Source organism: Diplotaxodon limnothrissa, linkage group LG16, assembly GCF_057381915.1.
Source record: "Diplotaxodon limnothrissa isolate DT_005_m linkage group LG16, D_limnothrissa_male_GT1.1, whole genome shotgun sequence".
Classification (NCBI taxonomy): Eukaryota; Metazoa; Chordata; class Actinopteri; order Cichliformes; family Cichlidae; genus Diplotaxodon; species Diplotaxodon limnothrissa.
This window is the reverse complement of record NC_140611.1, coordinates 35,089,211-35,233,389: the sequence shown is the minus strand read 5'-3', so window position 1 is coordinate 35,233,389 and position 144,179 is coordinate 35,089,211. Positions and strand designations below refer to the sequence as shown.

Here is a 144,179-nt window from a genome sequence, read left to right as displayed (position 1 = left end):
GGTGCTCGGCCACCCAGTCCTGTACCTCTCCAGGCACTGGGTCCTGAACGCGGCCTAGAAGGAAATCAATAGGCAGCCTAGGATCCCTGCCAAACATCAAGAGAAACGGTGACTCTCCGGTGCCCTGATGTGGCGTGCTATTATAGCAAAAGAGCACATGCGGTAAGCATGCAGCCCAGTCGCGTTTCTGAGATGATGGCAGAGTCCGGAGGAGGTTATGGAGGGTTCGGTTAAACCGTTCGCACTGCCCATTACCCGCTGGGTGGTAAGGGGTTGTACGGGACTTGGCTACCCGATACAATTCGCATAACTGTTGCATCACCAAACTCTCAAAATTTCTACCCTGGTCAGAGTGGAGGCGGCTTGGAACGCCAAACTTAAAAAACCACTCTGTTAACAGGGCCTGGGCCACAGTAGAGGCCCGCTGGTCCCGGGTAGGGACTGCAACAGTGTATTTGCTAAAAACGTCAGTCATAACCAAGACGTTTTCAACTCCACTACGGGAAGGTTCCAACACCGTGAAGTCTATGGCCAGGATTTCATTTGGCCTAGACGCCAACAGGTGACCCATATAACTATGAGGCCCCAACCCTGAGTCCTTTGCGACCTGACAGCGTTCACAACGCTGAACCCATTGCTTGATGTCAGAGGACATCCCGGGCCAATAGCAACGCTGCCTGACCAGTTCAGTGGTGCGCTCAATACCTTGGTGCCCATGGTCCTGGTGCAGCTGCCTCAAGGTCTCAGGCTTCAGAGCCTCTGGGAGAACAAGTTGGAGGGCTTCCTCACCTCCACCTGGACGCAAAATACGGCGATAAAGGATGCCATCCTTCTCCACCAGACGATCCCACTGACGCAGCAGAACCATGACTGGTTTGGGGAGCTGATTCCTTTCCTCCGAAGAGGGCAGGGTGTGCCTCCTCCAGTGTACCAAGAAATCCTTGAGGAGGGGGTCAGCCTCCTGCAAAGCACGAATATCCTCCAGGGAGTGAGATGGAAAGGCCCCAATCTCCAACTGAGTAACGGAGGGCAAAACGGCTGGACACTGAGCCTGCCGAAGTGAAGTCGGGACACAAGTCCCAGGCAACACACCCTCGGCCAAGCTGGAGCTCGTCTCATACTGTCGAGAGAGAGCATCAGCATTCCTATTACTGCGGCCTGAGCGATACTTGATCTCAAAATCGAATGCCGCCAGCTGGGAGGCCCACCTCTGCTCGGTGGCACCCAGCTTAGCTGAAGAGAGGTAACTGAGTGGATTGTTATCGGTGTAAACCACACACTTCTGCCCCAGCAGGTACTCCCGGAACTTCTCGGCCATGGCCCACTTGAGTGCAAGAAACTCCAGCTTCATGGAGCTGTAATTGTCCATATTGCGCTCATGTGGCCGAAGACCTCGACTAGCATAAGCCACTGGCCTAACGACACCTTCTACATCTTGGGAGAGAACTGCACCTAAACCACTGTGGCTGGCGTCAATCTCCAAGATAAATGGGCGCGTAAAGTCAGCATATGCTAGCACAGGTGCAGACACAAGCTTTGCTTTCAGGGCCTCAAAGCTCTCCTCACACTGAGGGGTCCAAATAGCACTCAAACTCTGTCCCGAGCCCTTCTTTGTCTTTGTGCCAGCCGATTTAGCCACCACTTGATGCAGGGGAGCCGCCAATGCGGCAAACCCCTCCACAAAGCGCCGGTAATAGCTGGCGAAACCCAAAAAGGATCGCAACTCTGACACGGAACGAGGACACTGCCATTTGGCTACTGCGTCAACCTTGGCTGGATCGGTCGAGACACCCTCACAGGAGATTACATGGCCCAAGTAGTTAACCTTCTGCTGGAAAAAGGCACACTTTTCTAACTTAGCCTTGAGCCCCTGTTGCTGCAGCCTTGCCATCACCATCTCTAGCCGTTGCAGGTGCTGAGAGACAGACGAGGAGAACACAATGATGTCGTCTAGGTACAGCAGTAATGACTGGCACTGCTGATCCCCGAACATCCTCTGCATTAGGCGCTGAAAGGTACCAGGAGCATTGCACAGCCCGAATGGCATACGATTCCACTCGAACAGGCCAAACGGCGTGCAAAAAGCGGTCTTGGGCTTATCCTGCTCAGAAACTGGCACCTGGTTGTACCCGCTGGCCAGGTCGATGGTAGAAAACCAGCGTGCGCCAGCTAGGGCATCCAGACTTTCCTCGATGCGAGGTAAGGGGAAGGCGTCCTTCCTTGTTTTGCTATTCAGCAAACGATAGTCAACGCACAGCCGGAGGCTTCCATCCTTCTTGCGGACCAACACGATGGGAGAGGCATAAGGGCTGCTACTTTCCCTAATTACCTGGGCCTCCAGTAGCTGGTTGATATGAGCCCTGACAGCCTCATAATCAGAAGGAGGAATTCGCCTGTACCTCTGCCGGACAGGTGCGTCATCGAGTAGCAGTATGTCGTGCGAAATGAGGTTTGTGCAGCCCAAGTCTCCCTCATAAGTGGAGAAAACAGAGCGGTACTTCCGCAAAAGTAACCGTACCTCGTGTTGCGCTGACTCAGCGAGAGCAGACAGGTCAATCGTATCCACCATCTCTTGAGCAGGGCTGCTGGTTGTATGGGAGGAAACGGTAACGGGAAAAGAGTGTTCCTCGCTAACACCGGCAGGGAGGCTAACAACAGTAGCTTTGCTTATCACTCCCAAACGGGTCCGCGGGTGGAGAACAGCTTCCGCTGTCCCTACATTGGTGACTGGGATGTAGGCAACGCCCTTATCCACCTGAACCAAACATGGAGAGGCCAGCAACCCAACTGGCAACCCGGACTCAGAAGGTTCAAAAAGCACAGCCTGACCTGACAACTGCTGAGAACAAGTAGTGGCCACCAGCTGCATAACACCACCAGGTATCCGCACGGCCCGCGGGCCCTGTACCTTAACGGTACCGACAGGGTCCTCTGGGGCTTGGGCTGCAGACTGGTGACACTGATGTAAGGCCTCCAAAACTGGTCTCGGTGCCTGTGACACAGAAGGAGAATTAAACAAGGAGCCACCGAAAGCCCCAAACAGTTCTTGATAACAGCGGCGGATTACGTTCATTCCTAAGATGCCAGGGACAGAGGGCGTAGCCCCAGGAGGGTCCTTCACTATAAGGATTCCACAAGAGGGCATTTCCTTGCCACACAGGAGTACACTGAGCTCCAAATAGCCAATGTAAGGGATGGCAAGCCCATTGGCAGCCCGAAGCTGTAGCCAATGACATGACTGAAGGCGTTCTTGTCCCCAAGGGGCAAAATGTGCCAAAAAGAAACTTTCTGTGATGGTGGAAACCATGGACCCAGTATCCACCAAACAAGGGACAGTTACCCCACTAATAAGCACATCCATCTTTGGACACGATGAAATTAGCCTGCCAATCCTATCTTTCTGTGAGCCAGTGAACTCCCCACCTGAACTGTGACTCTGCAGCACAGATGGCGTTAGTTTTCCGACTGGGTAGCGGGAAGATGATTGCCAACTGCGGCATAAGGAGGGCCTGAATCAGAACCTGCTCTAGGGCGGCGTGAAGCCCGCTCCCCAGTGCACTCCCTAGCAAAGTGTCCTGGCTGCTGACACCGGCGACAAATCACCGAGCCAGCCCGTGAAGGCCGAACACTTCTTCGGGGGTTCTGTAAAGAAGCCACTGTCTCAGTGAGCCGATTTAACTGCTCTTGTTGGCGCTTTAGGAGTTCCTTTAGCTCACGCCACTCGGACTCGGGTGTACCAACAGGAGCGAACCTAGGGCTAGTGTGCACTCCACACTGAAAACCATATGCCGATGGTTGAGAATAGCCACGGTCGCGAACACCGCCTGAAAACCCTTCTCTTTCCCATCTAATTGCTTCCCCGCGCACCTCTAACAAGGTGGCAGTGGGCACACGGCGAACGTATTGTTTAAGCTCTCTGCGGAGACCACTATCAACAACATGTTCTACAAATTGGTCTCGGAGCAGCACCTCTGCGTTACGCATACCATCAGGTGCACTTTGTTTTACTTGCTCCATCAGAGCCATTAGAGCTAAGGAAAACTCCTGCAAAGTCTCTTCCTCCCGTTGTCTCCTCGAAAAGAAAGCCTGCTGCAGAGTGACATAGGACTGCGCATTGCCATACAGTTCCTTTAAAATGGTCAACACCCGAGCAGGATCCCCTCGCTCTAAATTAGGGCGAAATTTGATCTCCTCCCTTGCTTCTCCCTCTAAATGGTCAAAAATAAAGAAAGCTTGATCAGCAACAGACAGGTGCCGGGCACGCATGCATGCTTGAACCTCTTCGACCCATTCAGCTATATTGATGCCTGTTCTACCATTGAACATGGGACATTTACGGTCCCTAGGCACCACCACCAGACGCTCTGTAACGGCGGCCTGGCTACCAACATTTGGTATGCAACCAGCTGGTACGAAAGAGGACGACGCGGCCCCGCCACCAGACTCGAGCACAGCGCCCCCATCCCGGCGCAATTGCTCATTATCTGCCCTTAACTGCGCTACCAAGTCTCTAAGTTGCTGCAATTCTTCCTCCATAATAAATTTTGACCCAAAAAAAAGAGAAAATTAAATCAGCAAGGTGCTAAAATCCTATTACTCTTCCTTCTACCTGGATACTGCTGTCTTGTCTATAATCACACTCTAAAACAAATAGAGCCTTCAAACAGGTGAACTAGACTCGTTGCAAAAAAATAAAACAATTTACAAAACCAAACATCTACCTCAAACGTGCATCCTGTCGACAACGCCAAGTATGTGACCAAGTGGTCGGCGGGGTTATGAACAAAATAAATAAACTTGACAACGCCACCTAGGGGAATTACACCCCCAGGAAATATATTTAAGAAAAATAAATAAAAGGAATAAAAGAAGACCGCACAGATTCAAGGATGCACACTGAGGCAGGTTGGCTTCCAATATTAAAACAGTTTTATTTATAGAAATAAATAAAATATTATAAATAATATTTTATAAATAAAATATTAAAAGTCAAGATGTAGCGTCATTATTGACAGTGTCCTACAGTAAAAATAAACAATCGTGGAACTTGGACTTACCAGCAGCCGTGGAACCAAAAGAAAATCACACCAAAAGAATCACTGCAGACCACCCAGTGCTGTACAAAAGAAAGTGTGAAAACGACCCACCACCTGAGGTCCCAGGGCCACTGGCTCGTCCTCCTTCACTGAAATAAAACACAGAAAAGTATGTTAAAAGAATAAAAGGACACTGAGCGTCAGGCTCGCTACAAATCATAAAAAGACTAAAACACGACGTGACCCGTCGGCAGGAATGCCAGCGTAGTTTTTAGCTCTGCACACATTGTCACTGTTTATCACTATCCTGTCATATAAATTAGTTATCTCGACGCCGATCCCACTATGGACACCTCTTCAACCAGAGACTCACGGAAAAGGGAGATTGCTCAGTCTCCCTTAAAGAAAAAGTTTAAAGATTCCTCCGTCACTAAGGAAGACCTCGACGAGGCTGTTGCTAACGGTGTGAAGCTAGCACTTCAGGAACAACAAAAGTCCCTCGATTCAGTGGTTGCCTCGGCAGTCAGGGAAGCTATGGACTCTATCTTGATTCCTGCTCTGCGCGACTTACGCACAGACCTTCAAAAGACCAATGAAGTGGTATATAATGTTAGCGGGGAAATCGAGAGGGTAGCTGCGATGGCTAAACGCACTCAAGACCGAGTGGACTCAGTGCAAGCCGCCGCGCGTGAGGACAGACGATCGGTTATCGATCTGAAGAAACAACTCGACCTTCTCACGACAAAGCTTACAGATCTGGAGGACAGGGGTCGCAGGAATAACATCAGGCTTGTTGGCTTACCTGAAATGCTGGAGGGCTCGGATACAGTTGGCTACATTAAGGCTAATCTCCCCAAGTGGATTCCGTCGTTGGAGGGGCGCGACATCGACATCGAACGAGCGCATCGGGTGTACGACGGCCGCGATACTAATACCAAGAAGCCTCGCACCCTAATCTTCAGATTATTACGGTGGCAGGACAGATCGGCAATTCTCAAAGGGGCACGCAAAGCATATCCAGTGAAGCATGCCACCAACACCACTCTTCTTTTCTTCCCTGACTTCAGTCCGACTACAACAGCAAAGAGGAAGAGTTTCTCTCCTGTCATGAAGAAGGCTACGGCTATGGGCCTGTAAGAAGATGGCATTCGAATCCCCTCAACTGGCAGAAGATTTCATTAACTCCCTGCCGCGAAAGCTGAATCCTGCAACGCCGCAGTGTGTTGATGGGGCCCCCGCTTTTCCTCCCGATCTAAACAGCGCGGCCAACGACGCTGGCAATCAGCATGCAGGAGAAGGCAACTTAGTGGACATGAATGACTGAACGCCGGTTAGTTGACCTGTTTTAGTTGCAGCAGGCCTCAACTAGGTTGACGGCAGGATCACTTTCATGGGTTAAGGTTGGTTACATTTAATTTAGCGACTTGCTTCGCCCCTACCGGGGGTACTTTTTTTTTATTTATTTATTTTTGTATTTTATCTTATCTTATTTTGTGTATGTATGCATGTGTATGTATGTATATGTGTATGTGTGTATATATGTATATGCATGTGTATGTGTATGTGCATGTATGTATATATTTATATATATGTATTTTTTTTTTTTTTTAATTATTTATTTTACTTTTCTTTGAGCTTATCATGGTCACATATTTGCTGGCTGTTGTTACTGTACGTATATAAGATACATTTGTATTATTTTATTTTGTTTTTGTTGCAAATATTCATATTTTATATTCTTTTTTTTTCTTTTTCTTCTCGCTAAATAAGATAATTTCACTCAGTCGGGAGGGTGTGGGATATACTTACCCACTTAATTTCCGTTGACTATGTGTGCACGTCTGACCCTCAAGTTTTTTGTGTTGGAGTGGAAGGACCGGTTACGAATCAATCAGAAGTTTGTGTTTTAGCAGACCTATGGAGGGAGCTCTGTGCGGTCTGCACCAGTTTTTGTATATAGTTTTTTCCTCCCGTCCCCTCCCTTGCAGACATATCTCTATGCAAAGTTATAATTCCAGTAGCATTAGTGAAACATTGCAGTACCTGGCAGGGGTATGGTGGCCTTGTATTTTACTACACACTGACGTTCCTCTCTTGCTATCTTCACATTGGGACCATTCTTGGACACTTGCCGTACCGATGCTACCATTGATTATTCTGTCACTTAACGTTAATGGTCTTAACTCCGCTATTAAGCGGACACGTGTCCTTGAGTACCTATACCGTAAAAACGCTGACATTGCTTTAATCCAAGAAACACATCTGAAACAAGGTGATGTGGCACGTTTTCAAAACAAACACTACAAACTACTAGCTTCGTCCTCTGCCCCAAATAAAACCAAGGGTGTCTGTATCTTGCTGAAGAGAAAATTCGACCTTACTACCAGGTATAGCACGAGTGATGAAAACGGCCGGCTGGCACTTGTAACTGGCAGTATCTTAAACCATAAACTGGTATTCGTATCTGTATACTGTCCAAATGAGCCAGACAGGGACTTTTTTACTTATATTGCCAATACACTATTAGAATACAATGATTATTCCATAGTGTTGGGTGGAGACTTCAATGCTGTCGTCAACCCCGTTTTAGATAAATCTCATCCAGATGCAGTAGCTAATCTCTCATCTTCTCTGTTGAATACACTTATAAAAGATCTTAATCTCATCGACCTTTGGCGGATGCAGAATTTCGACATTAGGGATTATACATTCTTTTCTAATAGACATAAGACATTCTCTAGGATAGACTACGTTTTTGTTAGTCCTGCCTTAGTTTCAGGTGATACATCTATTTCTATTCAGCCAATCTTGATATCGGATCATTCAGCTTTGTTATGCTCTGTCGATCTGCCCAATTTAAAGAATAGGGCCCCCAGGTGGCGCTTTAATACGTCCCTATTAACAAACTCTACCTTTCTCAGCCTGCTTAAGCTCCAGCTGAAGGATTTTTTGGATATCAACGCTAATGAGGATATCGACCCACAAGTCTTATGGGAGACTACAAAATGTTTCATTCGTGGCTTTTCCATCTCATTCTCCTCCATGTTGGCAAAAACAAAACGTGCTCAGGTGTCCAATCTAGAAAATCAGGTGGAATCTTTACAGAATCTGCAAAAACTAAGCCGGTCAGACGATCAGTCTACACTCCTAGCTTCACTAAAAGAAGAATATGATGCAATAACCTTGTCCAAAGCAGAGTTCATCTTGCATAGAACTAGACAGAAGTACTATTTTGAATCAGAGCGTCCTAGTCATTTGTTGGCACTTATGCTTAAAGAATGTGAAACAAGGGCACATATTCCAGCTATAACAGCTGCAAACGGTAAAATTACGACAAATCCCCAGTCCATTAACACCACTTTCTCGTCATTTTTTGTAAATCTGTATAAATCAGATATCAATTTTAAGGATACTATCTGTAATAGCTTTCTCGAGAATCTGGATCTACCTCATATTCCACAAGCAGATCAGGATGAGCTAGAGGCCCCATTAACTCTAGATGAGCTGCATAGAGCGCTGAAAGACCTTAACAAAGGTAAATCACCTGGACTGGATGGCCTTCCGCCAGAACTATTTCTAGAACTTTGGGATACAATAGGCTCGCTCATGCTCGGCTCATTTAATTTTGCAATCCGGAACGGGTCTTTCCATAGAGACCAGAAAACAGCACTTATTACCCTTCTCTTAAAAAAGGGAAAGGACCCTCTTGAGTGCTCTAGTTTCAGACCGATATCTCTGCTCACAACTGATCTTAAAGTATTTGCAAAAGCTCTCGCATTGCGCCTGGAAAGAGTTATCCATGTTTTGGTCAATGCAGACCAGACAGGATTTATCCGAGGGCGGCTTGCATCTGATAACATAAGACGGCTGTTGCACATCATAGATGCCGCTAACAGCTATCAAAATCCATGTGCAGTATTTTCACTTGATGCAGAAAAAGCCTTTGATAGGCTAGAGTGGGACTATATGTGGATGGTATTAAAACACTTTGGGTTTAAGCAGAAATTTGTTGCTATGATTCAAACACTATATCACTCACCTCTTGCTAGTGTCTTAACAGGGGACCTGGTCTCTCCCCCTTTCACGCTGCAGCGTGGAACGAGGCAGGGTTGCCCTCTCTCTCCTCTCCTGTTCTGCCTCTCTCTAGAGCCCTTAGCACAAGCCATTAGACAGTCCACGATTTCTCCCATAAGAATTGGTGGTCATAATCATATCATATCTCTATATGCGGATGATATTATTCTGTTTTTGGACAACTATGAGACGTCCATCCATCCATTGATTAAAAACTTTGACCATTTCAGCTCTCTATCTGGCTACAAAATAAACTGGTCGAAATCTGCTTTGATGCCTTTGAACGATAAAGCTACGAAAGTTTCCTTACCCGGTTGTGTTCAGATCAAAAGCACTTTTACTTATCTGGGCATTTCAATTCATAATAGTATTCCAAAGATAATCAAGGAGAATTTTACTACTATGCTAAATAAGATCAAATCCGACTTTCAAAGGTGGGACAATTTAAAAACTTCGCTTCAGGGTAGAATCAACACAGTAAAGATGAACATACTGCCACGGCTTAATTTCCTTTTTTTTATGTTGCCACTCTCTCCTCCTCTAACTTATTTTAAAGACATACACTCTGCGGTGTCTAAATTTATTTGGAATGGCAAAAGGCCTAGGATACGTTTGTCAACATTGCAGCGGCCCAAATTGTTTGGTGGCCTGGCAGTACCAAACTTTGAGTTTTATTACTGGTCATTCCAAATCAGGGCGCTTAGTACGTGGGTCAACCCAGAGACTACTACTGTGTGGAAAATGATCGAATCTGCCAAGACTACAAGATCTTCTGTTTGCTAATGTTCCCGCCAATACGCTCTACAACAACAACGAATTTGGACCTATTATTGCCAACTCTATACAGGTATGGAGGAAGATGGAACGGCGGCTGGGTGCTCCAGTTAAATTTTGTAAAAGCTCACCACTCTGGCATAATTTAAAGTTACTATGTGGCAGCCGACCATTTGTTCAACCCTCTTGGTTCTCACTCGGGATAAACCTTTTTGATGATCTATTCAACGCCCAAGGCCTTTGCTCATTTCAGGACTTAAGGACACGTTTTTCTCTTCCTGCATCTTCTTACTTTGTATATCTGCAGCTCAGATCCGCTTTAAAAGCATACGGTGTCCCCTGGGACTCTCCTCTTCCCTCTCATCCCATGTTGGACTGGATCCTGCCTAAATCTGGCAGACCCTCTGTTTCCAAAATCTACAACAAATTAGCTGAACATGGTATGAAGTCCCTGCCCATTGAATCTATTTGGGTCAGGGAACTGGGAGAACTACAGGTTAATATAGACTGGGATACAGTGTGGTCTAATCTGAGTTTGACTTCTAAGAACCTGGCGCATCAATTAATTCATTTCAAAACCATACACAGAACATACATTACGCCCTATAGGAGGTTCCAGATGAAACTACAGGCTACGTATTACTGTCACATCTGCAATGATTCATCACCTGGCACGTTTTTGCACATGTTTTGGGACTGTCCTGTGGTATCCGATTTTTGGGTCTTTGTGAACTCTGTGTTATCTGAGGTACTGGAAGTTTTTTATGTTCCCAATCCTGGTCTTTGTCTCCTTAATGATACCTCTGAAATCTCCTTAAAACAAATGCAATGCAAAATGTTGTTCGCTGGATTTACATCCGCAAAGAAGACTATTACAAAGCAATGGTTCTGTCCTGACATTTGTATGGAATCATTCTGGAGACGATGTCTTATCCGTGTTATTGGTTTTGAACATACCACAGCAAAATTAAATAAAGCTCGACCCACGACTGTTGACGCTTGGAAAATCTTCTCATCCAGAGTTATCTCCTGGAAGAGGCAATAATTGGTTTTAACTTTGTGTTTTTGTGTCTTTTCTTTGCTGTCCCTATGCCTTGTTTGCTAATGTTTGCTTTGCTACTGCAGTTTACAGTTGTGCTGTATATGTCTGTACCCCCCCCCAACCCCGTTTTAAATCAATAAAATGTTGATCACAAAAAAAAAAAAAAAAGACTAAAACACACTTTAATAACTTTAATAAAAGAAATCACACACACACACACACACACACACACACACACACACACACAGGAAAAGGCTTATTCCCCACGGGTCAAACTACCACTCATGCTGGTAATAATTATTCTCAGGCGTAGGCCGGTCTGGCTCCCCACCGGCTGAGACCGGCCACCCAGGCGATTTAGAGTCCCAGCACGACACTCGGGCAGAGAATCACTTCAGCCCGATCACAGAAGTGTGGGTACGAGCAACAGTCCAGGGTAAAATAGAACACCAGGCGAACCCAAAAAAAGGTAAGCCTACTTAATAAAAACAAGACAAGACAGCAGACTCCACCAAGGAGGAGTTCACAACAGCAGCTGAGAAGGCAGTCCACTCTTCCAATTTAGGTTGGACAATTTACCATGGAGAGGTGAGTACAGCAGTGAACCCTGAAACAGATAAGTGTAACCTTAAACTCTTATAGCTATGAATGCTAATAAAAGTAGTTCTAACAGCTTACCCCAGGACCGGAGGCACTATACTCTCATTGGTGGAGATACCACGAACACCTCTCTCCGCAATGGCAGAATTAAACAGACTGCTGCGCTACAACAGGCCGGAAAAGGATATTAACACCAATTCCAGTATTCGGAGGGAATCCAAGGTTAAGCGAGAGCATACCTGTAGCTGTCGTATAATCGGCTCTTGCTGATCAGTCCATCGCAGTACGCCAGCATTTACTGCTGTATCGTACCAGAAGCTCGGGAGGAATTAATCCAACAAGACATCGGCTTAGCTTTATACAGGCTAGCGCCACCCTGCAATCAATGTGCAGGTGGGTTCCCAATTAACCCGATCACCTGATACAAGGAGCGAGTGCAGTGGAAAGAGAGCGAGGGTGGTAGAGCGAGCGAGAGAGAGAGAGAATGAGAGAAGAAAAACAACGGAAGGCGAGTAGCCCATCTGGCTACAAAAGTGTGAATAGTTATTTGGCTAAGGCAAATTTCAGTAATTTTTTTTGCAAATGGTCAGCTGCATTTATACATTATATTAAGTTAATAATTGTGTGTAAGCGGTCACTCCCAACAATGCAGACTTTCTCTAAATTAAACTACTTAGCGCATCATTCAAATTAGTTGACTAGTGATAGTTTTACCTGGCACAGTGATATAAAATCTTTTTTAAGCCGACTCAAGTTGGGAAGCACATTTTATCACATTCCCGATGATGTTTAAACACCACCAATCTGCGTGCTGAAGTGAGCGTGCAAGTCACAGGAGAACTTTCTGCTCAAATTGATGCCTGGTGAACAGAGAGCACCTTTGAAGTAGCGGTCTTCTAACTTACAGCAGCGAAAAAAGATGTAAGCATTGATGTCTGGGCAGGCTTGATGTATTCCTGATTGTGCCTGAAGCCAAAGGCTATTATGTTTATTGATCTTACTCCGTTTGATCCTACAGGACTGATTTTGCAGCTGCACCTACCAAGTAGCTTGTTTTCCTGCTTGTCCTAATGACAGCAATGATCCGTAGATCTGAAGATGTGAATGTTTACACAGGGAAGTCCCAGTGCTCAAAGTAAAGAACATTTGCCCTGCAAGTTCTCTTTCTTGTAACTGCAGCAGACATGCTCTGAAAGCATGGCACTGCATGTATCATTTTGTTTTGCTGTTTTAAAATAATTTTAAAGAATTAGAATCATCAGTACTGTCAAAATGCATTTAAAAACAAAAACAAAAAAAACCCCAGACCAAACCAAAAAGATAGGTATAATTTGCTGATTTGCTTCAATGATGGTTTGATGGCACTCCGAGTGTCTATTTTATTTCTGATACTCTGCAGGCCAAACAGAGGTTGCAGTGTGTAACACATTTCCTTCCTAGCCTAAATCTCAAAGGAAGAACCATAACCAGGGTTCAGCAAACACATGCAAGCAGGTCATCAGTTGTCCTGGTAACTTTGCTCTGAGGCACAACACATGTGCTTTTGGGCTATCAGGGCTACAGGTGCTAGCTTTAATTCTCATATCATTTGCTTTCCTTTTTAGATGAGTGTAATTGCATGTGTAAAATCTGTCATCTTTAAATACTAAACACCCCTGTTTGGACCAGTCGGCTTATCATTGTTCTAAAGAAATGTGGCATGAGAGCCAGTAAATGAGCAAATGAAAGGCTGATATATCTCTCTTTTGAGAAAAAGCTTCACTACACACTAGAGGGTTTCATAATGATATTTGTTATTTATGGTAGGCCTGTGGTATGTAGGGTATGGTTATGTTTTCACTTGTCGGATGCACGCACATACATCTTTTCTCATTCTGTGAGAATTTTCTGGTTTAACATCTGGATTTCATTTAATGCAGGAAGACAGTGCCTGCTGCACTTTTTTTTTTTTTTTTTAAATATGAGTGATTCCTATAGTGAGAGACAGGAATTCTTTTTCTGGCTTGTGACCAAGTATTGGTTTTGTATTAACGTACATGCAGAGTGTGGTCATTTGTATTACCACCAACCTCTTGAATATCACACATGGAATATCCTCAAACATTTCAAATGCACTGATCGCAATATTGCAAGTCTTTTTTAGTGCTTAAAGCAGACTTACATAAGATAAATAGCACTCTTAAATATGGCGCTACAACCAGCTTAATTTGGCTTAGATGAGACTGGAAGGTTACACACAGGGAAACAAATGCCTTGGACATCTCCTTCAGACATTTATTTGTGATGTGTGGTGTTTAAGTGTAATAACTACTGGTGGAAAAGATTAAAGGATTGTCATATTTTGCAGTTTCCTCAAAGTTGCTGATCCTAGCCAAGAATTATTCTGTGGTGACCACTTCTTCTCCACCCTTTCTGACTCTTACTTTGCAAGCCAGTCAGCAGACAGTCGGCACCATTGGGACTTCCTTCCGCGATCAGTTCCTTCCCTTTCTTTAGTCTCTTTACTGATGTTATCTGCCACATGCATTAACAGTGGAATTTTGTTTAGACATCTTCAAAGTAAAAACATGCTAAAGCTGACTCTGGTGAGCTGACACAGTCTTGCTAGCATTCCCACAAAAATGTGTCACCATTTCCTCCTTTTCTGGCTCGGTTTCCTGCAATGTGCAGATTGAGGCTTCAACATCCCCCAATCCCATTTCCTACTTTATGACACACCCTAAGTGTCTCTTTCACACACTCTAACTCAAGGAGAGGGACAACAAGAACAGGAACTTGAACTTTCACACTTTCTATTTCTATTGTTCTGTCTTGGTTACTTTCGGGCAAGCCTACTTATTTATAATGCGAGTCTCACCATGAGCACTCGCAGACGTTTCCGCCTGAAACAGCAGAATGTTAAATTTTAAAGTTTGCTTAGTAAAGAATTAATGCAGTGAATGCCTGAAGCATTTTTTTTTAAATTCCAGCAGTAGCATCACCTTAAAGTTGACCTATTATGCTTTATCTTGTGATATATATATATATATATATATATATATATATATATATATATATATATATATATATATATATATATATATATATATATATATATATTTTTTTTTTTTTTTTTTTTTTTACAATAACGGGTGTCAGTTTTAAATAGTGACCAGAGATTATAAGGTAATAGCAATCCCAGTGAGACAAAAGCTTAGGCTTCAAAGAACTCTAAATATACAGTGATCTCTCTGTGACAATCTTAAGATAAATTTGAGATTGTCATTTCAGGTGCACAGTTCTGCCTTTAAACACAGAAGCTCCGCCCACTACAATTCAAACAAATTTAGCTCAGGCAAGCGCAGGGGAATAACACATGGTGGCGCTTAACAGAAGACTAACAAACGCTGAGGGGAGTGCAGGGTTATTTATAAAGATGGGGATTATAAGGAAAGTGGAGACAGCTGGGGAAAACTAGACACAGGTGTGGGCAATCAAGGCAATGATCAAAGTGGGGGAGGAAGCAAAACTAAGCACAAACCACAGGAATTAACTATACTATTAGTAACTATACCATTAAAGGAAACCACAAATAATGAACTTTATATGTAGAACTATATGGCTTAATAAGAGTACAAAAAGTGAACTACCAACAACAAACCAGATCATATCAAAAACACCTGAAAATGATTAAGAAATAAAAACAACTCCAACTTTCATCAGGAACAAGGACACGATTCAAAAGTAACGAGACAACTATGAATCCCATCAGAATCAAAAATACATCCAGAAAATAACCCACATCTAGACCGAAAAATAATGAAATCAGGTCTCAAATAAACACATATTTCCTTATTTGGTAAACTTTATAATGCAGCCTGCAACTAAAAATGCAGTAATTAAATTGGAATTCAATGTATTTTATCTGAAATTAATTCTGTTTACCTGCAAATACTAAAAGGTAGATATGCTAGAATAAGGGTAAAGATCAATCCACTTCATAATATAACAAGTGCCCTTAAAAGTACAACACATTTATTTAAAAATCCATTAATGAAGTTTTTTTTGTTTGTTTGTTTTATTCTGAGCAAAATCAACCACAGGTTTTCAGTCTGCACACATACAGTACTATGCTGGGATAAGCTTGCAGTAACCATACATGTCATTCTAATATGGTTAACTTTAAAAAATGACTTTGTTATCTGATTTTCATGCAAAACCATTATATAGAAGGATTGACTGTACTAGCTAGTGAGTGTTTTGCTGTCATTACTCTCACCAAAGACTTGCTCATAGAGGGATATGTGATTGCTGGGGTTTCTTTCTATTACTGTAGTGCCTTTACCTTACAGTATTAAGCAGCTTCAAGTGAATTATGTGATGAATTAGTGCTAAATGAACTGAGAAAAACTCTCAGAAAATTATGTATATTCCATATTCTGGTGATTGGTGTAGTCAGTTTTCACCAGCGACTCTTATAAAAAGCAAAAATAGTGGCTTCAGGCAGCCATCATAAATTGCACTCTGATATCACAATAATGACTTTGATGATGTTTATTTTTTAAAGACATGCCACGCTACTAAGGAAAGTGACAAATATATGGCCAACAAGGAATGGATTTATGATATCTTGGCATTAGATTTGTTTGTTCGGATTTAGAGCATGCCATAGAGGCTTGATCTGAGGGCCTCACGGAAAATGTTTGAAAGTTGGAAATCCTGTTTCAATATTGATAATAAAACATAAGTAATGTTTTAGCAGTCTCAGCAGCAGTTCTGGTAGACTGCCAGATGGTTCTTTAGCAACAGGCTTTTAAAACCACCTATTCAGTAAAGTCATGAACACTTTCTGGTGTGTCTTAGCAATTCAAAGATTCACTATCAAAAATATTTCAAAATTGTAATGTGGTGGAACGACAAATTTTCACATTTTTGTGCCCAATCAGCATTTTCTTTGATGCAGAATAAGTATTCATCATAAAATTATTAAGAAAACTTAGTTTTAAGGTTTAAGCACATGTAGCAGAAAGAAAACACGTTTCCTAAATTAGGACAAACCCGGCCAAGCATCCATCTGCCTAATTTTTCCCGCCGGGACTGAAAAGTTATATTTTAGAACTTCCTTTTGTTGTTCCAAAATATTTCCATTTATATGTGTGTTTTGAGACCGAGTGGATGCACCTGTTGGTCTCCAGCTTGTTTCTACACATACTGGCTTGCAGTTCTTTACAGCAGAACACTGATATAATTACAGTGCACGAGAAAGACATTTCCCGTAAGATATTTCCTAAAACTCTGAACTCTGCTCTTCTCGGAAAACTGTCCTCTATTTTTGACGACTCATGCCATCTAAATATAATAATATCATAGCTTACAAGATAAATAGCATTGCAATCTCCTAATATTCCCTAATTTTCTGCACAGTTTACACAGTGTTACGACTGTGTAAACTGTGCAGCAAGGAGATCTCTTGACTAAAATAATCCATCACTGTTTCAGCAGCTCGGTAACAGCTGGAAGAATAGCTGGAACTCTTCATAATACGATATTGACAAGCATCATAAATTACACTTTCAGGGCAGCGAGGGGTCACTGCAAGAGCGGAGATTAGCCAAGTACAAACAGCTGGGGGATTCTCGGCTCTGAGGTCAGAGGTGGCAGTCAGTTCGGCACAGCTCAGCACAGTGGAAGTGTGGCTTTCTGCACAGAGTGTACGAAGGACATAAAACCATTGAAATACAATAAAATACAAAAGTACAAAGCAGTCCACAAAGCTTGCATCTTTAAATCAGTTGAACACAGGATTCTGTGAATTATGCTGTAAATGATCCTCAATTCCACAAAACTGGCAATTGTTACTTTAGCATTGTAAAAAAAAAATGTTTCAACAAGATTTGACTTTTTTAATGTCTTTGTTCAGACTTCACTTCAATTACAGTGAAATGGGACATTCAATGCTCACTGAATGTTTTCAAAAATAAGTCAGGCAACTGGTTTTTAACAATTTCTTTTGGACGACAGAAAACAGTTGCAAAATGTCTGAAGATGCAAACAGAAACTGATGAAATCAGAAAATGGAAACAAAACAAAACAAAGAACAAGATGATCAGCGATAAATACACAGCAGAAGCAACAACAATGACAAAACACTTCATTGAATAAACAAAGGCTATTCCACAACTAGCAAAAGTAAATAGCTGCAAAGAAAGAACAACTGTCATGTCAAATTAGTCACAATAAAAAGCAGTGCATGAAGTTAGCAAACAACATTAAGACATCTTTCTAAAAGGACCCTGATACATGGAACTAGAGCTGTTTGGATATCACATGATCTGATTTGCTTATTCTGATTGGTGGTGCTGATCGTGCCATGTTATCATTAGCTCATTTTTCCTAGTGCTTGTCTCTTTTCACTGGAGACCTGTTTTTATATATAAATATGTTTTGTGGTGTGAACCTGAAAATGCATTAATAATTAAAATTTACTTGATCTCCACCAAAAATGATTATATTAAGGGCAACTGCTCTCAAACAGAAAAGAAAAGAAAAGAAAAAGAAGAGAAAAGAAAAAGATAATGTATCTAAACATTTATACCAGTCAGAAGCCTTTAAGCAATCTTTCTGTTGCCATGTTCTTCTGTTTGTTTATTTGCAGATGATGATTATTATTATTATTTTGGAAAGTTCTGCAAATGTTTTCTCTTTTTGCTTCATGTGGAGATAAAATTGTCATTAAACAGTGCCATCAAATTGTTATGTAACTTTTGAATGCCATAATAAAAGGCAGCAATTTCTATACTGCTGTATAATCATCATGCACTTTCTAGTTATGTACAGACCTAAAGTGTACAAGCTGCAAAGTTGAGATGCACAAGGGAATACATCTTAATGGCAGAAAATACCATATGTTGCATAACTATTGCCAGACAGTCTTTATTACTCAGGAGACAAACACTTATGCTGCAGGCATCAGCTTTTAATTCAGCCACTATTACCACTAAACAAGCACTGATGGCTCCAACAGAAAGGTTGCATTAACAGCTGAGGGGAATCCAAATTCTAATTATCAAAACAATCAAAACAAAGTCCCCTGACAGACAGCTAAAGAAGCAAAGGGGTAGGATGGGTATGAGTCATACTGTATTTTAACCATTTTCATGTTTTTGATCAGGGTTGATCCCAAAACCATTTGATTTTTCCCCCTGTGAACCACAAGAGCATAAGCCACATTAAATTGATGTACATGTCCCTGTGTTTGTGTGACTGTCTGCTTTTATCCAAAGACTAAGAAAATGCTTTTAAAAACATCTGTGCTTCAACCTGAATCCTTTGCTATGATAAAAAATGTGCCACTCTAAATCATAAAATATAATAAACAGTCTGTGGTGTTTAACTGCTCACCAATAAGCTTATGCCATTCGGAGCAATAGAAAGGTGTATAAAGTGGCTCCATATGCCCAGAAAAAGCACTCATCTTAAAGTCTGTCTGGAAATACTGCTAACTAGTTATGCAATGCTATTCTCAAGGGACGTTCCTTCCTGTCCTGTGAAGTGGTAATTCCTAAACAAGAAAAATCACCACTGCACAAGATATGCAATTCCTTTTCCTGTCAGAATGGTTTTCTGCATCTTCTCTTGTTTTTTCCACATGAACACATAAGTTGCCTGAACATTTAAGAGCTGTGGCAAAATTAATTTCCCACATCTGTGCAGTGTAACTTGCACCGACCTCTTTAACTGGATGAAAAACAAGCCGCTTTCCCCGAAATGAAACAATAAAGAAAAATTCTGTCTTGAGTGGATAAAATCTTTCTTTGATTTTCAGTCAACAAAGCATTTGTTGCTTTGAATGAGAACGGTCTCTTGTTATATTATGTAACACACCCCAAGCAAGAGGGCGGCTGACAGATTATGTCTGGTTCTGAAAAAAACAGATAAATTATGAGATGGACGACAGGTAGTGTGTTTCCTCTCTCGCTTCTGCCAGATCTTTATTTAAACACATTCATGTGTTCACAACAGGTTGCAAAAACTTCTTAACATCTCTGTCTCACATTCCCAAAGCCCAAAATCAGAATAAACTAAAATAGTATAATAATAGTATAAACAAAAATCTAAACAGTCATCTCTGTTGTTTGTTACTAAGAGCTATAAATCACACTTTTTTTCACACATCGTTTGATAAAGCAAACATTCCAGTATTGTACCATATACTAATGGCGTATCTGTGTAGTGGAAATCTCCACATCAACATTGCAGAGCGATCAGAATTATTATAGGTTATTACACTAACTTTAGACAATAACAGTGACAACATATCAAACTGTCTCTGCGAACACATTAACTCAAATATACAGGAGCCGTGGTGTACTTTTGTTACAAGAGGGTGCCTTAAGTTTAGAAAACAACAAAGCTAACAGCTACTCTAGGATGTGGCGAGCTAAGCTAGCTCCTACTCTCGATCGTAACACATTTCAATGAGCAAAACAGACGAATACAGATCCCAGCAAAACAAACTGCTGGTCAGGTTTTACCCTTATTTGGCATGTAAATTATGTGGACCACATGTGTGGCCTTATTACTTACTAACCTGAAAAAAACAGATAAATTATGAGATGGACGACAGGTAGTGTGTTTCCTCTCTCGCTTCTGCCAGATCTGAAGACGAGCAGTAGCGTCACACTAAACCATCTCACTGGGGCGGAAGTGCCCCCTTGTGGCGTAACTAGGGATCACACCACATGTTGGATCTCCAACAAAAATCACAAGATTAAGGCCCTTCCTTAACAAAACTACACCTAAAAGCTTATACAATGTACAAAAATTAAATCACATAGCAAACCTTGTAAAATGATCTACTACGACCAGGATATATTCATATCCACCTCGGCTGGGCTCTAGGTGCAGGTAATCTATGCATACAAGATCCAAAGGTGAGTTTGAAGTGATTGTGCCCATTGGGGCACGGACATGTCCAACCGGTTTTTTTTTGTTTTATGCAGGGACACTTCCTTGTGACATAGTTTTCAACTTCCTGTTTCATAAATGGCCAGTAGAACCTCTCTCTAGCTAGGGCCAGTACTCGGTCAGTACCAATGTGTCCCATGTCGTCATGGAGGTATTTTAGTACCTTGGCCTTGTAAACTGCTGGGAGAACAAGTTGCTGTCTTTCAGTAGTACGTCGATACAAAAGTCCATTGTCAAGGCACAGTTTGCTCCATTCATGAAGCAATCTCCTTGCAGCTTTACCTACTGTTTGTCGTATCTCGTTTGTCATTACAGCATTTGTCTCTTTTAGCCGAATGATTTCTCCCACTGCTGGGTCTTCCCTTTGAGCCTTCACCAACTCCTCACTGCTTATGGTTGGAAGTGAAGTTGGGGGGTCTTGGTTCGTGTTAGCAGTAAGAGCCAGGATGGCGACCCAAGCTACATCCTGTTCCTGGGCTGCTTTGGCCCCACCCCATGTGGTTTGCACAACTTCATGAGAGAGCCCCTCAGTACATGCTGTCACGTACTTCTCAATGTCAAGGGGCATGCGGGACAACGTGTCAGCATCTATATTTACCTTTCCTGGTCTGTATTTTATCTCAAACCGGAAATCTGACAACTCCCCAACCCAGCGATGCCCAACAGCATTAAGCTTAGCAGTGCTCATTATGTAAGTCAGAGGGTTGTTGTCAGTATAGATGGTGAAGTGTGGGGCATAATAGAGGTAGTCTCTAAACTTTTCACACACCGCCCATTTAAGTGCCAGAAATTCTAATTTCCCACTGTGCAGGCAATAGTTTTTCTCGGCTGGAGACAGCGTTCTGGAGCCATACCCAATAACCCTTAGCTTACCATCTTGCTGCTGATAGAGTACAGCGCCAAGGCCTTGCTCTGAGGCATCTGTGTGTAGCAAGAAAGGTAAGTGGAAGTCTGGGTAGGCCAGGACTGGAGGGTGGGTGAGCATGTCAATGAGTTGCTCCAGTGCCCCCTGGTGTTCACCAGTCCACACCACAGGAGTATTGGAAGACAGCTGACTGCCTTTGGTTTTCCTCTGGTGAGGTGGTGCTCGTGACATGTCAGACTTGGCTTGGAGAAGCTCATACACAGGCTTTGCGATACGTGAGAAGTCCTGAATATAGCTACGGTAGTAGCTGAGGAAGCCCAGGAGCCGCCTCACATCGCCAACAGTCTGCGGTGTTTTGGCCCTGAGTGACTGCACAGCCTCTAGATCCTTTGGGTCAATTTGCACACCCTCTGCTGATACAAGGCGACCCAAATATCTTACTTGTCTGCAAAAGAGTTCACACTTTTCAGGCCTTAGCTTCACACCGTGATGCTGAAGTGCTTTCAAAACTTTGCGGACGCCCTCAACATGCTCCTCAAAGGTTTTGGCATAGCAGAGGATGTCATCTAGGTAGGGAATGCAACATTCATCCCTAAATGCATCCAGCATCTCCTCCATACTCCTCTGAAAGGCTGCAGGCGCATTGGAGAGGCCGAAGGGTATTCTGACCCACTCATACAACCCCCAGGGAGTTACAAAGGCTGTGAGATGCCTTGAGCCCTCTGCCATAAATCCCTGGTGGTACGCCTTTCCTTGGTCAAGAATACTGAACCAGCAGTGGCCCCCCAGCGTATCGATCAGATCTTGGATACGGGGCAGTGGGTGCCTATCAGGTATGGTTTTCTGGTTTAGTAACCGGTAGTCGATGCACAGGCGTAATGTGCCATCCTTTTTGCGGACACATACAACAGGGGCAGCATAAGGAGATTTTGATTTGATTATCCAGCCCTTTGCTAGAAGGTCCTCGATATACTCCTTTACTTCGTTGAATAATGGCTTTGGAACTGAGCTGTAGGCTTTTTGCACAGGGATGTCATCTTTAAGATTTAGTGACAGCTCTAGGCTTGTAATACAGCCTATATCATTAGCATCCTTTGCAAAAGCAGCTGACTCCTCAAACAGCATTTTCTTTACAACTCCCTGCTGCTCCTCTGTGAGGTGATGTACATCAACGGGTGGATGCCACAATAGAGTGGAACAACTTGCAGTAGGTGGTGCAGTGGTAGGACTCTGAATCTCCAGGTCTCTGTTTGGGAGTGAGTCAGTCTCAACAATTTTCTTGATAGGCTGGACACTGCCAATCAAAGCTTTTCGAGGTAGAATAATGTCGTGTTTTGTCTGGTTTCCTAAAGGCAAATTTACATGTGGAGTTCTGCCCATCTGAACTTCTAAGAGGCCCTCACCCACATCTAGCTGTTGTAACTGTGGGCAATTTTCCTCAGGTTCGAACAGCACTAGTGGGTCGCCAGAGTCAAACTGTGGTGGTACTTTACATTTTACCCAGGTTACGCTACCAGCTGGGATGACTTTGTCTTTCGGACCTGTTCTCAGGCGCCCCTGAGCAGAAACAGGTTTTTTTGTCTGCACAAAATGGACAATAGTCTTTGCTGTGTCATCTGGGATGGACATTGCCCCACCTAGGAGGCGACTTAAAGTGGAAGCTAGCCTTTCTGGTTTTCCCTGAATCACTACTTCAACCACATTGAATCCCAAAAGTGGCATTTCTAAGGGCAACGAGCTCACCAGGAAGGGTACACTGACTGATAAATCTGGGTCCTCATTTCCTGGTAAGTTCAGGGTTATGATCACCCAGCCATCAAAGGGGATTAGCCCTCCATTGACCGCATACACTTCCAGTGTCTTTTTATCCTCCATGAGCTCAATTAGCTCAGTCAGGGGGCGAACGTCAAGATCAGGTAAGTACTTGTCTCTCCAATGGCGGTCTATTATGCTGACTTGGGCCCCAGTGTCCAAGAGAGCATTGACTGCGAGGCCATTGAGAATACACTTAGTCAAAGCTTTCCTACCTATTAATTTGGCAACAGGTTCATTGGTAGGCATCGTGTCTTTTAGGGGGTCAGCAGCAGTTCTCTCACGGCTATGCTTTTTGTTAACAGCAGCTGTTTCAATAGTTGTTTTGAAACTACTGTTCCCCGTCACCTTGTGGGTGGTGTCTGTTTCAGCTCCCCTGTCTGTGAATTGGGACTTGGGAAGGACTCCGGTTACTGTTTGTCCCCCCACAGCAACCGGTTCACGTTTCCCTGCTGCTTAGGGTTTTTTAGGCAACCCACAGCTCTGTGTCCCTGTTCGCCACAAGAGAAGCAGTGTTTACAATCTTGTAACCCCTCCTGCACACATTTTGGACAACCATAACGGCTTCCTCTTCTGGTTGCTTGTGGCTTGGGGGGTAGACAGCTGTATGACTGGCTCCTCTCCACTTTCTCTGCTAGGGTGTCTACTAATTTGGTGAGCACATCTATTTTCTCTGCAAGCTTCTGTACTTCATCTGATTTAGCTCTATGCTCTGTCATGTCTTTCTTTATATTTGCCTGCTTAACCTGTTCTCCCTCAACCTGTAGACTATGTGCAGCAGCTTGTCTTGAGCGTTGTGTTGACCCCAAACGCCTTTGTCGTTCACTTTCATCACTTGTTACCCTCATGACATGCTTTAGGATTGTCTCATCTGTAACTGTGTTGTCTGAAAGTAAAGGTTTAAGCTCCCTGCGAATATCGTTGTACTTGTGTCCTATTCCCTGATACACTGTGTGTAGGAAGACATCTTGTACTGTATCTGGGCTATACCTGATATCAGTCCCTGGCTGTTTTGACCCAAACAATATTCTTTGCTTCAGTCCAATAACACGGTAGAGGAACTGCTGAGGGGTTTCATGCTCATTTTGTTTGGCACACATTAGTTCTTGGAATAGTTCTGTGCTATTCCTCTCACCTAAGTGCGACTGGAGGAACCCCTTGAGCTCAGCCACAGTCATGTCTTCTTTATTGACCAGCATGTCCTTGAAATCTCCTGGCTTTATTATCCTTAGCACACCTCTCACGATCTCAGACTCAGTGAGATTGTCCTTTATCCCCTCCTCTATCTGTCTGCAAACACTGTTAAAGCTTATATCGGATGAGTGATCTCCAATTTGGCCTCCTTGAACTTTGAATTCACGGCGATGGATGTAGGACAGATCCTTCAATGATACTACTTGTTCGGGTCCTCTGTGTCTGGAAACGTCCATCTGTGTCTCAGAGTGATGTGGGACTGAGAGTGTAGGTTGTGCTGTAGCTTGAGGTGTGGGAATGTGCATCAGCCTACCAAGCTTTCGGCTCAAATCCTCATAGTCTAACAGCATCTTTTGGACATTCTCTGGTGAAACGTCACAACTGAGTTCATTAGTTGTCTCAGTGATTAGCTTGGCGTTTGCTGTTACAGGAGTGGTTACATTTGTTACATCAGAAAATAGTACATCAGTGTTAGCTGGTTGGGCTGATGCAGTAGGTGGGACAGTGATAAGTGGGGACATTGGCTTTGTATTTACACTTGACCCAGCAGGTAAAATTACACTACTTTGAGACTGAACAACCTCATCGACAACATCTTTTAGGGCTAGTAGTTCTCCCATGCCCCTATCCTCAGCATCTAATAAGTTCTTACTGTACATAAAGGCGTGGATGTACTCGAAACATCCCTCTGCGTCTCCGCTGGAAAGCTCTGCAGCATCTTTGCCTGGAGCAGGGCTGACTGTAGAAGCAATCTGGAAAAGTTCGTTTGATGACAGCGACAGTAGGCTTTTCCTGATGTCCCATACCAGGCTTTTCCTCTCCTGGTCTGCCATGACGACGTCTTCCCCAGTCTCTCGCAGTAGGTTGCTTTTGGGTCCAGCCCTCTTCCTCACTTGGTCTCAGCTTGTCTCACACAGACAGCTCACTTTGGGGCAGCCGGCATCACGCTGTCAGCTTTACCAGCACGAGGTGTTGTAGGTTGTGGGATTAGCTCATGGCAATGTGGAGAGCCAATCCCGGACGAGCCCCCAAGAATCTGTAACACACCCCAAGCAAGAGGGCGGCTGACAGATTATGTCTGGTTCTGAAAAAAACAGATAAATTATGAGATGGACGACAGGTAGTGTGTTTCCTCTCTCGCTTCTGCCAGATCTTTATTTAAACACATTCATGTGTTCACAACAGGTTGCAAAAACTTCTTAACATCTCTGTCTCACATTCCCAAAGCCCAAAATCAGAATAAACTAAAATAGTATAATAATAGTATAAACAAAAATCTAAACAGTCATCTCTGTTGTTTGTTACTAAGAGCTATAAATCACACTTTTTTTCACACATCGTTTGATAAAGCAAACATTCCAGTATTGTACCATATACTAATGGCGTATCTGTGTAGTGGAAATCTCCACATCAACATTGCAGAGCGATCAGAATTATTATAGGTTATTACACTAACTTTAGACAATAACAGTGACAACATATCAAACTGTCTCTGCGAACACATTAACTCAAATATACAGGAGCCGTGGTGTACTTTTGTTACAAGAGGGTGCCTTAAGTTTAGAAAACAACAAAGCTAACAGCTACTCTAGGATGTGGCGAGCTAAGCTAGCTCCTACTCTCGATCGTAACACATTTCAATGAGCAAAACAGACGAATACAGATCCCAGCAAAACAAACTGCTGGTCAGGTTTTACCCTTATTTGGCATGTAAATTATGTGGACCACATGTGTGGCCTTATTACTTACTAACCTGAAAAAAACAGATAAATTATGAGATGGACGACAGGTAGTGTGTTTCCTCTCTCGCTTCTGCCAGATCTGAAGACGAGCAGTAGCGTCACACTAAACCATCTCACTGGGGCGGAAGTGCCCCCTTGTGGCGTAACTAGGGATCACACCACATGTTGGATCAACAAAAATCACAAGATTAAGGCCCTTCCTTAACAAAACTACACCTAAAAGCTTATACAATGTACAAAAATTAAATCACATAATGTGACCACACATTACAGTGTGTCACAATTACATGAACAGAGTGCAGAACCTTGAGCTGCGTTGAATGAAGTTCCAGATTAAATGTTTAAAAAACATGACTTATTGATAACTATGTGCAGAATGGTGTTTTTGTTTGTTTTGTTTTTCTTAAGAAGAAGCAAAAAAGCAAAAGTGGCCCATAGAGAATGCAGATGGTTTTTTTTGTTTTTTTTTTGGGGGGGGGGGGGGGGGGTTGAACTCTTTTCTGTGCATTTCTGTACAGGCATGGGAGGCTACTATAAAACTAATATAGTAAAATAAATATAAGTAACACATATAGTAGAATATATAGTAAATAAACAAGCAAATGTATATGTTTAAGCCCCCTATATCAAGTACTGTTTCATTCAGTTCTTTAGCTCAGTCCTCTGCTACATCATTGCTTTCTTAAAATTGCAGAGTAAATTTTAAAAGTGTAGCTATTCTTTTCAATTCTCACAAAGTTGTAACAACATAAACGGAAAGCTGTTATTGCAGATGTATTTACACAAATAGAGATTCAACACATGCACAAATACTAAACAGTTCAATAAAGTGCTGTCAAATCTACTGGGTTTTTTCTTCATCTTTTTCCTACAATACAATGACATTTCCAGACTGGTGCATTGTATGATTAACAAGATAATTATAAGAACCCTCCTTTCAGATTTCCATCTGAATAACAATGAATAAACAAAATCAACTACAGGCATTTGTAAAGAAGATAATCAAGTCAGCCTTTATCTTGGTTCAGACAGACTCGTGACTGATTTTCATTTGCTTTCACAGCCAGTGACAACCGACTTGCAATTAATTCTGTGAAAGTCGACGGGGTAAAGTGCCTGAGTGATGGGCTAAAGGGAGTATTAAGACTGTTTAGAATGCTAGGCAATAATAGAAATACCTGACTGTAGAGTGCTACAATATAAGTGAAAATCATACAATGAGCATTTTGCAGTTTTATGCAAATGAAAGGTCTTGGGTCACTGTTTATTTCTTTAGATTTGGTTAGGGAAATGAAAATATCTGCAAGCATACATAAAAATACAGCACATAAGTCAAAGACAGAGTTTGTATAATTCTACAAAGGTTCAGTAATTGGCATTTGCTACATGGTAAATGGACTGGTTCTTATATAGCGCTTTTCTACTCTTCTGAGCACTCAAAGCACTTTATACAACTTGTGCATTTGCACAAGCACATTTTTCCTAGGTGCTTTCTAACTGACATTCACACACATTCATACTCCGATGGATGCATCGGAGAGCAATTTGGGGTTAGTATCTTGCCCAAGAATATTTGGCATGCAGACTAGGGGAAGCCAGGAATCAAACCACAAACCTTCAGATCAGTAGATGACCTGATCTACCACCTGAGCTACAGTGAGTTTCATTTCATACAGCTACAGTTACTACAGTGAGTTCAGCACAGCCTGAACTCTCTGAGCAGCTTTATTCTAATTTCTTTGTGTTCTGGAATAGTTCTCCGTGTTTCTTGAAGGACAATCAAAGCTCTTCTGTCTTTTGTTCCTATTCTACCAAGAAGTAATGCTGGGGAGGCCAGTCCATGAATGATATCATTCCCCTGTGCGTTTTTCTATTCAGATGGAGTGTGTTTGGGATCATTGTTGTGCTGAAAAATGAAGCCACCAATAATCCAATGATTTTGGATGGTCAATCCATACATTCCTCCATTCATAACTCACTGTTATACCTCTCTCCTGATATCCTGCATACTGACGATGATTTGAACCAAGACAAGAATTTTCAAATTTGGATGACCTTCATAAGATCTGTGACCACCACGTTTTAGTGCAGTTCTTGTGTAATGTGCCTCTTCTCCTTGTTCCCCTTCCTTGGCTTATTGACAGCAATCCTTCCACTGAGTGTGAATTCTGAAGAGGCATCATTAAACAGTTGATAAACTGATGAACTTTAGGCTTCTTTAATCCACTTTTTTTTTGTCCTCAACTTGAAATTTCAGTTACTGGGTGTAGAGTCGAGTTTACTTGTTTTGATTAATCTAGCTTATTTCTTGTTGAAGAATTGCATTCAGCATATATGAGTACAGGCTAAGTGACGACTAACTCCCTAATGTTCATTACTTTGTGCTACCAGAGTGAGTAATGCACACTCACACTGGCTTACAGTACCTGTTACTAAAATTTACCAAACACAAATTTTTTTTGCTTCTGGTAAGATTTTAGTATAAATAAATAATTTTCTTTTGAAATCCTGAGTTTAACTTTAAAAAAATAAGTTTTGACTAGAGGTTTCTTCCGATCTACCAGTTAACTTACTCTTTGGCTACCCTTCAACAGCAGCTCAATTTTGTGGGAAAACCGCAGACCTCTCAACCCTGAGTTGCACTACCAAATCCCATTTGCTTTACCCACAGTAATTATAGACATCAACCATCACATAAACATGGTAAATGACCTGTATTTATATAGCGCTTTACTAGTACCTAAGGACCCCAAAGCGCTTTACACATCCAGTCATCCACCCATTCACACACACATTCACACACATAAACATGACTGATTTTGCAGGAAAAAGGCATTAACATTATGGCAATGCTAGGAACCCCCCCAAATAAGTTCATGAAAGCTATGCTTCTACCAAAGGGTGAAGCAGACGTTCCACATCGCTCCAGGTCTAAAACAAGAGCACAAGAACTTGCTTTTCAACACATGCCGGAAGCTTCCACATAGTGCATCCCCATTACAATACTGGGTTGGCTTAGTTCAATGTATCTTGTTTCACATGACACTCCACTGCCACTCAAAGAGCACTTTGGGATGCAGTTAATCTCTGGAGTAGATGATGTGCAAAGCCCCTGAGAGGGGTTGAATGGAAGGTATGACATTTTGTTGAATGTGAGTGCTGATCTGCATGGACATCTCGTCTGTTCTGGCATATATTTTTAGAAAATGCAAAAGTGCTCCTAAACAGCCAAAGAACACTTCAATGATACTTTGTATAGCGTCCTGTGGTGGATGGCTAATACAAAAACAGAGAGCACCATTCAAACAGACAGAAGTCCAATGGTCATGTTTACCACATAAGGCTTACAGAGTCCTGGAGAATCAAGCACTTCAAGGAACAATCAGAGCAATTTACAAATTTATTGACAGCTTGATGGTTTATTATATTTATATATTGTAAGAGATATATTTTTTTGTCATAAAAATTCTACCTTTTATCCCAGATGCTGTATTATTATTTAAAACATTGTTTCAAAGCTTATTTGATTTGGACATTTAAGTATAAAGAATTTAAAGCTCCAGCAACATTTTGCCTTATTATTTTCAAAAGCTTTAACATAAAATATACTACAGGCAACATTTCCAAACAAGACACATACAGTTTTATTTTTCCTTTTAACGGAAAAATAAAACTTAAAACTGCAAACATTCAGACTTCACTTTTTTTTTTTTTTTTGCCACTCAAGTACAAAAAAAAGATAAACCACCCTGATGTCAATATGACCAAGTGGCATGTAATAAACAAATGCTATTTAAAAATGAGAGTTTTAAGTCTGTACATATTGTAAGAGCTAGAAACAATAATATCACACAGTTGGCACAGTGCTCATGAGCATATCTGTATCCGCTGCACCTGTCTTCTACGAAATGACAGACATAGAACCGTCACTCCGTCAGCTGCGTGTGATACTATAGTACGCACAGAAAACATCTATTGAAATTGCATGGATGGAATTCAGGGCCTGTATTTACAATGACCCCACCATAATGGTATTTATTTTTTAAACACAGACTTTACACTTGTAAGAATTACACGTCTTTGTGTGTGTATTTGTTTATCTTAGCTCCACCTTGACCTTTCAAACACCTTGAGAACACACAAATGTTCTTATTTTCACTTACCATACCCTTGTTTCACAGCCACAGTGTATTGGTATTTAATTTAATTGCCTCTTTATTTTCTATTTCGGACTCACCCATATCATTATTCAGATGTGATGACGTTCATAGCACTTTGACTTCCTCCACTTGTTGACCTTGGAGGCTTAAAATCACTCAGTGCTGTGAGAGAGCAAAAGCAATTCTAAAGGAAATCTGAGAATGCAATCTGCTATTATATCTGTGGTCCTAATGGAACACTATTCCAGCAATTGTTGCCCTTGATGCCTTTTATTCACTTGCTTTTACATCTGCTGCTGATTGAATCTCAGAATATAAAAGATTTATGGTGCAACTAAAAGTTGAAACATTCCAGCTGTGACTTTGAAGACAGAGAAACATTCAATACATAGCATAGAAAAGAGTTCTTAAAATGATTTGCTGAACAGAACACAGACTAAATCCAAAACACACGCTAGAAAGGGGAGTCACTGGATTATAAGTAATATATGACTCATGTAAAAATATAATAAAATGGTAGAAAACTTCAGCGGTCAAACAATTATTACACCATACTCTGAAAATCCCACAGCATTCCTCACATGAAACGTGGCTTACACATCAAGTTGTCACAATATCAGCAAATCACACAAGCAGGAAACAAACTCCGACAAATAAAATGAAACTCACTGTAAATCTTAGTGTAACAGTTTAGATGAATGCCCCATCTGTGCTGCCAAGGGCAGCTGATGTCCTTAGGACGAGATGAGAAGATAAGGCAAACTGAAAACTTGAGCCATTCAAGGAAAATCGGCAAAGCCATTATGTTCTTACACACATGCACAAAGTTAGTACCCCCTAAACCAACCCATTTAACCACAAATCTTAACATTAGGACAAATATACATGACGAACAGATGTATTCAACTAAGAAACTGTACAGAAGTATGAGTTCATTTTCATTCCCTACCATAATTTATCTGTCATGAAAAAAATTAAGATGCTGCAAATTTTTAGAGTTCAATGCCCTTAAACTTCTGGCCCTAAAAGAACCCATAAAACAAACAAAAAGTATAAAAATATAAATATAGAGCCTGTGTTTATTTTGTTTATCTGATTTATGTTCCCGTCACCTCATTATTATTTCCTTCCTACAGTTTCAGCCATTCCTTGGACTGCCCATAGGTCTGGAGAAAAAGCAGATGGTCCTTAGCAGCTTCTCCAGTTTACACGTCAAAAAATAGATTTACAATTTGACCAATTTATCTGTCACTTTTTTGTTTGTTTGCTGGATATCAGCCTGAAACATAAAAAAGGTTGCTGGTGTTTTTGAACCCTCATACAATTATCAGCCATTCTTCCATTATCTCTCACTTTAAGGAGCACTTTAGCATCTGTCCAGACTTTCACTTCACTAAAAGTCAATCTAATCAGTGTTGCTTACAGACGCAGTATTAAAACATGGACTGTCATGGAATGGAAACATTTTAAGTTATACTTAATGATTTTGTGATATAGTGAAGCCAAATGGATTAAAGATTAAAATTTCCCGTTCTATTGAAACAAATTAAATTACAAGCAGCATTTTTTCTTGTTTAGCAGATGTTAAAGTTGTAAGAACAGGAGCCGGTGGCACTGAGCACTATGACAATGTGTGAAGCCTGTTCAAGGGTTCCCTGGTGGCTATGTGGTGCAGAGCAGCCGTTCAGCTCCCTGAAGTCCTCGGCCTGATATGAATAGCAGCGCTCCCTTTTCACGTTTCAAATAAATCAGCAGTGTAATCCAAAGAGGCAGCTGTTTAATCTCTAGATGAGCCTGACTGTAGCCTCAGGTTGACCAGCAGTTGTTTTTCGGTTAGCATTTTTTTGGCTGGAGATTAAAGACGAATTCTTTGGCCTTTGCCTTTAAACCTAGTCAGTTTCAAACAGCATGCATGAGGACCTCGGGCTGAATGATCTGATATCTTTTACTTCCTAAGTTTCAGATTGATACTTTGTTTTTTCTTGACATACTTCTACAATTTTGATTTGCCTTTATCCTGTTGTCCTGATTAATTTTATTACATCGTATTATACTTTGCAAAACAAAGAGAATATTGGTAAGGTAATGATTATAATTAAACAAGGGGATACATAAAAATTCTAGTAATTTATTTCAGAAGGAGGCCTTGAAAGGAGGCCAGTTATTTGGATTTACTGGAATAATTAGCCAGGTGGCGCGCATATCTCTGTTTAAATTAAGCTCTTTTAGCCTAATTTAACTTTGCTTTAATATGGCGTGATTACATAAATGAATCAAAAAATAAGTTATGTTCTTGAGTTTTAGAGTTTGAATTTAAGAGCATTCTTAAGTCTAAAATGCTGCTGTGACTTTCCTTTAGCTGCTAACCTTTACTTATCTAAGCAACTCTGCAGTGATAAAGGAGATCCAGAGAGATTACAGCTTGAACCAGACCTTTATCTCGTTTCTTTTAGGGTAGTGAACATGATGCACAATATTTGGACAGCTGTTATTCTGAAACGTATGCACATCTAGACAATTTATGGTTCAATGCAGTACGTTAATCACAGCTATGGGATGTATGTCATTGTGGCTGCAACATCTGGTAACAAGTTGCAGCCACAATGAGTGATTCACAAACTTCCCAGGACTCTACCTTTTAAAAGAAAATACTCGGCCTGGGAAAGGAGTATTAGTCCACCTCAGATTTTAGTCTTTCTCATCAGTTAACTACAAGCACATCACATGTGTTTTCTGCTGATAAACTAAGGCTCAGTTTGAAGAGCCATAATCAAATCAGTGTTTCAGAGCTTTAACCCTTAGTGGCTAACCCTATGTTTTGGTGATTTGATTGATTATATTTTACTTTGTTGAATTTTCTTTCAGCTGGTGGATTCAGGGGTTGCCACAATTCACCTCCATCTTCCCCTATCGCTTCCATCTACTTCTGTCACACCTACATGCCTGACAGCTCGGTCTTCAGCATGATTCTTGTGTAGTGCTTCTCTAATCTAACTGAGCTTTTTGTACTTGCCTCGTTCACCTCATTCACATTCATAAATCACTTTTTTCTATGCTTTTCCTCTGCAAGTGCTTTCTATCTAACATCTGATGGACTCATCAGAGAGTAACTTGAGTTGGTATTTTGTGAAAGGATATGTGGCATGCACGCTGGAACAAACACGGATCAAACCACCAATGTTCTGATTAGTAGGTGACTGGCCCTACTTCTGCCAGACATTGTCCAATATATCCACTATCCCTCCTTTAAACATGTTCAAACCATCTCAGCCTTGCCTCTCTAGCGCTGTCTTCAAACTGCTCGACCCAAGCTTCAGCTCTGCCACCTCCAGCTTTTCCTCCTGTCTTTTTGTCAGAGCCACTGTCTCCAGTGATGATACAGTACATCACTACCATTTTGTAAACCTTCCTTTTCCATGTTGCTGCAATCCTATCAAAAATCCCCCCGACACTCATCTAATCTCTCCACCTCACCCTGCCTGCACTCGTACCACTCCTCACCTGTCTTGCATCTTCTCTATTCCATCTGCCTCCTTGACACACACACACGTATTCAATCTTCCTTCTGCTGACTTTCAGTCCACTCATCTCCAGAGCATACCTCCATGTTACCAGACTCTCTTCTACCAGCTCCCTTCTCTCAGTACAGACCACAATGTCATCTGCAAAGATCACACTGCACGGAGAGTCCAGCATGTCCATCACCACTGCAAACAAGAAGGGGCTCAGAGCTGATGCATGATGTAACCAGACCCCCACTTTGAATGTATCACTGTCCTCATACATGTCCTGCACCATATCACATACATGCACTCCATGCTCTGATTCTGATTATGTTGCTTGTAGTGGCTAAACGCTCCCTCTTTTGCTTCAACAACATGTTGTAGGAGCAACACAGCATCCTGTTGTTCACCTACTTAGTACTGCTTTGTGACAATAAACCACACCCTCCCACATGCATCTTATCAAACCACTTGCCATCTGCCTCTTTTGACTTTGCCTCTGTCTGTTTACCGGAAGTTATTTGCATACATGCATAAATGCGTATATGTGTGCTATATCTTCTTCATTAGTCTTTTTCTTAGTATGCCAGTAGTTATGCTTAGATCAAAGCTGCTTCATTCTGACTGGGTGTAATTACAGATCAGTAACAAACATCATCTAAGATCCAGAGCTTGAGATTGTGTTGATAACATTTTGAGGAGTAGCAAATTATCCTCTTTTCATACGCTCAGGGGTCGTTGTCCCAGTCAGAGGAGGAGCCAGACATTTGAAACACCCGGGGCTTAGCCCTAAAGGGTAGTATGCATGTGGGATTTTTTTTTTTTTTTTTTGAGAGGGGGGGGGGGTGTAGAAATGACTGAAAGATTAATAGGCTCTGTTTTGAGTTTTGTTCAAAAAAGAATGACTTCATATAGGGAAATATATATATCACACATGCAGGACACCTTAAACTAGTTTTTTAATTGAGCAGCAAGACAGAACGAAGTCGGGGCTGTATCAAGACACAGGGACTAAACCCCAATTCAACCAGACCCAGAACTGATCCAGAATTAAAACAGGACTACAACAGTTCAAAAGCAGGATTACTGAGGACTTAACCAAGACATAACCACAATCAGAACTAGATGATAGTAGCACTAAAAATCATCATAGACCTGCACTACACTTATTTATTTAATTCTACCAAAGTACAATATTTAGATTGAGAAAAGTTTATATAATTATTTAGCCTTGTTGTGCAAACAAGCCTGCAGAACTTAATAAATATAGAATTTGAAAAATAGCAAACCTAAAAAGAAACACTAGGTACGAGATACATGAGTACCTATGATACAGTGATACTTTTAGTAAGCAACCATTTGACTAACATGTGTGTCTCACCTGCTCTTGTTCATCTCTGTTCTGTCCTCATTCTCCATCTCAATCTCTGCTCCTCTCTCTCCCTCTTTGTGCTGACAATCATCAAATATACAGTTGAAACCAGATATTTACAAACTCTTCAGATCAAAACACAAACACTTTAATTGTAACATCAAATCAGACTAAATGTTTATTTTTTTAGATTGATAAATATAAAAACATATTTGTTAACTTTAAGAGTAAAGAGAGAAACTGTCTGTGTTTTTTAATTGCAAATGGCACCAAATTGTATTCAAACTGAGCCACACTTATGGAGCTCCACGATTCTTTTCCTGGTGTTTTGGTTGATATCTCTTGATTTTCCCATGTCAAAGAAACAGGCTCTGTGTTTTGCCTTATATGCATCCACAGCTGTGCCACCAATTTACTCACATGGACTCTACTAACCTATCAGAAGCTTCTTCAGCTCAGAATGGAATCGTCTGGAGTTTTCTTATTAATTAACAATAAACTTAGTGTACATGTACTCCTAAATTTAATGAAAGTGATAAAAAATAGACAGCTCTGTCTCTCTTTATTCTGACATTTAACTAATTCAAAATATATTTCAATATTTATCTAAAACAAAAGTTTACTCTAAATTGATGTTGTACAGTAAAAATGTTTTATGTTTTCTCCCTAAAGTGTATGTAAATATCTGGTTACAAATGTGAATATCCTGCTGTGTACTGAAATCCCTCTTGTTTTGCATAGAAATATACTGAACAACATACAAAGCATAATATATAAAATAACATTTACCTGAGTTTTTTCTTTGAAAGAACCCTCTAATGTCCATTCTTATATTTCAGTACATAACTGAAACCGATTTAGTCGGGGAGGGTAAGAACTGAAAATATGAAATAAACACACGTAAGCTAAGACTCTCTAAAAAATAGCATTTGTTCGGCTTTTCATTTCGCCATTTGTTGATTCACTTGAAGAGCAAGTAAAATAATATTGGTCAAGTGATCAGTTTCATATCAATCTTTCGTGATGCACCGTTATTTGTACGGTACGAATGATTTGCTTTGGTACCTGCTCAAACTTAAGCTCTCCTTAGTATGGCTGGCTCCGTCTCTCCAACAGCGCACTCACGGGCAGCAGCTCCCCCCGCCCCCTCGCTCAGTCGCTTAGTGCCTGAGCTTGGATCATACCAATATCAGGGGGGGATTCACGCACAGTCGTAAATTCCCACAGTGTGCACTATGTGCTTCGAATATTGTGTGTACTTTTTGTTTTATACAGTTGTCAGCCAGGCATCTAACTATGAAAAAATTACACTCCAAAATACCCCGGGCTTCTGACAAAACAACCCGGGCTTAAGCCCCGTAAGCCACCCCCACGCTCCGCCCCTGGTCCCAGTCCCCTGTGGCAGTCGTGCATGAAAAATGCACGTCCTCCTGTTCAAAAATTCAAAAATCAATCCGGACTTGATTTTTTATTTAGCAGCTACAGCTCTTGGATTACTCAATCAAAAAGCAAAATGAAGTGGTCAGACTCTCTTTCTGCACATAGGTATTTGGTGTGTATGAGCAGTGAGTAGGGGTGGCTGGACTATTCTAGAAACCCATTAAAACCTGTGTGTAAGTACTTGAAATCGTGGGTGGGCAGAATTGTATCTCTCTCGCTCTCTCTCTCTCTCTTTTTTAAAAAATGCATCATTTCGAGAGCAAATTATATTTTATCCCTGAGTTGACTGTCACTTGAAGTGTGCTCGCAGGTCATGTTAGTCATTGTTATGATGAGTCATTCATGCAGCAGTGCTGGAACTATCTGGACGAGACGAGAACACTGCGTCAGATACTCAGATACAGAGTTTTTGTCTATGAACGCTACAGTTTTTTTTTCTTTTTTAATGCCATCATTACATCCTTACCTAACATTCAGCAGCCCTGAAACAACAAAGTGGACTTTACTTTGGGTTGATTCTATTATAATATACCTTTTAGATGCAGAATTTTCTTTTAGAATGCATCTTTTCTTATCTAGGCAAACATAAAAAGGAAGCAATAACTCGATTTTTAAAACAGAACAGTCTTCTACTAAATAATCAGCTGTAGATGTATTTATTTCTTTCAGTCACAGATCTTGATAAATGTGTTATATAATGAAGCTTCGTCCTGATATAAACTGATGTCCCAGAGAAGAAAGATCACTCGGGGATAAAAGCTATTCTGGCAGTGACTTGTAAGAAAGTAATCTCGAAATAAATAACTCTCCATACAAGCTTATAATGTGTTAGATTTATTTGTGCTATACTTTAAGTTTGTTAAAATATCCCTCGATGACATGTTTTAGGACCTAGAAGGACACTTTTTTAAATAACAGTTTGAGTCTAATATTTTTCCATAAACTCGAGCTTTAAGAAAACTTTCCTTTGTAAATATACATTATTTCTTCAGAGTGCAGCCAATTCTCTGTTAAATCTTACAGACAAAGTGTACTAGCACAAATTCAAATATTTAGCTGAATCCAAGGGCGAGCACACACTGTATTCTTTTTAAAATATAATTTTATATAGCAGGTCAGAAAGTGAAAGATTTCCAGCAATGACCCATCCTCCCTAATCTGAAGCAGCCGCAGAGACACCTCGTTACCTTTGACATTGGTTATGATTGATTTGTTTTAATTTACCACTTGGTATGGCTCCACTGTTTGTGGTTCGTTTTCAGCAATGCGAGACCTGCATATTGTTGCTTCTTCCTGCTTTTCTTGTCTGTAGTTTAGAGAGCATTACAACACTGTAAATGCATCACAAGGATTATGAGGAACAGTTGAGTGATGTAGAAACAGACCTTTCTTTTCAAGCACAAATATCATTGTGCACAGTGAAGATCAAACATCCACGTAACATCCAAGTCATGGACTCTGAAACAAAAGAGACAAGATTTAATCTGCTTGTTTAAATCAGACTGCAGCAATAAGAGCTCAACATTGCTGAGTGTTCATTTTATTTGACCAGCTGCACACGCGCGCTTCAACCTCGATAATCTGATCAATCAACTGGATTCAGCGCGTACAATTCATTCTTATTCTGTGCTTGTGACTAGTGCAAATGTCCACAAATACGCCTCGTTAACCTCTGTTATTTATGAGGTTTTTGTTCATTTATTTCATTATTGGCAGGCATCTGATGCAAAATCCCGGCAGCAGTTATATAATGGCGTCAACATTAAATAGAATTTCTTTAATTACATCCTGTTATGGGCAAAGGGTACGGGAATGACAAGACATTTGGTAAACAATCCATCCCGTGTTTATAGGAAAGTCTTATCTGTGGATGTGCAGGAGATTAATCAGAAGGAAATCTGGAGCATTTTTTTTAAGCACAAGCAAACAGACAAATCACCAGAACTCGATGCCTTTCCGAGATTATAAGTGTAAATATGACATTCTAATTCTAAAACAATCAAACCATGTTATCAAAATGCTTTTGTCACTATTTCACTTCCATTTTCAGGGAGCAACAATAATTTAACCATAAAACTAATTATTATCCACAAGGCACCAGCTACATTTGGGATTTGTGGATTTTGTATTTCCACCAGTAGTTCTCAGGCACGGCACTAGCGGATTCCCATGAAAGGTTAAAGGGGCTGGAAAGAACATTAAGTAGGAAGGGGGGGTTTACATTTCCTTTTCTTCTCCAGGGTCTTTTACCCGAAAACAAGGACTTGAGTCTAACTTTAAATTCTGAGATAAGAAACTTCCATTTTAATCTAGTGAACCACGGCATATAAATGTATGTCAGTTTGGACTCTTAAAAACAGGAAGGGAGAAGTGATTAATTTTATTCAGTGTGGTCCTCTTAGTCATCGTTACCCATCTTGAATTTTCATCAACAGAGAAATCTGGAATCCAATCTTTAAATCAATCTATCTATCTATCACAGCTATAGCATCTCAAGCTATAAATGCTGCGTGGAACAAACAGACAAGACGCTGTTTACTTACTGACCTATGATACATTAAATTCGGTCAGAATATGAAATAATTTCTGCAGTTTGCTTTTTAAAACCTCAAACTACGCTTAGTTTTAGTAACATAAAATCACCTCAGCCTCATGTTTACTTAAATAAAAACCTCTCACAACTGTAACGGGCTTTTATCCTGCCTGATAAAATGCCAGCAACAGCTGCCAAGAGAGCTCGATGAAGTCTAATAAGATGTGGTCGCCCTCCCAATGAACCTAGACATGCCTTTATCTGCACCTTGTCAAGTGTGGACAATTGCACCACTGGAGACTCTTGCGCTGCCACTAGAAGTCTAGTAGGAGCTGCAGAGAGGTCTGACACACTTCATTCAAACGAGGGCTTTTTATCTAATTTGGTGATTTTTTTTAAAAAAGACAGTCTGTGTTCAGAAGAGTATTTACGCACTATTCCAGAAATAATTCCCGTCTTTATTAATAAGCATTTATATACACCTCACATGCATGACAATTCAGACGTACCTGCAGCAGAGTGCTGGATTCTTGTAGAAAATACAGAAGAAGAAAAGCAATAACAAGAGGGAAACCAGAGATTTGCCTGCTTGGAGTGGTTACGGCAATGTTAGGAGGAAATGGTGTTAGAAAACAGACTGGGAGTAGACAGAAAGCAAATACATATTACTGGGGAAATTATCCAGCGCCAGGGGAAGCCAGCAATAAGAAGAGAGCACCCGACAGGATAGATAAAATCTCAGTAGGGATATGAGCCTAGCCTTAATGTTTTGGTGTCGTTTGGGGACTGACGAGACCTAATGACACGAAGAACATCATGACTGCATGACAAATTTTAAAGTCTCTGTTTCCTCTCCATCCAGATTACAACACAATCCTCGAATACTCGCAGCAAAATTGGGAGACCGACAGGAGTATTAAAATGTAGTAGTGTAGATGTATGGGATAAAGAAGTAAACAAATAAATCTAAATTTAAAAAGAAATGCATGTGTGGATGAACCCTGAACAGCTCGCAAAAAGAAAGAATGCATTTTTTTTTAATGATTTTTATTTTATCACTAAGGCAATAATACCTCTGCAAAAGAGCGACACTATGAATGTCTCCATGTGAAATACAGCTTGCCATTCCAACAGCAGTTCATCACCCTAACCTAGTGTATTTAGATGACCTGTCCTTAAACTGGGTCATGCATAACCAACTGCACAGTCTGCTGCTGGGTAAGGTGATCTCTAATGCCATGCCAGTGCTGTTTGGAATTCTTCTTTGCAGTATGCCACCAGTGCTGGTTGTTTTCTTGTGCTCTTGCCGGGAGCCAGATAAAGAACCTCTGCAGGCAGTGAAATCCCCTCTCTAGTTAAATCCACTGTCGGCTCCTGTGAAATTGAAAATCCCCTTGAATTCTCTGTAATCTTTGATTATTTCTGGCACATGTGCAAATTATTATCGGACACTTTGTAGACAGGATATAAAAATCCTGAAGCCTCCGTGCTTTAATTTAACAAAAGAAAATTACACACTAATAAAATGTAGCTTATCACTGAATTTCCTTTCATTTGGATTTTTGTATTACAGAAGAAATTTGAGTAAAATAATCCTGTTACCCCCATATTTATGGTTACAGTAAATTACATTTAGAATAAGGCAATAAGAGAATGTGAGATGCATAAAACAATTTCTCCAGGTCCCATTAGCCAGCCCTTAGAGATCAAGTAAATGCTCAATGCATTCTGCTGCCTCCATGAAGACTGGAGCACAACAACAATCTGATCTTGCATTTATTGATTGTTCATAATTGAACACAACCCGTGTCCCTTACTAAAGTGCACACACAGCAGTTTAGTACCAACGTGTCAAATCACCACAACAACAACAATTTAATTGCTGAATGAGGTCTTGCTAACTCTGACACTGCGCAGTGCTGTTGATGGACACACATTTAGAAGCATTTTGTTCCTGTATTGTTTAAAAATATCTTGATGTATATAAAGTCTAATTAATATTGAATTTTTTAATGATTTATTGTAATTTACTGAAGATTTTTTGTATAGATTTCTACAATTTCATATAAAATAGATCTGAAGTTTTGGGTATGTTTGACTTGATGTAATTTATCCCGTCAACATTTATCATATGTTTCAGTTTTAAATCTGTTATGATTGCCAAAGTCTTACGTCTTATATTTGTTTGGTAATTATTAATGAACTCAAAAGTATGTATCATCTACAAAAGCAGTAAGCCATGGTTACAGTAATTAATTACAAAAAGGAAATTATATTAAAACATTTTAAACATATATTAAAATGGTTATAATTATAAAAAGGCCATTTTACAACCCATACAGTGCAGAAGACCTGCTTACCATAAGCAAGAAAATGAATTTAGCAGGAAATGAACTTGAGGTTAAGATAAGTGTGATTATGGTTTGGTTTCCTTGGTGTGTTTTCTCCCCACCAAACATCACTCAACATAAGTTTGTTGGAGAAACGTAATTATCTTCATGTCTACAAGATAAGAAAATATATGTCCTAAAAGGCAATGTTTTTTTTCTCCTGCACAATTGTCGGAAGACTTGTGGGCTCTCTGTAGTGACCAGCCTGTACAGACATTTCCTCGTGTGATAGAAGAGCTACCATTCTGCAGTCTGTCTTGTTAGCAGATTTCCCGAACAATCGGCTCCACAAACAAGCCACCTCTTCCCCTTTTCTCAGCTTAATTGAGAGGAACTGTGTAAATTGTTGAACATTCCAGCATGGCTTGGTAAATGACTTTGCCTTGACAAAACTTTGTTTTGTCTTCACACAAGAGCAACAAACTACCTGATTGTTAAATAAATACCATTATCACAGATATTTAATTTTTGTGCATTACCACATTAACGTCTGCTAATTTCTACATTTCAGGTATTTGGCTGGTATTTTTGATGAAAAGACATTTGACACAATATAAAACGGGGGGTGCAGATTTGGCATGATGTGGGGAAGCTGACAACAGGGAAAAAACAAGGTCTGCTGAGCATAGAAGGAGAGCAAAGTTAAAACTAGAAATCATTAATCAGTAAGAGAAGATGGCCTTGACATCGCTAACAGAAAGTTCAACAGAGCAATGCAGAGTGGAGTGAGTTGCAGGACTGGGTAATATATACTGCAGCTTGTCGAGTGTTTTATTGAGATCAAGTGTGCCAGCCAAGGAACTGAAACAGGGAGGTGGAAACAATGGAGAAAGAGGGAGAAAAAAGTCTTTGTGCTTACACATTCCTATAATTTAGAATTGTGCGCTTGCTAAATTGCAGCTTTGTGCAGCACGAGACCATGGTTCACATGTCACTGGTGCTTTTTGCATTTTGGATTTCGCTCTCACTTGCTGGATACCTTTTACTGACTTCATTAGGTTTAGGAAAAGATCTTGGGTTAGGTTAAACCCCTATACTTTAGCTCTCTTCCAAAGCAAATGAAGACTTAGGAGTTCCAACTCATCGGGGCAGAGAGACACCTTCAGTACACCTTGAGCAGCTTTAACAGAATGACACTCTGGAAATGAGAATGAGCTGGTGGGACTATGATAAGTCGGAAGATTTAAAGAAAATCCATCTTATTGATACATCACATTTGAATGCAATAGGCCACCTAACCAACAAGTGTGGCTGTGTTTAACAGTATTTATTCGTATTTAACACAACTTCTAACCTTTAACAATAATTTGCATATCACCAGTTTAAGATCTTGAATTATTTCAGTTTGTAAATGTGATCTTGTTTTTGCATCAAACAAACAAAAGAGATCTGCAGAAGATCTTCCACCGGAGGACCAACTGGAACAAGTCCCAATGGTGTTAGTGTCAGCTGGACTGCTGATCTGTTCTGGGTTCCATGCGACAGATTTAGCAAGGAGTTAAATCCATAAACCTCGGGTGTCAAATCCAAGGGCAGAGGAAGTGTGATCATTACAGTACACTCTGAGTGTATTTTTGTTGCTATGGGCACAAATGCAAAACTGGCATGAACTGCAAATCTGCAAAGCGTGCATTTTTTCAGGACTGAATTGAAGACAGAATTACAGTACTTTTGAGTATGGATGTTTGGTAATATATGCATACAGAACTGCATTCGTTCATGACGAAAATATTCTGTAACACACGCCAACAATGCTCACATAGAAAGACACACGGCTCTAATTTCCCACATGCAAAAACTGTCACAGCTTATCCTTCCATTCTCACTTTCTGCAGTGTCCATGCCACTGTTATGATACACCTGTCATTACGCTTCCCATCGTCAGCTGCCAAGCGTCTTTCTGGCTGATGTGCATTAGGACTTCCTGGAAGCTCTACACGCTGGATTTAGACTCACAGACAGAGCATCAGCTAATATGGCTGAAAGCTGCTGACAGAAACTTCTCTTAAACAAAAAGTGTGTACGCTGAGTTGAACACGCTTATCCACAAATAATCGAGATACTTTCTGTTTTTGGGTCAAATTAGCCTCTGACATTTCTATGTAGTTGCAACACAATATTTTGTCTGCAACGGTACAAGTTTGAATAAAACCGCATGCATACAATACAATAATACAGTATGCTCTGCTGGTACTTTATATTAATTTTTTTAGTATATTATTTGTTAAGCTCTAGCTCTGCTGTTTCATCCCATCACTGTACTGTAGTACTATAGTATTTCTTTGTTTGTTTCTTGTGCTTCTGATACTTTAATTTGTGCAAGTTCATTGCCAGTTTTCACCTCAACTTAATTTGAATTTAATATGAATGAAACAGCAACAATTTTTTCAATGTTGAAACCTGAAATAGCTGACTCTAAAGATAAACCAATAGATGTGTGGTGGCACCAACTATTATACAATATAGTTATTTCTCAGTTGATATTTAACTCCTCTCACAAACTCTAACTCACTGACATTAATTATGTCTCTCAAACATTTCCTCCCCTTATACCGTCACAATGTCACGGTGTCCTTGCACACCAAAGTACCCCCTTTGAGTGTTTCCCAAGGAATGTGGAGGCTTGATGAACCCCTCATGTCACATGGCCAGAGAGAGAAGCGACCCCAAGATTCTCAGATATCTGCACCTGTCTATACCGTGAAGCAAAGTAGCCCCAACATGTACGCTGCAGGATATAAAGAGAAGCCTGGGGAGATAATCACAGCACAAGGGAGGAGTGCATGAAGGAAGGGGGTGGGGGGTCAGACAGAGTCAGGCTCAATTTCCTGGTATATTATAGTGCTAAAGTAATAAGTCAGATTTCCCAGATAGTGTCCTATTAAAACCAATTTGACTAGCCACAGGAGGATAAACTCATTTATTAAATACAGTAGGATGAATATTTCCCAACGTGAACTTAAAATGAACCGCAGACTGACTTATCGTTTGAAGCACTAGACAGAATATTTGATCACAATAGCTTTAAGCTAATGTAGCATGCCCATGCCATCATAATAAAATGCTAGAATGCTAAAATGCTGTCAAACACAATACTCACCCTGCCTACCATCTCAGTTTTGCACAAGTGTCTAATAGGAAACAAGTCTACCTGAACCCTGTTTAATGCAAATCTATTCACATTTTAGTCTTCAACAAAGTGACCAATCACCCACACGACTAACATGGCTAAAAGAAATGGTTTAGAATGAATTAGCAAGAATGTAAAGCAGCTAAAATTAGCATGTTGGCATGTTACTGAACTGCTCAATCCAGGAGTCCGAAGTGCAGCTAAGCCTTTAATTGCCTCACTCAGACCATCCTTGAGGCATATTAATTGCTACACTGATGAAATGAAGGTCAAAGATTGACAAACCGAGTAACTGTTTTAAATGCTGCTACTGTACTGATGAACATTTCAGTCTTTATATAGGAAACGGTCTCTTGGGGTTAAAAACTCCATGCATTTATTCCATCATATATCTAAAGGCACGAGTTTCCCATGATTGCTAAAAATATATGGTCACATCATCTGTTTCAATGTGTATTATCTAACCCCATGTCAGACATAAAACGTTCAGATTTGGCTATATGGGATCCCTGTGAAAGCCCCAGAGGGAAGCTGAAGAAAAGGATGTTTAGGCTGTGTCTCTGATCCTCCTTCCCAGGATAAGTGAGTCAAATGACTCCTCCTATAGAGGAATGCATGAATATACGGATGCATGGAAAATTACAAAAGCGATGGATGGATTAAAGGTGAAGCCACAAAACAAAACTAATACAGTTTGTCTTTATTTCTCTTCTTTATTTTTATCTGCATTCCTAAAAGAGTAAATCAAACGAAAGTGTTCTTATTAAAAAATTGTCCTTTCTTTGACATTGATGAATCTCCCTGCATCTCCGTATAAATATTTGAGGAACAATGCAGATCGTGTTGATATATGGTAGGTGTGGGAGTTATCCGTGCTTCTATGACACAGACTCACCCTACACTCAGCCTACATTCTTTAAAATCTCGCCTGTGTGACCTGCAAATATTAAATTGTGAGTTCCCCCTAACGTAAACAAACTTCTTTGGCCTCTTTCCAGTGTCTCTTCTGCTGTGTGTATATACAGCAGCTATCAGTATCAGTCAGGGTAAATGTTTCCATTAAGCCAAAGACCTCCTGTTGTTCCCATTTCCTCTGCTGTCATGAAGGGGTGCATGTTGGGGGGCGATTAGATAGTGACGAGCGCACACATCGGCGCCCCTCCACATCCTTTGCAGTTTTGTCAGTGATGTGCAGTTTCGGGGTGTGGACTGTATTGTTGTGGTGAAATGAATGAAGAGGGTAACTGGTTTTCCTTAATGGGAAGCTCATGTTGTTGCCATTCTTGCTATGCAAAGCCGAAGTACATTTTGGTGTAATGAGGCAACGGCTGTTTCAAAATGAAATTCTCACTCATTTTATGGTTTCAGTTCAGTTTAAACCAAAAGCGTGACAGTGTCATTTTGGTGCAGCGGTGACAGTTATGTATGATGTTGGTGCTGAGTAGGTAGCATATGGTGGATCTTTCAGCTAGCAAAAGCTGTCTTGTGAAAAGAAAGGTTATTGGAGCAGCAACCGGCAAAAGTTGCCAAGAACACCAATAATGTCTAGTTTTTTAATGTAAAGGAGCAGTAAGAGCACATCTAATTTAAAAACAACCCTTTGCTAACAACATCATTTGTTGTTCAGCTATATCCTATTGAGCTTGTTACAGACTGAATCTGGACTATTTACATTCATCCACTGATTTCAGAATTTACTCCATTTAACAGCCATTCATTTCATTCAGTAAACTTAAACTGAAAGCGAGCCTTTATTGTGGCTGATGACAGGTCTCAACACAAAGCAGAAACACCGTGACTAAACTGAACCTAAACTAAACTGGGAAACAGATACTGATAAACTAAGGAGACTCAGAAAACCATGACGATGATTGTACAGACTGGCCGTGAGGACATGGAGGGTAGGAACACAGACGACATGACACAGACCGTATGAAACACAGAGACTAAATACACATGAGGGATGATCAGGGGAAGTGGCCACACATGGGAGCACAGCTGACACACATGAACCTAACGACAGGACGGGAGAAGTGAAACTGAATACACTGACATTGAATACAGACTTTCAAAGTAAAACAGGAAACATGGAGATTAGACATGACATGAACTAAACATAACCACGCAGACATGACGCATGAACCAGGGAGACTTAGTACAGGGGGAGATGACATAAACAACTAAGGAACAAAGGACTAAACAGCAATCTCAAAATAAACTAGATGAGCTAAACTAGGGCACAAATTAATACAAAAGATACATAAAACTCAAACACTGGGTCACTCGACCCAGGACCATGACAGTGCAATAACAAGTTTGTACCTACAAACTTCTTGACATCTGTTACGTGTGCTCAGTGGGAACCTTCTCTCATCTGTGAAGTAAATGAGGTGCCAGCAGTGGACCTGCCAGTTTTAATGTTCTCTGGGAAAAGCAAATCACGCTGCACTGTGCTGAGCTTTGAACACAGGTCCCAAGGAAGGACCTCATGTCACCCTGATGGAGGCTGATTCTGACAGTTTGTTCTGAAACACAAAGGAACAGATGCAAGTCCTGTTTGCCGGGTTGATGCTCATCTGTGGCCCTGGTTTATCTCCTCTACAGCATGTATAGATGTATCATTTTAGAGGAACTGGAGTACCAGTGCTATCTCAATGGGCTGCAGGTACCATCTCATGCTAGTATTTGTCTCATACATTAGTAGAAAGTAAAAATAGGAAACAATTAGTCAGGATAAGGAGTGAGCAGGCTACCAACTGCAAAACCATTTCTTTTGATCTTGTCGTTTCCTCTCCAGTGGACAGACATGTTGGTACCTGTTTCTTTTGCACCAAAGGATGTCAAATTGATTCACAATGACTAGTGCTGCCTAACTGGACAGCTTGACATCCCCTGAAGTTTAACAGACTTGTTCCCTAATTTTATTTTTGTTATTTATGCTTTGAGCCATTTATATGAAATATAGCTCATTTGGGCGAAGGTGCAGAAGAAAGTACACAATGTCAAAAAGAAAATAAAAAAAAACACAACTCCCTGTTGTGCACTGTGTGGAGTGTACAGCTGTACCACAGCTTTTGAGGCTAAGTGCAGGTGACAGGAACCTAAAGCAGTCTCTCCCCCTTTTTTCAGCCAGTAGTGTACATAGTTACTTATTCAGGTCACGTAAGAGGGATACAAGCCAGAAGCAGCAAAGAAAAAGACATGAAATGTCTGCTGACATATAACTACAGGAATTGTGTTTCTTAACAATTCCTCACCACTGAGGGAAAATTATATTTTTAAAACTTTTGCCCAGTTGGCATGTTGTGGCTTTGAGCGAACCTGTCTTGCCACATGTTGAGCCAGATAAGGGTCATAAAAAATTCCATATGTCAGCTTGGGCTGTTGTAAGCAGTGGGGCAGTAAATGTGTGGTGCCGGGAGTCTTAATTGGACAAAGCAGGATGCATACTGTAGAAGGCTGGATTTTCTTTACCTTTATAGTGTTTTACAGTTTTGTACTCATTTGAGTAGACAACTTTGTTTAGCAGAATTTAATGCTTAAAAGTATAGTGTGCTGCTAAAGTGCACACTCTCAGTAGCATCAATATAATCTCTCATAGTCTCATAAATAATATTATACCGCTAAATATTCCATTAAGACCTTGCTTATTTGAAATATTTATGAACATTATACCAAGAACAGCATTAGTAGCATTAGGGTTGTATTCAGTGTTAAGCCCTACATTGTCTCGATTTGCATGAACATTAATTCCAAATTAAAGAGTAAATTCACTGAGACGTGGTTTGTCAATGGAGCTTATACACATAAAAACATGCTAAGGTTATGGATGGCTGATGTTTGTAATACATAATCAAGGTAAATATCTGTTAAAAAACTCATATTTTCATATTTTAAAGTATGTATTGCTCAGTTTTCCTAGTCAGTGTTTAAACAGATCAGAGCAACCCATGCTACTGTCATTATACTGATGGTACCGCAGCTTCCAGCTGGATTGACCATCAGCCAGCAGCCATGGACCAAAATCTGTGAGGAAACCTACACTTAGTTCAGTCGGTGCCATGAAGAATTAAGACAGTTCTAAATGCATAAGACATGACAGGTTATAGATTTGTGAAAAACGTATCAAACTATCAAAGTGCGGGACCATGAATCATTTTTCACTCTATAAAATTCAACTTGTCTGTGCAATGTTAATAAAAAAAATATATTATTGCACCTCATGGTCTTTCTGTACTTTGCAACACTTTCAAGTTTTGTGCACTTAGTCACCTGTTAATATGTTGCTCATAAACTAGGTTAAATTAAGTAATTTGTATTAATATGGTGTTAGTCATAATCTCCCATTATCACATGATTTTTTTAATAGACTCTTCAGAAATTACCCAACGCTTAAGGGATTCGGGAACGGAACAACATAAAAAAAAATGAAGCTTGTTTGTTCGCTTTTACGGTTTCAGTGGGGACTCTTTGGCAACATAGCAGATGTTTCTCATTACAACAGCCCCCACTACAGAGTCCCAGACGTGTCAAACCAACTACACAATTCAGTTACACTGTGTTCTTTTGGGATGTTTCACTTCAACACAAAACTCATAAATCAAGTATATAGTAGATGGGACAAGTGAGAATGATATGAAATGTTACACCAAAGTATTAAATTGAATAGATTTGCTTGAATGGCTGTAGAATGATGCAGGCGAGAGTTTGCAACCTGAACAGGACTTTTTATGGACATTGTACTGCAGTTTGATGCAGGTCTTTAGCTTGGGTATCTTTTGCTAATCATACAGTCAAATTAAGGAAACTGGTGGTTAGAGACTGTGGCACAACCATAATTATTGTTACTGTTGCCTTTGAGAGACAGTGACTAGTCTACAACCACTTGCAGTCAGTTGCTATCTTTGAAGCAACCTCAGTGCATAAAGTCAGTCTGCTTAGTTTGTCATATCTGTTGCCATCTCACAGAAATTCACTGTTTACATTCAGAGTCCAGCCAGAACCTCAACGATTTTAAACAGAAGTTCAGAAATTCCTCCACAAATTCTGATGCAGTTGCTGCAGGACAGCAATTTAACTATTGCAAAGACATTGCATTGTATACTAATATAGTATATTGTGTATCTACATACTGTATTAGTATGTAGATACACACAAGATAGCGACATTGTCTAATTCAGTGAAATAATAAAAAAAGAGACATTGTACGTAAATATATGTGTATATACGTTCTTCACATCCAGAGAATAAAACAAAACCATTTACATTCAAACAGCAGTGTGAAGTCAATGTGTCAAGACTACCAAAGTTAGATACAGTACAGTATAAACAAAACCTACAGACATAGTCCTCAATACATTTGTCATACTTTACAACATTTTACCAAGTGTCATCGGGGACATCACAAATCCTTTGGAGAGTCATATGAAAACATTTCACACATAAATACACAACTTAAATGATACACAAGATTTACTACATTTACCAAAAGCCTATGGCGTTTCCACAAATCTGAAATTACTTTCATCAATGATTATGAGGCATTACTACACAATAAATGACTATTTATGGATGCTTTATAGCTTTCCCATTGTACATGAATCACGTGCTGCAAAGCAGTACAGCGTCAACCATACATGCAGATTGTATTGTTTATGTTTAAATGAAGAAACTGTCCTGCAGATATGATATGATAAAACTACAAACTGTATGTTGGATATTAAAGCCTGATCTCACATAGAATCAATACAGAATGAAAACTGAGAACATATGACGCAAACTGATTGGTTTTGCCTCAAACATTAACCACTTACTAATAATGTTTCTTAAAAATATGCCAATTCATTGTTTAGTGTAGAAATAAGTGCTTTAAGTCACAGCTGTATTAAAGACTGACAATGGAAACATACAACAGTTATCATACATAAATGAATAGCCAGCAATGTAAATGTATTGACCTTTTCATTGGTGGTTATTTCAGATATCCATGAGATTTTTCACAAATGAATCTTATGAAAGAGTTACTACCATTAAAAAAAATAAAACACAGACAGTGGTTGAATGCTTTCATGAGTATACTGTACTCATTTATACTGTATATATAAATCATGCATACGCACACTCACACTTGTCCCCTTTGCAGAAATGTTAGATTTATAAAATATTTACATTGACTGATAGTGACGTGTGTTCCCAGCATTATGGAAAATGTGTTAAAATGATTTACAGTGAAGAGAAAAAAGACAAATAAAAAAAAGAAACAAAAGTTCAAAGAAGGTTCTGTGATGTGAATGAGAACACACATTTCTCAGTAAATGCTTTCAAACTGTTTTATCAGTACACATTTTTACAATTTTTAGTGTTTTGTGGTGTAAAATGTGACAAGTTTATCATGTACACTTCTTAATAAGGCTGTGTGCAGACTAGCATTAGCACTGTGCTAAAGCAGAGGGCTCTTTCCAAAAAATAAAATCATATACCTTAACCCTTAATGTCTTCTTTATACCTCACTCTCGGGGAATAAAATACTTTTAGCCTTTAAATAAATTCCAAAAAGAAGAGTAAATTGTGCGTTTTCATCCCTGGTCACAAAATATTGACATTCTATCAGATGTCACTGCGTCCCATACAGAAATAATAGTAGTAAATAGTAAAACTACCAGGCATAGGAAGGGACCAAGTTTTAAATTCATAACCCTGCATGTATAAAAAATGCTCTAAACCAGTGTGGTTAAATACAACACCAAGAGCTCCTCTACAAGTGTCAATATGTGATGATTTGGGGACAAGAGACCCCTTAAACTAGGTGTGTTGTAGTACCACAAGCTTGTAAGGATTGGAGACTCCAGAGGCTTTGACAAAACATCAGTATTTCATCCCTGGGAATAAGAGTAGGCTAAATTAATGCATGCATTTTTATCCACTAATCACTATAAAGATTTGGTTCACTGAGGTAAGAAGGGTTTTGCCCCAGGTAGGATTCATATCAAAGTAACTGAGAAAGCACCAGTCAGACCTAAAACAAACAGGCAGTGGAAGTTTTGGAGATTTGTATAATTTGCTCATGCATGAAAATAAGGAACGCTATTCCTTGACACTTCACACAGATCTAATGCTTCTCCTCTTTTGCCATTTTTAGTGTCTTCAGTGTAGCAGGACAGGTTAGTGGACATTAATGTTGCTTGCTTCATTTTGCATCACGATTTTGCCTGCTTCTATTGCACTTTCCATTTTTTATGTGCAAACTGATTATAAGATCACTAAACTCAAACGTTCATACTGGCCTTAAGATATTGTTTCGTAGCATGACTATCCTGTAAAAAGACGGGGACAAAATGCAAAAGTAATCCCACCTATATCAGGATTTAGCGGCCTGAAGTTTCTTACAAATCGGTAAGCTTTTTAGTACAGATAGTACACTTGCTAACATTAAGATACAGATTCAGTTTAGGTAGAAAAGAATAATGTGTACTGGCTTCAAAGAAGATGGAAGTGAATCTACCGTAATTTCTAACGGTTGCACTATAAAGAAACAGAAACATGGCTTTGTTCATTACACAAGAGGAATTAAATCTTTCTCCTCTTTCATGCGAACATTAATAATTGTGGTCTTCTTCAATTTGATTTAATTTTCTTCCTACTACGGTACTGGAAAAAGCAGCACGTCATCCAATTAACTTCCTGTATTCTGTCTGAAAACTGAGTACTGTTGACATCTTAATTATTTTTAAATGCTTTATGAGGGGTAAGGATAAAGACAGCAGTAAAAGTAAATGTGATGTGTGCTTAAAGGAGCCAAGTCTTTAAATAAATGCTGCATTTCATTTGCCTTGGAAGTTGCACATCAGAGTGGGGTGTGATGTCACTCCTGAGCCGGGTGCGTCCTAGCGGCGTTCTGCTCCTTCGCAAGGTAGAGCCATTCACGCATGACTAGCAATATAGCGCTTTGCTTATTTTATAAGCTGGAAAACACCACTGCTGCATGTTCACACACAAAACGTGGTCAATGCTCTGAATATGGCTTATTCAGCAATATAAGCTTTACAGATTACATGCACTGCTATACTGGATTGTAAAATCGTTGTTGGTGGGAATTCTCCAACCTTCCGAATTGGAAGTCAGATTTGAGGGGGGTGTTCCAGTTAAAAAACAAAAAACAAACTTTTGGTTGGGAAAATTCCAAGTTCAAATGAAACACACCATTGGCTGTCAACATTCAAATGTGGCTTCTCTTTGATAATATTCTGTAAACATTGCAACCATGTGGCCTAACTGATGCACACGTTAGTAAGGATCACTTGAGCAGGTGCAAACATCTTGACTAGAAATGAAGAGCGTGAGCTAGTGGTGCGAACCAAAATCGCCTGCATGAACTGCACACACAGGAACAAACACTGAAACAAAGAAAAGTTTTCTGTGCTGCTGGCAAGTTATATCAGTATTTAATTTTGAAAATAAAAAAAACAAACATGTAACATATAAACCTTTCATAAATACTGTATGATATTTAATCCATTTTCATTTAATAAACAAGAATATGTTGATAAATTAAGTTTAACATGTGAAAGATACAGATATGTTTAATACTTCAATATGCACATGTTAGACGTCCTATCTGATTCATTATTGATAATGAAAAAAATAAATGAGGCAGGCAAGATTTCTTGGTTTGGCACTAACTGTGTCAAAAGAATTTACAGTGTAACCAAAGGCCTTTTGTGCACAACATGAACCCGGGAGGATAATCAAGCAGTCAGTAATTATTGATTTAAAAATGATTTAGTCAGGCTGAAAGATCTGAAAGCATCGTAGTCCAAGTAAAGCAGTTCAGAGGCAAATTGTAGACAAAGCACAGCGCAGGAGTAGCTGTATCAAGCTCACCGTACAGTACAGTTAAAGGACCTGTGTTGGTGTGGATAAGAAGTCATAATTTCCTTCAGATGCATGACAGCCCGGATGGACAATCCTTTTTCCCCCTCACTCGTTTTCCTCTATGTATCTATGGGAAGTGGCCAGTTTTCCTGGATGGCGAGCTCCAAGCATGTGGCAGATTTTAAGGGTGATGGTGGGATGGACAGAGTCTGAGAGCACTGTTTGTGTCAGGCGAAGGGGCTGTCTGACTTGAGTATGGAGGCATCTGAGTCGTGGCAGCCTTTGCCGTTCATGTGTTCCGAGTGACCGTCGATGCTGTAGCAGCCCTGTACCTCAGTGATGGAGGAAGCTGTGTAGGAAGCTGAGCGCAGGGCATCCGAGTGGTTTCCTATGCTGCTGCCAAACTGGATATGATACTGGTTCCAGTGCCGCCTCAGAACAGCTTGGACCTGACCAGAGGGATCATATATCAGATATTAGCTGACAGGAAAGCTTTCAAAGGTGATATAAAGCCTGAGAGTTCAAGTGATAAGCCCAAAGTAATTTTGCATAAGATGGCAGAACAAAATACAAAAATAAATATTTAGATGTTTTTGGGGTTTTTTGCTTCGGTTTTTGGTTTATTTTTTGGCACCAGCTTCTCCATGCACATCTGTGAAAAGTCTAGGGTGACTTTCTGACAATTACACTTTTGTAAAATCTTAGCACAACATTGGTAAACAACAGTTAACAGAATTCTTTTACCCTTCAAGGGCCGGTATCCTGAAACATTTACAGCAGTGTCCCTGCTGCAACACACCTGAATAAAATTTGTAGGTCATTAGCAAGACTTGACTGTTTGCCAAGGTGGCAACCCCCAACCCTACTCAAGTATATTTTAATAAAAGTGTAAGTTTAAAAAAATAATAATTTTAAAACTACTTTTATTGCACAGTGTTCATTCACTCTTAAGCTGCTGTAACACAAATCAGATGGCTGAATTGCCACATCAGCCTATAGTCAAGTTCTATAGAGGTAAGTAACTACTAAATTTTATTCAGGTGTGTTGCAGCACGGACACGTGTAAAGATGTCAGGACACCGGACCTCGAGGACTGGCATTCAACAGCTGTGCTTTAGACAGAGCCAAAGTTAAGGTGAAGTTTTTGTCTTAATGTTTATATAGGCTAAAAGCTTTCTAGCTCCAATTGTGTAAGCATGAAACAACTGATTATCACATAGTCAGTGAAATAGTTTACTCAAAGACAATTAATTGATAAAGCGGTATAAGAAATTCATTGATGAATTTCTTAAATATGAAGATGATGATTGTATATTATCCGAAACTTGAAAAGTTGAAGCAGTGGTAGAAATAAAAATTGGTAAGCATTTTCACATTTTCTGATACTCGGGAAAGAAAATAGGAAAATATTCCCCTGCGAAGGACTGCATTTCTTCTTTTATCTGTGCTGATATGAAACCTTTAAAATGACTCATAGACATGATAACACCACTAAACAATGGACGTTGGATAGACGTTCAGATAATGTCTATATTGGGTCCATTGGTCCATGACCGATTCTGGACATCTATTCTGGATGTCCAAACAAGGTCCACAGTTTTGGCATCTAACCATGACCCAGCCTGGACGTTAATATGATGTTCAACATTTGAACTTTAGACTGGGTAATATTTTTGGAGGTCATGTGGATGTCTATGATAGGTGCAGGAAATTTACATGATTAATAAATTTATTATTTTTTTTATTTACAAATATCAAAATTGTTGTTATCAACATGATACATATAAATATATGGATTACTTGATTACATGATTTATTGTCTCTTTTTTTTTGTTTTGCTTGTTATTTTTAAAGTTCCAGTTTTGCTTTAACTGTTTTATTTATTTTAATTAATTGATTATTTTAATTTTAATTAACTTATTTGTTTGTACTATAAATAATCCATACATGGAAGTCATACGGACATCAACACAAGTATAATGGATGTAGACAAAAGACGTCGCTTGTTGTTACAAAACAACCCCTTCAGCGGACCAAAATTATACGTCCAAAAATGACTTCTAAAAGACGTCACTTTGCGCAGTGGGATATGCCTCTTATCACCTTAATCTATGAGAGAAAGCACATCTGTTTATTTCCCACATTTTAAATGTGATCTTAAAATTACTTCATCCTTTGGGATGTGATAGTCTCAGGAGCATTGTTGGTAAGCAACCAAGAAACAGCAGAGACATGGCTAGCCTAGCTTAAAGCTAGAAGTACCAAGTAACACAAGGGCTTTAGATGCTTTAGTTTTTGCTGGACGAACAACGGCAGGGCATCATGGAAATTTTTTTGCACAACTGTAATAAATTTGAGGGCAATTTGAGAGTCTACCTAACTCTAAAATAGTGTGCTGTTATGCTAACCACAGCATAATATTGATGTCTTCATTTTTTGGATGGTAATTCACTACTTGAGACTATTTGAACAATGTTTCTAGTAGACAATGGCAGATGCAGTAAGCATGTACTGAGGTTGGGGTTTGGCCAAGGCCTTAGGGACTTGGGCGAGGCAGATCTCAGTGCACTAATGAGAGGTGAAAGAATTGAAAAAGAGGGAGGAAGAGAGGGTACGAAAAGGAGAACAAACAGCTTGTGGGTTAGTAGGGCACATATATACACAGAGAACCAGGGGAGGGGTGCTTCTGTTTTCTAGTTCTTCATTAGATTCTTGTGACACAGAGACACTTTATTAGGGACATCAATTCAACTGTTATTTTGTAAAAATGCCTTATTAGTCAAACATATGGCAGCAACAGCATGTAGGCATTCAGACTGACAATCTGCTGAAGGGTCATGATTGTTGGTGCCAGACGGGCTGCAACCTACACAACCATCTCTAGAGTTTACAGAGAATGGTCCAAAAAGAGAAAATATTGACTGAGCAGGTGTTCTCTTGGAGAAAAGGCCTTGTTGATTTCAGATGTCAGAGGACAATGACCAGACTGCTTTCAGCTGATGGCAACAGTCACTCAAATAGCCATTCATTACAGCTAAGGGATGCAGTAGAGTATCTCTAAACGCAAATACTCCGAAACTTGAGGCAGATGGAGTGCAGCAGCACACGACCAGTTTTGGTAGCTAAGAACAGGAAACTGACTATGTTTCACACAGGCTCACAAAAATCAGACAATGGAAGATTGAAAAAGATTGAATAGCATCAATTTCTGCTGCAGCATTCGGATGGTAAGGTCAGAAATTGGTGTAAACAACATGAAAGCATGCAAACAATTCAGGCTGGTGGTGGTGGTCTGAGATATGGAGTGAGATATGCTTTCTTGTCACATTTTGGGCCCCTTGGTGCTAATTTTACAGCCAGACTGTTGTTGCTGATTATCCCCATCCCTCTATTGCCACAGTGTACCGCCTCCTAATGCCTGCTTCTAGCAAAGTAAACATGAGTTCACTGTACTGAAATGGCCTCCACATTGACCAAATCTATGTCTAACAGAGCACCTCTCGGATGTGGCAGGACATGTCACATCATGGATGTGCAGCAACAAGTCTGCAGCAGCTGTGTGATGGTTCCAGCACACTGGTGTATCTATTTCATAAATAGTTGAGGCACTCCTGAAAGCAAAACCTGGAACATGCATGATCCATTTCTTCACATAGCATTGTTTATCTTTCACTGTAAATTCTCTCTGAAGCTCTCTTTGAGAAAAACGTGTTTTGATTAAAGTGTCGTTCTATTGTGCCTTACTGAGTCAGTGTTTCTGAGTACAGAAATAACAATGCCACTTTTTCTTTGAGCGTATAATGAGCACAGGGTTAGGACACACTATGACAGTAAAATCACAAGATAAATATCAAAGGGAAGTTACTTAGTGGATCTTGTAAACCATTCACTTCAAGTCAAGTTCTCTGCAGACCAATTGCCTGCAAAATTGACAGTAATCAGCATGTAGCTCATGGCTGCTTGCTAGCAGCATAATTTTCAGTCTGTGGAGAGCAATGCTGGAGAAGTAGTCCGACTTTTGTCTTTACCTAACAGCTGTAAGCACAAGCTGATTTTATTTTAAAATGTTTATTGAAAAATTGCTTCTCTGCTGTAATTGACCTTCCTTTAATCTACTGTAAGCTCCATTTTTTAGGTATAACCACAGGGAAAGCAAGTAGAAACAATGCATTTGCAAGGATCCAGAATCATAGGTGTTGATTTATTTTTACCATTTATTACTAAATGCCCAAAGATGATGTCAGCTACTTTAGTAATTCGCTGACCTGGACTGAAGTTTCTTGGGTTGTAGAAAATGAAAGGTAACATTCCTAAACTTTTGCATCACCAGCATTTTCTTTTTTTTTGGTCTGACAAAAAAGTAAGACCTTTGAACAAAGGTGTACTTTGGACAGCCCATTCCAAGAGTTTTTAATTTAACATGCTAGATTATTCTCTAGGGTATCTTTGCTGTAATTTCATTCAGTGTAATCAAGCTGGTAGCCTGAAATGTTATGACTACATATTAGTTTCCCCAACATTGGAAGAGTAGCACCAGGGCAATGACCCTGTCAACGCATGACCCTTCTCAACCATGAGGTCAGCACAAGTGTGGGATAGGGTGTGTACACGTGTTGAAATATCTAAAAAAAAAAAAAGAATAATAAAAGGGCATAACCCTGTCTTACTTCTCCATTGAAAAAGCAGAAGATGGTGGCCACAAGCAGACCCTGGAATGAAAAAAAAAAACATATTAAAAGAGAGATGACATACAGCTTACTAATTGGTCTCAGGAAAGTCATTTGTAGACAACATCTTAGGGTCTAAAGTGCTGTGAAGCAGGGAAACTTAAGAGGTCAAAGTGAATACATTTTGAAAGCTGATTCAGGCTGTTACTCAAGACATTTTCCCTGGACTGCGCACACTGGGACAGCTCAAGATGATCAGATAACGCTTCATCAACATCCAACGGATTTCAGTCTCTTTCAACTCAAATAATTTGTGCCTTACTTCCTGCTGTTCTTGCCTGGGCTAGACAAACAAAGTCTTTTCTCTGGCTAATGAGAATGTTTGACTCTTGTTAAAAGCTAGAAAACAATGAGGTTAATGTCCATTTAACAAATGATTTTATTAAAATACATGTCTCAAGCACCGAAGGAGACAAAGCAATCAATTTTCATAATAAAATAAATATGCATGATAGAATGACAACAGAACTACACAAACAGAACAGTTAAAGACTGCCGTAGATGCCACAGGCAGTCGGCTTTCTATGCTTTATATGAATGTGTAGAAATGACGAGAATCCCCTCAAACCTTCACACTGATTAATAACCGCTGTCTCACCTGGTAATGCATGAGTATGTGCATGATGTAGTCATATATTTCCGAAGAGACCCGTCCCTCTGGCTTGTAGGGAAGCAGGACGTACTGAATTCCAAGCAGAGGGACCAGGATGAGCGTGGCTCTCACGGCTTTCATGTACAGACTTGATTCTGCTTGATGGGTCACCTTCAGTTTGGTGATGAGAACTCGCACGATGTTGAGTAGAAAGAACAAATTAACCTAAAGGGGGAAGTCATATATAAATCAGCATTACAGTCTAGTATTTTGATAGGATGTGAAAACAAGCAATGCCTCAAGTATAAGAGCATAAAGAGCAGTATGGCAATTTCTTATAAGAGGTGAAAATCTTTATTGGTGACATGCTTGTTAGACACTGTTTACTTGCTGTAGGTTATACTTTTTTGTCCTCCTCTTGAGGAGTTTCCTCAGATTTTTTTAAGGGCACAATGCACATCATGCCGATTCCTCTGAAAATAGTCTGGTACAAGGACTGGACTGAAAATGTTGAAAGACGTTCAGCCCGGAGAACTATTGCTTAAGACCACTTCTAAAATATTACAAGTACTTCTAGTTCATTGGAAGCAAATGATAAAGAAATCAAAACTTTTGTACAGTACTGTATTTGAATTATTAAGAGACTACAAAGCTTCTTTTAGGCATCATTTCTTTAAACACGTCAATCCTAACAAGACAAGTGTTAACAAAAAAATCAAAGAGGAATGTTTGCTTTTTCTAATAAGCCGAGAAAGTCTTCAGTTCCGTTACTGCAGTATTATAAGACACCGAGTCTACTTCTGATACACGGTAAAGTTAGGAAACCTACACATAACATTTTAAAGGATGTTGGAGGCTGAACATTTAGTACAGACTGTCCTAAGGGACCAGCGTTCTCTGAAGCATGCTCCAATGTGCTGATTAGGTGAATTCCTAGAAAACAACATAAGCTTGGGGACCAGTGGGTGGATTCTCAAAGGGGAAGATGCATTGATTTCACAAGACAAACACACTTATGCATGTTCTGAGACTGTCCTGCTCACAGGACCCCCCACAGAGTCCACTCAGAGGAGGACAAAAGCAGCTTATTGTACTCTTTGCGCAACAAACAGTGTGGCAAGAGAAACATGAAACAAATCAGCTGGTTTATTCTAGTAAATAGATATATAGTGAATTACTTGTTGAAACTGATTGGAGTTAGGAAAGAAAAGAAGTAGTATTCTTACCAAAAGAGCAGCACAGATGGGGCCGTGGATGATGTAGAGCAGTGATGTTTTTGAGCTAATCCAGCAGCTGCAGAGGAGAGCAGTACAAAAAAGGTTTACACAACAGTAACGTTGCATCACATAACAGCAAATCTATCACAGCAATCTGTGGGTTTCCTTAAAAAAATATTATACAGGAGAACTTCTTGCACAAGCATTGGCGTTAACTCACTTGTCGTTGTAGTAGTAGCTCCGAGCGACGGCATGTATGGTGGCTGGGATAAGAGGAAAGCCTGCAAAACAAAGTGAGCAAGTTAGGTAAAGAAAGACCCTTCAGTTAGAAAAATGTAGTGATTAGCTGACTGATATCCTCTTCTTACCCCATCCTAGGAGATAGTACCACATCAGATGCTGCTTCTCAGCAAACACTGCCACCACGATGAGAGTGTGCAAATATATCCCCTCACACAGCATCCAGAAGTAATTACAGCCAAACAGGTACAGGTGAATAAACTGGGACACTTTACAGCTTGTCTGAGGAAGGAAAAGACATAATAAATGTGGATTTATAGCAATTGATTTATGTTTAATATTAAACTAGAATGACCGGTGTAATGGTGCACATTAAACTAATAGAGACATTTGTGAGGCTACAGTCAAGTGAATCAATACAAATAATAAGAAACTGACTGGATTCCTCTGCACGAGCTCCTGGTTGTTGGCCACTGCAGTCAGCAAAATGATGGTGATCACAGAGTTCAGAACAAAAGAGAAGAAGAGGTTCTTATGAAGGGTGATCCTTTGACAGCTCAAACTCCTGGAAAAACAGAAAACTGAAGTTATGCCACAACGCTTTTATGTTATGCACAGACTGAGAAGCATCCGTCTATGGAAGTCGCGCATATAACAGAAGTTGACTCACTTGAAATGGAAAAAAATTGCTAGGGAGATGAGGAGGGAAGTCAGAGACAGCCCATGTCCTATGAGGGCAAGGTAGAAAAGGTTCATTGCAGTCTGAAAAGAAACAACAGATGGAAATTAGGTTATCAGGCTGTAATCTCATTATCTTTCTCCAAATGGCTACTTGACTAAGCATCAACATACATCTCAGCATTTGCACTGAAAGGCTCTTGAAAATGTTCCATTTGTCTTTTAATATTTATAATTTCAAGCTGATGGGTTTTTTTATGAACCAGTTACAGGAAATTATAGTACAGTGCAATTATAATATAGTTTCTCCTTGTGTCCAAAAAAAAAAAAGGGGGGGGGGGAAATTGGGCCAAAGCAGAACAAATTCCAGCCTGTATTTGGTCACCAAGCAGACATGCTGTGGTGTTCAGAGCGTGCAGAGCCCCTCACAACCACATCACATGGCCATCAAAGCCATACTTTTCCTATTGTTGATTATCTAACATTTAAACTCAGTCCTACCTACTGCCATTTTCAACCTACCATTCTGCCTTCTACAGTGTGCTCATTGCAGCGGGTGTAGTTGGTCCATGTCCTGTTGCTCTCCGGATGCAGAAACCATTGACCACTGTCAGTGCAAATCTTTGTGACCATCTCTGCAGAACAAAAAGTGGTAAATAATTTAAATGTATTATTCTGATTTTTCCAGTAGAAGGTAGAGGCAGATGAAAAAGAAAAACACCATTATGGATGGAGCTAATGAAAACGTCAATTAGAAGAATGAAATCTAATTATAAGCCTGCACATCCTGTTGACGGTTGCGGTTGACTGAATGTGGTTAAGAAGTCCCCGGACGCTTAAATCAAATTTACTGTAATAAACAGTGATGTATTTACACCACTCCATACACGCATAAGTTAATAATCACACACACAAAAACCCTGCCTCATTAACAGAAGGAGCTGAAGTCAGTGATTTAATACACATTTAATACACTAAAAATTACAAATCCTGTGTTAATACTGAGAACAGAGCTTTTCTGCTTCATGGCCATTTGCTGTAATTGGTATTTACATTCAGTGTGTGAGCATAGTGTGAGGTATAGTCTTTGCTTTTTTCACTTAGAAAGATTCAAGCTAAAAGGTGAAGCAAATTTATACATGAAGAACAGTCATTAATCATGAAGAGCTCCCCTCAGCCTGCGAAATCTGTTACATAATACCTTTTGTGGTTCTGGAGAGCTTTAACCTTGGTGATATAATAAGTGTTATCTTGGTTTGGGCTTTTGTTTTTTTACTAAAGGCCTTCAAAGTTATGAATGAGGACCTGAAAGCCACAACAAGGAATAATCATCAGAGTAAGTTGTCATCTGTAAATCTGCAGGTGGATGAAGAAAATTGGCTGCTAGAAGCTGCAGATCTCACCTGATGGATCAAAATCCTGGAAGTAGTCCGGGCAGTGCTGCTCGGATGTAACTCCTGCTTTGGTGTCATCCCAGCAAAGCCAGCCATCCCACGTGCGATTGCACACAGGTTCTAAAAACACAGACATCATTTTAAGAGCTTTTTTGCTCTTCACATTTGGAACATTGCAAACTAAGAATTGAAGAATAGATTTATAGAATTTTGAAAGTAGGGTTCTCTTAACCAATTTCAATCAAGACAGCTTTACCTTGTCTGCTGTGGGTATTTTCTTTCATTAACTTTTGATAGCACTCAAACTGGGCTGTGACTATCTTGTTCCTGGTGACCGTAATGTCATTGTAGACACTGGTTGAAGCCTGCTGCTGGGTTTCATTGATCGCCAGACTTGCCTTCACCATAAACTACAAGACAGGTGAGAAAAAATAGAAATCCACTCATTTTTTTAAGCTTTACAAAGTAGAATGAGAGATATGTTATGGTACAGTGCAACAGAAACCAAGTAAAAGAAACAAGTGTATAAATTCTCGCTCAGTGAGAGGGTACAAAAAGTACTGTTGGTTATGTTTAAAATGAGTAAAGATGTCTCTGAGCCATCTTTGGTTATGTACTTGCGAACCCTCTGGTGATGCATTAGTCTAAAACAGTCAACACATACTACCAAATGCAGGAAAAGGGAGTCATACTTAGTGATTCATTAAAGTCAGTTGCGCTGCATGGAAACTATGACATCTATGCCTTAGTATTGGTGCACAGATGTGTCCAAACACCAACCTGAAGCTGCATTTTTTGTCCTTTAAAGGATAACATCAAACATAAACAGCCTAGCAGTACATAACTCTCTGAGGTAGAATTAAAGGTGGTTGCTGTATTTATGAAATTTAGATCAGTAAGAACTAAACTGTGTCTTGTGTGCATTTTGGCTGACCTACCGCTGCTGGATTACACAGCAGTATAAGCGCTACCATCCAAATCTGTCCAAAGCCATCCAACTTCCTGTCAGCCATTTCAGAGCTGGACGATGATTTACAAACTGCAGACCTGCAATGGAAAGCAAATAATTAAACATTAACATTAGATAATCATTAAAATGTAATAAAATGTCCTCATAAAAAAGGCCCTTCTTATATATAAGATGACACTGGAATGACACTGAATAGTCTAAGTGGATAAGAGTGAGTTGACCTTTGCTAAATGTTCATTAAGTTTCTGTTTTTCCAGTTCAGGACATCAGCTGAGTTAGAAAATTTACTGAATCATTAAATACAACAAATTTATTCTGTGACCAAAAGAAACTTTGTAACAAGAACTTGGCCGAATCAGTTTGTTTTAATACCGAGGATTAACTACAGCAAAGCACTGTACAGTATGTTCTCCCAATAAACAGCAATATAACGTGCCCTCACTCTCCATGTTAGGTCAGCTTGGAATTACAGGCTCCTGTGATGTAGCTTTTTGGCATAGTATTCAAGGGAACGCACAGCTGAAAAAATAAGCAGCTGTAATCAACCCAACAAAGCCGTATCAATCAAAGGAAGTGGTAAAAGTCTTGTAAGCACAGTACAGGCTTAAAATCTCCTGTTCCTACTTCTGCGTGTGTTTTGTAAGCCAAACTTCTTTTGGTTTGCAGTCCATCATAAATTCTGACAGCACTTATAAATCTGTTAGTGGGTGCAAGTTGCACCTCATCAAAGCAGAATCCCATAAGGTTGTTTGCAGCAAAGCTGCTGGCCACTGGGATTTCATGACAAGGCTGTGGAATAGCAGATGAGAGAAAATTCAAATAGAAGCATATCCCTCAGGTTCTACAGATTTGCTTTGCAAAACAGTGGGTTTACTAATGCTCGGGTAGCTTTAGATAGTTTAAGCGGCTTATGTTTGACTTGGAGTTAAACGTCTAAAACCTGTGATGCAAATGTACAAATATATCACAGCATGAGGAAGAAATGCTGTACTGGCACCAAGATAACCTGAGATAAGTTGTTACCATTGCTAACAATTCAAATCAATAGGTTCTTGTGGCAGTGAGGCTTTCGGTGGGTAACAAGCTTGAGAATGGGAGACAGAGAGAGAACCTGATCCCCAGGATAATGATATGGCATGCAGGAATAGGTTAGTGAAATTTAATAACATCCTTCATACCCTAAAGGAACTAGGTCACCTGTAGGTCACTTTTATTTGCAACATCTGAAGTCTGATTAAGTTTGCTGAAATGTTATGAAGCTGCAGACCAACCGGTGCTCTTCTCTTTAACCAGCAAACAAATCCACAATATCCCAAGCAGTAAAGCTCAGCTCCAGATAACTGGGACGATGTTGCTATTTGCATCTAGTGATGTAGTTAGAAGACCATCTCAACCATCACTGCATATATTACAGATGAATGTTTTTAACTTTCTGTGATCATTCGCATGCAGAACAGTCAGGCCTATGTTTAAACTTTTATTGTAGCACATGACATAATCATACCCCGCCTACCCCATTCTCCCTCCAAAGTTGCTTGTCTGCACTTTACATTCTCAAAAGTATCAGAAACAGGTGTGCAGGGTCGCTTTATGTGAACCAGAGCAGTGTTTCCCCACAGACTCACATTCCGTTTGTGGGACACACCTATAATGAGTTGTAGACTAATTCCATTTATAAGTTTCTCTTTTGGAAACATTTTAATTACCAATTATACACTCAGCAATATAATCAGCTGCCTTTCCTGTGAGCATCGCATCTGGATGAAGAGCTGAAATATTCACTGCTTAGTTACTTGAACCTTACAGTCACAGAAAGAAGAAGAAGAAGAAAAGTGGGGGGAGCAGCACAGACATCAGTCAGTACATTAGAGAGAGATTTGACCCATTTCATTCTCACAGCTCTATCTGCAGCTCAGTCACAGAAGATGCTGATGCAGCGTCTCCTCAAGTCTGCTCACATTTAAAAGGAGGCAGAAGAGGGGTTTACTGAAAGTGTTTAACTCTTTGCAACCAATTTCACTCGAGTGACAGTCCAACCTCCAGCAACCTCTCACCAACCAGTTGTGGAATAGTCACTAGTGGGCAGCAGTTTCCAGGGTCTTTGACGGGTCTTTAGACCTGTGTGAATAAGGCTTTAGCAATTGATTCCACGGCGACTGCCAGCAACAACTTTTGGTCAAGTAATATTTATTTTTCTCTTGTAACTGGTAATTATGGTACCAGGTGGTTGCTAATCAGTCTCTGGGCCTGTGTTACTGAGTCTTTAGAAGAATGCCAAACTAGTTTCAATTCAGTTTTCTTTACATAGCATGAAATCACAACAACAGTGGCTTCAAGGCACTTTGCATTGTAAGGTAAAGACCCTACAATAATAAAGAGAAAACGCAACAATCAGACAAATCCATATGAGTAAGTGCTTTGGCGACAGTGGGAAGGAAAAACTCCATTTTAACAGGAGGAAACCTCTAGCAGAACCAGGCTCAGGGAGGTGACTGAAGCAGAAATACTCAATCATGGGAATTCCCCAGCAGCCTACACCTATTGCAGCGTAACTAAGGGAGGACTCGTGGTCACCTGATCCAGCCTTAACCATATGCTTTACCAAAAAGAAAGTTTTAAGCCTAATCTTAAAAGTAGAGATAGTGTCGGTCTCCTGAATCCAAACTAGAAACTGGTTCCACAGAAGTAGGGCCTGAAAACCGAAGGCTCTGCCTCCCATTCTACTTTTAAATACTCTAGGAACAACAACAAGTAAGCCTGCAGTGTGAGAGCAAAGAGCTGTAATGGGGTGATATGGTTCTAGAAGATCATTAAGATCCATACGATACAATGGCTTATCAATACAATAAAAAAGATACAAATTCTCAGCTGTGATGATGTGTGAATAGAATAGTCCCCCTGGGATCCCCCTGCTTTCATATTGATATTTCACTGGCCAGTACACTACACCCATCAATCAGTATTCCAGAGAGAAAACTGACCCTGTTTATTCTCATAGTGGTTTTCACATTTGCCTAACAAGCAAAAGAGCCTTACTTCAATGCTGGAGGTAGACACAAATCCCTTTGGGGTTGGCTCAGAAAGGGCATCCCAGTGCAAAAACACTGCCAAATCAAACATGCAGGCAAGCCCGCAGTGGCGATACCCTTCTGAATAAGGAGCAGGTGAAAGTAGCTTTTATTCCCACACAGGTCCCCACACTGCTCAGTCACCAAAGGGACTGGCTGGCTCAGTGCTCCTCAAGTCTGCTCAGAGTTAAAACAGCATTAAGCTGAGACAGAGGAGGGACTTACTGAAAGTGGGATTGTAAAACATTATGGTGATGTGCAAATTAGAAACAGCCAGGAAAAGATCAGCTGCTCTGTCACGCTCGCACACAGTCAAACACACAGAAATGCACAAACACACACAGACACACAGCCCTACTCTGTCAAGAACCCCAGCTGTTTCTTGGCAAGTTTTTTTTAATATAAATACAGTGATACAGAGGATGCATCATTTCAGACAACCTGTGCGTGTGTGTGTGAGTGTGTGTGTGCACGCATGTGTGCGTGCATGTACGTTATTGTTTTAAACTGATAATATTGTACCATTTAACTAACAGTACATGTGGTGACTTTCCCGCATGTCACGGTGGAAATTTCACATTTAATATTCACTCTCAAGCCATAACACATAACAAATACCTTTTTATCAAAAGTAGTCTTAAACAAGCTATGACAAGACTTCATAGAAATCTCAGTGATGTCAGAAACTATGCTTACTTGTTGAAATGATTCTGAGAGAGAAAATGTTAATTATGTGTGCTCCAACACAACTAATAAATAAGCAATTGTGAGAAATATGCAACAATGCTACTGAACTTCTGCAGTAAACAGAAAACAGAGCATGATCCACCAGCAGTGCCACATACTGTGTGATCAGAACAGCTGTTCTGTGTAAGCCTACGTGCAGCTCTCACTGTGCTCCCATCACAGCCTGCTTTGTGGACATCATTTCACCTTCAGCTGGTTCAATCCTGTGTGGGGGTTTCTGGAGCAACTTTGGACAGCGGAAATTTTTATTATTGCATTTCCAAATAAAATTAATAAATTCATGACTAGGACAAAAACAAGTGCATTATGCTGCTAACACAACTTTGTGTGTGTTACACAGTGTTCTGTGTAAAATATGTAATACATTATGCACACAGCATGCAATTAATTAGAGTGAACGTGATGTCTTTGATATGCTGTTTAGCAACGGTGGTGATTCTTAAAGCAGAGCCAAAAAAAAAGCCAGGAATTGAATGGAATCCATGAAGTGATATTGATAATGGAATTGGAACCACTATTTTCTTATTAATTCCCATCCCTAATTCTGTGCTTATACACACAGTTTTACACAGACACAAAATAAGCTCTTGGTTAATTAAACAACCCGATCCATTTAACTGTGTACTTAACTACAGAGCCTTGCAGCTAAAACTGTTATTATACTACTAGTATAATAATACCAGTAGTGTCCCTGCTGTTAGCTACAGAGAAAAAAAGGATCCCTCTGATTATCTGCCACGTCTGTCACAGCCAGGGCTAATCTAAAGAAGGGCATCAAAAAAGCCAAACACCATTACAAAAAGAAGGTAGAAGAACACTTCTCCAACTCCAACCCCCGACGCATGTGGCAAGGACTCCAGACCATCACAGACTACAGGACCACCAAACCCTCCCCCGCATCCTCTGATGTCTCCTTCCTCAACGAGCTCAACAACTTTTATGCTCGTTTTGAGCGAGGGAACCCCACAACCACAACCAAAGCAGACATGACGCCAGACCACCAACCTATGACTCTCTCCCCCACCGATGTAGGAGCGGTGCTGAGCAGGATCAATGTCCACAAGGCTGCAGGCCCTGATGGCATCCCCGGGCGTGTTCTCAGAGCGTGTTCTGGGGAGCTTGCAGGAGTGCTCACAGACATATTCAATCTGTCCTTGGCCCACGCTGTGGTACCGGCCTGCTTCAAATCCACCTCCATCGTCCCGATACCCAAAAACTCCAACCCATCTTGCCTCAATGATTACCGCCCAGTAGCACTCACCCCCATCATCACTAAGTGCTTAGAGCGACTGGTCCTAGCACACTTCAAATCCTGTCTCCCCCCCACCCTGGACCCCCACCAATTCGCATACCGCCAGAACAGGAGCACAGAGGATGCAGTCTCCATCGCAATGCACTCTGTCCTCTCACACCTGGACAACAACAACACCTACGCCAGAATGCTGTTTATAGACTTCAGTTCAGCATTCAATACAATCCACCCCTCACAACTCATCAGGAAACTGACAGACCTGGGTATCAGTTCCCTCATCTGCAAATGGTTACTGGACTTCCTGACCAACCGCCCCCAACATGTCCGGCTGGATAACCGCTGCTCATCTACCATCACAATGAACACCGGTGTACCACAAGGCTGTGTGATGAGCCCTTTCCTCTACTCCCTCTTCACCCACGACTGCAGACCTGCTGGTGGTTCCAACACCATCATTAAGTTTGCAGATGACACCACGGTGATTGGCCTCATCAGTGACAACGATGAGGCCGCCTACAGGGAGGAGGTGGATCGTCTGGCTGAGTGGTGCGACAGAAACAACCTGCTGCTTAACACCGAGAAGACCAAGGAGCTCATCGTGGACTACAGGAGGAATGCTGACCCACATCCACCCATCCACATTAAGGGGACGGCTGTGGAGCGTGTGAGCAGCTTCAAGTTCCTGGGAGTCCACATCTCCGAGGATCTCACCTGGACGACCAACTGCTCCAAGCTGGTCAAGAAGGCTCACCAGCGCCTCTTCTTCTTGAGGACTCTGAGGAAGAACCACCTGTCCTCAGACATCCTGGTGAACTTCTATCGCTGCACCATCGAGAGCATCCTGACCAACTGTATAACAGTCTGGTACGGGAACTGCTCTGCCTCGGACCGGAAGGCGTTGCAGAGGGTCGTGAAAACTGCCCAGCGCATCGCCGGAGCACCACTTCCTGCCATAAAAGACATCTACAGGAAGCGGTGTCTGAAAAGGGCTGGGAAAATCATCAAAGACCCCAGTCACCCATCACATGGACTCTTCACCCTCCTGCCCTCTGGGAGGCGCCACAGGAGCCTCCGGACTAAGACCACCAGGTACCGGAACAGCTTCTTCCCCACAGCTGTCAGACTCCTGAACTCTGCCTCCTGACATCTGACCCACGTTAAACTCATGGACTGAACATACACACCCACAATGGACAACTGTACCCTCAAACACAATAATAACATGGACTGAACCACCACTCACAACCACTAGCACTTTATATAGCCTCTGTAGAAATTATCCACATATCTCACTTATCTTAACTGCACTACTGTATAGCTCTGTGTAAATAATCATTCTGTACATTCGATAATCTTTAATCCTACAACTGTTTACAACTTGCATAGTTCCCATTTCTGTATAGCTGTATATCCCAGATTCTGTAAAGTTATTTATTTCATATTCTGTATAGTTTTTTCATATTTATATCCTGTTCATATCCTGTACATAGCTTGTACTCACTACAGCCTGTACATACTTATAGTTATAGAATATTCACAACATACTTCATACCGTGTACATTATAACATACCATAATAGACCCATTTCTGTAATATACTCACATATCTATATTATTGCTAATATATATTGTAATATATCTATATCACTAAAGCACTTCTGGATGGATGCAAACTGCATTTCGTTGCCCTGTACCTGTGCATGTGCAATGACAATAAAGTTGAATTCTATTCTATTCTATTCTAATCCTCTTGATGACTCTCTGTTACATAATCCTTGTGGTTTGTCTGTGTTTACATTCATGTACTTAACTTTTACTATGTCTCTATGTCCTATTAATGCTGCTATTATGGAGGTAATGAGAGCTCAACAGCTGTAGCAGCGGGCTGGCGTTATCGTGACACAGTCCAGGACAGCACTCAGACTTCCCACAAGTCTTTTTAAAGAAAGAATTGTTTTTAGAGTTCTTAAGAAAATGAAAACTTCTCGCTTTTACTTCATCCTAAGACTGAATACTTATTTTGTTTTCCATATTCGTGTAGATACAAACAAAATGGAAAATTTTGGACATTTGATTTGCAACTATTTCGCAAACTTCATAAACATGTTTCGGCTAATTGCAGCTCAAAACCAGGAGAGCAGCCTCCACAGAGGCACAGCACTTGATTATTGATCTGTTTGGGTCAACTTTATCCAACAGCAGACCAGTGCAAACTGTAGGTGGTCCACTATTATCTGTAGTACCTCAGAGTGTTTCACTGAAGTGGTTAGTCATGTACACTTTACACAAGAGATGACATCACCTACTACATCTGCAAGCAGAAAGTTACCCAGAAAAAACAGCCTATGTATAACATCTGCCGTCTTCTCACCCAGTGCCAGAGCCCAGCCTGCACTTATCAACTCCCACTGTCCCTGCAGAGATGTTATGCTGCACTGTAAACATCCTTTTGTACTCACAGGATGTTTGGCGCCCTGCACACCAAGTTCCATCAAGTTCGGCTCAGTGGCATTCGGAGAACCTTTAGGCTGGTAAAGGCCAGTAACTGCATTACCGTCTCAATCTATAGCATGGATATGGGATTAAACGGAGCGGGAAGCAGGTACTGGGAGCCGATTAAACCTCTGCTTGCAAAAGATGCCGCCAAGATTTATTCCTGTTCTGTCTACGGCAAATTTGATTAAAAAAAAGACGCAATTATGAAACAATTCTTCTTCAAACAATATTTGCACTAGTAGCTGACCATATTTTAAACAATAGTAAGTGAATCAGAGAAAAGAATAATCCATCACAAAAATATTATGTAAAGTGATCAGTTTTACTCTCTGCTGAAAGATAAGCAAAGAAGTGCAAAATGAAAAGATAAATGATGATAATGATGCTGTGCTGTTACACTGCAATGTTTGCAAAACACTGTTATCGGCCTTTGAGAGCTTCGCACAAATCTGGTCACTGGGGTATAGAGGTCTTGAGTGTCCTATGCTTGCTCTGTAAACAAGAGATGAGACAAGATAAACAGCAGAGTTGTGCCTTCTGGAACTAATTCCATATCAGTCATGCCATCATTTACCATGTCAGTACACACAGAGCCAGGGAAGATTTGGTGTGTGGACACACGTTTCAAGCACAGATTCAGTAGTCAATAGCCTATAGTACCAAACGGCCCGGTCGTTTGGTACCATGCCACAAGCTCGGGTGTGAAATGTATGGTTTGCAGGGTTTCTATCATCATTTTTTTTAGCGTTTTTATCATTAACTCGGTTTCCCTGGGTCTTTTCCCGTGTGTTTTTTGAATTTGAAATTCAGTGCACGGCTTTTGTTTAAAAACATGAAGGACTCTCTATTTAAGACCTGAAAACAGGTTGTAGCAAGTACAGAAATAAAAATGATTCTTTTGGTGAGAGCAAACCACTCTCTCTCTAGACACTCATTATCATAGTCTGTATTACAGCAGCACATGTCCTTGGTCTGTGCCTTCATAAGCCAGCGTACACATTTGTTGAGAAAATGAGTACTTCAAGTGCAGTACATCATTCCAAACGAACAACTAGCATACAATTACATACAATAAGAATTACTCATTATGACTGACAATTACTTATAACCCTTCTTTTATCATGTTTGTGCACACTTTGCAGCCACAATCTTCATTTCCTCCGACACAAAATGGATTATTTAAACAGAGCCGTTCTGACAAGGAAGACTTAATGTGTTCAAGGAGTAATGGAAGCGTTCCTACCTGCTTGGTTTTACACCGTTTTACTGCATTATCGCAGGCTGATTATTATTTTAGAGGACAGAGGAGGGTCTGTGAAAGAGGAAATGCTAAGAAAGGAAAAATCTGCATGCCTTTAAATGATGCTGACCACGAATATACGGGAAACAAGAGTGACAAACCCAAAAAACACGAGGATGTGAGAACACGGTTCCTCTGAGAACTTCCCTTCTGATTAACAGGGCCAAATTTAGCTGTTGGATGTTTTCCACAGGATCAGCTGTACGTGTAGCTTTTATCCATGTGAGTGAACATGCCTGAATAGGAGTTCAGCCTTACAGCAACTGATCTTACCAAGCCTGGGACATGAGAGCAGACTTCCCAGTTGCCAGGGGCATCACCAGATGTCTGGAAAAACAACAGCATTCCCACACTAATGTGAAGGAGGAGTCCTCTTTGTTGCATGAAAAGACTGCTGCAAATCTCCTTCCACCCACCCCGACTAAAGCAATGCAATATTCTTTGCATTAACAGGGCAGGAGGGGGGCTGTGTTCTTGTGGTTTTGAAATAGACAGCAACTCAGATACCAAAACATTCATGTCATTTCATTCACACCCTCACAAGCATGCCAGTGTCCTTAAGGCAAGCACGTGGATCTATTTATGACGGCGGTGTTGAAAAGAGTGAATTCTAAAACTCATCTCCACAACTAAGGAAGGACAGGCTTATGGTTGGATGATGCCAGATGTTGTACAGCAATTAGGGAAGTGTGAAGACTCCGAGCCTGCATAGGGAAATGCATGTGCAACTAAACATCTTGGGGAATTATGACTGTTCAAGGAATTTGAAAGTATGTGTCCTTCTGTTATACCACTATCACTTTGGGGGAGACTATGGCATTGTTATGTTTTTGACAGCAACAGCTGAGCCGGGAACTGTAGGAAAGCATTTACGGGAATGTCATATAGCAAATGGTCTGAGGTCAGGGATTAAACCATGAACTTGCTGCTCAGTGCATCTGGGCCCATGTGTTATGCATCCCAACCATTCTGTTATTGCCACATATAGATACACCTAGTACTTCTGCAGTTTTGCAGAGCAGTAGGGCGATCGTGGCTGAAGAGTTGGGAGTTCGCCTTGTAATCGGAAGGTTGCCGGTTCGAGCCCCGGCTTGGACAGTCTTGGTCATTGTGTCCTTGGGCAAGACACTTCACCCGTTGCCTACTGGTGGTGGTCAGAGGGCCCGGTGGCACCAGTGTCCGGCAGCCTTGCCTCTGTCAGTGCGCCCCAGGGTTGCTGTGGCTACAATGTAGCTACCATCACCAGTGTGTGAATGGGTGGATGACTGGATATGTAAAGCGCTTTGGGGTCTTTAAGGACTAGTAAAGCGCTTTAATAATACGGGCCATTTGCCATTTTACTCTTGGCTACGTTCAGAGGATTACAGGATTTTTCTGTCAGACTTGGATGTTTGCAGTTTTTCGGATGAGCATAGGTGAATCTTTATGAAGTATTGTTTAGTGTTGGTGTTTCTTTGTCTGCTAGGGGAGGTGAAACTAGTTGAAAATACATTCTTGGCATGTGACATAACCTTTAGTGGTGATGATAAAGTTTATGTTAGAAATATTAATAGTCACACAAAGAATACACACAAACATCACAAAAACGCACTTAAACGAAAAGAAAAGTAAAAGGTTACGTGTGACATTTTTTGTTCTGAATGTCAAGTATGTGTTGGCTTTAAAAGAGTCCTGCAAGCAGAGTTTTGAGGCATAGTTCTAATTATGCCAAGTATTCAGTGCCTGTGTGCAGCAGCTGAGCTTTTCCCCTTTGTTCCTACCCTGTAATCAGCTCCTGTCACCCCACATTTATTGTTGTAACTATGCTAATAAACTATCAAACTGTATAAATGACTTAAAAAAAAACTTATGAGTGGGCCAATTACATCAGTAAAATGCTGCTTATGTGCCAGTGATTCAGTATGAATTGAATATTTCAAACACAGGTGAAGGTTTTCTGAAAATTGATTCATTGTATTTTCAAACCTTTTAAATCACAAAGTGACTTAACAACTGAGAAAGCAGGAGTCAACACAGAGGATTCAATTCAATTCACAGCAACTGCCACCTCAAGGACATTTTATCATTAGTTACAGACCTAAAATATTAAACCAAAGCATTCAAGAACCAGGTTAATGTCACAGCACACCACTGTGACCCCTGTGTGACCCTCTCAGGTGTTGCCTGGGTTTAATTGCTGATTGGCTACTCCTGATGAAGTGTGGTGTATGGAGGGCTGAGGCTTTATGCTCACTGGGCTGTAAGTGTTTTAGCCAAGCCTATCAAGTAATTTGAAACAAAAAGGAATGTTTCTTAAAACTCTGATATCAGTCTCCACATCATGTTGTGGGTTTTGAGCCGGGTCGCAACTCATGTAGACAGCACAGCAATACTCTGCAGTACTTTCACACAGTAGCCTTCTTTGAACCCTTTAAAAATACAGCTGAGTACTGTACTACAACTACTACTTAGAACTATTAAATGTTTTCTGTGTGGACAACATAAAATACTAGATTTTTTTTTTTTTTTAAAACACAGATGAGACATGGCCTAACCCGTTAGTGATCTTTGGAGTTACGCTCTAGGGAGGTTACTGATAGGTGATGAAAGAAAAGGGGGAAAAAAAATGGTGACCGTCTTGCTCTGGAGGACCTTTTGCTAGTGTGGTTTGGATCTGCTTGTCCTTTTGAGGTGAGCATCACTGTGTATCATCTTTAGATGACATATGTGGTCTCATTGAGGATGACGTTTGCCCCATCCATAGAATTAGCAGTATTAATACATCAAATGAAATGTTTCTTTCTGAAAAAAATGATGTCCCATCACTTCAACAGAGTTCCAGAAACCTAAAGACTCAAATCCAAGGACTGCCCAATCTATTCTGGCAACACAGTTTTCTTTATTTGCTCAAATAGCAGTATCTTTTAGCCATGTTACATTGTAGCGGTTTTAACCTGTCCCCTGTCTTCACTAAGCTAATCTAACCATCTACATATATTTCTTACAGTTCTACTAATCCTTCTAATCCAGTTCTGCCTACAAAAACAATCACATTTCTTTCCAAAACTCTGAGATTTAAAAAAGAAATGATGAACACGATGCAGCATGCCAACAGACAAGCGTTGAATTGCTGAAGAGATAATACTGGATTTTACTCAAAATGTGAAACTGAATTCGTTTCATTAGCGTGTCCTCATTAATCTTGACAACAACAAAAAATAACAAACACCAAGGCTGTCTTCAGTTACCTTTGCATACTAAAGGTCTTAGCATAGGAAAAGGATCCTGTTCCAGAGGCCACTGGTCTGCGCAAAGGAAAAAATAGTACAAATACCTAGATAAAAATAAATCAGGCTCCGTCTTGCACTGCATCCATATAGCTGCTCTTGCAGTTGCGATGTAAATGTTTTGAAGTAGCTATACAACCACATGGATAACCTCCTGAGCATGCCCAGTGTGTAACCTGGTGCATACAGCACAGGCTGGTGGGAATGTGTGGTTAATTTCACCCGTTTTCTCCACTGCATAGAGCCACATTTTTACAGGTCACTCGACTTTCTTTGTAAAGTGCTTTAAATGCACTGACAGCTTGACAGATTTATACAATAGCTTAAACTTCCTCAGCAGAATTGTTCCCGCATTTCTGGGTGACATTTCTACATCCTAACAAGCTGCTGCTTTTCACCAAATTTATTTCCATAACTGTTTGTTTAGGGGATTCTTGGTCATTAAAATGGCAACCAGCAGAGGATTTTCAGGCCAAACACTGCCTTTGAATCAGTGTTTATGTGTTCTCCCAGTTTCTTTCTTTCTTTCTTCATTTCTGTGGATTTTATCAATGAAGCCTCCACTCACTTATTGGCTGTTTTTCTTTGTACTGTTGAAATATTATAAACCCAGAAAAATGTCCTTTGGGATCTCTCTCCAAGCGAGTCAAGCACCATTCTTTAATCCCCCCTGTGTTCGATTTCATTTACATAGATCCAACCATTTCCAAAGCTTCATATCACACTCTTATTCTCCATTAAGAAAATGAATTCTTGAATTCCAGAGGGAGCACATAACACCCCCCCCACACACACACACACACACCACACACACACTGAATGCAGAAAAGCAGTAAGGTTGTTCTGTGATGCATTATTTAATCTCTGGCTGAAAACCTCTTAACATTTAACAACAGTCAACAGTGAGCACAGGCTGCTCAGGGACCTGTATGAGTGGTTCCCTGTGGGTAGTGCCACGACAAAAATAACACTGGAGCTCAAAATTAACAGCCCAAAGGAAGCCAAGGAATATCCTCTGTATGCTTGCTGTGGGCCCTAGACTTGACCTCTGAAAGTGCTATTCACGTCACTACTAAGCGGTTCAAGTTTCTCTGCGTGCCTTGTGTTTGTGTAACGAAAACATTTTAACAGCTTAGCCCACACATGAGAGCTTCAATAAATATATTTGTTTTTGTGGAGAATATCTGAATAACGGTCATTTACAGTTAGTTTTACATGACATTGTCCCTTATTGCTGTCACAAAGGGTGCAAAGTTATTTTAAATTTATAACGGACCGCTTGTTATCAGTAAAAAAAAAACAAAAAACTTTTACCTGTAAAAAGATTGAGAAAATTAAGTGTTAATCGGAGAAAATAAGACAAACTATTCAAACCACAAAAAATTAACAAGTAAAAGAATTATTGCATGCTACAAGAGGTTGAAGGCAGACAGTGTTTGTTTGGTAAGGCTGAGGAGTAACTAGCATGCAAACCTCCCCAGTAGATGTCTGCTTAGTCACTAGAGAGGTCAGCAAGATAAGGATCCAGAGCAAGACAAGATCCTGTCTGTAAGCTGGACAGTAAAGCAGCATTAGCAGGAAATCTAGTGCATTATACGGTCTGTGGCTCAGTCTGGCTTCAACGCTACGCAGAGCATCAGTCTCATGCATGTCTGATGGTTACATGGATACTGTGTCACTAGTAGTATTGGGTGTAACTTTTTACAAAATAAAATGTTAAGAGTTCTCAGATTACCTTTTTGTTCTAATGTTAATGACAAAAATATACAGTTAAAATGTTACAGCACTTCCTTTCATTGCCACAAAAAAGAAAGCTCAGACACATTTGCAATATTTGGGGCAGTTTTATGGTTGTCAGTGCACATGCTAAGGCTTTTATAAGGTATTTTCCTGTCCTGGGGTGTTAATAATTGCATGTGAGCTGCTAAGAGGCTCTATAATACATTTTGAATCCTAGCTCCATAACAAGGAGGAGAGTCATGTCAGTACTACACCTCCAAATCTAGCTTTGAGATTGGCTAGTCAGTATATTTAGACCATAGGCTGCAAAGGTCTTGAGCCAACCATTGCTCCAGATCACTTAAAAAAATACAACAGTCTGACTCTTTGGAAACAAAATATTTAAAAATGAGAGGTGGCTCAAGACTTTTGTAGAGAATTGTCTTGCAGACCATTTTAACATCCGTAATCTTGTAATGTAATGAATTTTAAATATTACCCTTAGTTGCTTCTAGTCATCCTTCCTGCTAATCTTTCCTAGTGGCCACTCATGGTATTGCAATGCACAAATAATCCCTTACAGCAAACAGAGCTTTTTCCCAGTGGCTATAGTTCCCTATATGTTTAACCAAAGCAACGTTATGATATTGACCATTACACAGACTACAGACAATAACATATTGTGTTTTTCAATGGGGAAACAAGCAATTTGAGACTTTTATTAACCTTGAAAACCAATTAACTACAATAAAATGGAGAGATTTTTGGCACAGCTTACGGCAGCCTGGGCTTGAAAGTAATAATAGTCGTATTTTCACGCTTGAGTAAGTTAGCTAATTGGAAATCCAACAGAAATGGCTGCTGCAGACATTTGCTCAGAGCTGCAGAAAACGCAGGGTGGAAGAGGAATGTGAAGCAGTGTTAAGTGGTTGGAAACAAGCTCTCTCAAACAAGAAATCTCTGCACTTAATGTACCAGATTATTTATTAATGATCTTCCATCAAAGCCCCAAGAATTTATTATGAGTTTATATGGCGAAAAAAACAAACAAAATTGCTCTATACTCATCTGCTAGTACTCCAGGTTCACCTTTGGAAGACAAACATGCAGCTCTTCCCAGGGACCATTTCCTCTATTGTGTATGCCAGAAGCCCCCTCCCACACACTAAATCAAGAAGCTTGTATCACTCAGTTTGTTTAGCTCACACAAACATGGAAGACCCTTAGAAACCATGCAGCCTTTTCCTTCTATCCTTCGCAGAGCGCTGCAGTTCAAAATGCCAATCACTACACAGCAACAAAGCCGTCCTGAAGCTGCTCCCGACGACATTAGGCTGCGACACGTCCCATCAGGCACCTCAATTTAAACTGGAGATGAGAAATACATTTACCCATCATAATGTATGAGTGGAAAAATTACCTCAAAAGGTTTCATATCCCTGAAACTGAATCCAGAAGCTGAGGGGAGTGCTGCATATGTACATCACTGTGCTTTTGTGTAATACGATAGCTTCAGTCTTGAGTGAGCAGGGAAGAAAATATATAATATATAAAAGAGGTGGAGACTCAGTTTGAAACATGATAGGAAATCAATTTAAATACATCTGACAGACAGTGAAAGGTGCTGCAAGAAACCTGTGGTCATGAAGGTTTTTATAGAGGTCTGAGAGGTCTGCAGTGTCCCCAACAGGATGAGGAAGTAAACAGAGGAATCGATCAGGAGCTGTGTCCTGGTGATTTATGAGGGGTGACGCTTTACGAGAAACATCATTACGCTTGTGACTGTGAATCGGATGGCCTTTGCACTCACCAGAGAAGGTCACCTGGAGTTTACAGGATAAATTCTTCACAAAAAGCTCCAGTTTCAACACACGTATTATCACTACAAAAAAGCCACACGAGAGCTTCTTCTAAGGCCTGAAGAAATTTATTTTTCACGGTTCTCCATATGAATCGGCTACACTGCAAATGAGCTGCCACTAGCACAGCTTTCTAAATGCCATGGCTGTAGGAGAAGCTCTGCTATATCATGAAGACTGCAAAGGTTTGGGGAGCTTTGCTGCCAAGATCTTTGTCTCACCCACATTTAATAGTTGCTTTCTAGACGTGGGCAGTAAACACTCAGCATGGGTTAAATGTGATGAGCTGCACGACACTCCCATTGCACAATCGGCTCATGAATTTGGTGTAGGCCTGAGCCGCTGGAAGATGTCAGAGCGAAATGGCCTCAAAGACTCATCAGACAGCCCTGCCAACTGGCAGCTTCGATACGTTCACTGTCCAAAGTGTCTTGACGGCCGACATGCATGGGCAGGAAAGCAGATCCACTGTTTTACTAGGCTTACTTTCTGGCATTTCTCAACGTTATTTTACCTTTCCCATACTTAAGAATAAACATGTGCATATAATGTAAACTTGAACATTTAAAATTTAACTAGGTGTGACATTCAGGGTGGAGCACTGCAGTAATGGGCTGTTTTTGTTTTTGAGGTGTGCGTGACAAATCTGAACATCTGTGAGATCATCACAGAGACAGCAAAGCAGAAATTAACTAGTGCTGCTATATTTCTGCTTAATATTTCTCTGATTTTTCTTGAAAACTGTTAAATAATGTTAATATACTTTCGTTAAAGTGATTTCTGACATGCAACTAGTAAAAGAAGCTCCTTCAAAGTTGCTGGTTTTGTACAAAATAATCCAAAGTTAAAGCACTTTTTAGTCATTTTTAATTAGAAATGTCTGTTTCTGTTGTTTATGTTAGCCCTTTTATGAAATATTAATCAGTGTTCATCTTGAAATGAGATCTAAAAATGTGTTTATTCCAAGAAGAAGAAGTTAACTTTGGGCCAAACATGTGCTTTGAAACGAATTTTTCTGCATCTTAAACTTATCACATTTTAAATGATCTGAAGTGACCAAAGCAACTTACTTAATATTTAACTGAATTCTTTTAGTTTTCCAAACATCCTCTTTCATTGGTCGTGGAGAGTTCAAATACTTAAGGCATGAGTTGAAATTGCACGTTTAAAAGCAGAGCAGCAAATAAAAGCGGCACATAAAATCTTTTGGCTCAACCTTTTGAATGAATTCAACTGCTGATATTTCCCAATCACCATAACAAAAGTGCTAAATTAGGCTAAACAACATTTAATAAACACAAGAAGTCATCTGAGAATACTCCACCTCGACATTGCAAAACCCACGGAGTTCAAACATATCTAGAAACTCGTCTGTTAAAAACCCAGTCAGCTTCAGATTGGGAGTTACCTCTGCTCTGTCACCTCCCTTGTAATGACTCGAATGCATCTTTCCTCAGCAGAATATAGTCCGCCAATTGTGGCCATCGTCATCACATCCTCCTCCTACACACCACCATCATCACAACCATCATGATCCCTTTCACTGTCCAGCCCACAAACTTCCAACATGTCCAAATCTGCCCCTTATGTAACCATGCAGATGATTTAGCAACCAGTGGCCGTCGCTTACATCAAAGCCTCGGTGCTGAATGGAGCTGATTCTTTTTCTTATTCCGTTTAATTAATGTAAAAAATCTAAACAAACGCCTGACTGCGTCTCATCCCTTCCTATGAGGTATCAGTCATTAGTAGGTGTATAGATTACATGTAAAATCTAAATTGACCATGCATGCATCTTAAAATGTAACCTCTGAATTCATTTACCAACAGTGTTATCATTTCTGCGCGTGTGAAAAGATCCTAAAACCACCTGAAAACGGGACAGGGGTGAGTGCGAATGTCTCATTAGACGGAACTAATATATAAATTTGATACAAATAATCACGCACAACGCGCTTTGTTGGTCTAACGGTGTCCAAAGCGCACAAACAAAGCCGTTTCTTTATTTTCTTCCTACACCTCGACATTTCTTGCATTCAGCTCCTGACAGAGGGACAATGCGGCTCAAGCGGATGCTCATCGTTCAGAGTGGGCTCAGCCATTCTATAAGTGCATGTTCCCCGGCTCCCTCAGTGCACATACAGTTGAAATGCCCTGGATAAAGCAACAGAATGCCCTGTCAACTCTGCGCTAATTGCATTCGACGTGACTGCGGCTCAAATTGCCTACAAAACATGGAAGAGACACAGCGCGTAGACCGCAATTCACACTTCACTGTAGCACGTCCTACCACAGAGTAAAATCCACCCGGAGCGCAGAGGCAGGAACCGCAATAAACTCTCAGAGCAGTCCCCCAAAGCGTCTTTTCCTCCTCGGCTTCAGCGCAGAGAACTGGACACGGTGGACCTCCGGCGCTCAATGAGCGCAGCTCAGACGGCTGTCAGGTTGACGTTGGAAGGCAACCCACTACTTCCTGTTACATCACACTGTAGGCTACAGCTGAGGACCTGCGATCTGTGGCGAGCTCGGCACAGTGCAGGATGATGTGCCCCTTTCACTCCTACACGCTAATGCAGGCGTGTATCCACAGTTTGTGTTATCAAAGAGTGTTTTTGCTCACGGGCACTTCACCGGGGAAACTGTTTTGTGCATTTTGAGTGATCTTTTCGTTCCAAGCCTGCAGAAACAATGAAATGGATCATTTTAAACACGGGGACATTTAAAGCATACGTCTAAGCCTCCATTTTTGTTAATTTTCTTCCTTTATGGCTGGGTTAAGACATCGGCTTATATTTTATTTTACTTCTACCCGTGATCTATAATTGTGCATCTAGCCTACCACGCATTCATACATTTCTTATAAATGGATTCTTCGTTATTTGGTGGATGGGTCATTACTGATCACACACAGGTAAAAGCACTTTTTGTAGCTTTTGAATCCCTTTTGCTTCTCTGACCTTCTCTGTTTCAAACCAGCTGCAGTTTCAAACCAAACTGCTGCTATGAAAGTACTGGATGCTTTCTAAAGCCATAAACATATATGCACCGATAAAATGAGTCTACTGCCAGGGGAATGTGTTTTCTTGACAGGCCACATATATACATCGACACTTTCTAGTAAAGTAAGATACAGACAAACATTATTCCACTGTGGGATCTGACATATGATGAGGATTTATTGTATTATAAGCTAGAAATACAGGTAAAAACATAATCTCATTAGCATTTACTTATAGATGTGTTTCTGTAGGAGGCTGCATTTTCTGTAAACTATAAGGAATTGCTCTGTGAGATTATGATTTGAACACGGTGTCAAAGTGGATTTACACACTCAGAATTCAGTTGATATTGAGTGATTTCAGCCACAACGAGGATTACCGCCAGCTGGTAAAGCACACAAACAGAGGCGTAACAGACTGAAGGAAATATCTGAACCCTTGATCCTGCACTGATGGGATGTTGTGTCTCTGTTATGCTGTTGGACTCACTTAGCTAGCATGATTTGGATCCACTTTTCATTTTAGAGGAAAAAGACTTACAAAGTTCTTGCACCACTCTTATATTTCTATTGTAGATGAGAGCGATATATTCCAGCAGCTTACCAGCTAACTATTAAACGATGATTGTGTATGGGTTCAAGAGTGTTTCTTCACTCAAAACAGGAGAAAGTTCCATCCTATAAAACTAGAACTATATCAGGTGATACGTCTCAGTGGGTTTGTCAGTATAGAGAATGTCTTTCACATGAGATGCATTGATTTGACATTCTGAAATTATTGTCTTGTGCAGCTTTATGAAAGCATTTTCTACAGACTTGAATAAAAATAGCGTAATAAAGTAATCAATAACAAAACAGAGATCAAGTCTTGAAAATTACCCAGATTCCACTGAAAATATGCAGGCTGTGGATTCTGCACTAGCCTACAACAGAGGTAACCTAGAAGGATGCTTAAAAAAATTCACCCCCACCCTGCACAACAATAACGGACTGTTGTGCAGGGTGTAAATTGTCAGCTTTATGTTGTTATAAAGCTGATAGTTCAGTTGACAATTCTTGCAACTCTAAATAAGACAACAGAAATCGTTTAGAGTTCTGAAGGCCATTTTGCTATTCTTTGTTTTCCAGTGTAAAACTCTGGACTTGTCACTCAAACTAAAAGAGATGGAAAGAGAGTAAATAAACACGAAACACAATAGGATTGTTGAAATGTATTATATAAACTTTCAGTCCCATCCATTACAGCCATGTACAGTAAACAGCACTGTTCGTCTGCTGCTCACAAACGTCTTTCTTTACACAACACTGCCCCCTTCTGGCTTTTCTTACCAACAACATTCCAAAGCTTGAAAACATTGATTTAAAGTCATAAAAAAAATCAACAACAAACAACAATACAGTCATTATCCTGTTCACAATGATTTACAGCTGTGATGGTTTCTTGATTGTGGAGTTGCTTAAAAAAAATTCAATTCTGGACGAAGAATTGTGCACAACTTTAATGCTGCCGTTCACACTGAAGAGAAACTATGCCAATACCACAGTAGAATAGCATCAGCTGCTGTACATACACAGTAAATATGCATTAGATGTATTCCCATTAAGGCTATAGTGAGAAGTTTATATCGAAACGATAATATCTGATCGTAAAAATAGAAAGACATAAAATATGTATACATATAATAACTGCAGTGCAAAGCATTAGTGCCCAGAGCATAAACATCAGCCAAACAAATGTTTTTTGTCAATAAGCCATAGAAACAATGCGAATAACAAGTTTAATTCATTAAAAATCAAATTTATGTAATTAAAAAATCATTTTTACACAAGATCTGTTATCCCAAGCCAAGTGTGCTACAGAAGAATATGAGATGCTGCCTGACGTACAACGACACCAACAGAGAGCACCGTCCTCAGCAGCACGGTGTAGCAATTATTTCAAAGTCTGCTTGTACGATGTTATATTTTTTTCCATAAATTCTGATGTAAATCGAAAACACGACTATCCTGCTGCGATATCAAAGCTCATCTGTCTCTGTATGTCACTCAGGCTGTTGCTAAGGTCATAAATTTTAATGTTTTGTAATGAAAGGCAGAAATATTATTCTTTGATACTATGCTTGCCCTTTTCTGAGCAAGTTATTATTGAAAAGACATAAAGACATGATCATCATGTATACGCTATAGCTGTTCAGTATATGTTTCATTCATGTATGGCAGCTCTTTATTAAAGGTCATGGCAGCAGCAGTCTGAGCGGCAAAGGGACGCACACAGACAAGCAAACAGGACAAGGCTCTTTATGATATTTCTCAGTGGCTAACTCTGTTTGTTTTTATGAAGCTTTTTTCTTTTCAAAAAATAAATCCTCTGAAATGTCTGCCCTCATTTGTTTCTTTTCAGGGTCCAATCATTATTCTTCACCTTCATCTAGGACGAAAGGACGTCATCCCTCTTTGGTGTCACTTTTAGCTTCATTTGTCACACTTTTTCCTTCAAAAAGTGACCCCCCCCCCCCCTTATTTCAAAATGTGTTTCATTTCAGTAAGAAAGAGCCAATCTGTGACATTCCTCTTGTTGATATCCTTGCTTCTCCATCTCCAGCTTCTCCTCTAGTTCCATTACAACATATTGTAATCTACTCCTGCTCCTCCCCATGTCCACCAGTGTGGGTTGTCCTTGAGCTTGATCCAAATTCTCTATCAGCGTCATCATCATCTGCTTATTCTCCTCTACCGCCACCAGTATCTAGACCACAGGGGGATCCCGCAGTCTTTTCTTCTAACGATCTCAGTTAATGAACATCATTTAGATGCAGATTCTAAACAATGACTCCAAACTGCACAGTGCAGCACAGCATTACTTTCATGTGTCTGACCAAAAATAAAATTAACAGAGTTTTTAAATGACATAAAGCTCAAATTATTCCTGAGATGAATAAACATGTTTCAACAAGTCAAGAAAATCATATTGCTATAAACACAGAGGCAGACCAATGATGTCAAGGGGTTGTGGCAGACTTGGCTGCAGAGCAGAAAAAAAAAACATGCATAAAGCTAAAAAAAAAAAAAAAAGCCCAAACAAAACATATATTGGCATAAATACAGCTGACAGCAGAGTAGAATCTCACGCAGAGTCGAGTGTTCTTCTTGAGTAATTAAGAATGTTGTGTAAGTTTTTCCTCCTTACTCGGATCATCATCCTCTTCCCATGACCTGCAACATAAACCACAAAATGTCTTCATATTAGATTTTTAAAATGGAATAATTAAAGACAACAAATGAAAAAGAAATTAACTGAATGAGCATGCCATGGTACGCCAAACTTTGGAACTGATCAGTTCCAGATTGTCCTGTCTTCCTTGGGTCATCCTGGGTCTTAACCTGGTTCTGCTTGAGGTTTCTTCCTGTTAAAGGGGAGGTTTTCCTTCCCACTGTCACCAAGTACTTGCTCATAGGAGGATGTTTGATTGTTGGGGGTTTTCTTTGTATTATTGTAGGTTTATTACCAACATAAGTGCCTTCAGGTGACTGCTGTTGTGATTTGGCAGTATATAAATCAACTAAACTGAACAGAATTGGATTAAAGTGAATCTCTTAAAATAATCCTACCCTTTCTGATGCATTTGTGGAAGCAGTGTCTCCGGGTTATGAAGTTGTTTTCATTCCCTCCACAGCCGCTGTAGGAAAATGACTGGCATCGCTTTTTTTCTGGAATGTATGCATATCTGCTCTCTGAACCACTACATGTCCCCTTGTCCACAGGTCTGAAGCACAGCTCTGAAAGAGTGAAGTCTGTTAATCACAAGAAACAGCAAACAGCAAACGTTATTTCATTTCATCCTTAAAATGTTACATAATTCTTTGATTAAATTAGATCTATGTTAGTTTTATTAGAGAGCTAAGACATAAGCTGAAGATACCACAAGCCTGAAGGTGAGGAAGATGAATGATTCCTGTTTGTGTACTGTTGCATTAGGCTTCATCCACCTGAAACTGATTTTGACCGGCATATTCAGGTTGAGTCTTGGAGTAACAGATTCTGAGAGTGGAAGTTGCTGTGTAAGCCATCCTCTTTGTTTTTTTCTGTAGTTTTCTGCTGGGTGAGAGTAGGGCCATATTCCATATTCTGACTGGAGACCCATGAGCAATGACTCTTTTTCACTACTGATGCACACTTATTTTCACTGACAAACAGTGACCTTAACAGTTCAGCATTTATCTCAGTATTTAACTTGCTAGGCTCAGCTAAGGTCACCAAAAATAATGTCACACTGCAGAGAAATCCAGGATCAACAACAAAAAGTGATTTTGTTCAGGGTGAAACTACATCGCAAATGAACAAAGCCCAAAATCTGAAATTAAACCGCAGAAGCACAAGAGAGCACAGGAGGGCTTGCAGGAAACAATGACAAAAGACGATAGGACAATATATACACAGGGGCAGGACTATTTATACACTCACAGGTGGGGAACAAGGCATAGGTGACACAGTTAACACAGGTGAGAATCCAGGGTCAGGTAAGACAAAAATTAAAATGATCTCAGCGTACAATATTAATAATAATAATAATAATAATAATAATAATAATAACCTTTAAACCTCAAAGACCTATCCTAAACACAGAGATGAGACTCACATTATGCATGAAGATGGATATAGGAGAACACTACAGGACAAAGGAATAAACAGAAAGACAAGATAGAGGATAAGAATGGCCTGGAATTGCTTACACCGAGAGAATTAAACACACGAAAAAGCAATAATTCTATACAATAAATAATAATAATCAGAGCTAATACTCAAAAATGACTCATTTGATAAAGAAATCAGCCTAACAATAAGAACTTCTGACACTGGGTCTGAAACCCAAACTCAGATATACTGGCTAGGAATTCAAACCCCTAAATCACCACAAAGCCTCAGTCTTTTAGGCAAACAGTTAATATATAAGAATTATTCCACCACTGTGTTAAACTTCCAAACATAATATAGTATGACAAGTTCTCACACATAAATAGATCATGTTGGTAGAACCAGGTCAGGGCATTGTTCATATTGTCCTTTCTCACATGTAGGACACAAAAGATGCTCCTGGGAGTGTGCAAAACACAGCACAAATGACACCCCCGCACTGCCTATGAATCCGTTATCTGCAACAATATGTCCAGATGGGCACAAACACACATCACACAGACTTTGTATTCTGGAGCTGGCAGATTAAAGCTCATTTAAGCTCCCATCAGACCGACTTTTGAGTTCTCATACACAGCTGTGAGGTGCGCAAAGTGTTGTTTCATGCCAGTCATGCCACTGTTTGCATTGCAAATTCTCTTTGATAAAAATAATTAATTAGATAATTCAGTGAGTTCTACAGCTGCTTTTTATAAACATGCTTTGCTGGAAAAACTGTGGTCTTCTGTTACTTGTCATGTCCCGTGTTACAAAAACAGAGAAACTATAACTAGTCACAGCACATAACTGGGTGCAGGCAACCTGGCAAATATATAAAGGGTTTTCATGATGCTATTGTGTTTTATTTTATTTAGCTAAATTTCAAGTTTATATTCCCTTTTTTATTATTGTTATTGATGAGATGATTTTAATGACTTTCTGGGCGGAGGAGCTGCCCAGAACTGTTTCATGCCTGAAAAAGTCTGAGATCCACAGAGCCAAAGTGTGTGCTTCACTGAGCAGCCACAAGATGTCAGTCTTTGATTTGATTTCTTTGATTTCAACATGGCAACATCTGCTTGGCAGACAGACGTCAGCATGCACACCACGTTCTCTCATGCTCATTTCTGGCTTTTGTAACTTTGAGAGTCAAACTCGGTTCATCGTAGTAGTGAACTGTGACATCAAATATCACCAAAACCTATTTTCTAAATCTGTCTTTTAAAGACCTGATTAATGAATTGAAATCAACATTCATACCAACTTTACTTCTCAGAGACACTTTATTACATCAACGAGTTCTTTGGGTTTTTTGTTTTGTTTTTTTTAATCAAAGAATTACCCTCAAAAAGAAAAAGATTGATTCCATGGTGGAACTACAGAGGCTAACTTATCCTGAATCTCTTCTACTCAATATTTTTGACAACAGTGAAATTGAATTCTTAGAATTATAACTCTTTGAATGAGTTGAGGGCGATGGGAGACGAGCCAGGGTCTCCCAGTTCTTTCCTGCAAGCTGTACAAAACAGCCTTGCAACAGGACAGCTGTGATTTATGCTCCCACACTGCGAATACACCGAAAATTAGTGAGTGGGAAAGTAACAAACGAGTTGTGGGAAGAGGACACTGATGCACTCCGTTTCTGCCCTTTGCTTTTCACAACAAAAGCAATTCTGCAAGCTGTCTACCATCTATGCATCACTGCACCTTGACAATTTCTTTTCTTCTTTTTATAACAAAAAAGTTTTTGGCAGCACAAACTGCTCTAGTTAATAAATGGCTTGGAATTGCTTACTTTTAGGTCTGAGCATATTTCAGAATTTAACAATGACTGAGGACAAGATGAGTGATTTAATCATGCCTTGTGACCATTAATCTATCCCACATGTCTAATACTCTGTGTAATAAATGAAAACTACGTGTACTGCTTCTAGCTTTGTGCTTCATTGTCTGACTGTATCTTAGTCGCAGAGCTTTTCACAGTTTTCTCACTGATCAAGTTTACTTCATCAATCAGCTACACAGCCGGCTGATTTTATTGATATCACATTCTTGACTCGTGTTACTTGGCTTTATGAGACTAACATTGAGTGAAATCCTGGCTGTTCTCAGAAATGTAGCCTCTGTGTTTATGGAGTTATGAAGAATAGTAACCTAACAACCAATTTGCATGAATAAAATCAAATTAGCCTTAATTCTAAATGCTACATCCAAGATTTCTCATTGAGTTCTCCTTGAAAATGTGGAATTTTCTTACCGTTTGTCTCTGGATTTGTGTCATTCCCTTGCACCAACGGTGCATTTGCAATTTGTTCCCCTGCAATTTGTTCCCCTGAAATGCAACAATATGGGAAGCCATCAATCAGTCAGTGAATAAATTTGCTTCCTTTGTCAGACTCAGTTGTGATCATTAATGCAAATTTTGCACCTGTGCATAAAACAGAGAATTGCGACAGGAAAGTGATTACATAAAGACTGGAATTAGCTTACTTGCGTCTTTATGAAATTAAAAAATTGGTACTCTAAAGCTTTAATTAACTAATGACATGCATATGTAACTACTTATTACTAAATAGCAATTTGTCCATCTGTGCAGTATTTACTGATTTTTGGACATGTTGTTTCCTTCTGCTTCCAGTCATGCCAACATAGGCTGAATGCCTCCATCAATCGCCCATCTCATTCTGGTTTTTACTGTTTTCTTTTTTTTTTTTTTTAATCCCAGTTGCAAGGGGAATGATGCCATCAGTAATAATTATATTTATCAGTTACTTAAGACACAGAATATTACAGAGAAAGGCAATGTTGAGATGGTTTGAATATATGCGCAGGTGGGAGATAGTGGATATACTGAAGTTGCCAGGCAGGAGGAGAAGAGGAAGACCACAAAGAGGATTCAAGGATGTGGTAAAGGAGGACATGCAGAAGGCTGGTGTGGCAGAGGAGGATGCTAGGGATAGGGTGAGATGGAGGAAGATGACCTGATGTGATGACACTAAAAGGGAACAGGTGAAAGAAGAAGATAGGCAGAGTGCAGTGTACAGTCATCGTTACCAGTCTCGATGATTGGCTGAACATCGTCTTTTCTTGGAGAAGGAGATTCTGGTGCTGTGGTAGGGTTCACCATATTGACACGGACAAAAGAGAAAAGCAACATCTGAGAACATGTGTCTCGACTGCCATCCACAGAACATCAGTCCTGCTGTATTTATCTCGAAAAGTTGATTCTGTTCATCTGGACATGATGTTTCTCCTCCTGAAAACGCTACATCCAGATGAACAGAATCAACCTTTGGGGATTTTTTTTACCTGGATGTTTGAGCATCAAGACCTACTATAGTTGGAACAAATTTAATTACACTGAACAAAAATATAAACGCAACACTTTTGTTTTTGCTCCCATTCCCCATGGGATGGACGTAGAGACGTAAAATTCATTCCAGATACACAATATAACCATCCCTCCCAAACAGTGGTCACAAATCAGTCCAAATGTGTGGTAGTGGGCACATCTGCTATATTGAGATAATCCATCCCACCTCACAGGTGTGCCACATCAGGATGCTGATCTGACATCATGAGTAGTGCACAGGTGTACCTCAGACTGCCCACAACAAAAGGCCACCCTGGAATGTGCAGTTTTGTCTCACAGCAAAATGCCACAGATGCCACAAGCAATGAGGGAGCGTGCAATTGGCATGCTGACAGCAGGAATGTCAACCAGATCTGTCGCCCGTGCATTGAATGTTCATTTCTCAACCATAAGCCGTCTCCACAGGCGTTTCAGAGAACATGGCAGCACATCCAACCGGCCTCACAACCGCAGACCTCGTGTAACCACACCAGCCCAGGACCTCCACATCCAGCAGGTTCACCTCCAAGATCGTCTGAGACCAGCCACCCAGACAGCTGCTGGAACAATTGGCTTGCACAACCAAACAATTTCTGCACAGACTGTCAGAAACCGTCTCAGGGACGCTCAACTGCATGCCCGTCGTCCTCATCGGGGTCTTGACCTGACTCCAGCTCGTCGCCGTAACAGACTTGTGTGGGCAAATGCTCACATTCGATGGCGTCTGGCACGTTGGAGAGGTGTGCGCTTCACGGATGAATCATGGTTCACATTGTTCAGGGCAGATGGCAGCTGAGAATGTCCCAGTTCTTGCATGGCCAGCATACTCACCGGACATGTCACCCATTGAGCATGTTCGGGATGTGCTTGACCGGCGTATACGACAGCGTGTACCAGTTCCCACGAATATCCAACAACCTCGCACAGCCATTGAAGTGGAGTGGACCAACATTCCACAGGCCACAATTGACAATCTGATAGACTCCATGCGACGATGTGTTGCACTGCATGAGGCAAATGGTGGTCACACCAGATACTGACCGGTTCTGGGTCCCCAGACCCCCAATAGTGCAAAAAACTGCACATTCCAGGGTGGCCTTTTGTTGTGGGCAGTCTGAGGTACACCTGTGCACTACTCATGATGTCAGATCAGCATCCTGATGTGGCACACCTGTGAGGTGGGATGGATTATCTCAATATAGCAGATGTGCCCACTACCACACATTTGGACTGATTTGTGACCACTGTTTGGGAGGGATGGTTATATTGTGTATCTGGAATGAATTTTAGGTCTCTACGTCCATCCCATGGGGAATGGGAGCAAAAACAAAAGTGTTGCGTTTATATTTTTGTTCAGTGTATATCCCCCTGATCAATCATAATTAAAGCACGTTTAATTACATTAGCATCAGCTGGGAAAAGGTGTTGTTTTGCAAACATTTTGTCTATAAATGAAACTAAACATTCGTCTGTGTGGAATTAAAATCGATTCTCTCTACAACATGGTCTTTTGGCAGAACTGGTCACAGCCGAGCGACTTGCTCGTTATTTTCCTCAAAATTTCAATATTTAAACGACTTATGCCTAAAGTCTGGTATAATTGAGTATGCTTTGGTCACTTTAAAACCATTTAAATGCTAAATCAAGGTGGAATGTGATTTCACGGTCAGCTAAAAGTCATCACAAAGTTAATTTTCAGAGGTAGAATTATTTTGATTATGTCACCTCACTGAAATGGGTTTTCTGTTGATGCACAGCAACTGGCCATGTTTCCAATAAAAGAAAGCTATTGTGTGTAAAATATACACAAAATCCAAATGATTTACAAGTTATTCAAACCATGTGTTTAATCAAAATCAGTACAAAGACAACATATAACATGCTTAAAATAACGTGCTGATATACAATTTGATGCCAGCGGAACCTTTCAAAAGAAAATGATTGATAAAGTAAGCAAAGAAAATAAAGGATTCTCCACTCTGTGAGGGAGAAAAAATAATGTTTCTTTACATGCAATTTTACAGATTCTAACATTATGAAAAGATTAGAGAACTCTCTGTATACAGAGGATAAAGACCATTAAGCTGTAATGAAAGGCTGTGATCTTTGGGTCCTCATGTAGGACTTCATCAAAAGCAGATATGACTATGGAAGAAATCAGAGAACGCTTCAAAACAACAGTCAGTGAACTGCATTAGTGAATGCAAGTGCATCCCTACCTGGATTTAGACACTTTGCCTGACACTCAGCCATGGTCCTGAAATTGTTGGCATTGCCAAAACATCCTCCATAATAGAACTGCTTGCACTCCTGACTCGAGCTGTCAAAGAAGAAGCGTGACACGAGCCCTCGACAGGGACCGGGAGCCTGGGGTAAATGACATGGGTTCTTCTTATCTAAGAAAGTAAAAGAGGGAAGAGTTACAATAAATTCTCTTGAAACGTGTAATTTGCTGCTAAATAGTAATAATAATAGCATATGACTTTAATATGTCGTATGATAGGGTGAGGCAAGGTGTCACAGAGGTTTCACCCAAACCCTCTGGTGTAACGACATACACCTTTTTTCACACCTTGGATCATGTGACAGCACACATGATTAATAGTAGGTCAGCAACCGCCTCTCGACGGACAAACCCCACTAGGGTTTAAATACGTGAGACACCTTTTTTTTTTCAAGCTCTTAAAAATGGTTTTGGACATTTCAGTTCATTTTCTGAGTCATGAAAGTCCATAGTTTTGTTCCATATTTGACTCCTATCTGAAATATAAAATGCATGACAATGAAACTTCATTCGTTCATTCTTCATTAAAGAAAGTCCCAAAGAAGAGCCAAACTGTGTTCAGTATTCCACAACATATAGAGCCACCATCACTTTGTTTGGTAGGATCAATGGTACTTCACTTTCTTTCATTTTTATTCAGAACATAAAGCTTCAATGACTCTGAAATTGATTTCCTTAAAAAAAAAAAAAAAAAAAAAAAAAAAGCCGACTGAAACTAAAAAGAAACACAATTAACTTTGCTGCTTCAGTTGGGTTTTCATTTGCTATGAATGTAGTTTAACTGAGTGGCAAATTATTTTCAAAAGTATGCAATACCATCCGATAAAGCCAGTGATGGCTTTTTCCTTATATGCGTATGAAGCAATGCCTTGAGCAGAAAGGTTCAGTGCTATCCAATTAAACATGTCTTTATGAGAATTGCCAAACAGAAAAAAGGAGCAGGCACAACACCAAAGACACAGGGAGGGAAGATAAACCTATTCAAAACAGTACGTGGTACAAGGTGCAGTAAATTGACTGCATGCCATGAAGCACTTTGCAATCACCGGGCAGTCTGTCCCACTTTTTGCCTCCCCAGTGGTACAGTGACATTTCTTCTCCAGTCAAGTTTCAGATACAATCCAACAGAAGGCAAAGAGTCAACATTTCCAGCAAGAACTTCCTTATGTTCCCTTGTCCCTGGTGACCCACATTCCCTCCTCCTGCCAAGGCTCTGCTTTCTTTTCTATCATATCTTTTCTACTTCTTACTTCAGCTCTACCCTTCTCCACTTTTTGTTGCGTATAATATCACCCTCGAGTGTCGGAGTACTGAGCCCAGGGTCTTACACCTCTGAGCTACAGTTAGATGCTCATCTAAATTCTGAATCTGCTCCGGTGTGTCTTTTTTTACTCACAGTATCTCAGATTTGTTTTATGCTTTATGCCTTTAACTGAAAGCTTATTACTCGGTAATCCAGCTAAGGATGCTTATGCATGCACTCAGCAGTCACCATGTCTTTAATCTGAAATTCCCAACATCTGCAGTATGGACCACTGCAGAGATGGGAGGATGTGGGAACCCTGCTGATTAACTGAATGAGCCGTCACAAAACTTCAAATCATTACAAGCAACAGACTAAAGCTTGATTTCAGTCTGAAATCCAATCATGGCTATACTATGAAATGCACTGCTTGCATTAGACAGGCATTGTCAACTAATACAGGTGCAACTCGACAAGCTGTCAATATACTGATCAGCGTGGCTCTTCACAGAGTAGAACATGTGCCTCTAAGCCCCCTCAGTCATTCAGTCCATGACACACAGTGTGTGTGTGTGATTCACTTATCAAAATACTTCTGCAATTACATCAAATTGTAATGGGATCCTCTAAATGCCTGTCGTGGTGCAAAAGCATAATCATCAAAGTGTAATCATTATCTTTATCCTCACATCTAAAATGACACTTGTGGTGCATTTTATTCAATGAATATTTATTCCAAAGATTGTTAAGGCAGTGAAAGAAATTAAGTAAACATCTTAAGCCTCACATCAGTGGATTGATAAGTGCAAACATCTGCTGTCATCAAACCCACAAATTATTGTTTTACATTCTAGTGGAGATCTCACAGTCTCCAAAAACATACTTAATATGCCAGACTAATTTTCTGAGTAAATTATGCACAAAACAGTCAAATGTGTTCATTACATGGACCGGTGAAGACACTGTTTGAATGGTACTTTAGTCACACACTAGGATGTTCAGATCAGATTTTGTGTTCATGTTACTTGAATAACAACACGACAACCTGGAGAAGGGTTTTAATAGGTTAGAATATGTGAAAAGCAAACTATATTATATTGTTATTAACTTTAAAAAAACCCTGTGCAAAGCTTATCCAAAAGCAGAAATGTAACTGCACTGTCTAAAGAATGGACAAAAAAATGACATGTTTCAGCAAAAGATTGTAAACAAATTTGATCGTGGCACTTTCATTTCAGTTAGTAAACCTCAATTACAAAAACAAGTCGATCCAATCTCTAAGAATTTACATCAAACTGTTTTTCCAGTACGTTTGGTGCAATCTGGGAACCATCAGCCTGCCTGCTTCCTGTGAGTCTAGTAGATAACCAGGCAAGATTTTATCCATGTATGCAGAGACATGTTTGTTTGTTTTAATAATGAAGTTGCAATGATGAACTGCATCAAGGTGGTCTGAGTGGATGGTGGTCACTCAGCTCACAATACCAATCTATGGTTCAGGTTAGGCAACGAAAACACTTTGGAGACTGAAGAAGTCTCTTAGACGAGAAACGTTTTTCCCACGCTACGTCCAGATGAACAGAATCAACTTTGGCTAAGGTTACGAACGGACTGTGGTTTTAAACAAAAGTAAATAACACTTTGTTTCTCAAGTAACGTGAGCATTGTTTGTTTCTCCTCTGGTCTTTCCCTGACCTTAACCAAGCACCCTGATGACCAATCCATAAAGTTATCAGCAGTTATATCGGTGGAAGCACGCCATGTCATCAGCACACTACTGATCCATTAGTATTCAGCTGTATGCTTATAAATGTTTACTTCAAGTGATATTTTAGCTGCGTGGAAACATAATTGCACAGATAAAGTAAAACACACAGTCTGAGCTTAAAAACTTCAGCACTCTTTGAAATAGCTCATCAACAGTTAAATGGACAGACTGAACCATCACTGGTTTCCATCAAGACTGCGACAATTAGCCGCCCAGAGAGTGTGATTTACTGGCTAACAAGCCAAGAAAACACAAAATCAATCACTCTTGTTCGAAGCCAAATGAGAATTCTGCTGGGACTTCTGACCTGTGCGTAAATAAATGCTGCTACCTGTCTAAAGTCACTGTGGTCAAGCATCTGAGGACTAATATGGTTGCCAAGTGATATCTTAAAGCCGCACACTGTCTGTTCGGTTTATCTGTTAAGTCTTTGAATAATCACTCTCCACTGAAGGCTGACTGTGATTAAAAAGCTATCATTGTAACATCTAAATACATTTCATGAGGTGACTTTGACTTAAAAGCTTGGGCAAAGAGTTGTGCCAAAGGGCCAGGCTTGCGTACTCACCAGAGCAAAGCGGCGATGAATAATTCAAATGCACAATTCTCTATTAAAGCCGTGAAGGTGGCAGAGATGATTTGTGTTTTGAGAATTATCGGTCAGCTTTTTATTTTTATTTTTTTTCTCAAATACTGGGTATGAATCATACAGAGCATCCCATCATTCAGCAAAGCACACTTTAATATTTAAGATAGCCGTGAAAGATTCTGAGGGCTGAGCTGGATTACGTGTGGAGAAAAAAAGAAAAACATGTATGTTTTCATATTTTGCCTAAATGTTATCTGCAGAACGAGGAGACAGATGAGATTTTGGAACAATGTACAATGACTCTTTTGATGGGACGAGCTGAATATTTAGACTACCTTTCAGATCAGCCCATCGCTTCTTTATCTCTTCGCTTGCTCATTTACTTTCTTTCTGCTTCTTCCTTCATATTCTTTTTTGTCAGTACACGTCACCGTATTTTGAAAGGTCTTTATTGTGCTTACACATTCTCAGTGAAGCCTCATGTGGAAAGAAAAGACAGCTGATCTGTAATGGAAGAGTAAATAAAGAAAAATAAACAAACTCAGGGTGGAAAAATAATTGAAGCCTGTGAATTCCAGTTGATAATGACAGACACAGATCTCAACAGCAACTTTTTCATTTAATATATATTGCGATATGCTTCTGATTAAATTGTCATTATGCTATTTTTGTGATTGAAAAGTAATAAATAAATGCAGCTTCCAGCCTTTAAGCACTGATAAAGGTCAGCACTTGCAGGCTGAGCTGCGAGGAGAAGAAAATTATATGAGTGTCTGTCTTATCTCAGCAGAAAAAAAGAATGTCAAAAAACTCAATAATTGGAAGGCCCGAATTACTTTCTAAAATTGCACATGCCTGTTAGTTAAGCAAGAATGCAACTAATTATTATTGAAAACATTTTCTTTTCATTAGCAATTCATCTGCCAGTGACTCAGGCCGACCGACTCAGTGAACAGTGGAAAGGCTCATAACAGTTTCCCATAAGACTAAATGGATGGATTTCAGTGGGGAATTTCCCTCACCAACTGTAGGGCTGCTTCAATATATTAATTCACTGGTATAAAGAAATTAAATAAGAAGCTCTAACTAGAAATTGTTTGGCATTTTTGCTTACTGCATATGTTTTATTTTCCTTAACTCCACATTGAAGCTTCTAATTGAAACATACGAAACCCAAATTAGATGGGAACTAATCACAGTCATGCTCATCGTTGTGGTTACTGGTTCATTGGAAACCCTTCAGATTAGGGAAAACAAAAGACTACTTGTAGAGGTACAGAATCAGGGCAGCTGATGTAACTCTAGTACATGAAACTGATATTACATACATCTATTGGGCCACCTAATTGGATGTGCTTTTGCATTTATGCTCCCACAACCTCACCTGTAGTCAGCCTGGAATCCAGAGCCACACCACTGTGCCAGCCTCTCTCTTCACATGGCGCTGTTGCCTCCTGTGAGATTCCTGACACCCCTCCCCCACCCATCACCTTCACTCAATACCAGGTTGAGATGCAAATGAGGAGACTTCACTCAGGCAAGTCTGCTGGACCAGACGGAGTGAGTCCCCTCGTCCTCAAGACCTGTGCCCCCCAGCTGTGTGGAGTCTTTCATAAACTGTTTATGCTGAGTCTGAGTCTGCAGAGGGTCCCAGTGATGTGGAAGACATCACGCCTCGTCCCTGTACCAAAGACGCCACGTCCCAGTGGCCCCCAGGATTACAGGCCCGTGGCACTGACCTCCCACATCATGAAGACCCTGGAAAGGCTCATCCTGGACCAGCTGCGACCCATAGTAAGGCCACACCTGGATCCCCTTCAGTTCGCTTATCAGCCTCGTCTCGGAACTGAGGACGCCATCATCTACCTGCTCAATCGTGTCTACACCCATCTGGACCAGCCGGCGAGCACTGTGAGGGTCATATTTTTTGACTTTTCCAGTGCTTTCAACACCATCAGGCCGACCCTCCTGGGTGATAAGTTAGCAGCGATGCAGGTGGATGCTTCTCTGGTGTCCTGGATTGTTGATTACCTGACAGGAAGACCACAATATGTACGTCTCCCACAGTGTGTGTCTGACAAGGTGATCAGCAACACAGGGGCACCACAGGGGACTGTCCTCTCCCCCTTCCTCTTCACCCTCTACACCACAGACTTCAGCCACTGCACAGAGACATGCCATCTTCAGAAGTTTTCTGATGACTCTGCGGTGGTTGGATGCATCAGCAGGGATGATGAGACAGAGTACCGGGCTGTGGTCGACTCCTTTGTCACGTGGTGTGAGCAGAATCATCTGCAGCTCAACGTGGCAAAAACCAAGGAACTGATCGTGGACTTCAGGAAGACCAGGAAACACTTGACCCCTGTTTCAATCCAGGGGGTCAGTGTTGACATTGTGGAGGGACTATAAATACCTTGGAGTACACATTGACAATAAACTGGACTGGGCTAAAAACACCACAGCACTTTACAGGAAGGGCCAGAGTCGTCTCTATTTTTTGAGGCGACTGAGGTCCTTCAACATCTGCCAGAAAACGCTCAGGATTTTCTATGAGTCTGTTGTGGCCAGTGCGATCCTCTATGCTGTTGCATGCTGGGGGAGCAGGCTGAGGGTCGCAGATGCCAACAGACTTAATAAACTGATCCGTAAGGCCAGCAATGTTGTGGGGATGGAGCTGGACTCCCTCAAGGTGGTGTCGGAGAGGCGGATGCTGTCCAAGATAAAGACAATGTTGGATAACACCTCCCACCCACTCCATGACATGTTGGTCAGTCACAGGAGCTCGTTCAGTGAGAGACTGAGATTACCGAAAAGCACCACTGAACGACACAGGAAATCATTCCTGCCTGTGGCCATCTCCCTGTACAACGCATCCACTTAACACACTGTTTACTGCTACAACTACACATGTTTCTTTTACAGCTATTTTTTTTTTATATATATATATATATATATATATATATATATATATATATATATATATATATATATATGTATGTATTAGTGCTATTCTTAGTTAGCGTATTGTCTGTCTTGTCTTAATGTTGGTTTATAATGGAGCACTGTAACAAAAAATAATTTCCCCCAGGGATCAATAAAGTATCCTGATTCTGATTTAAAGTATTGCAAATATTGCCTAATATGTGCTCTAAATAGCTTTCTGCTGCTCTTAAATGTAACATCTGACACAAAATTACATAAACTATAACTGAATTCCAAATTATCCACAGCCTCAGGTACAGTACAGATGAGGTGGTATAAAAATCCTTTAAGAAAATGCTGTTACTAAACGAACTAAACCTTTAACCTGTCAAACATCATTATGTCACAGCCCAAATAACACACCTCTGTACCACTGTGTCCAGCAGCAGTGAGAGGGCAAATCTGGAAATTACAACATTGCCTTTGCTAATTTTCATCTAGCATAATAATGTCACAACATATTTGTAAAACATTAATAAAAACAATACATTTCTATGATTTTGAGATTTCATACATAAACACCGCTGGAGTATGAGGAATAAACAAATCAACAAAAATGATGGATTTCGGGGGTAAGATTATTTACTGGTTTACTTAACCACCTCCAAAACATAATTCAGTCCCCAAATAGTCACTGCAAAACAATGTAAAAACAGCTTACCCTTGTATAATGATGTTGTTTAGTACACAGGCCTTTTCCACACCCTTAACAAATTTGACATTTCAAAGACCTCCAGCAATATAATACCGTTTGTGTAGTTACAGGTTTGCTGCTATCTCTTTTTTCACTTTGGTGTATAAAAAGCTGTGCTCACACGCTGAATGTAAGGGGTAAGTACAAATAAGCACATCAGTGACAGAGAAACCCTTGTTTGTCTCCCTGACCTCTGCGGGCTTAGCTATAAAAGGCAAAGCAAACTAAAAGAAGAGTTTTGGACCTGGTGATTTTTTGGGGTAAGCCACAATGTTCCTCACATCGGTTTCTGACCTTTACAAGAAGATTCTCAACAAGCTGTCTATGTCTTTGTCATCTGGTGTAACGAAGTTTAGAAGGGACAGGTGGCATAAATCAAATCAGAGTGTGCAGACTTTTTGCCGTGTGCAGTGTTTGTGAGAAATAAAGAGTTGCTGATTTGACAGGCCTGTTGCACAGAATGAGTCAAAACACAGAGGAAGACATTGGATCTTAAAGATCTGATTCCTGAGATTTAGTGATGACATTTTCAAGGTTTCATTGTGAAAAAGTCTAGCTTTGTATTCCTGTTGGCAAAACCATACAGAGTTGCTGAGTGAAGGATTTAATGTGTTCCATCATACAAACAAACATATCCTGTAAAAGGCCAACTGGATAGTGGAGAGCACACTAACAGGTAGTGCTAATGAAATTTTGATGCTAATTTAGGTTAATTTCAAATTAATTTACAAACCCATCAGACTGAATAACACAAATGTGATATTCGTTTTACTAATGTGGACCTGAAAGCAACTTAATTATGTTATGAATGTCTGTGAAGGTTCTCAGTCATCCAGGTCATCGTAGTCAAAGGAGCTTGCAAAGAAAAGCGTCTGGACTTCTTTAAGTTGCTTGAAGACGTTTCACCTCTCATCCGAGAAGCTTCTTCAGTTCTAAGGTCAAATGGTGGAGAGTCCCAGATATAAACCTAGTGGGAGTGACCCCCCACAGAGGGACAAAAGGACCCCCTGATGATCCTCTAATCGTCTGAGCCAAGGTGGAAAACTGGGCGTGGGTCCCAATCAGCCAGAGTTTCGGGTGTGTTCATTGTGAAACCTGGCCCCACCTTATCATGCGAATTCCTGAGGTCAGATGGCCCAGGATGTGAGTGGGCGTTAAGGCGTCTGGGAAGGGATCTCAAAACTGGATTATAGATGGCAGAGAGTTTGTGTCGTAAACCCCCGCCTCTGTTCAAAGATGGTCGCTCACAGTGGACATAGATGGCTTCTTTCACTCCTCTTTCAAACCATCTGTCCTCTCTGTCCAAAATGTGAACATTGGCATCCTCGAAAGAGTGTCCTTTATCCTTAAGATGCAGATGGACTGCTGAGTCTTGTCCTGTGGAGGTGGCTCTTCTGTGTTGTGCCATGCGCTTGTGAAGTGGCTGTTTGGTCTCTCCAATGTAGAGGTCTGGGCATTCCTCGCTGCACTGTACAGCATACACCACATTGTTAAGTTTGTGTTTTGGCGTTTTGTCTTTCAGGTCTTCAAGCAACTTAAAGAAGTCCAGACGCTTTTCTTTGCAAGCTCCTTTGACTATGTTATGAATGGCTTGAGTTGTTTAAAGCAATCTTACCTATACAGTATGTGAAAGAAATACGTAAGTGAAAAGTATTGAGTTAACATAGTTACCAAGTTAAAGCTCTTGAATGATACACGCACCAGATTCCTTTATATTTGTGTGTGTAAGCATTTAAAGCCTGCTGTGAATCAACACAAATGAAACAGGAACTTGTTGGCTTATTTCCTTTCATTGTAGTTTCGACTTTGAGTTTAAACCAAAGTCATCACCCAGCGCTGGAAAAAAGGATACACTCCTGAAAGTGCGATTCAATTTAGATAAAAGCCACCACTACACGCTGTCCCTTGCTTGTAGTGCGCTCTAACATGTTTTTATTTGTTCAACCAAAAACCAATAAAGGCCGTCCTGGAAGTGCCCTTTAAATGCCATCATACAGATAAGTTACATTTATAGCTGCATTTAATGCAGTGATATTTTCTTTATAACCAAAAGGCTGCAAGTTTCAAACTTGTGTGAGACTTTAGACACAGAACAGTTATCCTGTGGCCTCACGCAATAGTGTGGATCAAATGGAGGCATTTCCTGTATGTAACAATGGTTGGAGGATGCAAATCCATTCATGATCCTCTTGTTTGACTGCATTAAGCATCCCATAACATGCTAAAAGTAAAGGTTTCTTACTGTGAGAGAAACATATTCCACGTTGATCAGACATGCTTCAGTATTAAAAGTGTATTATTTATATGCTATACATTCTGCACGCAGCTCCAGAACTGAGACAAAACTGCTCCTCACCCATTCCCAAATTTGCTTTTGTCGACTTCAAGTGTTTTTCACAACACATACTTCAGATTTCACCTGAAGTGCTTCTGGAGTGAGGCGCTGCGGCACAACCTGACTGTGGATAAATTGAACTTCCAATTGTGAACGGGTCTAATTATCGCGGCTTTGATTGCTTTTCAAGTGCGACAGTTTTATGATATATTACCCTCGTCCCACTTAACAAAAGCTAAGTGCAGTGCAATGAGTGGCAGGATGTATTGCTGTGCTGTCAAGGCTGCACTTAGCAGGTGTCACGGTGCTTTCACCGTCACCAATTGATTTGGGAGGATACAGCATGGATCAATGAAGGGGTCCTGTCACTCCTTTTATTTAGTCCATCTTTACTCATAGTTTCTCTCACACACACACACACACACACACACACTCAGAGTGGCCTTTCTACCTTTACTTTTAGTACACTCAGGATTTAGTTCTGAGCTTTTTTTGTATGTGCGTGTGTGTATATCCGTTAAGCCCAGTCACGCCACACTACAGAAAAACAGCTACCGCATAACGTGTTTGAACTTGCGTCTTGCAGCGTGGAGGTTAAGCGAAGTTTAGCAATAATGAAGATTATAAAATTTTCCATCTCATCAAGAAAAAAGGGAGTTGAAAAAAAGCAACTCATCTCGACTTGTCTGTTTTGCAATCTGACAGTTGGCGCACAATAGCAGGTGTGCTTTATGGCAACACTGATTGCATGCTATCAACAGCCTAATGGGAATTTATAGAAGTATCTGCAATCTTCTCTATATGCAGCAGGCATCTCACACAATGTTTCAGGGAGGAGTGAGAGAGAAATAGCCGCAGCAGTGTTATAAATATCCACAATTTTACATCTGCATTTTGATTTTACCTGGGAACGCTACCATAGAGAAAATCTTCCCTCCTAGTCAGAACCCAGTGGGACAAAAAGTATTTTTAGCTAGATTGTTGATTTCACTCTAATTGAGCCAGAAAAAGTCATCCCAAATCTTTTACGGCAAGACGGAGGTGAATCTGTACCCATCTTAAAATTATTCGAGCAACTCAGACAGATAAACAAGCACTGCCTATGTGCACACTGCTTGCCTTGAGGGGACTTATGTTGTGATTTGGCGCTATATAAATAAAATTGAATTGAATTGAATTATAAAAGCCATTCCTTCTTGCCCTCTTCCTTCTGTACAATCTTGATTGCTGTATATATGGTTGATGCATGCGTTTCCCAGTAATAGTTTTTATCTAATCTAAATGCAATTTAAAATGACTATATTGCCTCTGACGAACCTATTACCGGCAGTTTGTGGTGCGTGACTGCATGATGTAAGCAGATTCCTGTTTGCTTTCACTTTTAGATGTTGAACACAGCTTTGGCAGTTTGGGGAATTAAACTATTTTTGGGCTTAGAAACCTTAACTATGTACACGAGGCCTGTAAGGCTTTAAAGTGCTCCAGAGATTTCAGAGGTGTGGCTCTGGAATATTATTTCCAGACAGCAGGGATATAAAGAGGATAAAAAAATGGGTGTTTGTCTGTTGAAATGCAAACTTGTGACACCAGCATAGGGGACTAACTAGCTTTGTGTCTACAGGTAACTGGTAATCCCGAGCTCCAGCATAAGACAAACAGCTATCCTGCAGGCTCACAGGCCATTCAAGACTAAAACAACTAAAAGTGGCTTCTTGCAACAGCAGGAAGCCACTATTTTATTCCACAAGATCCTTTTGTGGTCTCATAAGGAAATGTCAGTAAACACTTTTACTTACTATTCAGGAGCACAATTTAAAGGTACTTTACTTGAGTGTTCCCATGTTGCTTTCTAGCTTAAGGTTAAATTATACACTGCATTTATTTTTATAGAAATAACTGTTTAGTGTGACAGAGAGTTGTTTTTGAACACTAATATTTTGCACTGAAAGAATCAATATGCAACAACATCAGGAAGAAGGAACACAAGAAGCTGGAGAAATACCAAGGGCTCAGCGAAGAGCTTTAGAAGATGTGGAGGGTGAAGGTAAGAGCGCAGTCCTAGGAACAGCTAAGATATTGCGCAGGACCCTTAAGATCCCAGGCCTCGGGTAGAGGACCCGAGCTTGAAGGATAGACAGATTCTTATATATTCTGTTAGCTTTCCCTCAATACATTTTTTGCATCACATCCTGAATGCAAAAGTGAAATATGGCACATATATTTCAGCATTGATAATAACGAATACTTTAGAGATTTCTGTGGCTGGCACAAGTACCGATACCTTAGCACCCATGGAGCTAAATACCTTGCTAATCCTAGTCATGTTTCTTGCTATAATCCTTGGAAAAACAAGCACAGTTTTTAGTTTCTAAAGCCAAGAACAATGCTGCTCCTTCATTTTCATGTCCTTTACACACAATAGACAGGCTAATGATGCAAATTCATGCTTCAGCATGTGAATAATAGCACATTTGGAGTTATTAAATGCATACTGACTAATATTTTGCAGCTCTCTCAATTTGAAAAAAAATAAATAAATCCTGATTTTCTGTTATTAATGTAATTACCATTTAGTGATAAAAGCTACTTGCAAGGTAGCTTTGTCTCCTGCCTAAAAATTACAACCAATTTCAAATGTCATATCTGACGAGGATATCAGTGTACCATGCTAAAATTTTCTAAGGAGCCGTTTCCTTGTTTGGCTTCAGTCTCTCGCCTGTTTTTAAGATTAGGTTTAAAACCCAACCAGTCGCAGCAGATGGCCCCGCCCCTCCCTGAGTCTGGTTCTGCCGGAGGTTTCTTCCTGTTAAAAGGGAGTTTTTCCTTCCCACTGTCACCAAAGTGCTTGCTCATAGGGGGTCATATGATTGTTGGGTTTTTCTCTGTATCTATGAAGCGCCTTGAGGCGACTTTTGTTGTGATTTGGCGCTATATAAATAAAATTGAATTGAATTGAAAACTGTTCTTTTTGATAAAGCTTATAGTTCGGGCTGGGCCACGTGACTTTGAGCCCTCCTTGATTATGCTACTACAGACTTTGCTTTGCTGGACTTCCCATGACCCACTAAAATCACATCTTTCCACTACCTCTGTGTGTCACAGTGTTTTTATCAATAATGGTTGTCGGTGATTTTCTGATTTATTCGGATAACTAGTTCCTGGATCATGATTACGCTTAGTTATGCCTCATTCCCCACCTGTCTCCACCTTCCTTATCAACCCCAGTGTGTATAAACAGCCATGTCTACGGGTCTTATTTTACTCCTCCTAAATGTTTTTGATGTTTTTTTGTTTGTTTTTTGGACTGAGCCATACTTTGTTTATGCTGGGTATTGTTTGTTATTAAAATTCACCCAAATAGTCTTGTTTTGTTGTGTTTTATTTTTTCTAGTTTGTATGCAGGCTTGTGCAGCATTTGGGTCATCCTCTATACACTTCAGCATTAACAGTATCTTCATATAGTAATTCTGAATGTCATTACATTTTATGTTTTCCCAAGACCTCCCAGCTGGCTTCAGGCCCTTCCTGAGCCTGGCTCTGCTGGAGGTCTCTTCTTGTTAAAAGGAAGTTCTTCCTTCCCACCATCCCCGAGCAGTCACCCATAGTAATTTGACTGTTGGGGATTTCTCTCAAATATCTGTAAGATCTTTACCCTCTAGTAAAAAAGGTGACAGTTGTGAATTTTTTAAGTGACCTTTTCAGGGTCAAGCTGGGTAGTTTTCATTAAAAAAGGTCAAATTATACATAATTATGACCCAGAAACTTCCAAGTTTTCTTTTATACATTAAGCAGATGGCTTCTGCAAAACTGTTCAGAATTAATGTGCTGGCAATGTTCCGTGTTAGCAACATAACAACAGAATGACTTTATAATAGGATTTTATGCCCAAGGAGGCAATAAAGCCTAATGAGGAACAGCAGTCCTTGAAAACAAAAATGATCCTTTGCTAACAACAACAGTGCCACGATCCTCGGTCTGAGCGTGCTCACTATGAAAAATTATCTGTGTGTCATAGGTGTCCTTTTTTTCTGCTCTTGCTCTTGACGAAGGCGGTCGCACTTTTCTCCTCCTCCTCTTCTCCCTTAGCTTCCCTCCTTAGACTCTTGTGTCCTTGTCTAGTCTCGTGTTTTTTATATTACTTTTCCCTGGAACACTCTCTCACAGTCTGTTCTCTAAAACCTAAAAGAGGAATTATGGATTTGATCATCTGGTCCCTAAATGCAACTGACACCCTTTTCTCAATGAGAAGTTTGGGCTTGGGTGAGCCTGAGTGCTGAAGATATCTACCTATTCGGAACCATGGTAACAGGGTTCTCAGGAATTCGCATGATAAGGTGGGGCCAGGTTTCACAATGAACACACCCGAAACTCTGGCTGATTGGGACCCACGCCCAGTTTCACACCTTGGCTCAGGCGATTAGAGGATCATCAGGGGGTCCTTTTGTCCCTCTGTGGGGGGTTACTCCCACTAGGTTTATATCTGGGACTCTCCACCATTTGACCTTAGAACTGAAGAAGCTTCTCGGATGAGAGGTGAAACGTCTTCAAGTAACTTAAAGAAGTCCAGACTAGAGCTGGGCGATAGAACGATAACGATATGTATCGCGATATAACTTTTACTCGATAGAAAAATTTAACTATCGCGATAGACCTCGCCGCTCTTGTCCTCTTAAAAAAAAAAAAAAAAGAACAGCCAATCCAAATTAAGTAGCGCAGAGCCGAACCAATCACAGCCGCAGCGTCACGTCGCGTGACTTGTTACGTACAGCACAAGTGCCAAGCCGCACGTGTGTTTGTTTGGGAAGCAGCCAGCCACCGTACCGCCCGGGTAATGGAGGAAATGAGTGTGCCGACTAGAAAAATCAACCGAGCGTGACCGAAGGTTACCGAAGAGAAAACAGATGATGGTTCCAATGCCGGAGAGATTGTCGAACGGAAGAGCCATAGAAGTTCCGTAGTGTGAAGGTATTTCGGCTATTTCAAGTCTGACAAAAACAGAGTAGCGTGCACTGTAAATTGTGCCAAAAGCAAGTCTGGAAATACAATAAACTGGTGCATGCGCTACGTACACACGTACCCGGGTATTTTTGAAAACGCAGATTTTTCTATGCGTTTGCACCTTTCGTCCACACGTAAACGGCGTTTTTGGTCACTGAAAACGAAGATTTTTGAAAACTCCGTTTTTGCATTTACGTGTGGACCAGAAAAACTGAGAAAACGCAGCGTCAAAGGTGTGCGCATTTTTTGACGTCACACTGTGCGCCACGTTATTGTTTCGGTGAAATGAATTTCTACAATACTGTTACTGTTAATTCTACTCTCTGCAGTGTTTGAATGCTTACATATACACACAGTTGCTGTCCGTCCACACATACGACTCGGTTCTGCTTCTATGCCCCAGCTTTGTTTACTTTTTCCCACCGAGGCTTCTAGACTTCTGATTGGCCAACATTTCTGCACAGTTAGGAATCTAGCGCCACCTGCTGCTTTGGCATGTTCATAGCAGCGTTTTCCTTCATTTCTGCCTTTATGTGTGGACGGGATTATTTTTTAAAACGAAAACGGAAAATCTCCGTTTTCAAAAATACCCGTGTACGTGTGGACGTAGCCTCAGTCTCTGACTATTTTTTTTTTTTTTTTTACTATTTAATTTGTAAAAATGTGTGTACACACACACACACACACACACACACACACACACACACAGGAAAATATTTAGTATACACATCCAGAAATGCATACACTATTATATATTGTACATATATTTATTAGTTTCAGGTTGGCCATTCTTGTATTTTGCTCGTTTGTGTTGTTGTGTTTGCACATCTCTGTTGCTTGTGGGGCTCGCACACAAGAATTTCACTCGCATGTGCTGTGCCAGTGTGCCTGCACATGTGATGTGACAATAAAAGTGATTTGATTTGATTTGATTTGATTTGACTTGACTGGAAGCGCTAATTCGTCATTCGGCTTTTGTCAGACTAAAGTAACTGTTAAAACTGTTTGAAAAGCTCAGCTATACAACAAGGAGAGATTGAGAATTTCCTTTTAGTTCTCAGTTTATTTGATATTGACAAAAGTTAGTCAGTTTTGTCTGTTCTTCTGTAAAACAAACTAAGATTTATTTTTAGAATTAATATTTTGTTTCTAAGTGGAATTGACAATTTAGTCTGTTTCGTTTGTTCTATTTTGAAACTTAAACGCTTTAGCGGCTGCCTTTTGTGTAGTTTGCAATATTTGCCTTTATTTATCTGAAAAAGTCTCATGTTCCTTAAGTACATCTACCCTGTTGAACTTATTATGGGAAATAAATATTTAAATAAAAACAAGCTGCTGATTATTTCACATTTTACTTGTGAGCAACGGCACATTTAAATCTTACAAATATAGTTATTTGGCTGATATCGTGATAGATATCGTTATCGCCTGAAATGAAAAAAACATATCGTGATATGAAAAAATCTTATATCGCCCAGCTCTACCTCTATGGATGGTTTACGGTCCATCACAGATGAGAGGGGTAAATTCTTATAGCTGGATGCTGTACTGAGGGATTCTGTGAGACCTCGTCCACTTCTCTGAGTCATTACAATGAACATCTTCTCCGATGTTTGTGCTCTCCGTGCCTTTTAGAATTAGAAGTAATGAGTTGATATGTCTCCGCCACAGAAAGTAGAGCTGCTGTCAGCTGTCAGGGTTAAAGCCCGTATCAAACTACGCTAACGGTTTCTGCATAAACACAGCTTTTACTTTATCTCCATCACGTGACACAAACCACCAAGGACGAGTGCAGCTGAAGACTTTCCTTCATGCTTAAACTTGTCGAACAGGTGCTCCAATAAAAGGACCCTTGTTGGCTTTACATCAGTTTTGCATCACGATTACAGTAACAAGCGCCGATGCCGTGAACGCCAGGAAAACATCTGAGTTCACCATCTCTGTATCAGCCCCGTCTCGCAGCTGCTCGCTGTGTGTAAGAACGGTTCGAGCTTCATGTTAGACTGGCCTGTAGCATCTTCATGTTTACAGGAAAAAACCCATAAAAACAGAGCTGGCTCATGAAAACAGGAAGAACAAGTATATTTTAGCATTTCTGATGTACTGTATAGGTGCAGTCCTTACTGGGTTAACTGGGACATCGTCACTGACTTGAAAGCCCCAGCAACTCACCAAATAACTGCCCTGACATACTTCTTATTGGCCCCACGAAACCCAGCTTATCTTATGGTTTATTGTTATCATATTGGTGCCGGCTGAAATGGCTTTGGTTGGTCAGAACACTTTTTCTATGAGGATAATGAAGCCAACAGTGTTGTGCCTGAAAGTGCTGATATACCCGCGGGCAGCAGCATGCTCTCAACAGTCAGGCAGACAGAAACAGCCCTCTGATGTCACATGAGTAAAGGAGATGTGCTTCTTGTTTATATGTTTCTGCAGTGAAATGATGGATGGGTGAAAGAACAGGCCGGAGAATGCGACGTTGCAGCCGTGCAGCTGTTCCTGTGTGCCTTCGCACTATTACTGTTTGTGTTCCCAGGATGGATGAACAATGCGCTTCCAGGTCAGTCTCTAACTTGCCCTCTCATTACCGAAGGTCATCCTGTTGGAAACACAGCTCTGACCTGTCATGGCAAAGGTTACTCTCGGAAAATGGGGACTGGGGGAAAAATGGGGGGAGGGTAAAAGTGAAGGCAGGAGAAGGGAAGCGGAGAAAGAATTTGCTCACCTTGACTTCTTGGGAGCGGTTCATCCAAGTTTTATCTGGATTTATTTGGCATTTCTTGAGGCCAACAACAACAATGTGATTTCAATTCTCCCAAAAAGCCCCTTTTAAGATCTTCTTCTGTTACAGCCCCCCCGTATCAAGGCTTCTCAGTGCTCGGCATTTGGCACAGGCTGGGGGTGAATGCCTATAGATGGCATTGCTCTTAGATCCCAGCGAGCTCATTAGCTCTGACCCGCTGTTGTGCTCACTCAAACCAGACCGACGACGTGATCGGGGGGAAATTCAAGGGGGGGGGGGGGGCATTGGAGCCTAAAAACACTTCCTGTAGTTAAACCTGGAAGCAAAACAGAGCAGCTCCACAGATGATGTTGAGAAAACAAGTGATACCAAAGAGTGCTGAGATGCTGTCAGTGCAATGTAATCGAGACTTACGATTATGTACAGGAGACATGAACACGGTGGGGCGGGCTGTTTGCTGGAGGGTTTCAACATCTGGATCTTGTATTACACGCCTCTGCAGTTTTGTTTTTTTGACAGCCTTCCTCTCAGCTAAGCAACGACCCTGCTCCCCGTCCATCCACAGGGCTCATCCTCTAATTTTTATCCTTCTCCTTCAGGCCCATGTGAAAAATCCCAATTATCAGAAACATGAGAAGTACAAACGGTTGGACGTGAACTTGGAATATGCTTTAAAAAGAAGGGGAAAAAGCCGCCCTTAACAAGGGCCTTGCCGAAATGTGATTGAATGCGTCAGCAGGTCGTAAAAGGCCCCCTCAAGATCGATGTAATTATGAAAGCTTTATGTGGAGGACTTTCCGGACACGGGAATGACCAGCAACAGGATGAGGAGGAGGGTGCTGCCAGCATTATGTTCCACCAACAGAGCCCCAGTAAGTGAAGAACAAGCAGCTGCCTACCATCAGCAGCTGGAATAGAAGGGGAGGGGGAGGAAAGACGGCATGAAGAAAAGAGGCTTGTAACACCTGCAGCAGGGTGCCACCAAATTTCCCTAGGTTTGTCCGGCCTCTCCGCGATGCACTCTATAAATCCCTGTGATTAGCTACTGTAGCCGGGCTAAGGGCCACTTAAATCAACCCCACAGGGGAAGTTGTAGTGACCTCCCACCTTTGTGATTTAGGCCTAAGTGATTATTAGAAAAACAAAGCCAGCACTGATTCTGTAACCGGAGAGGATGGGAGGAGGAAGGGTGTGATGGAGGTGTATGGGAAGAAGAAGTGCGCGTGATAGTGCGCTACAATAATAAGCAATTATTTGACAGATTCAGGAGAATCGGGAGAAATAACTGCTTGTTATTAAGCTATTAAGCAATGCTGAACCTACAGTCGATTATGCTCCAGCTTTCTGGGAAGGCCAAACAGCAAAACACGACACAGATGTGAATACAGGAGCTAAGCCAGCCAGTTTATGTAGGTAGTGTGGAAAGTGATATAGTTTGTGGAGTCCAAATACTAAATCAGCACATTATCAAGTTTTAAATTGGGTGTAAATCACACTCAACACGTTGGTGTCACAGAATTCCACAACATTAACCTGAAGCGGTTAACAAACGAGAACGTGCTCGACCCAAACGGCATCGAGTCCAGAAATCACAGTTAGGCCACCGAGTGAAGCAGCAAGTCTGCAGAGGTCTGTAAACCTGCTGGGATGGCACAGCTCAGGCAGGATCACTGCTGCTGACAGCTGACAGAGGCCAGACACAAGTGCACCCAAATGGGACAGAGAGTAAACTGCATTTCTGCACAGTAAAAACAAAACAACATGACCAACAGACGCCTGTGAAGAATATTTTGCAATAATTCCTAGATCTGGTGATACCGGTGTAATGTTGGGCAACGATAAGAAAATGAAATATGGCGATAGAATATGGGTAAAATGCGCATGCACAGTGCCTTTGTTTTTGTACGCACATGGCATTTTTCGGAGAACGAGAAGAGCGAAAGCAGATCGTTGAATGAAACAGATGAACCTGAACTGGTTTGTAAAAATGCTGCAGCTTCACTGGTGTGGAACTGGTTTAGCTTTCGTCCGTCAGATACACAACAAAGCACTATTTTTGGTAGCGCATGCTAGCGGGCCGTCGTTATTACCGTGTTGTTTGGAAAATACGGCGCACTTAAAATCAATCCTTTGATTTTCCTGAAAGTCGACAGAGCCCCTTATAATCCCGTGCGCCTTATGTATGAACTCTGGTTGTGTTTACTGACCTCGAAACAATTTTATGTGCACGGCGCTCGAAAATCTGTCAAATGTTTCAGTACGACTTTGCTAAGCTACGAAGCCGCACCGCTTGATGGATTGTCGGAGCATTACGGCTATTGTAGGCGGAGCCTCGCGGAGTGATACGTACTGTGCTTCAACATAATGTTACCGTATTGTGTGTGTATGACCTCTTTTTAAGTTTTGTGGATGTTATACATGGTTATGCTGAGGACATGTCGGCCAGTTTCCACTGGAAATGCCTTTTGGTTAAACTGTCAGCGAGGAATTTGCATTTGCACTGTTACATTTTATATAACTTTAATGCAAAAAACAGCTGCTTGTTTAAGTGAAAATACATTGTTGGGTTTTTTTCCACGAATAAAGTTGAGGAGTTGTAAAGTATTTTGTCTCGTGTCAATTATATCGTCAGTTATATCGTTATCGCAAATTTTCGAATGTATATCGTGATAAATATTTTTGGTCATATCGCCCTGCTCTAGTCCAGACGCTTTTCTTTGCAAGCTCCTTTGACTACGATGACCTGGATGACTGAGAACCTTCACAGACATAACAGGGTTCTTGCTGATCGGAGCTGGCTTGGCCCTGACTTATCGAAGAATTAAGGAAGCGGAACTGGCTGTTCAAACCCCCACAAGGCTGCCCGCTGGGATTGAAACGATGGGACGAGGTATGAGTTTCTCAAAATGGGCTCATTGAGCGCAGCACAGAGAAGATCTTGGAGAACGCACGGCTGCCATGAATACTCAGAATAAGACCTCTGAGTGCAAACTGTATCACATCTTGGAGCAGCTCACTGTGGTCGTGAGTTCTCAGAATCGGCTCTTTGAGCACAAGAATGACAACATCACGGAGCGCAAGTTTGATAACATCATGGAGAAGCTCACGGCTCTCCAACGGGAGATTGAGAGACCAGTGTTGGACTGTTAGAACAGCTTTGAAATTTATATGAGCTGTTCGCACTAAAGTAAAAAGCACCATCACTTCATGCGGATACCCTTTCGGTGCCAGCTGCGGTCGCAAGGCTGGAGCCGAACAAAAACTCCCTGATAACGATGGGCTAGTCTGTTCCTTCCAATTCCATGCAAGGCCACCTAGGTTGGCTGGAAGACTGTTTACTTAGCCTAGCAGGGCGAAGGACATTGTCTCAGCTGAACTCTGGACACGCACACACATACATATACACTGATATGCACACACGCATCACCCCTCCCTTTCCGAACGCCTTCGATGCTTGTTCCCTCCTGGGAACACGGCGGGTCTGAGCCCGTGCTGGAATGGTAGCGCTGGGCAGGATGGCTGCTGTGTTTGCTTCGGATTACTCCTCACCCCCCACCCAACCCTGTGGCTTGTCACGTGTTCCATAATGTTGTGCTTTGGACATTTATGTGCTTTTTTGTGCAGAGGAGTTTTTTTGTTTCCTGTTCTCATGCTGTCCTCCCAGGAGCCCAGCATGAGTAGAGGTCTCTTTTTTCCTCTTGTACTTTCCCATTGTAGTGTATATTTCAGTGTTTTTCTGTAACGCTACCAATCTCCGACCTGTATCCCCATGTGATGTCTGTGTTGTGTGTGTAAGGTCGGGGGAGGGGTGGGGGTCCCATTTCACTGCAGGGCAACCTGCACGTGGTGAATAAAGCCTTGATTGATTGATGTGTTCACTGCTCAAGTGAGTTTTCAAAAAAACGTCAAAAAAATCATTTAGTCAGCCAAAAAAGTTAGACTCACCCGAGACGAGGCATGTTTCCTCGCATTCTTCCAAAGTCTCAAAATTGTTCTGGTTTCCCCCACAGCCTCCATATTCGAAGAGTTCACAGCGTCCGGAGTCGACATTGAAGAAGTATCTGTCCTTTATGGCCCTGCACGGCCCCGGCTCGTCCTTCAGGGCACATAACTCACTGAAGATGACGGGTTCAGCTGGCACTCCATGTGCTGTGGTGGGACAAGAACACAACTTTTAGTGCTCAGCTTCTTTTGGCATCCAGTAAAATGGATTTTTTTTTTTTTTTGTGAGGAAAGAAATTAGGTCACAGCATCAAACTCTAACCTCAGGCTTTGAGATAAGGTAAAGTTGCATGGCAGTATAATTTTTAAAAGACTTTCGTGTAAACGGCTGACAGTCAGCTTTCAGCCGTTTACACTTTAGACACAAGAACAGCACGCCGTGTGACCTGACAAAATAATTAGAAATATGCAAATATTTAGTCAGAAAAGCTACTCACATATTTTATTTTTATGCAATAACTTAAAAGAAAACTTCTACTTTTGGCATACTTCTTTTTTGGACTTGCACTGAAAATAAGGAAGCACCAGCAACCAGCAAAACTCCCCTGCGACATAAAAGCAGATCAGATCCAGGTAGGTGGCAGCTGGAAGGAAAAGACTGAGTGAAGGCAGCACAAATTTCCCAGCATGCTGCACACAGCGATGGCTTGGACTGCAGCACATCAAATTATTTATTGCACAAACTGCGAGACCGGATCATTAGAGTGTTAAATAACCGGGCCTGTTGAGGTGAACTTTCTTGATCACTAGGCGGTTGAGGTCACAACTTTTAAGATCAGTGGACAATGGAGCTTTGCACAGACAGCGTTCTCTAATGTCATTAATATTTATAAAAGCTGGCTTTGTCAGATCCATGAAAAAAAAAGGTGACACGAAACCCTCTGAGCTCTACTAACCACCGTTGCGAATGTTAAATCACTGTCTCTGTGTGCTGCTGGGAAATAGCTTTCTATGTCCTCATCCCTGCTGTTTTTAGGTCAGGTCTCTGTTATGCTCGCCTGCAGCAGTGCAGTTACTTCAAAACCCACTGAGATCTCTTTGGTTTGTTGGATATCTGTCCAAAAGGGGTTTACAGAGCTTGAACCACAGCATTTAAAAATGTCTTTATGGATTCTGCGCATGCTAATGTAATAAATAAATCGATGTGTTGCAATCTCTCACTCAGTGTTTCCTACCTTCCCTGCTTTTTTCACGTACGAGCACAGAGAGGAGTGACTTTTGAAACCTGGGAGTGTGAATCAATACTCGCGCAATCCTGCACAATGAAAAAAATATAACACCACAAATGCACACGGACACAAAAATTGATTGCTTTTGCTATGGATCCCCATTAAGTGGTGGTGCTCAACTGTCTTCAACCAAGATGGCGCCGCGTATGGTCGCCCTGGTGCTTCAGTGCGTTACTTTTGTTTTGTTTTTGTACGCTGTGTTCACTGCATCATTCCATGATTGGCACTGACCACCACCTGCACTCATGTATATATCTTTCAACGTAGCACTCTTAATTCTTATTCTCATGTATATATCTCATGTATAGCTCATGCACATATCTTTCTACGTAGCACTTTTAATTCTTATCCCTACTTTTATTTTTTCATGTCTATTTAAGTGCTATTTATGACACTATGTTTGCACTGAAGCACCGCAGCAATTTCCTAATGTTGTAAACCTGCTCAACATTTGGCAATAAACCCCTTTCTGATTCTGATTCTGATTCTTAAAGAATGCATGACAATTTCCACCTATGCTGCCTATTCTGCAGAGAAGGTCTGAGGTAAATATAGCCACGTTTGTCACTCTTTGTTATTTTCACTGTCACTCTCAGGACTTGTCCTAGATCTGATTAGCAAGTCACATTGTGAGGCAAAAATTCCAAGAATACTGGTTAAGTTCTGAGCTCTCTAGAGACATTTTCACACATGCAATGCAACCCAAAACTATTTCCTGCTGGAGCTGCATGTGAGCACTCAAAATTTCCAGTGCCTATGCCATTTTCACTTCTGCCTCTGCTTCTGGGGTAAAGTCCCAGTCTTCCTCCATTTACTCAGATGCTTAAGGCAACCACTGTATTAATGGCTTACTTAAAATAAGACAAAAGGAAATCCTAAGTAAAGTGAAGACAAGTGTTAAAACAACCAAAAATGCACAAGACAGATCAATTTGTTTTACAGCTTATCAAACTGAGGGCCATCTCCTGCGGGCTGCAGGCAAAGAGGCATGGTAGAAGCAGGATAGATCACCGGTCCATCACAGGAAGAACACAGTCAGACAACTACAAATTCACCAGATAACTTAACAAGCAAATGGGGGGGGGGGTGGAATCAGAGTGGAATTATAGAAAGGCCTCTCCTGGCTGGAGGGCTTAAACCAGGAACCTTCTTCCAGTAAAGTGACACTGTTAACTCCTGCATTACCGTACCAGCATACACAAGGAACAGAACTGAATTAACAAGATTTCAAGGCTATATAATGTATCTAGTAATATATATATTGATGTTTTAAAAATCACCCACTTTAGATTTTTGCAGCTGGGATGAAAAAACAAGGTTTGTTTTCTGAAAGCTACAGAGTTTCATCAAAACAGGTCCTCTAATGGGACCTACCCTAACCCCTCTCCTATCAGCACAGCAGTCAACAAACAGTCACTCTGCCAGGAAAGGTAATGAGGGCAGCAGCTCATCCTTTCAGCCTGTCCTCCTCCTTTACCTGTCCAATTCTAGCTTGCAACCAGCCATTGGGGATACCAATCAGATATTCCCTTCTTTGAGATCGAATGCCTCGGGCTACCATGGTTACAGCACAAAAAATTCTTTAAAAATAAAAGTGCAGACATGGTGCAGACTGGGCTTTGTGTTACACAGTGTCTTGCAAATAGGAATGGTCAATAAGCCAGAATTTGACTTTCCAAGGAGACGGAAAGGAAACAGGTTCCTCCTATTGATTTCTGCTCCTCCTGTCTAAGCCAGACCAAAGCAATAAGGACTCTTCTTCTATCACTCATGTTCATTATTCAGACAGAAGCATTGGGAGGCAGTGTAAAAGAAACACAACTGAAGACATTTTCTCTGCAGGGAAACCAAAAAATTCCAGCCACTTCCATGTGGTGACTCAAAACTTCCTTTAAAGAATTTGTTTGGATTCAGGAGACAGACACCTTCTGTTTTTAATTTCAGGCTTAAAGCTTTCCTTTTTGATAAAGCAAATAGTTACGGCTTCAGGTGACCCTGAACCTTCAAGTAATTACACTGTCCTAGGCTGCTGGGGACTTCCCATGATGAGTGTTTCTTCCTCACGTGCCTCATTTCCCTTTCTATGTGTTCATACATCATTTTCTATTTATTCATCAGTAATTATTTATCTCTGGCTCTCTTCCACAGCATGTCTTTTTTTCCTATCTCCCTCCCCTCACCCTAAACTGATCGCAGCAGATGGCCACCCCTCCCTGAGCCTTCCTTCCCACTGTTGACAAGTGCTTGCTCAGAGTGGGTCATCTGATTGTTGGGGTTTTCTCTCTATTATTGCAGCATCTTTACCTTATACCTTGAGGTGACTGTTATAAATAAATCTAATAATTAAACCTTACATGAGATGCCAGCCAACAGCGGTTCCTTTGATTTGAAGCCTGACCCCTGCCCAATCCTGCATTTTCATTTAATGTTTTGGTTTTGTTTTTTTTGGGTTTTTTTTGTTTTTTTTTTTGTTTTGTTTTTTAAATTGGAAAAAATGACCAGACCTGCAACGATCAGATTTTTTTCTTGATAGGTTCAGAATAAAGTTAGAATAAAGATCATTTCCAAAGCATTCCTTTTATGGATGCAGATAATGAGTCATGTCAGGTATTCCCAGTAGCTTTTCCTCTGAACAATGGTAGGCTAGCATAAATGAAATTTGCCACTGCCTCCAGTATTTTACAATTAAGAAGTCCTCCTTTATTTTTTTATGCACCCTTTTAATGGAAAACCCATCAGTGCAATCAAGTACAATCAGGAGCGCCGCAAAGAAGAAAAGGCTGAAATTAATTACATAGATGGCATTAAAGAAAGAAATGCTGAGAGTTTTTGAGTGGTTGGCGTGACATGAGCAATCTTCTAGTCACCCTCATTCCAGCTCAGGTTTTCTTGAGCAGCATCATAGAACTGCAGCTAAATGCCAAAGAGATTCAACATTAAATAATTCTGAATGAACAGCAATAATATTGTTTTTATTTTTGTCAATCCCAAGCTGTTTTTCTTGGTGGAAAATTATATACAAATCCATCCAAAGCTCTGGATCTGTCATCAGGAATCCTCTACAGAGTTGAACAGAGGGTAAGTAAATATTGTTCACAAAAGGCATCAGAAAAATCCTTGGACCTATTAGCATGCTTCTTGAAATATGAAATATGGAGCGTAATGAATCAGGAAGCAGATTTCAGGCACGTCAGATTTCTATTGATGGCTACTCTTCTGAATACTGCTGACAAGTTCAGCTTGGCCAAGATTTGTACGTACACATATGGATGGATAAAGATCTGAGTTGCTCAACATGTGCGCTGTGCTGAGCACCTCTGTAATTCCCTGGGCAGGTTGAGTCTGATTGAAACCCAGTCCCAGCTTGTTCGGTGTAACAGAAGATTATCCCGCGTCTTCATTTCTAGGGCCCTTTGCAAAGAGGATTGAATTACCACAAAGCAGCAAACAAAAACAGGCAACCCATGAAAGAGTCGAAGAGAAAATACGAAAGAGCACGCACCATCATCAGGATGACAGTTAAACATGATGTGCTAAAAGACAAGCTTGGGAAAGTGAGACAAATAAAGATGGAAAACAAAGATAAAGAGCAGAGTAATGCCACAGTTTTGACAGCTCCCAGTGCATTTGTCATCTATAGCATCAACTGTATGAATGTTCGCTGCAGGAAGGGAAATAGTCTGGTTTTAACATTTCCCCATGCGTTGAGATTTGAAAAGAAACAGCAGAAAGAGAACATTTACTCACTAAGCTGAATAAATGACCACAGTATCAATACAATAAGAAATGCCTCCAGTGCACTGAAAACAACACTTATCAGGCACATATACTAAACAACACAATGTCTGATTTTATTAGTGCCAAGCTAAGTAGCACTGACATCATGGCGCGTGCTGATAAAGAGTCCGCCTTCTACTGGCTGAAGAGGCTTTCATATTCCTATGTAGCCAACATCGTGCTCAGTCTATATGTTTTAAGTTCTTTATCTTATTTCACGCACGAGTGCAAGACGTCTGCACTAATCCACGCTCAGCTATTTGACAACTGTGTGCACACAGTTCAGGTATTCATAGAGTACTCCATGTGTTTACTTACTTATGCACTCAAAACAGTACGTCAAACTGTGGAAGTAATGATTTAGGAAACATCCCTGACAGTCTTCATAGAAAGCCTGACAAACTACAGATTCACTCATGTCTCTGTTCACTGCCCGAGGACCCAATCTGAAATCAGTGACATGATCCACGAGTTTAAAGGAGGTTTTTTTTTTATGTCCATTCCTTTAAGGCTTGATGAGATAAAATAATCATTACTTAGTTGGTGAGTTTATTTAAGACAGGAAAAAAAATGGTGAACATTGCTTGAAAAAGCTGCTTATGGAAAATTCATTTCTTTACTAACTCGTCTCAGTAAATATTTAACAAGTGCAAATTCCAATAAATAAAACTGATATTGGATTGCAACACTTGGGTCAATATGCTTAAACATTTATGAAGAAATCAAAAGGATGCATCAGCGTGCCAGTGTAGATAGGCCCGAGACTTAAGAAATGCTGTGTTTATATCGGAGCCCTGCCCTGAGGCCAGTGGACAAAGGGCTGAGGGCGAGTCAGTGAGTCACAGTGTGTCCCAAGATTTTACAGCTGACCTCAGAGCAAATAAGGCCACCCTCACTGCGTATGCGTTTCTGCCTCTGTGTGTGCGCACGTACATACACACTTCCAAACATGCATTTGTTTTGTAACTTGGTTTCAGGAGAGTTTCGTTCTCTTTTTAGAGCACAGAAGGATACATCTCTGCTCCCTGAATGCTTTGGCATCAACACACGAGGTCTTTAACAGTCTTTGTCAGCTCTGGCAAAAAGGGACAAATCAGGGAAGGACATCTAGTTGACACACACCCGCATTGCTTTTTTTGCAGACTCAAACTGGTGGATTTGGTGGTTCTGCAGATGATGTCATTTTGAATTACACTCTCACAAACAGGTTTGAACCATTGTTTTCGGTTAATCTATTAACAGAGCAGAGCTCACTTTAGCAAGTGTACACAATTAATGCTTAGTGTGGTTGAGGCTACAAACGGCAGGATACTGGGTGGGTCAGCAAAAAAAAAAAAAAAAAAAAAAAAAAAAGAGGGTTGCACAGGAAAAATCATCCTGCACATCATTCCACATTCAGCTCATTAAAGCAACAGACCTGGGTCTTTGCCACAGAAAGATGACCTGATTCCTGCATCAATCGTGGAAGCAGGAGGAAGTTCCTCCAATGGCTCTTCATGCTGAGAGATCAAAGATGGCCTCAAGCACCTTTTAAAGTATTTTCGCCAGCAGATCAAAGGAATCCCCCTGAAACACTGACACGTTCATGCCTCCAGGGCAAATGTGTTGCCATTTCTACAAACAATAAAAGCTTTGAAAGTTCAGGTTGTGTGGTCGGGAAACAAACCGGGGGCTACCCTGAAGCCAGAGTGAGTAGTGAACCAGTTCATGTTTGGGCAGCCATGGGTTGGGTCCCTGTATCGCTCAGTTCACAGAGAATAGACAAAACCCTGCCACAACTGGTGGCTTGACTGCTGCTGGAGATACCCAAGTTAAAACTTACAAAACCACCAAACTTACACCAAAGTTATCATGCAGAGCTCTGTTTATCTCGGTGTATAGTATGTTTTATCTGGTGTTGCTAAAAAAGATTGCAACAGAGCTTTGCTTTAGGCTGCAAGAAAACCTGCTTAATTATCCAAAAGGCTTGTGGGATCCATGCATTTTTAATCAGAACCTCTGTAATGGCGTGGCAGGTGGGGAGGGAGGAGAGATGAAATGAGCAAGATAATTGTTGCTCCACAACTCGATAGCTTTTGTGGACTCATTTGTCCATGCCAAGCCAGATTTAACACTTATCTCCACTTACCTTGTTTTTTTGTTGTTTTTTTTAACCCAGGGCCACTTTTTCTTTGTTAGCTTGTTCTTCTCTTTCTCTGAGAGCCTGGTGAGATAAACCCAAAAACTTTGTCTGCCTTTTCTTTATGATTTTAACTCTTTTTCATATATCTTGCAAACCTGAAGAGACTTTTTCTCCTATTTCAGTTCAGTGGTGGAAATCACTCCACGTTGCAAAGGCATTATCTATTCCTGGCAATATCTAAGTTGAGCCTCTACCTGTTTCCCACTTGGTCTTGATAATAAAACAATAGTGGGAACCACAAATTCCTCTCGCTTCAGTGATTCTTCCAATTCCGTGCTGTGACATTTGCAAAGCCAAAACACTGCCGACCCCAAAAAAATCCCACTCAGTGCCAATTAGAGTCTGGTTCAGCCGGTCCTCAGCCAATCAACCGGACAAACCAGGTTTCCTGGATGCCACTTTAATAGGATGTGTGTGATTAGCTGAACCGCAGGTTAGTGACAGTTATCTGCACACCTGTGTGTGCCACTGCAAGAAATTAAGTTTACATCGGTACGAGCAAAATTATAGTCTGGTCCCTTTAATTCGAGAGAAGACTGTGACTTCTCAGTCCAGAAGGAGCATATGGCAGACAATGATGCAGGCATAAGTTCGACATAAGTTGCAAAAGCCGCTGGGGGAGAAAATACAACAGCACCATCTGCCATAGTGAGGAAGTCCCAGCTACAAAAAGACTCACAATTATTCATCACGTCACTGGCAATGACAACCAAATCATTCTCAGAAATGGCAGCGTTGAGACCAGTAATGGAAAACTTTCATTACAAGGCACGCTGATATAACACATTCGGATTGGATTAAAACTTGTAACTGCTGTCTTTAACCAATTAGAACTATATATCTGAATAAATCAGTTCATTTATTTATTTCAGGGTAACACAAAAAAAAAAAAAAAAAAAAAAAAAAAAAAAAAAAAAACCACACCTGATTATCTCAGAGTGCGTACAATGAAAGCCAGGCATATTTTACAGGGTAGTGTCAGTGCATCAAGAGCCCCCAAATGCAGATGTCTTTGCTAATATCAAAGCTGAACCAGAGGCAACATCAGATGACTCTAACATAGGTTAAAGAGAAAAAGAGGTACAGAGGCTTCGCTACAGGATTTGTTGGTTCATAGCTATAAGCCCTGATCACGCTCACATCCATCATTCAAGAAGGTAAAATTTCATAAATGTCATATTTGGTACAAGTGAAATATTTACATTTTTTAATATGAGGATTTATTGTTCTAAAGAAAGATAAAAACAGCTCATAATTTAGACAGGACAACCCATAGCTGCTGAAGGTGTAAATGACTGAAGAAAAACAATGCTGGCCTGCACATCACAATCATGACGCAGGTTCACAGTTTGCTATACTGGCTGTTTTAAGTAACTTAGCTAAAAGTTTTTGTTTTGTTTTTTTCCAGATGCATCAATATTCCAGGTACAATGAAGCACTGAAAAGAACCTGAAGGATTCTAAGGACTACGGTCATTAATGTTTTTGGCTTTGATGTGGTTGTGATGGTGCAGCTGAATCAATGGGTCAGAGAGAAAGTGGCTCATTCCCCATCTGTGCAAATGCCATCCTCAACCGATTGTACAGTAGATACACTCATTAGATTAGGAGATCAATACAGCAGCCTTTTTCTACAGTGCAGGTTATAATTCAGACAAACAGATGAGAGAAAAGGAAGTCCTTCTTCTATTGCCGATTGGAGAGCCAAAGTGAGACTAAAAGTTAAGTTTGAAAGCATGCTCTCATATGAAGGATTATGCCTGCTGCTCCTGCACTGACACCTGAGGGTAACGCAGCCGAATGGCACTGAAAGTTCACTTTTGTTTTATTTCCACTTTGTTCACATCAGCAGCAACCATTTCAATCCACGGTTTCATGGTCACCGCCATTATGTTATCAACTGAAAAGATTAGCAAGATGGATGGCAGCATGGGCAGACCAGTTTTATAGAAAATAAAATATAACCAGTACAAAGAGACATTTTAAGCTTGAAAAATGAGATCATTTACTAATTTATTTTTTAATCTCTTCACAGCCAGCTGGTCTCCATTGACCTGTATGTTTAGGTTCACATCTATCCAAACTGTCCCCTTTGTGAAACACTATTATTCCATTACATCAGCGGTCCCCAACCTTTTTTGCGCCACGGACCGGTTTATGCCCGACAAGATTTTCACGGACCGGCCTTTAAGGTGTTGCGGAAAAATCCAACAAAATAAAACTAGTACCGGTACTGAAAAAAAAGAAGATTTATTCATAACACACGGGAAAAGACCCAGGAAAACAGAGTTAACGATAAAAACGATAACAAAATAACGCTGAAAACCAATAAAAACCCTGAAAACCACACATTTCACACCTGAGCCTCAACTCTCGCGGCCCGGTACCAAACGACTCATTGACCGGTACCGGTCCGAGGCCCGGGGGTTGGGGACTGCTGCATTACATGATTTGGGTTTGGTTAAGTCTCTCTAACAGTAATCAAAATTAACACATGCTTGGTTAGCAGGTGGCTGAAATGCAACCTGAACCCAACTTTGCACCTAAGTGGTTTGGTCATGACCTGGAGGTTAACAAATGACATGATGTCTTTTTAAAGCTCCACAGAAAAAACTGTGACAGAATTTCTTTTTTTATTCAAATATGTTGAATACAGCGAACTGAGTGCATAAGGTTAGGATAACTGGTTATTCTATAATTACAATGAGTGTGAATGTGAGCAATGGTTGCATGTCTCCGTGTTCGCCCTGTGACAGGCTGATGACCTGTCCAGGGTGTAACTAGCCTCTCACCCTGTGACAGTTAGGCTCCAATGAATCAGCTTTATGACTTTCAAGGGCAACACAATACAAACATTACAGCGAATTCAATTTAACTTCAGTTTCTATGTGAACACACCTTGAGATTATACAGCATTGCAAGCTACTTAGCACGGTACTGTTTTGCATGGAAGTCTGTTTACGCCACTAAGGAAAAAAACAAAAAAACAAACAAAAAAAAAAAACACCACAATCCATAACTCATTATCTTTCTCGAAATTTCGACCTATTAACTCAAAATTTTGAGAAAAGTAACTCGAAATTTCAAGTTAGCTCTGCTAATCAGTAATCTACGATAATGACGTCATTTTCTTGTTACCCGGAAGGATATGGCGCAGAGGAATGCGCACTCAAAACCGGGTTGGCAACAATTTGGCGCTTTTGAAAGTACATTTGCTGATAGTAACGCCACGATAGTAACGATTCAGCTAATAACACAAGGATTTCGTCATTTGTGAAGCCATGCTGAAAATACTCAGCAATTTGTGCATTCATGACTGGCTGTAATACTGGTTAGCTGTAGCAATTGTAGCGGAGGGTAACTTCTACTTCTGGGTAACAAGGAAATGATGTCATTCACATAGATAACTGATTGGCAGCACTAACTCGAAATTTCGAGTTATGGATAATTGTTTTTTTTTTTCTTTTGGTGGTGGAAATGGACTTTCATAGTTGTCACCATAGTTAACGTATAAAGTATTTTTTTTCCTATTCAAGTATTATTATCTCTAAACATCATTACAGCTGCAAGAATTCACCATAAATATGATGCAAGACATGAAAAAGTCCACCAAAGACACAAATTGAATGAAAATGTAGCTCACTGAACATTTTCTGGTGCTGTTTTGCCTCGAACCCCTGCGCAGTGCCAGTGATGCTAGTCGCTTTTACATGTTTAATCTGTGGCTATGATGCTTTGTCAGCTGTGACTGTTCAATGATTTCTAAACCTAGTGGAGTTTTCATCAGTTGAAATGACTATTTATGTATTTGCATCATTGTTAAACCACAATAATTCAGTTTTGTTTGCAAATAATTTACTCACAAAATCAACTAGAAAATCAAAACTCAAAACAATGGTGAGACTGCAGGTGGAAAAATAAATAAATAATGCAATCGTGGGAACAACCAAGACGACAATGAAATGTTTCAGTCCGGAGCGCCCAGCAGGCTTTGCCATGACTAAAACCGAATAACAAAACCACAAACAAGAGAAATAAACAATGTTTTGTTCCTCAAAATTGAGCAGTACCAATCTGTTCACATTACAGTGCATGGAAAAGAAAGAAGCTGTAGGGAATAAGTCAGAGGTGTTACAAATACAAAGGAAAAACTGATTGTGTCTGACTTTGCACTATGCGTAAAATGGAAAACTCATTTTTTAGAGAAATGGCAGACAGAAAGACACAGTGGGAGGCTTAAGAAACAGTGTGTTCAGATACAACTTGATAATTTATTATTTGTTATATTTCAATATGCTCAGAAGCCCAGAAATACCAATATCCTGCTGTTCATCTGAGCACATATTCACAAATCTCAGTGTGGAGTTATAAATACCACATTTCTCATAATAAAACATTGCCTTTTATTGCATGTTTTTAACTCTCCCAGTTCATACATTCAACAATGTTTGAAATATCAACGAGTAGCAGTATCGAGATTTGTTACAGTTTGCTTGTGTTTTTGTGTAAAGATTTTGCACTTGATTTGAAAGTACCACTGGGGCAAAGCCAAGATCGCAGGTGGCATTTAAAGACGGTGTACTCGTGCAGAGTGTGCTGTGTTTTCATTTTTGTGATGGACTTGCATTTGACGGACTTGCTCTGAACCTGACACTGCTCTGCGTGTTGATATGTGTGCAATATTTAAGTTAAAGGTTGCACGGCTGAAGGTAAACAAAAACAGACCCAACTGCAGCCCGGAGCCCGGACAGCTGACGCCTTCGTTTGCCTTAAACGTTGGTATAAGCTCAACCTCACTCTGTTGTTTTTCACATTTCATTCGGGTCTTTCATTTGAGTTGTTTCAGTAGATCAGATCAGTCTGAGCAGCATGGGACTGCGAAAGAGGCGTAAGCTCAATTTCAGTGACTATCAACCTCAAGCAGTCAAAAACAAGAAACCCATCATCCACATGTGCCTTGTCTGAACTGGTACAAACCAGAAGAAGTGATTGGCCTTTCATCAGACATTCTGCTTGACTGCTCCTCCAACAGGTTCAGACTTGGTTCACCTCTGTCTTTTATTCCCCAAACCTTTTGTCCACTCTGCTGATATTTGCTGCTATGCTAGAGCACAGTTAAGTCAGCACACCTTCTTAAGAAAAGAGATTCTTCTTCTTTTTTCTTTTTTCCCCCAGCAACATAAATCCAACATACACAAATACAGCATTTATATATAAAACGAAATAATGCAAGCGATCATGGCTCAAGAGTTAAGAGTTCGCCTTGTAATCGGAAGGTTGCTGGTTCGAGCCCCGGCTTGGACAGTCTCGGTCGTTGTGTCCTTGGGCAAGACACTTCACCCATTGCCTACTGGTGGTGGTCAGAGGGCCCGGTGGCGCCAGTGTCCGGCAGCCTTGCCTCTGTCAGTGCGCCCCAGGGTGGCTGTGGCTACAATGTGGCTTGCCCTCACCTGTGTGTGAATGGGTGGATGACTGGATATGTAAAGCGCTTTGGGGTCCTTAGGGACTAGTAAAGCGCTATATAAATACAGGCCATTTACCATAATGCAATAGCACAAGTTATTTACCACCATTCCCATATCTCAAGCCATATTTCCACTTCCATTATCTCCCACAAGTTCAGCATCCTGTGAGATGCATAACTTCCGAAACACTCCCCCTTAAACAAACCTTACATTTATTGTCAGTTCCACCAACAGGAAATGCTACCATAGCCTTATCCACTTGCAGACAGCCAGTTGAGCTCGGCTACAAAAACTTTCCAGAGTCAAGGAAAAAGGATAGCACTATCTTTTTCAGCAAACAAATGTGAGTCATTCACGAAGGCATAAGGCTACAGACCTAATTAGTTCCCATGTCGGTGTCATTCACCCCCTGTGCAAAATGGCAATTATGACTCAACATTTGCGAGATTAAAGCTTCCTGCAAGCTACAGCAACGTTAATAATGTTGCTACTGCTTGCAGGAAGCTCCGTCAGCCGCAGACTCCTTCAAGATAGAGCGCACTGTGCAGGGACAGATAAAGGGACGAAAAGCTTTGAACAAAAGGCCAGCTTTGTTTGGTTTTGTACCTGGAATGACACAACACCATCAACAACACAAAAGGCAGAAATTAAACATGTCTTGTTAAAAAAAAAAAAAAAGGCACAAATGGGCCTCTTTTAACAACCTACGTAACTACAGATGGTCTTTATTCATCAGAGTGACACCAGTGGAATTCGGAGCTGTGATGTTACGTCACGTCATTATAGGAGCGTCAGCCAGGAGGACAAAACAAAGCTTTTTCTCCAACGTGTTCCAGTTATTTTTATCAGGTTTGCCAGATGGTTGTTAAATCCAGGCCAGTAACAACTTGCTACTCTGTCTGTTCACAAATAATAGCAGACAGTCAGTTTTGATCATTTCGACTGAAATGATTTGTTTTGATTCAAATTCACGTCATCAACCTACTGAGTACAGCGACCCTAAGTAAGGTTAGCTAATTAGGATGCTCTTTTTTTTAAATTATTATTAATATATTATTAAAATATTAATATCCTTTTTTTGTCTTTCACATCCCAAAACTACAAAATTATTAGTATAACCAAGTCCATGTTCCAGATAAATATCTGTACTTTTGCACACATTTTTCCCTTCATGTCTCTGTGCCAGTCACTGAAAATTATGAATAGCAACAGGTCTTTTTTTAAGGAATCTGACCCAGGTTGAGAATATTATCCCAGTCTTCAGAGTCAATTTAAGACCTAAATTTTTGCTTGTTGTTTACCATAAAGACATTACGAATTCCTTTTTTCAGGTAGTGAATATTCAGTAATGGAAAAAAGACTTTCTGACTTTGAGTCTCTTTACAAACCTTTTCTGGGTGGCCCTAAAATTACTTAACAACACAGTTTTAAATAAAAAGTACATCCATGTGTTCACTGACGCCTATAATGGGAAGCTAGTACACTGAAAGTAATGTTTCTATCCCTTGGTGAGCCACTTTTTCCTCCTATTGAGCAATTGGTACATGCATTTCCAGATGTTCTGGCTATGCCTCTGTAGCTGTGAAAGAACACACTAGCGAAATATTGTCAGGTGAGTTGAGAAATGATTATAGAGACAGCATCTTCCCTCTAAATACAGAGCCAAGGTAGTGTAGTTTGCCAGCTTCTACAGGTGACAGTGCACAGGACTCACCGATTAACCTGCGCTGGATGCTCCTTAGAGTACATTTATCATCTCCCCCCAGCTCTGTCAAACTGGAGTGGACAGGTATTTTCTCTCAAAGGACACGTATATTCACCAAACGCACTGCAGTCAGCTTTTTATCTGAAAATAGGGTAATAGCGGCACAAAGATCTGATGCCCAGAACAACTTTGCACTGGAATGTTTCTGGGTTTCCAAGTATCTGTATTTTGCACATCATAAATCAAAAGTGGAAATGTTGTGTTACTGTTACTTACTCTTAGTGTACGGAAAATTTATTGGAGTTCGGTGTTTAAATAAAGCTACTTCAAGAGAACCATCAAAACCACTTTTTTTTTTTTTTTTTTTTTATATTTTTATTGAGAGACAAGTGTACAGTAGTTTACAATGACAACACAATCTGTTCCCCTCACATATTTTTTAGTTTTTCTTACATGAACAGACACAATAACACACACACACAGGCACATCTACACACACGCTTAAGTAAACAAACAAAACAAAACCTAATAAGAAACCCAAAACAAACACAAACCCCAAAAGGGGGAAAAAAAAAAAAAAAAAAAAAGGGGGGGGGGGGGGGGGGGGGGGGGAAGAGACATGATATTAATCAGCTGGTAGAGCGTTTAATGACTTGCAATAGTCCACGAAGGGGCCCCAGATAGAATAAAATTCTCTGTATTTGCCCTTCGCCACAAGGCCTATCTTTTGCAATTTAAGAGATGACATCACATCTCTAAACCAAAAAGAAACTGAAGGTGGCTTTGAAGATTTCCAAAGGAGTAAGATGCAACGTCTAGCCAAAAGTGATGTAAAGGCTAATATTTTGAAGTGTGTAGGGTCGGTTAGACCAGTGTTGACTGGAAGCCCAAAAACAGCTAGAAAAGGGTCCATGCAGATTTGGGTCCCAAGAGCTTTGGAAAGAATAACTGAATACTGACTCCAGAAGCCATGGAGTCTTGGGCACAGAAAGAACATATGGCCTAGGTCACATGGGGTGGCATGACATCTCTCACACTGATCCATCACTTGTGGGTAAATCTCAGACAGACGAGACTTTGAATAGTAAACCCTGTACAACACCTTGAACTGGATGAGTTGTAACCTGGCACAGGACGTACTATAACGGACATTGGATACTGCTTTCTCCCATTGCTGATCCGAAAAAATTATTCCTAACTCCTGCTCCCAAGCCCCCCTAATTTTAGCAACGGAATGGACATTTAAATCCATAAGTTGTTTATATATTAAAGATATAATTGACTTCTTATTGGGTTTAAGGGATAAGAATTCCTCCCACGGTTGGACATTTGGGAGAAGAGGGTAGGAGGGGAAGAGAGCAGAAGTGCAATGCCGTGCCTGAAAATAACGGAATAGATTGGTAGCCGGAAGATTTGTTTCTGAACACAGGTCTAAAAAAGTTAAGAAAGTGCCATCTTTATAGAGATCCTTAAATGTATTAATACCATGACGCTTCCACTGTACATAGGTACCATCAATGAGGCCAGGAGTAAACAGATGGTTCTGCGTGATGGGCATGTGTACTGACGCAGAGATGTACTTAAAATGACTCCTGAATTGTGACCAGACCCTTAGACTAGACTGTACCACGGGATTTTGGGTGAAATGAGAAGGCTTAAGTGGTAGTGGAGAGAATAATAAAGCTTCTAAGGATGAGGAAGTGCACGACAGGCGTTCCAGTTTGCACCACAGCAGGTCTTGAGATTCAAGCCAATGGGTCAATTTGTGAACATGAGAGGACCAATAGTAAAATAAAAAGTTAGGCAAGGCAAGACCACCATCAAATGTCAGTCTCTGTAATAATGATTTCCTCACCCTGGGGTGTTTCCCTCCCCACAAAAACGATGTAACTAGCTGGTCTAACTTTTTGAAAAAAGCTTTAGGTAAAAATATAGGAATACTCTGAAACAGAAATAACAATCGAGGCAAAATGTTCATCTTTACAGCATTGATCCGACCAATTAGGGACAAAGGTAGCGATTTCCATCTCTGAAAATCTGATTGAATTTGAGTCATTAAAGGGGAGAAATTGGAAGAGTATAGAGAAGACAAAGTACGAGTCATGTTAACTCCCAAATATTTAAAGCCAGCAGGGCTAAGTCTAAAAGGAATGTCAGATTGTTTAAGTGTAAGACTTAAAGAATTTATGGGGAAACATTCACTTTTAAGAAGATTTATTTTGTAACCTGACAGAGAGCCGAACTTGTTTAGTAGAGACACAATCGATGGTATGCTAGATAAGGGATCAGAAACATATAGAAGCAGGTCATCTGCATATAAAGACAATTTTACGTCAAGGCCTGACCGGGAAATACCACGAAAATGAGGAAGGGCCTTCAAAGCTACAGATAGGGGTTCAATTACAATAGCAAAAAGTAGGGGGGACAGGGGGCAACCCTGTCTCGTCCCGCGTGACAATGAGAAGTAGCCAGAGGAAACACCATTTGTATAGACACTGGCTTGGGGTGCCCTGTACAACAGTCGAATCCATGAAATGAATCTGTCCTTGAAACCAAATCTTTGCAAGACCGCAAAGAGAAAGCTCCACTCTACATGATCGAAAGCTTTCTCAGCATCAAGTGAGATAACTACTTCTGGATTAGTGGTTGAGTGTTGGGAAAGAATGACATTCAAAAGCGTGCGGACATTAAAGAACAGCTGGCGGCCTTTAATAAAGCCATTCTGTTCATCTGAAATAATAGTAGGAAGAACCTTTTCAAGGCGAATTGCTAAAATTTTAGCCAAGACTTTAACATCAACATTCAGCAGTGAAATAGGCCTATACGAGGTGCAAGACGTAGGATCCTTACCCTTCTTTAAGAGAACAGTAATTAGTGCTTGAGACAATGTAGGGGGCAATAGACCACGTTCAAAAGATTCATTATACACTGAAAGAAGTAGTGGGGCTAACTTGTCTATAAAAGTTTTTAAAAATTCAACTGAAAACCCGTCAGGTCCTGGTGCCTTACCATTGTGCATGGTCTTGATTGCATGCACAATTTCATCCAGCCTAAGAGGGGCATCTAATTGTTCAGCTATAACAGGATCGACAGTGGGCATTGTAAGACCGTTAAAAAAAGAATCCATCTCTGAGGCGTCAGCAGCAGATTCAGATTCATATAGGGAGGAATAGTACGTCTTAAACACCTCGTTTACTTCCTTTGAATCAGAGACCGAGTTGCCTGCCGCATCTTTAATTTGGGAAATTAATCGAGACGAGGCCTGACGTTTTAACTGATGGGCCAAAAGCCTTCTGGGCTTATCACCATATTCATAATAAGTCGCACGCGCACGAAGTAAAAGACGTTCAGCATCTGCCGTAGAAAGTAAATCAAATTCAGTCTGCAAGTCAAGTCGTCTTTTATGCAAATCGGGAGTGGGACTGTCAACAACCTGTCTATCTATGTCACAAATTTGTGTAGTCAAAGTTTGAAGTTTGGCTTTGTGGCTTTTAGTGGAATGGGCAGAGAAAGAAATTATTTGCCCACGCACATATGCCTTAAGAGATTCCCAAAGCAATGACCTCGTAACAGTATTGCTGTCGTTAAACACCATAAATTCATCAATTGCGGATTTGATAAAGGTAACAAACCCCTCATCCGAAAGCAACAAAGAGTTAAATCTCCAGGGTGAGGAAAAAGAGGACTGGGCTATGAGCTTGATGTCAACGCTAAGTGGTGCGTGATCGGAAATGACAATAGGATGATATGTAGATGACAGTACTTTTGGAATAAGGGAACCGTCCACAAAAAAATAATCAATCCGCGAAAAGGACTGATGTACCTGAGAAAAGAAAGAGTACGCTCTGGCAGTAGGGTTAGAAAACCTCCAGGGATCTACAAAACCATTCTGAAACATAAACTCAGAAATAGACTTGGACATAGAGGATTGGGTCAGGGTCCGAGGATTCGAACGATCTAAGGCAGGATCAATAACACAGTTTAGGTCACCACCCAATATCAAAAGATGAGTATCAAGGGAAGGGAGACTACTCAAAAGTGCATCTGTAAAACCTGGATTATCAAAATTTGGCGCATACACATTGACTAAGAGGACGGGTACATTGTACATGGTGCCTACAACAACCAAATACCTCCCGTTTTTGTCAGCTTTAATCTCAGAGGCTGTAAACTGTACCCTTCTGTTTATTAAGATCGCCACCCCCCTGGCTTTTGAATTAAACATTGAATGGAAAGTATGACCCACCCATGGGCACCTGAGCCTAAGATGATCCCGATCTCGCAAATGGGTCTCTTGCAAAAACATTACATCACTCTTTAAACGTTTAAGATGCGTAAATATTTTAGATTGTTTAATTGGGCTATTCATACCTTTGACATTCCAAGTTAAAAATCTAATACCACTATTGCCTAAGGACTGACCTGAAGTGCTGATCATTGCAGAAAGACAAAAGAGAAAATACTTATTTCTTCACAGCAAGGACCTTTGAACTCTGAAATTTCTGACTTTCTAAAGTTCATGAGGTCAAATAAAATAAGAAGCTGTTCCCAGCCAATTAAATTATGTAACTGTGTATCACAATGAGTTTATGGTTCCCGCTCAAGCAGGTGTGTAGGCTACAATTACACATGCTATATTTCTTAGCGATATGCACTGTATATTCACAGAAAAAGATGAGGCACACATTTCAATTAGTCAACCAGCAAAGCTAGAGGCATTACCTCAAGCAGAATTTTAACACTCTGTCTAACTTAAAGTGATACTGTGGTGGGCGAAAGCTGAAAATGTAGGCCACATAAAACAATCGTATTTAATTAAATATGCTTCCACTTCAGAACATTGTCACATATTTATGTTTTTGGTGTCGCACAGGGCAGCAACGCTCAGAAAGCTGAAGTAACAAAACCGGAAAGACACTCAAGGGCTGCGAATAATGGGCTCGAAATTATCTTGTTACAGCACAACTTCCAGTTATTATGACTCACACAGCTTATTCCACTAATGACCATTATTATTTAAACCACACGCCCTACAGAAAGCACCACAAAAGCAAATTTATTTAAATATTTTACCACAATAACAGATGTGCTGGAACAATTTAATGTGTTATGGAAATATGGCAGACAACATGCCTCAACCCTGTCTTCAAGAAATTCAAGTTGTAGCTGATTTAAATCTTTTGGCTCATTTTCAAGCCTTGTAGCAGGTCTTTTAGAACCCAGCCACAGGGGGTCACACACCAATGCACTACTGCTGGTCTCAAGATGGGATAAATGGAGAGGCTCCCATCAGAAAGGACATTTGGTGTAAAATTGTTGTGCATAACTTTTGCATAAAATTGATGATCTGGATGAATGCATCCTCCTGATGTTGACCATCAGTTTGATGGTTAAAGTTGTTGGGCAAAGCCAGAGGAAGTAGAAAGAGGAAGGCATGTTTAGAGGCAGCAAGAATGAGGGAAAAGTAAGACAATGGAAGTGAGAGCGGGGACTTTAAATCTAGGGGCTAAGAATACTAAAGGAGAGATTAACTCTTCCCAACTCTTCTTGCTCATAGGGGGCTGTCTGATTGTATGATTGTTACTCTGTGTATTGTAGGGCTACTATTACCTTATAGTAAAAACCACCTTGAGGCGATTGTTGTTTGTATTTGACGCTATATCAATCAAACTGACTTGAACTGAACAGATGTAGTGAAGGAGGACATGTAACGGGTTGGTGTGACAGAGGAGGATGCTCGGGATAAGCTGAGATGGAGGCAAATGACCCGCCGCCGTGATGCCTAACAGGAGCAACTGAAAGAAGTCTCAGGTTGCAGTCATATCTCAAAGCATGTTCAAGAGAAAGTTTCAGGTCTTTAGACTAGTTCAACTCCATCCAAAGGTCTTTTACATGACGTTCAAATTGTGTTATAGAAAGTAAATCCATGTCAGGTCAGGACAGAGTACAATCGTGAATGTTTTTCAGTTTAAGAGCCTAATACTCCCTCTCAATGATGAAAAGGCTTTAAAACAGCAGTACTGGGTGTCTTTTGTAGTGTTGTGTAGGTATCACTAAAGTTACGAACTCAACAAAACGTAGATACAGTCAATGCACTAGATACCTGAAAATTTTCCTCAGAGACTGGATTAAGAGACTTTGAGCCCATCGCTGACCTCTTTATCATCTGACCAGCCAGGCAGAGGATGCAGTCCAAAAATCCCTGCAGGCAGTGTGATCGACCCAGAAAGAGAGGGATAAGAATTAAGCTAAGTCAGCTTGGACCTAAAGCTGTTCCTCTGCCCAGCCTACAGGAAACATCACAGGAAAATAAAATGGATGAAATAAGACCCAGACACAGGAAATCAGAGTCTGTTGTGCCCACATCTTTACGGAGACTTGGCTCTATTATAGAATGTGCCTTTAGGTTATCAGTAAGCCTGGAAAAGTGCTATATAAATGTCCTTCCATAAAGTTTTTACAGTGCATCCTCAGAGTGCTAAGCTTTCCAAATCTGAACTTTTAAGCTCTATCTTTTTTTTTTTCTGTTGGTGATGCAGTTCCATGTTTTTAGGAGGCAATTTAGATGTTCTTAAAGTCCCATTTATGTTATTAAATATTCATGCCTTGCAGCAATTTCCAAGTTAACAAAAGTTTGCAATGCCTTTCTTCACTACCTGCAGGTCTACAAGAAATGTTCCCTTTAGGATTTTCACTTTTTGGCTTCAGTTACATCTGTAAAAACATCTAAAACCTGTGTGAATAATTTGTGCATTAAAAACATTTTTCAGACTCACCTTTCTTAATGCAGCCACACATACCAACCACATAATTTCACTGGACGAATTTGCGGCATTTTAGAATTTTTAGAAACACGGTTGATTTTTTTGGATCTGCACAAAAAGATCTAACCAATCAGACCACTACATTTGGCATCAAGCACATTCGTAACTCAAATCGCACACCAGTACTAAATATACAGTGATTTGGAAATAGTAAAACAATAATGTTTTACCTCAAACACAAAGCTAGACCATGCTCCGGGTCAACTGGCTCTCTGAAATCATTTTTCTACCTCCTAAGATCTGCTCCCAAATCTGCCAACAAGACCTCAAATTGCTTGACTGACATTCTGAAAACGTATAAAAGTGGTCGTGATACAGCTTCAACATGGATCAAACCATGAAATTCTTCCTGCTGCTGCTTTCTCATGAGAACTGAATGTACCCAGAATCTCACGTTCTTACAGGACCAGCTAATCATGTCTTGATGCCAACTTCACTTTTTTCTTTTCACAGTGTGTTTTTTGAGGCCAAATTTCCTGCAAAAATACAACACATACAGTGTGCACATACAGTACACGGCAAGTTCGGATGCAGAAAATTTGTAAGTTTGTTTACTTTTTCCATTACGCATTTGGTATGTGGGGACCACAAGGGTCAGTTATGAAGAAGAAATAACGAAGTCTGCATGGCAAAGTGAAATTACATAAAAGTTAGGCATAAAAAAACAGAACAAAAAATTCTCTCTCGAAAGTATAAAGTTTGAAAAACTAGGAGTTGGTACATCCACAAATGGAGAACAGAGGCAGAACAATGAATTACGTCACTGAGAGAGATTTCGTGCCTCTTGCATTTTAATGCTTATATGACCCTGAGGAAAGGCTGCTGGTTATGTTGCAGTGGAGCCACTTTTTGGTGAGCTTCATGTCGAGACAAAACTAACATTCCTTATTAAAGAAACTGCCAGCATGAAACATTAGTCTGTAGCTAATAATAGTCAGTGCAGAGAAGACTTTCCAGTTATAGGTGAAATGATCTTGTGGTAAAATGTTTTTAGTGACATTCTAAGGCTCGTAGTTTTCTCAAGTCTGCTCCTTACTGCAGACGCTAATTAAGATGGCACATGCTACAGTGTTTTCTTTCTATGGCCTGAGGCTCTCTAATAAAAGGGCCACTTCAAACAGCTAGCGAGCTTCTAATTAAATTCCTCCACAAATTAATGAGACAGTGTTTACGCCTTCATGAGACGATTAGTGATACGACCAGAACTGTGCTCCAATGATACCGATGTTTAGTCCCAAACTGGCTCAGTGAATCCCTTATTGCATTACCTCTCAAGAGCACCTAAATGATATGCAAATAGTAAAAGCTAACGTTCTTCTGTGAGCAAAACATTGAAGGCCACTATAGGGCAATAGACACAAATTGTCTCTCTGTATTTACTGAAGATTTTCTTTCTCATACTACTGGGTGGCTAAAAAATAAAAATGCCCCTGGTCGTGTTTGCTATAACAATATCTGTATGGCTTTAAGAAAACATTTAGTATTTTTAAAGTTTTTGCCTTAAGGTTAAAAAGACCTGTATGTTTACAATGTTAATCATCAATAAATAGAAAATGATGGTTTAGGGAAAATAATGTCTCTTAGATGCTTAAAAAAAAAAAGTCATGGGTACTGATATAGGACGCTTGGATAAGCAGGTGACCTATATGCTGAAAGCTACTGGAGTGACTGGTTTGAGCCAACCCAAGACCATTTCCTTTGTGGCAATGCCAAACACTCTCTCCCCGTTTTTCTGAAAACTTTCTTTACTATCCAGTCCAGTAAACGCTAAAATGTCAAAAGTATATCTGAAAAATAAGAAGTCTTGCTTCCACAATATTCTTCTGTACAAGTGAAATTAGTTTCTCAATTACCATTGGAGGGAAATGTATTCTCTCGCAGCTTATATTGGAAAGATTATGTTTTGGGTCACTCGGGAACATATCAGTGGTGTTTTGCTCTGATTATATCATTGCAGAGGTTATGATTCTGGTGTTTTGTCAACTCTGGAGTTTTAAAACGTGTCTAAATCTGCCCCTCTGCAATGTAATTTAAAGTTGTTTTCCATTTATATGCAGATGATACATGACTGTATTTCTCATTCAAACCCACAGGGAGTGGCAACCGAGTTCCACTCTATATCCCACAGACCTAAAAAATTGAAGGCTGACAAAATAAATTACTGGGCTTTAACACATTTCCAACTAAATAAAGTCCAGTCAGTCAAAATTTTCTCCTTCCTCAGTTTGTTTTGTAATTATTTGTAGTCGAGCTACAGACCCACTACATATTCATCAGCCTCAATAACAAAGTATTTTTCACAGATTACAGCACATCTCATGAATACAGTCTTGAGAGTGTACAGGGCTTTTTATAATACCAACATTGAGTGTAAGTTAATAAACTATATTGCAGGAATAGGACTTAGTTTCTGGTTACGGAATAGAACAATGCATTCTTCCATGTATGTGCATTTTAAGTGGCAACTTTCTAGTCCTTTGAATCACCTCTGGACAAAGGACTAGAAAGTTGCCACCCATTAAGAGCAGTTTTTAAGTTTGTTGTTATTCAATCTTTACAAAGAAAAATTTTATCGTAGTCTATTTGCAATTAAGGTCTATCAACTTTGCTGGCAGTCCCTCATCTTCAAACTGTTCCATGGGTTTCACTAAAATGTAAATCTTACAAGAAGCCAGGAAAATGCTTGGATATTAAATGTACACGTGTATTTATCAGGGGAAATATCAAGTTTGTCAACATAACAAAGTGTCTGGCTTACAAATTCTAACTATAGCTTTAAAATGTCCCTTCCATGCTTGGAAATGATGCAAAAAGGAGCTGTGTGTCTTTGAGAGATAGGAAGAAAGCAGACACTGACATTAAAGATATACAGTGAATGTTACAGTTCACCCAAACCGGTATTTGCTTTCAGGAAAGGAGAAGTGAAAGCAGAATATTAGGCTACATTTTCTTCACCACTTTGGACCAGACCTGCCACAACTCAGACCTTTCACAGCTTGTTGGGTATCTGACATCCAATCTCATCGGTCTCATTACACCTCGCAAGGCTGTTGTTGCGACGTGACAGAACGAGAGGAGGTGCCAAGCGGTTCAGGTGTGGGTCGTGGCCAGTATGAGAACTGCATTTGTTCTGGACTTTGGCCTCTCCAGACGCCACATCTCGACTTTAAAAGGTCACACACAGCAAAACAAACGTTGTTGCCAGGACCTCAGTAAAGACATTGATTAAAGTATGGGGTCACGTCTCAACATTTTCTGGATTTTTACACGTAATACTTCTTAAGCAAAAAAGTAAATAAAAAAAAAATGACAATAGTTTCTATTGAGTACATTTGAACATTTACGCGTAATTTCTAAAATGTTTTTTGTTGCAATCTTTACGAATATATGAATATAGGACAGGACTGTACTGCTGTACACAATAACACGCATTAATGCCTAACACATCCATGCAGTATTTCAACAGGAATAAAACTTAAGTGATAAATATAAGAAAGTGAATATGTATAAACCCTGAGCGTAGTCGTATTTTACGCACGAGGTTCGCGAGGAGAACTTTCTCCTAAAGCACGGTCGTATAGCAACAAAAACAAGTTGCGAACTAACTAAAGCCAGTTTAAAAAAGAACCCGCATGCATATACACATACAAACTTTGTCTTATTCGTCTTACCTTTTCTGCAAGACCCAAAACGGACCAGGCAGGAGAGCAAAACTGCGCACAAAATCCACCACTTGTTGGAGAGAGGCATGCTGCTGAACGGGGGGCAGGTCCGCGCGGAATGTAAAGTTCAGGGGGAAACTTCAACAAGTTGAAGTGCTGTAGCGCGCGCTCACGATTGTGCACGTGTATGGGAGGGTGAGTACTTCCGTTTGATAACACTGAGACCGTAGACACTGCCTACGTCACTGAAACTCCCAATAATTTCCTGGGATATATCGATAGAAGGGAATAAACTCTGACTCATAACACTTACAAAGAATTGAAATGGATTGTATGAAGATGGGAATATTTGATTATGTCTCTTATCATGTTTTTCAAGTAAATAATGTTACATAAATGTAATCATAACAAGAGTAATAAGAGGGTTGGCCAGAAACTTTACAGCGGGAGAAAATCCATCTCTCACACACACGCTCGGGAATCATGAACTTGCATCAAGCCGGTTGCATCTTTGCAGCTCCTCAAGGGCTGCAAAGATGCGACACATATTCATCTCCCTGTGATGAGAAATTTTCATCTGAAGTGCATTACAGAGCCTCAGCTGTCTGCTTCATGCAGAAAATGTGTACCTGAGCCTTTGAAAAGATTCTGAAACACTTCTTTTTCCAGCGCCTCCAGGCCTCTTCTGGTGACACAAGCTGTAATTGAGCTTTGAGTTGGCTCATATAGCCTGAAATTACAGTCTGCAAGCCTCTTTTCCCCACAAATGTTCATAACTTGGATGGATTCATTACACTGCATTAAATACCCCAGTGGATTTATGTACAAAGCACACTTTGTTAAATGCAGGTGGCTGCACTGCTGCCAAGGCTGAGGATTTGAGTCACAGTTGGGGGGTCAACAACAATAAAAAATCAGTGCTTTGACTGTCACATAGAACACTTTGGTGGAGATGTTCTTTATCTGTCAGAGATTAAAGGTGTTTGCCCCGTGCTGTGAACACTTAAGATGCTATGTTGTTTTAGGATCCATCCATTCTCTTCAGCTTATCCTTATCAGGGTTGCAGGGGGGCTGGAGCGTATCCCAGCTACTATAGGGAGACAGTACAGCACTGTACTGTACAACTAACGCAGAGAGACAGGCAACCATTCACACTTATGCCCAATTTAAAATCACCAGTTAACACGTTGACATGTGTCTAGCATGTCTTTGGACTGTGGGAGGAAGCCGGAGTCCTCAGAGAGAACCCACACAAACACAGGGAGAACACACAAACCCCACACAGAAAGGCTCGGGCCAAAAGGAGAGTCGAACTCTGCTGCACACCACATCTCATCTGCTGTAAACTGGAAACATTTCTTTTAAGCTATGGAATATTCTTTTCAGGTTTAAAAATATTTTTTCTGCAGACATTAGTTTGTTTAATGTCTTTTGTTAAAATATTCCCTTTACTCTTCCATCCTTTCACAGGGCATAGCTCAGAGTAGCACAGGAACAGAAATAGCCAAAAACAAGAATTTTTTATTTTTTTTAACTAATTCTCAAGTAAAGTGAATAATGTTGTGTTTTTATGTCTTGGTGTTTTCTAGAATGCTATTATGTTTTTCCTTTTTGTTGTTATAGTTTACACCCTCAGGGCCATTATAGATAAGCACAAGGTGTTCTTTGGTATTGGTGCCTTAATGCACCACTCATGGCGATACTGGTTACAGAGAAATGGTCTCTAAAGAGGTGATAAAATCCACATTAGGGTTGACAGAGAGGTGACAGCAGAGTGTATTTGTCAGCCAGGAGATTACACTTTGTGTCCTGTTTATGAGTTTTATGTTTGCTTTTTTATTTTGCTTTGTTGTGACTTTTTGATTCACTGATTCCCCCCCCCCCCCCCCCCCCCCCCTCCCCTTACTCTTGCTTTTCGTTGGATGTTTAGGCACCAGTTGTTTTTCAGGTGAGGTTTACACTGTAAAACTATTTAGATTAGGTTCAGGAAATGATTGTGATTCAGGTTCAAACATGCCATGAAACATGAACACTGACAAAACATACTCTGTTATTTTAAATGTGGTGGCAACTGGTGTGATTTTGATCAGAACAGAAGTCTGACCAATGAGTTTGAATCGCTGAAAGAACAAATGTAGAGCTCAGGTGATTCAGCATGACTCTTTCTCTGGCTTTTCTTTCAGGAAACTGTTAACAAGGAAATGGTTTGTGAAAATACTGAAGCCTGAGAAACTGGTGTTAATGACTAATCTGTGCATAGGAGACATTTACTTGAATGCTACAACCATAAACACTTCATACTACCCAAAGGCTTGACTAGAGAGTTGGGCTTTTAGACAAATATGTGTTGTAAATTTTGCAGTTGATCAACTGAATTACATTAGTGTTTAGAAAGCAGGAAGCAAAAAGTAAATTGTCATTGTTCCATAACTGACTGATCCACTAAAACTTTATGAGCTCTCTCCAGTCGCCAAGACAAACTTTTTTTTCCGAACAAGACTTTGACAGCGGGTCATAGTTCAAGTCCTCAGAACAGCTGGAAAAATCTTTGCAGGGAAAGTTAATATTTGTTTCTTCTCCCCAAAGGTTCTCTGAGGTGCCATCAAGCCAGCCTCCTAAACCCCAGTTGCTCCCATGGAGCTCGTAAACAGCCGGCAGCAGGATCGTGGTCAGACTTGGTCAGCTCCCTGGAGGGACTGCGTGGAAGTTTATGTGTGTGATGCAAAATGGGAAAAGTGGAAGATTTTTTTTATTTCACAATAAAATGATGAAAATAAAACAAACCAAGATAGTTGAGGGTGAAACCCCTATGGAGATGCTATTAACTGTATGACTATGTGACATTAACACACCCTTAGTAAACTGTGACTATTTCCTTTTTCATAGACCAATGTCATTGTGTTTTCACATAGATTCAAAACATATTGTGCATGTGGTTCAAGTGAATGCATTTTCATTAATATCGATTGAAAGATTGATGTGTTGCATTAAATGAATCATTCATGTGCTCTTTTATTTTTCCTTAGCAACTAGGAGTGTGTTTGCATCCTCCCCATTTTGTTTGTTTTTAGAACCCCACCCTCATTCTTATGGTTTATTCCCTGAGGCTTCTACTATGAAGAGAGCTCAGCATGCTCCGGGTATCTTTCCATTATCTGGACTCAGGATAAGTGTCACTTGAAGGTGGTTGTCAACTCTGTAAGTTAACACACATGAATGGGGAGGTGCCAGCAGTGTCTGACCAGTCACAATTATAGGCAACTGTATCGGCGACGGCACAAAGGAAGATAAAACTATTTCATGGGGGGCGGGGGTGAAGAGGTTAAGCACATAATGCAGACTGAAAGCACCACAGCAGCTGCAGTCAAGGTAGCTACAAGAGTGTGTGTGTTTGTGTGTGTGTAAGAGGAAAAGCACTGCAGTTTAGTATAAAAAGTGCTGTATGAATGTGTGTTTGCTTTAAGCTCTTAAGACTGAAAAAGAGCTAGTGTCATAAGAAAGTTTGTCCTATTTCAGAACCTGATCTATCATCACCCATTACTCTATCACCCATTATTAAAATTAATTTTTAAATGTACATAAGACAGTTTTATTTTTGCTTCCTTCAGCTGGAGCCTCTGTGGCGCTCTGTGGTTTGAGAGCAAAGAATAAATATATCAATAAATGCAGGCTTACAACAGGCCATGCACAAATTAGCCTAGCCACAAATAGCCTACAAGTAGGTGCCCTGTTTTGTATTAATGCTTATAGCTCAATGAAAATGCTGTAGAACAGTTTTCAGCAAACAGGACAATAAAAAAAAATTATGCTCATTGAGGAAACACAGAGACTTTAGACAATATTTCAAAAACAGACACTGAGGGATCATCCAGGCGTGGTGATACTATTTTCATGGTTAGTGAGTTGATGGTGATTTCATACCTGCTGATCTCTAATCTGGAATATAACCTGTTCAAAAAAGAGGTTAGTTTTGCAGCATGTTACCATGGCAATGTAACCTTATAAGTAGTGCACCACCTTCTTTATACAAAAGCCAAGGTTAATCCTAAAGTTACCTGGATAAGTCGATATTCAGATTACAGACCTCAGGTCTATCCAACCTTGATTATATCAGCAATAGTTGTTTCACAGAAGAATATCCACAAACCAACTATACACAACAACCAGCAACAATAGCAGACAGATCAAGTGAGGAACTAGCTAGTGAACCAAATGTAGAGCCCAATGTTCATCTGCTGGTCTGCACAACAGTAAAAAAAAATGTAAATACTGATTATTTATTTATTTATTTTGGCACAGCACGTGAACCAACCACACTAAAAGAGTGTGTATAATATATTTCAGTTGCGTATATGCAACAGGAATGTTGCAATCACACCAGATCTTTATGTCATACTTGGCTGGTTTACAAGACATACCAGCATGTGCCTGTGAAAGCTGCCAGCTGTTCATTCACACAGAAATCGGTGCCAGTGAGATAGTATCAGTAAACTGGGCTTCAAACGTTGTGCGTAAGCGGCCTCCCTGTCTGCTCCAGTTGTACATTGGGATACACTGAATAGATCTGTTAGTTAGGATATATGAAATAAATCCCAACTTTAAAGTTAAAAAATTAATAAATTAATTAATAAATAAATAATAATTATATATATATATATATAAATATATATATATATATATATATATATATATATAAAAAAAAAAAAAAAAACACCCAGCACGCCCCTGCGGGCGGTTTATCCTTCAAGCTCGGGTCCTCTACCAGAGGCCTGGGAGCTTGAGGGTCCTGCGCAGTATCTTAGCTGTTCCCAGGACTGCGCTCTTCTGGACAGAGATCTCCGATGTTGTTCCCGGGATCTGCTGGAGCCACTCGCCTAGCTTGGGAGTCACCGCACCTAGGGCTCCGATTACCACGGGGACCACCGTTACCTTCACCCTCCACATCCTCTCGAGCTCTTCTCTGAGCCCTTGGTATTTCTCCAGCTTCTCGTGTTCCTTCTTCCTGATATTGCTGTCATTCGGAACCGCTACATCGATCACTACGGCCGTCTTCTTCTGTTTGTCTACCACCACTATGTCCGGTTGGTTAGCCACCACCATTTTGTCCGTCTGTATCTGGAAGTCCCACAGGATCTTAGCTCGGTCATTCTCCACCACCCTTGGGGGCATCTCCCATTTTGACCTCGGGACTTCCAGGTTATACTCGGCACAGATGTTCCTGTACACTATGCCGGCCACTTGGTTATGGCGTTCCATGTATGCCTTGCCTGCTAGCATCTTGCACCCTGCTGTTATGTGCTGGATTGTCTCTGGGGCATCTTTACACAGCCTGCACCTGGGGTCTTGCCTGGTGTGATAGACCCCAGCCTCTATGGATCTTGTGCTATATATATATATATATATATCGATAGATAGATACAAATCATACAAATCATAAGGCCCAACACAAGTTCATTACCATGGCTGCACCAAGAGCCACTGAAGGTAGGAAAAAAGGGGCGGGGCATGAAGGGCTATAAAATGTTTAAGAAAAACTCATCCAAGGATGTTGCGGGTCTCGAGTCATTCCTGGCAAATTTGTCATCTTTCTTATAAATTTGCCACTCTATTGTAAAAAAATGGACACATGAATGACTACATGGATGCGTACCTTGTTGCAAATCT

The 144,179-nt window shown here is 40.6% G+C and overlaps 2 protein-coding genes across 3 annotated transcripts; both read right to left on the bottom strand.

The window, feature by feature from the left end:
• Nucleotides 1–53,224: 53,224 nt before the first annotated feature.
• On the bottom strand, nucleotides 53,225–81,408 carry LOC146616583 (calcitonin gene-related peptide type 1 receptor). The gene is made up of 13 exons (XM_085375301.1): nucleotides 81,299–81,408; nucleotides 63,271–63,379; nucleotides 62,589–62,742; nucleotides 62,342–62,452; nucleotides 61,461–61,573; nucleotides 60,931–61,022; nucleotides 60,699–60,825; nucleotides 60,389–60,542; nucleotides 60,241–60,301; nucleotides 60,030–60,096; nucleotides 58,810–59,028; nucleotides 58,152–58,193; nucleotides 53,225–53,933 (listed from the first exon to the last, which is right to left on the bottom strand). Exons 2-13 carry the CDS (start codon nucleotides 63,343–63,345, stop codon nucleotides 53,712–53,714), a joined length of 1,437 nt encoding a protein of 478 aa, XP_085231427.1. The 5' UTR covers nucleotides 63,346–63,379; nucleotides 81,299–81,408; the 3' UTR covers nucleotides 53,225–53,711.
• A 3,676-nt stretch (nucleotides 81,409–85,084) lies between these two features.
• On the bottom strand, nucleotides 85,085–138,620 carry tfpia (tissue factor pathway inhibitor a). 2 transcript variants are annotated; one of them, XM_085373894.1, is made up of 7 exons: nucleotides 138,524–138,620; nucleotides 113,615–113,818; nucleotides 92,250–92,426; nucleotides 89,733–89,786; nucleotides 88,936–89,010; nucleotides 85,616–85,783; nucleotides 85,085–85,219 (listed from the first exon to the last, which is right to left on the bottom strand). In XM_085373894.1, the coding sequence occupies exons 1-7, from the start codon at nucleotides 138,600–138,602 to the stop codon at nucleotides 85,131–85,133; spliced, it is 846 nt and encodes a 281-aa protein (XP_085230020.1). In that variant the 5' UTR covers nucleotides 138,603–138,620; the 3' UTR covers nucleotides 85,085–85,130. The 2 variants fall into 2 exon arrangements, with proteins under 2 accessions (XP_085230020.1, XP_085230021.1); XM_085373895.1 differs by lacking the exon at nucleotides 88,936–89,010.
• Between the last annotated feature and the right edge of the window lie 5,559 nt (nucleotides 138,621–144,179).

What these genes read in the sequence shown, in the direction of transcription:
- LOC146616583 (XM_085375301.1), bottom strand. Translation starts at nt 63,345, where the DNA reads ATGGCTGACAGGAAGTTGGATGGCTTTGGACAGATTTGGATGGTAGCG. An exon ending in GTACTATCTCCTAGGATGGG is followed by an intron (nt 60,302 to 60,388) that starts GTAAGAAGAGGA and finishes TTTGTTTTGCAG; the next exon opens with GCTTTCCTCTTATCCCAGCC. An exon ending in CCATCTGTGCTGCTCTTTTG is followed by an intron (nt 59,029 to 60,029) that starts GTAAGAATACTA and finishes TTCCCCCTTTAG; the next exon opens with GTTAATTTGTTCTTTCTACT.
- tfpia (XM_085373894.1), bottom strand. Translation starts at nt 138,602, where the DNA reads ATGCCTCTCTCCAACAAGTGGTGGATTTTGTGCGCAGTTTTGCTCTCC. An exon ending in GGAAACATGCCTCGTCTCGG is followed by an intron (nt 92,427 to 113,614) that starts GTGAGTCTAACT and finishes TTACTTTCTTAG; the next exon opens with ATAAGAAGAACCCATGTCAT. An exon ending in GGCAAAGTGTCTAAATCCAG is followed by an intron (nt 89,787 to 92,249) that starts GTAGGGATGCAC and finishes ACCCTACCACAG; the next exon opens with CACCAGAATCTCCTTCTCCA.